The sequence below is a fragment of the Oncorhynchus nerka genome, linkage group LG28 (assembly GCF_034236695.1).
Source record: "Oncorhynchus nerka isolate Pitt River linkage group LG28, Oner_Uvic_2.0, whole genome shotgun sequence".
Taxonomy (NCBI): domain Eukaryota; kingdom Metazoa; phylum Chordata; class Actinopteri; order Salmoniformes; family Salmonidae; genus Oncorhynchus; species Oncorhynchus nerka.
In genome coordinates, this window is record NC_088423.1 from 9,089,620 (window position 1) to 9,233,798 (window position 144,179).

The 144,179-nt window shown below is 43.4% G+C and overlaps 1 protein-coding gene across 1 annotated transcript; it reads right to left on the reverse strand.

Annotated features, from left to right (window-relative positions):
- Positions 1 to 21,188: 21,188 nt before the first annotated feature.
- LOC115119888 (heparan sulfate glucosamine 3-O-sulfotransferase 3A1-like) lies at positions 21,189 to 90,782 on the reverse strand. The gene is made up of 2 exons (XM_029648774.2): positions 90,032 to 90,782; positions 21,189 to 22,538 (listed from the first exon to the last, which is right to left on the reverse strand). The coding sequence occupies exons 1-2, from the start codon at positions 90,673 to 90,675 to the stop codon at positions 21,917 to 21,919; spliced, it is 1,266 nt and encodes a 421-aa protein (XP_029504634.2). The 5' UTR covers positions 90,676 to 90,782; the 3' UTR covers positions 21,189 to 21,916.
- Between the last annotated feature and the right edge of the window lie 53,397 nt (positions 90,783 to 144,179).

A 144,179-nucleotide genomic window follows, 5' to 3' on the forward strand; every position in this document is an offset into this window, starting at 1 on the left:
GTGGTAGTCTGGGGTTTGTTTGGAATCTAGCTGTGTACAGAGTGGTAGTCTGGGGTTTGTTTGGAATCTAGCTGTGTACAGAGTGGTAGTCTGGGGTTTGTTTGGAATCTATCTGTGTACAGAGTGGGAGTACAGCTGTGAGTGTAGATGTACATGTGAGGACAGCTGTGAGTGTCGATGTACATGTGAGGACAGCTGTGAGTGTCGATGTACATGTGAGGACAGCTGTGAGTGTAGATGTACATGTGAGGACAGCTGTGAGTGTCGATGTACATGTGAGGACAGCTGTGAGTGTCGATGTACATGTGAGGACAGCTGTGAGTGTAGATGTACATGTGAGTGTAGATGTACATGTGAGGACAGCTGTGAGTGTCGATGTACATGTGAGGACAGCTGTGAGTGTAGATGTACATGTGAGGACAGCTGTGAGTGTAGATGTACATGTGAGGACAGCTGTGAGTGTCGATGTACATGTGAGGACAGCTGTGATTGAGTGTTTGAGATAGAGAGAGTGGGTAAGAGAAGGGCTGGATATAAGGCACAGTGGTTGGTGAACTAGTGTGTGTGTGTGTGTGTGTGTGTGTGTGTGTGTGTGTGTGTGTGTGTGTGTGTGTGTGTGTGTGTGTGTGTACCTCATTACACAGCCTGCAATGAGGGGGATGGGCAAATATAAACTGCTCACTGAATAGGAAAAAGTGTTGTTGATTTCTTTACAGCTATTAGTTTCAGACTACCAGGATGAATTTTTCAGGAGAAACATTACAGTTGTATTATTTCTATCTGTGGATATCTATCACCCCGTCGTTCTCTGTCATACTTTCAATATATCATACAAAACTAGTGTACAGTCAAATAACATAAATTTTCAGTCTATGGTAGCCCTGAGCTATGGTATTGTATGTTCACTCTAATAGAAATACACAAGAAATAAACTAAGATGACAGTCAACAATTTGAAAAGCTGTCTAGTCAAAGGTAACTCATGAGAAAAGGAGAAAGAATAACATTAGCAGCCCCTTACTGGGCTGTCACCAGGGCCAGTGGGATGTCATGTCAGTCAGGGCCACAGAGGCTTCAGGGAGAGAGTGGCAGGGCTACACAAGGCCTGACCGAGCCTTCAGCTGACTGAGCAGGGCCCCTCTGCCTCTGGGGAGCCTTCCACTCTACCCCAGGCCCGTCCAGCCTACCTGTTTAGACTACTGTCCCTGTGGTTTTCATCCCAGGGAGGGAACATGTCAGTTTAACATGAATCCGGCTTTCATCAAGTGTCATGACAAATTAGCCTCATCTGAAGAGTAGTTGTTTCTTCTCCTTAGGAAGGACGCGTGAAAACTACTGCAGAAGTCGAAAAGCATATGTTTGGAAAGTGTCTCTCCAGATTAAGTTAATTGCCCAATGTTTTGGTGTGCTGTCTAGTAGGCACAGAAGTGGCTGTTGAAAAGGAGACCAGAGACCTTTGTTTCCCCGAGTAGCATGCAAACCATCAGTGAAATATTATTTTGATCATACACAAAGAATTGGGCATTTCATGAGAACTACCGATGCATCTTTAAATGCTAAACCAACAATTATTTTGACAAGGAGAGAGACACATATTTCCAATGTATTTTACAGCAGGCCACTGTCCTTCTTCTCTTCGGTCACGATAGGGAACATATGCATGTGGTGGTGTTTGCTGCTCGGGTCCTTCAGACAGAGGACTGTGTCCCAAATGGCAGCCTGTTCCCTTTATAGTGAACTACTTTTGACCAGGACAGTGCGCTATATAGGTCATATGCTGCTATTTGGGACAGGAGAAACACCAAAGAACAGAGAAATCAGAACCCTGTAGGTAGTGTAGGGCACTCAGTCTCTTCCTGTTTTATTCATGCAGGGTCTGGAGCGTGCCTCACACAGATATTTGCTCAGACAATTGTGATTAACCCTTAAGAGGCTAAGCCCTGTCTAAAGTCATACCAAAGATAATTCTTGAATTTGATTTATAATTTTAAGACCAATTGAAGTAAAAACAAAATGTGTATATACATTTAATTAAGCATTTTACTTGGGCTTACTGCTATTAGCCCATACAAATTCATTGAATAACAGATTCACTACATGGACCAACAAGAAGAATCTAAAGGAAGTTTGTTCTGACGTGTCTATCCTACATCTGAGAGATACAAGATTAGGAAATGTTTGTTATTTCTTTCTAAATGTATTTAATTAAAGGGCTCTTTCCTGACATCCAGAGAAAACAGAAGGCTGATCTCCTCCATGTCCCTCTGCGGGCAGGACCAAGCTGTGTGGTGGTGAGTTTGGCGCTCTGTGTGTGTGTGTGTGCATGCGTGAATGCGTGAGTGTCTGTGTGCGAGTGTGTGTGTGCGTCTATGTGTTTATCTGTGTGTGCGTACATTTCTCTGTGTGCGTCCCTCTCCGATTCAGAACACCACAACAGTCTCTCCTCCATTCTTCAAAGGGCTGTTCTCTGATCTGCCTGTCTCATCAGATTACTGGTGGCGGAGTGACATATCTGGAGCCCCCGGCAGGCACTTCAATGGAGCGCCACACGCAGGACCCAGTTTTCTGGGGAGCCGCCTGGACTGTTTCCGCACTGCTGTGTGGAAAACGAGAGACAGTGTGCGTGTGGAAAGTGGAGGGTCTGGGTGATCAGAGAGGCTAAGAGGGGCTGGTGGCTTACTCAGGGCTCTGGGGAAGAAGGGAGGGTTAATTGTGCACAGGTGACTCTGTCCAGGTGCTTCAGCACACCAGATGCTGCCCTGGCATGCACAGACTCAAACAGATGGAGGGGAGAAGCGAGACGATTTGTGTGTGTGTGTGTGTGAGAGAGAGAGAAAATAAGACAGAGTGATAGAGACCCAGCTGAAAAAACAGCATAGATTATATACATTTCAGGCTGGTCCATGCTGGTCTATGCTGGTCCATGCTGGTCTATGCTGGTCCATGCTGGTCCATGCCGGTCTATGCTGGTCAAGGTGGTCGGATGCTGGTCAGGCTGGTCGGATGCTGGTCAAACAAGTCCATGCTGGTCAGATGCTGGTCAGGCTGGTCGGATGCTGGTCCATGCTGGTCGGATGCTGGCTAGTCCATGCTGGTCGGATGCTGGTCAAGTTAGTCGGATGCTGGTCAAGCTGGTCGGATGCTGGTCAAGCTAGTCCATGCTGGTCAGATGCTGGTCAAGCTAGTCCATGCTGGTCAGATGCTGGTCAAGCTAGTCCATGCTGGTCAGATGGTGGTCAAGCTAGTCCATGCTGGTCGGATGCTGGTCAAGTTAGTCCATGCTGGTCGGATGCTGGTCAAGCTAGTCCATGCTGGTCGGATGCTGGTCGGATGCTGGTCAGATGCTGGTCAGATGTCACCCTATTCCCTTTTGTTTTTCACTCTCAATTGTTCATTGACAAAGAAATGTGATATTCTGAGTCCATGTTAAAGCATCAATCACATTAGAATAACTTTTTTTTAAAGCCTTGAAGAAAACAACTGTACATTTTTTGTGTAACTCCCCTTTAATTGCACATCTGGTCCTTTAATTGCGCATCTAGTGAGTGAGGAACATGCCATCTAATGTTCTGTCTAATGTGTCGGTCTAGTGATGGTTCTGTACTGCTGCTACTGCTGCTACTCATTTCAAGTTAAAGTTTGCAAATTACAAATAATAGATACACATGATATACTCACTCATAATATACTTCTTCCATGTAAGCCTACTTTAAAGGAAACATTTAATTGAGTAGGTTTTGGGGAAAATATTTCTGTCAGCTCACAAGAAGCTTATCACATCAACTGGCTACACACGGAGTGATGGACAAACGTGAACACCACAGAGACATACAGGGGCAATATTGCTGGAAATGAATTGGAAGATATTGCGTTATGTTTGGCCTTTTAAGCCAATGCTGGCTAACCAGGGGTGGGACAATGTTACCTTGATTAGATAGTAGCTGGGAGCTTGCTGTGTCTGATACTTGTGAGATTTGATTATGACAGCTTAGGGTGGAACATGTGAAATGAATTGTCCAGCTGGTTATGCTGGCAGACCAGCCTTTATTGTGCTAGTGACCAGCCTTCAAAAGTACAACAAAGGCTGTTCATGAAGGCTGGTCACCAGTGAAAGCACAAAGAAGGCTGGTCACCAGCCTATGCTGGTATGTGCTGTTTTTTTCAGCAGGGGAGAATGATAGCAAAACATAAATGCCTTTCTTTCTGTCTGTTTTAAAATCAACCACATGCAGTCAAGCTCATTGAACAAACATTGATCTTGTTTTCTCTCTGTTCGTGCTGCTATTGATATTGAGCTGAATGTTCTCTGACAGTGGTGGTCTGTCTCTGTCTGTCTGGACAGAACATGGCTACATCTCAAATAGCATCCTATTCCCTACATAGTGCACAACTTTAGAGCAGGGCCCATAGGTCTTTGATGAAAATAAGTGCACTATGAAGGGAATAAGGTTTAGGACACAAGCCCATAACACACAGTAGATGTTACTCTTTATTTTTACTATTGCTTTGTTAACCTCTCTCTCCTTCAGAGAGTTAGACAAGAACATGAAGTATGCATTCCAAATGGCACCCTATTCGCTGTATAGTGCACTATGTAGGGAATCGGGTGCTATTTGGGATTCAGTCTCTGTTTATGTCCGGGATTCAGTCTCTGTTTATGTCCCTAACAGATTTCTCTGAAGAGGCTCGCTGTCCCAGTCAGAGAGGAATAAGAAACAGCATCCAGAATGCTAATGATCTAACTCAACAAGTGAACATACGCCTTTAGGTCTGGCTCATGTAGTCTCCATCTCCAATCCGAAATTCCTTTTTGATACTGTCGCAAAGCTAACTAAAAAGCAGCATTCCCCAAGAGAGGATGAATTTCACTTTAGCAGTGATAAATTCATGAACTTCTTTGAGGAAAAGATTATGATTATTAGAAAGCAAATTACGGACTCCTCTTTAAATCTGCGTATTCCTTCAAAGCTCAGTTGTCCTGAGTCTGCACAACTCTCCCAGGACCTAGGATCAAGAGAGACTCTCAAGTGTTTTAGTACTATATCTCTTGACACAATGATGAAAATAATCATGGCCTCTAAACCTTCAAGCTGCATACTGGACCCTATTCCAACTAAACTACTGAAAGAGCTGCTTCCTGTGCTTGGCCCTCCTATGTTGAACATAATAAACGGCTCTCTATCCACCGGATGTGTACCAAACTCACTAAAAGTGGCAGTAATAAAGCCTCTCTTGAAAAAGCCAAACCTTGACCCAGAAAATATAAAAAACTATTGGCCTATATCGAATCTTCCATTCCTCTCAAAATTTTTCGAAAAGGCTGCAACTCACTGCCTTCCTGAAGACAAACAATGTATACGAAATGCTTCAGTGTGGTTTTAGACCCCATCATAGCACTGAGACGGCACATGTGAAGGTGGTAAATTACATTTTAATGGCATCGGACCGAGGCTCTGCATCTGTCCTCGTGCTCCTAGACTTTAGTGCTGCTTTTGATACCATCGATCACCACATTTTTTGGAGAGATTGGAAACCCAAATTGGTCTACATGGACAAGTTCTGGCCTGGTTTAGATCTTATCTGTCGGAAAGATATCAGTTTGTCTCTGTGAATGGTTTGTCCTCTGACAAATCAAATGTAAATATCGGTGTTCCTCAAGGTTCCGTTTTAGGACCACTATTGTTTTCACTATATATTTTACCTCTTGGGGATGTTATTCGAAAACATAATGTTAACTTTCACTGCTATGCGGATGACACACAGCTGTACATTTCAATGAAACATGGTGAAGCCCCAAAATTGCCCTTGCTAGAAGCATGTGTTTCAGACATAAGGAAGTGGCTGGCTGCAAACTTTCTACTTTTAAACTCGGACAAAACAGAGATGCTTGTTCTAGGTCCCAAGAAACAAAGAGATCTTCTGTTGAATCTGACAATTAATCTTAATGGTTGTACAGTCGTCTCAAATAAAACTGTGAAGGACCTCGGCGTTACTCTGGACCCTGATCTCTCTTTTGAAGAACATATCAAGACCATTTCAAGGACAGCTTTTTTCCATCTACGTAACATTGCAAACATCTGAAACTTTCTGTCCAAAAATGATGCAGAAAAATTAATCCATGCTTTTGTCACTTCTAGGTTAGACTACTGCAATGCTCTACTTTCCGGCTACCCGGATAAAGCACTAAATAAACTACAGTTAGTGCTAAATACGGCTGCTAGAATCCTGACTAGAACCAATTTTTTTTTATCATATTACTCCAGTGCTAGCCTCTCTACACTGGCTTCCTGTCAAAGCAAGGGCTGATTTCAATGTTTTACTGCTAACCTACAAAGCATTACATGGGCTTGCTCCTACCTATCTCTCTGATTTGGTCCTGCTGTACATACCTACACTTACGCTACGGTCACAAGACGCAGGCCTCCTAATTGTCCCTAGAATTTCTAAGCAAACAGCTGGAGGCAGAGCTTTCTCCTATAGAGCTCCATTTTTATGGAACGGTCTGCCTACCCATGTCAGAGACGCAAACTCGGTCTCAACCTTTAAGTCTTTACTGAAGACTCATCTCTTCAGTGGGTCATATGACTGAGTGTAGTCTGGCCCAGGAGTGGGAAGGTGAACGGAAAGGCACTGGAGCAACGAACCGCCCTTGCTGTCTCTGCCTGGCCGGTTCCCCTCTTTCCAATGGGATTCTCTGCCTCTAACCCTATTACAGGGGCTGAGTCACTGGCTTGCTGGGGCTCTGTCATGCCGTCCCTGGAAGGTGTGCGTCACCTGAGTGGGTTGATTCACTGATGTGGTCATCCTGTCTGGGTTGGCGCCCCCCCTTGGGTTGTGCCATGGCGGAGATCTTTGTGGGCTATACTCGGCCTTGTCTCAGGATGGTAAGTTGGTGGTTGAAGATATCCCTCTAGTGGTGTGGGGGCTGTGCTTTGGCAAAGTGGGTGGGGTTATATCCTTCCTGTTTCGGATGGGGCCATAGTGTCTCCTGACCCCTCCTGTCTCAGCCTCCAGTATTTATGCTGCAGTAGTTTATGTGTCGGGTAGGGTCAGTTTGTTATATCTGGAGTACTTCTCCTGTCCTATTCGGTGTCCTGTGTGAATCTAAGTGTGCGTTCTCTAATTCTCTCCTTCTCTCTTTCTTTCTCTCTCTCGGAGGACCTGAGCCCTAGGACCATGCCCCAGGACTACCTGACATGATGACTCCTTGCTGTCCCCAGTCCACCTGGCCGTGCTGCTGCTCCAGTTTCAACTGTTCTGCCTTATTATTATTCGACCATGCTGGTCATTTATGAACATTTGAACATCTTGGCCATGTTCTGTTATCTCCACCCGGCACAGCCAGAAGAGGACTGGCCACCCCACATATGCTCTCTCTAATTCTCTCTTTCTTTCTCTCTCTCGGAGGACCTGAGCCCTAGGACCATGCCCCAGGACTACCTAACATGATGACTCCTTGCTGTCCCCAGTCCACCTGACCGTGCTGCTGCTCCAGCTTCAACTGTTCTGTCTTATTATTATTCGACCATGCTGGTCATTTATGAACATTTGAACATCTTGGCCATGTTCTGTTATCATCTCCACCCGGCACAGCCAGAAGAGGACTGGCCACCCCACATAGCCTTGTTCCTCTCTAGGTTTCTTCCTAGGTTTTGGCCTTTCTAGGGAGTTTTTCCTAGCCACCGTGCTTCTACACCTGCATTGCTTGCTGTTTGGGGTTTTAGGCTGGGTTTCTGTACAGCACTTTGAGATATCAGCTGATGTACGAAGGGCTATATAAATAAAATTGATTTGATTTGATGACGATGAACACAGTTTAGCTTCACAGCTGTATTGATACGCTTCGATGTTCATCAGACTACCTTCTGTCTTCTAAGGGAATCCCACAGTGTCAGACAGTGACAGGCTTTCATTAGGCTTTCATCTCACTTTCCAACTACAGGCTGAATATACTCTCCTGCAACCCGCATCACCCAATGTGGTACGGATCTGCTTTTTCTATACTTTAGAATCGGAACCCTCATCAGAAGCTAGCCGCTAACTAGCTACTAGCTAGCCACTGCTAGCGGTCTTCAACGCTAACTAGGACACCAGCGCGACATCTACCCAAAGCATATCAGACTGCTTTTTCTCTACCACATCTCCGGATTCCTACCGCAAGCTCTGAACCTTTATACCGGATCATCGTAAATAGCTAGCTGCAATCCGAGTGGCTACTCCTGGCTAACGTCTCTGTCCCAGAGCAAGCACCAGTTAGCCTGGAGCTAGCCTCGAGCTAAGCCCATCTCCCGACTAGCCGAAGAGGTCCAAAGATACCTAATTTGCCAATTGGCCTGGACCCTCTACTGACCCTCTACTGCCGACACGGAGCCCCGCCGATCCATCACGACTGGTCCGCCGACATAATCGTCCGAGGGGGTTTCAGCAGGCTTTTCCGCTGCGACATCGCCAAAGATCCATCTGCTGGCCAAGGCCCGCGAGCTTTCTGAATCGCTGTATCTCCAGCTCACCGCATGAAGAGGAATAAACAGACTCACCCCATCGCGACGTCCCCCAAAGGTTAACTCTCTAGCCCTCGCTATCTCCCTGCTTGCTAATTCGGCCTGCTAACGGCTTGTCAAGCTCCGGTCCGCTAACTGCTACCTTGTCTAGCTCGGGCCTACGAACTGTTAGCACAGGCCTGCTAACCGTCTGAACCACCGCGTCCCAATCACTCTCTGACCCCATTTACTTTCTCTTTTTGATTCTTAATTTGTTTATACCTTCCGGAAACCTGCCTCACCCATGTGATACGGAATCGCTATTACTTTTACTCTTTATTTTTATTTTTATGACACACTCAAGAACCTCCAGACGCTAACCAGCTAACTAGCTACAAGCTAGTTAGTCATTGTTAGTTTAAAAAAAAAAAACCTGGATAACACTCGCCAGCCCAGCCCCCCTGCCCATCCACCGCTGCCCCCTGGACACTGATCTCTTGGCTACATAGCTGACGCACGCTGGACTGTCCATTAATCACGGTACTCCTTTCTGCTTGTTTGTCTTACCTGTCGGCCCCGTTGCCTAGTCAACGCCATTTTACCTGCTGTTTGTTGTGCTAGCGGATTAGCCCCGCCTACTGTTTTTAGCTAGCTTTCCAAATTCAACACCTGTGATTACTGTATGCCTCGCTGTATGTCTCTCTCAGATGTCAATATGCCTTGTATACTGTTGTTCAGGTTAGTTATAATTGTTTTAGTTCACAATGGAGCCCCTAGACCCACTCTGCATACCCCTGTTACCTCCTTTGTCCCACCTCCCACACATGCGGTGACCTCACCCATTACAACCAGCATGTCCAGAGATACAACCTGTCTCATCATCACCCAGTGCCTGGGCTTACCTCCGCTGTACCCGCACCCCACCATACCCCTGTCTGCGCATTATGCCCTGAATATATTCTACCATGCCCAGAAACCTGCTCCTCTTATCCTCTGCCCCCAACGCTCTAGGCGACCAGTTTTGATAGCCTTTAGCCGCACCCTCATACTACTCCTTCTCTGTTCCACGGGTGATGTGGAGGTAAACCCAGGCCCTGCATGTCCCCAGGTACCCTCATTTGTTGACTTCTGTGATCGAAAAAGCCTTGGTTTTATGCATGTCAACATCAGAAGCCTCCTCCTAAGTTTGTTTTACTCACTGCTTTAGCACACTCTGCTAACCCTGATGTCCTTGCCGTGTCTGAATCCTGGCTCAGGAAGGCCACCAAAAATTCAGAGATTTCCATACCCAACTATAACATCTTCCGTCAAGATAGAACTACCAAAGGGGGCGGAGTTGCAGTCTACTGCAGAGATAGCCTGCAAAGTAATGTCATACTTTCCAGGTCCATACCCAAACAGTTCGAACTACTAATTTTGAAAATTACCCTCTCCAGAAATAAGTCTCTCACTGTTGCCGCCTGCTACCGGCCACCCTCAGCTCCCAGCTGTGCCCTGGACACCATTTGTGAATTGATCGCCCCCATCTAGCTTCAGAGTTTGTTCTGTTAGGTGACCTAAACTGGGATATGCTTAACACCCCGGCAGTCCTACAATGTAAGCTAGATGCCCTCAATCTCACTCAAATCATCAAGGAACCCACCAGGTACAACCCTAACTCTGTAAACAAGGGCACCCTCATAGACGTCATCCTGACCAACTGGCCCTCCAAATACACCTCCGCTGTCTTCAACCAGGATCTCAGCGATCACTGCCTCATTGCCTGTATCCGCCACGGAGCCGCAGTCAAACGACCACCCCTCATCACTGTCAAACACTCCCTAAAACACTTCTGTGAGCAGGCCTTTCTAATCGACCTGGCCCGGGTATCCTGGAAGGACATTGACCTCATCCCGTCAGTTGAGGATGCCTGGTCATTCTTTAAAAGTGACTTCCTCACCATTTTAGATAAGCATGCTCCGTTCAAAAATGCAGAACCAAGAACAGATACAGCCCTTGGTTCACTCCAGACCTGACTGCCCTCGACCAGCACAAAAACATCCTGTGGCGGACTGCAATAGCATCGAATAGCCCCCGTGATATGCAACTGTTCAGGGAAGTCAGGAACCAATACACGCAGTCAGTCAGGAAAGCTAAGGCCAGCTTCTTCAGGCAGAAGTTTGCATCCTGTAGCTCCAACTCCAAAAAGTTCTGGGACACTGTGAAGTCCATGGAGAACAAGAGCACCTCCTCCCAGCTGCCCACTGCACTGAGGCTAGGTAACACGGTCTCCACCGATAAATCCACGATTATCGAAAGCTTCAATAAGCACTTCTCAACGGCTGGCCATGCCTTCCGCCTGGCTACTCCAACCTCGGCCAACAGCTCCGCCCCCCGCAGCTCCTCGCCCAGCCTCTCCAGGTTCTCCTTTACCCAAATCCAGATAGCAGATGTTCTGAAAGACCTGCAAAACCTAGACCCGTACAAATCAGCTGGGCTTGACAATCTGGACCCTCTATTTCTGAAACTATCTGCCGCCATTGTCGCAACCCCTATTACCAGCCTGTTCAACCTCTCTTTCATATCGTCTGAGATCCCCAAGGATTGAAAGCTGCCGCAGTCATCCCCCTCTTCAAAGGGGAGACACCCTGGACCCAAACTGCTATAGACCTATATCCATCCTGCCCTGCCTATCTAAGGTCTTCGAAAGCCAAGTCAACAAACAGGTCACTGACCATCTCGAATCCCACCGTACCTTCTCCGCTGTGCAATCTGGTTTCCGAGCCGGTCACGGGTGCACCTCAGCCACGCTCAAGGTACTAAACGATATCATTACCGCCATCGATAAAAGACAGTACTGTGCAGCCGTCTTCATCGACCTCGCCAAGGCTTTCGACTCTGTCAATCACCATATTCTTATTGGCAGACTCAATAGCCTCGGTTTCTCGGATGACTGCCTTGCCTGGTTCACCAATTACTTTGCAGACAGAGTTCAGTGTGTCAAATCGGAGGGCATGCTGTCCGGTCCTCTGGCAGTCTCTATGGGGGTGCCACAGGGTTCAATTCTCGGGCCGACTCTTTTCTCTGTATATATCAATGATGTTGCTCTTGCTGCGGGCGATTCCCTGATCCACCTCTACGCAGACGACACCATTCTATATACTTTCGGCCCGTCATTGGACACTGTGCTATCTAACCTCCAAACGAGCTTCAATGCCATACAGCACTCCTTCCGTGGCCTCCAACTGCTCTTAAACGCGAGTAAAACCAAATGCATGCTTTTCAACCGATCGCTGCCTGCACCCGCATGCCCGACTAGCATCACCACCCTGGATGGTTCCGACCTTGAATATGTGGACATCTATAAGTACCTAGGTGTCTGGCTAGACTGCAAACTCTCCTTCCAGACTCACATCAAACATCTCCAATCGAAAATCAAATCAAGAGTCGGCTTTCTATTCCGCAACAAAGCCTCCTTCACTCACGCCGCCAAGCTTACCCTAGTAAAACTGACTATCCTACCGATCCTCGATTTCGGCGATGTCATCTACAAAATGGCTTCCAAGACTCTACTCAGCAAACTGGATGCAGTCTATCATAGTGCCATCCGTTTTGTCACCAAAGCACCTTATACCACCCACCACTGCGACTTGTATGCTCTAGTCGGCTGGCCCTCGCTACATATTCGTCGCCAGACCCACTGGCTCCAGGTCATCTACAAGTCCATGCTAGGTAAAGCTCCGCCTTATCTCAGTTCACTGGTCACGATGGCAACACCCATCCGTAGCACACGCTCCAGCAGGTGTATCTCACTGATCATCCCTAAAGCCAACACCTCATTTGGCCGCCTTTCGTTCCAGTACTCTGCTGCCTGTGACTGGAACGAACTGCAAAAATCGCTGAAGTTGGAGACGTTTATCTCCCTCACCAACTTCAAACATCAGCTATCCGAGCAGCTAACCGATCGCTGCAGCTGTACATAGTCTATTGGTAAATAGCCCACCCATTTTCACCTACCTCATTCCCATACTGTTTTTATACTGTTTTTTTATTTATTTATTTACTTTTCTGCTCTTTTGCACACCAATATCTCTACCTGTACATGACCATCTGATCATTTATCACCCCAGTGTTAATCTGCAAAATTGTATTATTCGCCTACCTCCTCATGCCTTTTGCACACATTGTATATAGACTGCCCATTTTTTTTTCTACTGTGTTATTGACTTGTTAATTGTTTATTCCATGTGTAACTCTGTGTTGTCTGTTCACACTGCTATGCCTTATCTTGGCCAGGTCGCAGTTGCAAATGAGAACTTGTTCTCAACTAGCCTACCTGGTTAAATAAAGGTGAAATAAAAAAAATAAAAAAAATAAAATTCAACTCAACCATAAGTGATTTGAAAGTGCAGATGTTAAGGGTGTAATTAATGTAACATCTTCTAAATTTAGGGCAGAAGAAGAGGTAGAAAAGATATGATGCTGAGATTCATTGTGCATTTGAAAACAAAATTGAGAGAGCGAGAGAGAGATTCATTCCTCACACTGTATAACGCAATTGAAATTTAAAGGCAACGTTCATGGGTTCACGGAGACTGCATTCACGTTAAAAGCTGTGTCCTTTGTGTCCTATGTCCTTTACAAGATGGTGCCGATAGAGATGGCAGCTTCGCTTCAAGTCCTTAGGAAACTCAATTGTCACAGAGTCTGAAGTGGTGAGTGCGGAGTCAAGAGCAGAGGATAATGAGGAAACCGGACATTATTACGGACTCCAATATTAACGCCCAAAACAACAGGCGAATAATCAAAAAATGTCCAACCCAACACAGGGCACAAACAGACAGGAACACTACATGCCACAACCTCGACTAACAGAAAATAAGCCCGCACAAAAACAGGCGGGCCTAACAGGCTTAAATAGTCCTGAATCAAAACAAAATAAGAGACAGGTGCAACCAATAAGACATAACAAACAGAAAAGGAAAAGGGGATCGGTGGCAGCTAGTAGACCGGCGACGACGACCGCCGAGTGCCGCCCAAACAGGCAGGGGAGCCACCTTCGGTGGGAGTCCTGACAGCAGTATTTTTTTTATTTTTATGTATTATTATTTCTTACATTGTTAACCCAGAAAACCTTAAGTATTATTACATATAGCCGGGAAGAACAATTGGATATCAGAGAGATGTTACCTTAACAGCACAACCAGGACTACGATCAGGAGTACGACTTTACCAAAGCGAATCCTTTGTCTGCACCTCCCAGGGCATTTGAACTGATTCCAGAGGTCGACGTCGGAGGAGAGGGTGCCGGAGCGGTCTTCGAGTGAGGCTTCGGATGCGCACATACCACCCACAGCTTCTGAGTATATTACTCGATAATGTACAGTCGATGAAATTAGGGCCAGAGTTGCTTTCCAAAGATATATCCGGGATTGTAACATACTCTATTTCACGGAGACATGGCTAGCTAGGGACATGCTGTCAGATTCCGTACAGCCAATGGGATTTTCAGTGCTTCATCTCTCTGGTACAATCCAAGATGGCGTAGCAGTCAGACGTCTTGTCGTGTCGTGTCCCTTGTATATATCGTATTTTTTAAACATATTTTTCTTCGCATATCTTTTAAAACATTTTGCTAAACCTCAACATCTAAATACTCTCCTGCAACCCGCCTCACCCATTGTAGCGTGGATCTGCTTTTTTTTCTAAAATATTTATATTTACTTTGGATCCGGAACCCCTCAACTGAAGCTAGCCAGCTAACTACCAGCTATCAGTCTGCAAACCATTGCTAGCGGTCATCAGCTAACCTTTAGCTCGGAAAGCTCTCGCCAGTTCGAACAACGCGACTTTAACCAGAGCATAACGGACCTATTTTCAAACATTTTCGTCTGTATCTTCACAACTAGCTAACTAGCTAACCGCAACCCCGGATGACTACTCCTGGCTAGCGTTTCCATCCACTTAGCTTGAAGCTAGCCCGGCCAGAGCTCGTGTGCTACCACCGAAGCATACTCCTGGGCTACAATATCCGGACCCACGACCGGTCTATCGATGTCACGGCATGAAGAGGCATAAACAGACTTAATCCCATCTCGACGTCCCCAAAGGCTAACTTTCTAGCCCTTGCTATCTGCTTGCTTGCTAATTCGGCCTGCTAACTGCTAGCCAGCCCCGGTCTACTAACTGCTAGCTTGTTTAGCCCCGGTCTGCTAACTGCTAGCTTGTTTAGCCCCGGTCTGCTAACTGCTAGCTTGTTTAGCCCCAGCCTACTAACTGTTAGCTTGTTAGCACAGGTCTGCTAACTGTCTGAATCGCCGCGTCCCCAGCCAGCCCAACCACTCACTGGACTCCATATTTATTTTCAATCTCTTTTAGATTTTTAATTCGATTATACCTTCCGGTAACCTGTCTCACCCAATGTGATACGGAATCGCTATTATTTTAAATTTTTAGAACACATTCAAGAACCTCCAGAAACTAACCAGCTAACTAGCTACAAGCTATTTAGTCATTGTTAGCCACTGCTAGCGGCTTTTACCTTCTGCACAGCCGGACAGTTTTTTTTAGCCTGGATAATACTCGCCAGTCTAGCTTCCCTGTCCCATCTACCGCTGCCACCTGGACACTGTGATCACTTGGCTACATAGCTGATGCCTGCTGGACACTGTGATCACTTGGCTACATAGCTGATGCCTGCTGGACTGTCCATTAATCACGGTACTCCATTCTGTTTGTTTATGTTTTTATCTGTCGGCCCCAGCCGCACTCAGGCTCTGTGTGTAGTTAATCCGACCCTCTCTGCCTAGTCAACGCCATTTTACCTGCTCTTGTTGTGCTAGCTGATTAGCTGTTGTTGTCTCACCTACTGTTTTAGCTAGCTCTCCCAATCAACACCTGCGATTACTGTATGCCTCGCTTTATGTCTCTCTCAAATGTCAATATGCCTTGTATACTGTTGTTCAGGTTAGTTATCACTGTTTTAGTTTACAATGGAGCCCCTAGTTCCACTCTTCATACCCCTGATACCTCCTTTGTCCCACCTCCCACACATGCGGTGACCTCACCCATTACAATCAGCATGTCCAGAGATACTTATCATCACCCAGTGCCTGGGCTTACCTCCGCTTTACCCGCACCCCACCATACCCATGTCTGCACATTATGCCCTGAATATATTCTACCATGCCCAAAAATCTGCTCCTTTTATTCTTTGTCCCCAACAGCTAGGCGACCAGTTTTGATAGCCTTTAGCCGCACCCTCATACTACTCTGTTTCGCGGGTGATGTGGAGGTAAACCCAGACCCTGCATGTCCCCAGGCACCCTCATTTGTTGACCTCTGTGATCGAAAAAGCCTTGGTTTCATGCATGTCAACATCAGAAGCCTCCTCCCTAAGTTTGTTTTACTCACTGCTTTAACACAACCCTGATGTCCTTGCCATGTCTGAATCCTGGCTCAGGAAGGCCACCAAAAATTCGGAGATTTCCATACCCAACTATAACATTTTACGTCAAGATAGAACTGCCAAAGGGGGAGGAGTTGCAGTCTACTGCAGAGATAGCCTGCAAAGTAATACCCAAACAGTTCGAACTACTAATTAAAAAAATTACTCTCTCCAGAAATAAGTCTCTCACTGTTGCCGCCTGCTACATACCCCCCTTAGCTCCCAGCTGTGCCCTGGACACCATTTGTGAATTGATCGCCCCCATCTAGCTTCAGAGTTTGTTCTGTTAGGTGACCTAAACTGGGATATGCTTAACACCCCGGCAGTCCTACAATCTAAGCTACATGCCCTCAATCTCACACAAATCATCAAGGAACCCACCAGGTACAACCCTAAATCTGTAAACAAGGGCACCCTCATAGATGTCATCCTGACCAACTGGCCCTCCAAATACACCTCCGCTGTCTTCAACCAGGATATTAGCGATCACTGCCTCATTGCCTGTATTCGCTACGGATCCGCAGTCAAACGACCACCCCTCATCACTGTCAAATGCTCCCTAAAACATTTCTGTGAGCAGGCCCTTCTAATCGACCTGGCCCGGGTATCCTGGAAGGATATTGACCTCATCCCGTCAGTTGAGGATGCCTCGTTATTCTTTAAAAGTAACTTCCTCGCCATTTTAAATAAGCATTCTCCGTTCAAAAAATGCAGAACTAAGAACAAATATAGCCCTTGGTTCACTCCAGACCTGACTGCCCTCGACCAGCACAAAAACATCCTGTGGCGGACTGCAATAGCATCGAATAGTCCCAGCGATATGCAACTGTTCAGGGAAGTCAGGAACCAATACACGCAGTCAGTCAGAAAAGCAAAGGCCAGCTTCTTCAGGCAGAAACTCCCAAAAGTTCTGGGACACTGTAAAGTCCATGGAGAACAAGAGCACCTCCTCCCAGCTGACCACTGGACTGAGGCTAGATAACACGGTCACCACCGATAAAACCATGATTATCGAAAACTTCAACAAGCGTTTCTCAACGGCTGGCCATGCCTTCCTCCTGGCTACTCCAACCTCGGCCAACAGCCCCCCCGCAGCTACTCGCCCAAGCCTCTCCAGGTTCTCCTTTACCCAAATCCAGATAGCAGATGTTCTGAAAGAGCTGCAAAACCTGGACCCGTACAAATCAGCTGGGCTTGACAATCTGGACCCTCTATTTCTGAAACTATGCGCCGCCATTGTCGCAACCCCTATTACCAGCCTACGAACCTCTCTTTCATATCATCTGAGATCCCCAAGGATTGGAAAGCTGCCGCAGTCATCCCCCTCTTCAAAGGGGAAGACACCCTGGACCCAAACTGTTGCAGACCTACGTATATCCATCCTGCCCTGCCTATCTAAGGTCTTCGAAAGCCAAGTCAACAAACAGTTCACTGACCATCTCGAATCCCACCGTACCTTCTCCACTGTGCAATCTGGTTTCCGTGCCGGTCACAGGTGCCCCTCAGTCACGCTCAAGGTACGATATCATAACCGCCATCGATAAAAGACAGTACTGTGCAGCCGTCTTCATCGACCTTGCCAAGGCTTTCGACTCTGTCAATCACCATATTCTTATCGGCAAACTCAGTAGCCTCGATTTTGCTGATGACTGCCTTGCCTGGTTCACCAACTACTTTCCAGACAGAGTTCAGTGTGTCAAATCGGAGGGCATGCTGTCCGGTCCTCTGGCAGTCTCTATGGGGGTGCCACAGGGTTCAATTCTCTGGCCTACTCTTTTCTCTGTATATATCAATGATGTTGCTCTTGCTGCGGGCGATTCCCTGATCCACCTCTACGCAGACGACACCATTCTGTATACTTCCGGCCTGTCCTTGGACACTGTGCTATCTAACCTCCAAATGAGCTTCAATGCCATACAACACTCCTTCCGTGGCCTCTAACTGCTCTTAAATGCTAGTAAAACCAAATGCATGCTTTTCAACCGTTCGCTGCCTGCACCCGCACACCCGACTAGCATCACCACCCTGGATGTTTCCGACCTAGAATATGTGGACATCTATAAGTGCCTAGGTGTCTGGCTAAACTGTAAACTCTCCTTCCAGACTCATATCAAACATCTCCAATCTAAAATCAAATCTAGAGTCTTTCTATTCCGCAACAAAGCTTCCTTCACTCACGCCGCCAAACTTACCCTAGTAAACTGACTATCCTACCGATCCTCGACTTCGGCGATGTCATCTACAAAATAGCTTCCAGTACTCTACTCAGCAAACTGGATGCAGTTTATCACAGTGCCATCCGTTTTGTCACTAAAGCACCTTATACCACCCACCACTGCGACTTGTATGCTCTAGTCGGCTGGCCTTCGCTACATATTCGTCGCCAGACCCACTGGCTCCAGGTCTTCTACAAGTCCATGCTAGGTAAAGCTCCGCCTTATCTTAGTTCACTGGTCACGATGGCAACACCCACCCGTAGCACGCGCTCCATCAGGTGTATCTCACTGATCATCTCTAAAACCAACACCTCATTTGGCCACCTCATCCCCATACTGTTTATATTTATTTACTTTTCTACTCTTTTGCACACCAATATCTCTACCTGTACATGACCATCTGATCATTTATCACTCCAGTGTTAATCTGCAAAATTTTAATTATTCGCCTACCTCCTCATGCCTTTTGCACACGATGTATATACTCTCTTTTTTTCTGTGTTATTGACTTGTTAATTGTTTACTCCATGTGTAACTCTGTGTTGTCTGTTCACACTGCTATGCTTTATCTTGGCCAGGTCACAGTTGCAAATGAGAACTTGTTCTCAACTAGCCTACCTGGTTAAATAAAAAAAATAAAAAATAAAAAAAAGAGGAAGGGTGGGGGTGTATGTTTCATGATTCATGATGTTTCATGATTCATCTTGTTGCTCCACTCCTATAAAACAGGAAGCACGTGCTTAGGTCTATCCAATGTTTATCTGACCAATCGGATTCCACGCTTAAAGATTGCTTCGATCACATGGACTGGGATATGTTCCAGGTAGCCTCAGACAATAACATTGATTTATACGCTGACTCGGTGAGCGAGTTTACAAGGAAGTGTATAGGGGATGTAGTACCCACTGTGACTAGTAAAACCTTCCCTAACCAGAAACCGTGGATTGATGGCAGCATTCACGCAAAACTGAATGCATGTACCACTGTATTTAATCATGGCAAGGTGACTGGAAACATGGCCGAATACAAACAGTGTAGTTATTCCCTCGTAATGCAATCAAACAAGCAAAGCGTCCGTATAGAGACAAAGTGGAGTCACAATTAAACGGCTCAAATACGAGACGTATGTAGCAGGGTCTACAGTCAATCACGGATTACAAAAAGAAAACCAGCCCTGTCGCGGACATCGACGTCTTGCTCCCAGACAAATTAAACAACTTCTTTGCACGCTTTGAGGACAATACAGTGCCACTGACACGACCCGTTACCAAAGACTTAGATATTACCTGTTAGTTACTGCTGTACTGTCGGATCTAGGAGCATAAGCATTTCGGTACAAACACAATAACATCTGCTAACTGTGTGTATGTGACCAATACAATTTGATTTGATTTGATGTCAGCTTAATCAAAAATGTCCTTCACATTTCAATAGTGTCTTCTGCGATAAGCGTTGAATCTAGCCAAGGTCTAAACACTAGCGGAATAAGCAAGGGTACCATGCGGTATAGAGTGGCGAGGTGTCTCTCTTGAGAGAAGACAAACCTTTCTTCCCCTTGAGCGTCCCCTGGAGTGTCATCTGTGGTTGCCAGTGCAATCTCTTAACCATACACATTAGCAACCAGTTCCACACAGTGTTTCAGAGCCAGGGGACATGAGGAGTGCTGTTACCAACTTCTTAAGGCTGTGCTCTACAAGCCTCCTGGACTAGGTCCTCACCCTGCAAGGGAAACCAGCAGTCCAAAAATAAGCCTTTTAGATAGAAAGCATATTTTAGCATGGTTGGAGCCTCCTTTGACATCCTGTAAGTTTGTTCGAGATGAGCAGAGACAACTAGAGAAGGAGTTGTGGGGAGATGGGAGAGGGTTTATAATTCAGGGGCTGCACAAAGATCTTTGCTACGCAGGATCACCATTTCGCGTAGCTAGTTGTAGTTCTTTGCTGTGTAAATAAGCCTTTTCTCAAAATAACTTTGACACAACTACTTAACCTCGTAGGAATACATCTGCTGTACTGTGGTCCATTGAGTGACTGTTCTGAAGCATAACAACAGGCCCACTGGTGAGGATGATAAGGCAGGATCAGGACTTCACAAATGTGAACTGTTTATAAAGTGTGATTTAGAAATCCAACATGACTTCAAATGAAATAGACAAAATTATAACGTACGTATGATAAATAGTTATGGCAAATTGATATGTTTCCCCCTGAACTCATATTGAAAACACTGAGCATGATGAAGTTTCCCTTTGAGGAACATTTGAAAGGGGAGAGGCTTTTTGGAAGCTCACAACCAGGCAGATATAAATCAAAAACACAACTTCAAAATTGTTCTCTGGCTCCTTTAAAAAGACACAGAGAGACACCTCCATCCACGGTTGCCTCCGAGGCAAGGAAAGGCTGGATGACAGCAACTGTTTTCAGTTCACAAGGAGGCATGTTAAAGAGGAAATCTGAGAAATCATTTGGTTAGGCCCACTAGAGGTCTCATTATAACATTAGTTGATGAGTTGCTGTTACTGATACAACAGTTGACTAACTATGCATCCCAAATAGCACCCTATTCCCTATGGGCCCTTGTCAAATGGTACCCTATTCCCTATGGGCCCTGGTCAAATGGCACCCTATTCCCTATGGATGCTGGTCAAATGGCACCCTATTCCCTATGGGCCCTTGTCAAATGGTACCCTATTCCCTATGGGCCCTGGTCAAATGGCACCCTATTCCCTATGGATGCTGGTCAAATGGCACCCTATTCCCTATGGGCCCTGGTAAAAAAGTAGTGCACTATATAGAGAATAGGGTGCCACTGGACACTTCTATTGAGTGCTATCTTTACTCGATCTCGCTCTCTACCTTGTAATTCAATCAACTCCATTAACTCAGCATGGGGAAACTGCCCTCAGAATAACAAACCCTCGCAGGATTATAATTACAAGCTCAGCAGGAAAAGAGTCCGGGAATCGCATATACAGATTCTAAATGAATAACCTTAATAAACATGATAAAGAAAAAACATGTGTACAGTATAAAACAACATTCTATAAGCACAGAAAACATAAAGCATATCAACATGTATATTATATTCCGCATGTGTACACCATCTTAAATAAATTAAATGCAGTTTTAACTTTTCAAAATGTTTCTAGAAAAATATAATTCTTTGAAAAGCAGGTGGGTTTGCTTTACAATATGGTATAGAATCACTCAGACAAGGCTTTTTATCCAAAGTCTCTCTGTTTTGATTTTATATAACCTCCTATATAGTAACAACATATTTGTCTTTTGCATCACTGAAAGGTTCCCAAACAGAAAGCCCTCTGACAGGAACTACAGGGAGAGGTAGAGATGCAGTATCTCTCTGTATTAGAACCACCACATGCTCTATAAGGGATAATCCCTCTCCATTTCCTTCAACCAGCCTCAGCTGATATTGGTTCTGAGACACAGTAACACAGTGAACACGTTAAATCTCTGAATTGCCAGTAAGAGCAGATAAGACCCTTTCCCCGCTATCACAGACACATATTGCCTCTTGGCTAAGTGTTGTTGCTGTCCCACAGTTATACTGCAGTGTCAACAGTCATCTGTGTTCTCTGGTCATCTGTATTCTGGAGCGGCAGGTAGCTTAGCGGTTAAGAGTGTTGGGACAGTAACTGAAAGATCACTGGTATGAATCCCTGAGCCGACTAGGTGGACAATCTGTTGACCAAGGCACCTAACTATAATTGCTCCTGTAAGTCCCTCAATATGAGTATCTGCTAAATGACTCAAATGTAAATCCACCAAGGCAAAATCAGTCGTCCCAACCAAACATGCGTCCCGTCATCTGGTAGAACTTCATGTTGAAAGGCCTGTAGAAGTCCCGTAGCCTCTGCACCACCTCTGGGTGGATGTTGGGGTGGGTCCGCCCTTTGGTTTTGCCCAGGCAGTGGGGCTTGCTGCTGCCCTCAGCCTTCTTGAGGCAGGGGAAACCCTTGGTCTGGTTGAAGTAGAAGTGTTTGTCTGTGATGATCCTCTTGAGTCCCAGGAAGTCCTGCACCCTGCCCAGCTCTCCAGCCGGGTCGCTGATCAGACGTTCCCCGCTTACGAACAGAATCTGGCCCATGGGGAAGTACTCTAGCCAGTTGTCCAGGTGCTTGGCATAGATGCCGATCTGGATGGCGCTCCAGGACGTGTCGATGAGCCCCGTAGTCCTGTTTTTGAAGGTCAAGCTCTCGAAGGTGGGAATTTTTGGGTTCTTGGACAGTGTCTGTGTGTAGTCAGAGATGGCCCTGGTGATGGGGTCCCTCACCACCACGATCAGCTTGGTGTCCCGGGACATGGCGGAGATCCGGGCCGGGGCCTCTCTGGTCACAAAGTAGCTGGGGGTCTTCTCCATGGTGATCTGGCCCTCCAGGGTCTTGGGCATCAGCTCTCTGAAGAGAGGAGAGGGATACGTTGAGAAGACAATGATTGACTGACTGTCAGACCTATGTATAAACTTTGACAAGAACAACTCTAAGTACAACAAACATGTGAGACTGAGAAAACTCAAAACAAACACATCTAACACTTTATTTTCATTGGAATTGTCTTGAATTTTCTTTATCATGCAGCAAGCTTTAAAATCAGCCAGAAAAGCAGGGCCAAATGTACAGTATCACATCTACACTTGTGTAGTGCATCTGAGAGTATTGATAGTTGTGTAGTGCACCAGAGTATTTTATTTGATATATTTTTACCTTTATTTTACTAGGCAAGTCAGTTAAGAACAAATTCTTATTTTCAATGACAGCCTAGGAACAGTGGGTTAACTGCCTTTTCAGGGGCAGAACGACAGATTTTGTACCTTGTCAGCTCAGGGATTTGAACTTGCAAGTTTACAGTTACTAGTCCAATGCTCTAACCACTAGGCTACCCTGCCGCCCAGTATTGATAGCTGTGTAGTGTGTGGGAGTATTGATAGGTGTGTAGTGCATCAGCGTATTGATAGTTATGTAGTGTGTGGGAGCGATGTCTTTTCTACGGTAGTGTTTCCTATGCAGCCTATTCCCTGATTATATAGTTCACTACTTTTGACCAGGGCGCATCACAAGTAATATATTGCAGTTTTCAGCTAATTTCCTGCAGTTCTACACATTTAGGCATGTTCATCTGATATCTGAGTGAGAATGACTAACAACATCAATGGGGGCCCACTGGAGGTCAGGGCCCAGGGAAGGTGCCTGGTCAATATTTGGTCATGATTACTACAAGTTTAGATACCTGACTAGACTAACTATCATTGTTAATTTACATGTTTAATAATACAATGTGTCATCTAACAAATTATAGGTAGTCAGTGAGTGACTGTGTGTGACTGACATAACAAGAGAAAACCTGCCGAATGATGTACAACCACATTTCTAAATTGCATCTGATGTATTCTACTATTCTTACTCTCAACAGTAAGTTGACTGAGTTCCCCAAAAAGCTTTTGTCTCTTATGCTTGGAGCCGGCCCTGAATGCCCTGTACCACTAGAAGAAAACAACAGCGTTAACAATCTTTCCCCAGCAGAAAGAAACTCATCCTTCGTTCGTGACACGCAGCAGTGGAACAACATGTTTCTAAGCTTATCTGAATCTGGATCTGGAACGTCATCAAATAGACTATTTGAGAACCACAATTTGATTAATTGCTGCATGGACATATTCTCTGTTTGTTATTCTGTAGATATTAAAAATGAAAAGTGTTCGTATCATGCCACATAATATTGTGATTAGAGATGTTTTTTTCTTCAGTTTTAATATCACATTTATTGGACACTTGATTTGGAAAAGAGAAACCCTATGTTTCGGGGCGCCTTCTAAACAGCTGCAGACGAGTGAACAGACCATAGCAGAGACATAGTAGTCGCAGCAAAAGTGGTCCTGTTGGACTCAAGGGCTATTTCCACAGTGGCATCCTATTCCCTATATAATGCACTACTTTAGACCTCTGGTCAAAACCAGTGTACTATGTAGGGAATAGGGTGCCATTTGGGACCAAACCTGGGAAAATAAATCCTGGTGATGAAAGAATACCCATAAACCCCACCTCAAATATTTACAGCAAAAAAGTTCAACTGGGAAGGCCGCTCAGCCTTAATATTTGCTTTAACGTTTTCTTTGGCAATATTTCTTAATCTACGCGGGCCCATTTTTCACACAATCTATTCGGCCATGACACCCCACCTTTCCAGCTTCTCTCCTCTGTCTCCCCTTCCCTCTCCACCCTCGCCTCTCCTCCGCTGCCCCAAGTGCCTTCAGGACAGTGACCTGAACCAAAGCAGATAAAAGCAGCCCATGAATCATTAACGTCTCCTTCTCCCAGCCATTTAGAGCCTCTGCAGAATGCAGACTTCAATTATTCATCCTAGCTCTCTCTATCTCTCTGCTGGTGTGGCTCTGCTTAAAGACCAGGATGTGTGTGTATGTGCTGACAAAGTGGCCTGCCTGCGCTGCTCCCATGGCAGATGCATTTTACTGTCCGTGACGGAACTACTGAGCTGTGCTAGGGGAAGGAGGCGGGCTCAGCCGCTGTCAGGTCCCCTGGTTGGTCAAAATGGGGAGGAAGAAAGGATGGGAGGAGGAGGGTGAGGCCTACTCATCTTTTCAATCTCAGGGCCTTTATAAAGCGACACACGGCAGCAGATAGCTTTCGGCTCCACACAGCCATCCTCCGCCACCAAACTTGCTACTTTCCTAATGTGATGGCAGCACTGTTTTTCTGTCTCACAAACAGGCAGGTAAAAGATCATGCTCCGTTTAACCTCCATGCAGCTAAAGAAGACGAGGCATCTGAGATGCCACTAGAGAGATGTGTTTCTCAGAGTGAGAGTGCTTCTGAGAGATGCCAGCTGTCAGACTGTGAAGTGGATGACTACACTATGCCCTTACGCTTCTCTCCAAGATTTCCCTCTTGCACTGATGCTGGGAAAGTCAAGATATTTGAATAAATGTCCATATCCAGCCTGAAAACAGAGGTTTTGGTTCCACCCAAAAAATGACCACATTCAATTATGGCGGTGTCTTTTTGGTTCCACTATGACACCTAAATGTGTTTAAAATAGTTTATGTTTTGCCAAGATTTATCCACCACAGGAGGCTATTGAGGGGAGGACTAGAAGTCTGGAATGGAGTGAATGGAACTGTATCAAACACATGGACACCATGATGTATATCAGACCCGTCCTCCCCAATTAAGGTGCCACAAACCACCTGTGTGATACACAGAGAGCTTTCACCTTGAAGTGTCCCTCCGTGGTTTATGTGCCTCTCCTGCCCTTCAGGGTGCAGATGCTTCCAATGTATATTAGCCTGAGCCTCCTGAGTGACTCTAACCTGGCAGCCTCATGTCACAAGATCAGGGTGAGGCAGCACAGCTACACACAGTTAGTTCTCCAGTTTTAAAATATATATATACACTGAGAGTGTTAAATCAACACTGAAAGTGTTGTCTGTGGACCCATATAGACACCGGAACAGTGTTAAATTAACTACAGCCTTATTAAAATATTTCACAGAGTGTCTTGCCGTTCGAGTTTATTGTAACAGTTACCGCCCATGACTGCACTTGTTAGTGACAGAGTGTCAATGGTGGGTGTAGCTGGTGCATGGAAGTCAGGGACAGGAGAGCAGAGATGAATGGACAAAGCACTTTACTTAGGCAATCATCATACAGAACGCAACCGCGTGACAAAACAAATTCCCAAAGAACAAGTAAGGCAGCACAAAGTCCAAAACCTTTAGTACAAAGTACCGGCTGCCACAAAGCACGGGTATAAAACAAAACCTGTCGCAAACCAGCCGGAAGTGTGCCAACCTTGACAAATGAACAATACCCCACACAGACATGGAGGGAACAGAGGGCTAAATACACGTTAATTAGTAGGAGATGAAAACCAGGTGTGCAGGAAGACAAGACAAAACAAATGGAAAATGAAAGTTGGATTGGTGATGGCTAGAAGACCGGTGACGTCGACCGCCGAACAATGCCCGAACAAGGAGAGGAACACAGAGACAAGGTTGTTGCACTCATTTTTGGTCTTATGATCTTCACCAAGTGAGATCCTAAGCGAATATATTATTGTAAAAAATATATTTACAGTATTTAACATAATACCGGACATATTTCGCAAGGACTTATTTTGAAGGCCTCGTTTTACCTTAATACTGGGGCCTAAAACTAATACACATCACTTTGAATCAAAACCACACCCATCATCACACCCATCATTATCATTTTTCCCAGCATGCTCTATGGCATGCTGCATTGCAGACAGATTTTTGGAATTTGTTTCAATATCTATGTTTCCGCCTGAATTTATTTGCCCCATTACCTCCGTGGCCTGGCTATCACCCTGGTTCGTGGTCTGCTCTCCTATGTGCAGTGCAGAGTTACAACATTCTGGTAACTTTCTCAAAATTCCAGGGTTTTCCAGATATCCTGTTTGGATGAATTCAGATTTCCTGCTTATTCCCTACTGATTCCAATAATATTCCAATCAGGATTTCTGGAAAAACTAGGTTTGGGAAAGGGGGGTACTGAAGGAGGTGCAGAGTACAGGAATGGGACTGTGGTTATTTGAGGTTTGAAGTTGTGTTGCAAATGGCACACTGAGCCCTATGGGCCTGGTCAAAAGTAGTGCACAGTGCACAATAAAGGAAATAGGGTGCAGTTTGGAATCCATCCACTGAGATTAATGCAACCTGATTACAGAAAGAACAGAATCAGAATAGTATCAGGATTGTATCTGGAGACTATCAGGATAGTATCAAGATAGTATCAGGACAGTATCAGGACAGTATCGGGTATCAGGATACTATCAGGATAGTATCAAGATAGTATCAGGACAGTATCAGGATTGTATCAGGAGATTATCAGGATAACATCAAGATAGTATAAGGATAGTATAAGGATAGTATCAGGACAGTATCAGAACAGTATCAGGATAATATCAGGATAGTATTGGGTAAGTATCAGAATAGTATGAGTATAGTAGCATGATAGTATCAGGAGAGTATCAGAACAGTATCCGGACAGAATCAGATCAGTATCAGGATAGAATTGGGATAGTTTCATGAAAGTATCAGGAAAGTATTAGAAAAGTATCAGGATAGTATCAGAATAGTCTAAAGATAGTATCAGGATAGCATCAGGATAGCATAAGGATAGTATGAGAATAATATCAGGATAGTATAAAGATAGTATCACGATAGTATCAGAATAGGATCAGGATAGTATCATGATAGCATCAGGATAGTATCAGAATAGTATGAGGATAATATCATGATAGTATCATGACATTATCAGGATAGTATAAGGATAGAATCAGAATAGTATAAGGATAGTATCGGGTTAGTATCAGGATACTATCAGGATACTATCAGAATCGTATCAAGATAGTATCAGAATAGTATCAATATAGTATCATGCTACTATCAGGAGAGTATCGGGATAGTTTTGGGTTAGTATCAGAATGGTATGAGGATAGTATCATGATACTATCAGGAGAGTATCAGTACAGAATCAGAACAGTATCAGGATAGTATTAGGATAGTACCATGATAATATCAGGAAAGTATCAGGATAATATGAGAATAGTATCAGGATAGTATGAGAATAGTATCAGGATACTATCAGGATACTTTGAGATTAGTTTCAAGATAGCTATAGTATCAGAATAGAAACAGGATAGTATTGGGATAGTATAAGGATAGTATCAGAATAGTATCAGGATTGTTTCTGAATAGTATCAGGATAGTATCAGGATCAGTATCAGGATAGTATCAGGATAGTATCAGAAAATAATCCAGATAGTTTCAGAATAGTATCAGGATGTAATCAAAATAGTTTTAGGATAGTTTCAAGAGAGCATCAGGATTGTTTCTGAATAGTATCAGGATAGTATCAGGATAGTATCAGAACAGTATCAGGATATAATCAAAATCATTTTAGGATAGTATCAAGATAGTATCAGGTTAAAATCAGAAGAGTATCAGGATAGTATCGGGTTAGTATCAGAATGGTATGAGGATAGTATGATGTTAGTATCATGATACTATCAGGAGAGTATAAGGATAGAATCAGAATAGTATAAGGATAGTATCGGGTTAGTATCAGGATACTATCAGGATACTATCAGAATCGTATCAAGATAGTATCAGAATAGTATCAATATAGTATCATGCTACTATCAGAAGAGTATCAGGATAGTATCGGGTTAGTATCAGAATGGTATGAGGATAGTATGATGTTAGTATCATGATACTATCAGGAGAGTATCAGGACAGAATCAGAACAGTATCAGGATAGTATTAGGATAGTATCATGATAGTATCAGGATAGTATGAGGATAGTATGAGGATAGTATGAGAATAGTATCAGGATAGTATCATGATACTATCAGAATAGTATCAAGATAGGTTCAAGATAGTATCAGGATAGTATCAGAATAGAAACATGATAGTATTGGGATAGTATAAGGATATTATCAGAAAAGTATCAAGATAGTTTCAGAATAGTATCAGGATACAATCAAAATTGTTTTAGGATAGTATCAGGATAGTGTCAGAATAGTATCATGATAGAATCATGATAGTATCAGCATACTCTCATGATAGTATCAGGATAGTGTCAGGACAGTATCAGAAGAGAATCAGGATAGTATCAGGTTAGTATCAGAATAGTATGAGGATAGTATCACTGTAGTATCAGGATATTATCAAGACAGTATCAGAAAATAATCAGAATAGTGTTAGGAAGTATCAGGATAGTATCAGAATAGTATCAGGTCCCCTCAGAAATATGTGAGCAGGCCACCTGGTAGCCATAACCATAATAGTAATATATTAATAAACATAATAATATTCATAACCATTAAAGTAATACAATTAAGAACATAATAATAACCGTAACATTACAGTAATATAATAACATAATAATAACAATAACCATTATAGTAATATAATAACAAACATCATAATTACCATAATTGTAATATAATAATACACATAATAATTATAACCATAACCATTATAGTAATATAATAACACATAATTATAACCATAACCATTATAGTAATATAATAATACACATAATTATAACCATAACCATTATAGTAATATAATAATACACATAATTATAACATAATTATAACAGAATGGTATGAGGATAGTATCATGATACTATCAGGAGAGTATCAGTACAGAATCAGAACAGTATCAGGATAGTATTAGGATAGTACCATGATAATATCAGGAAAGTATCAGGATAATATGAGAATAGTATCAGGATAGTATGAGAATAGTATCAGGATACTTTGAGATTAGTTTCAAGATAGCTATAGTATCAGAATAGAAACAGGATAGTATTGGGATAGTATAAGGATAGTATCAGAATAGTATCAGGATTGTTTCTGAATAGTATCAGGATAGTATCAGGATCAGTATCAGGATAGTATCAGGATAGTATCAGAAAATAATCCAGATAGTTTCAGAATAGTATCAGGATGTAATCAAAATAGTTTTAGGATAGTTTCAAGAGAGCATCAGGATTGTTTCTGAATAGTATCAGGATAGTATCAGGATAGTATCAGAACAGTATCAGGATATAATCAAAATCATTTTAGGATAGTATCAAGATAGTATCAGGTTAAAATCAGAAGAGTATCAGGATAGTATCGGGTTAGTATCAGAATGGTATGAGGATAGTATGATGTTAGTATCATGATACTATCAGGAGAGTATAAGGATAGAATCAGAATAGTATAAGGATAGTATCGGGTTAGTATCAGGATACTATCAGGATACTATCAAAATCGTATCAAGATAGTATCAGAATAGTATCAATATAGTATCATGCTACTATCAGAAGAGTATCAGGATAGTATCGGGTTAGTATCAGAATGGTATGAGGATAGTATGATGTTAGTATCATGATACTATCAGGAGAGTATCAGGACAGAATCAGAACAGTATCAGGATAGTATTAGGATAGTATCATGATAGTATCAGGATAGTATGAGGATAGTATGAGGATAGTATGAGAATAGTATCAGGATAGTATCATGATACTATCAGAATAGTATCAAGATAGTTTCAAAATAGTATCAGGATAGTATCAGAATAGAAACATGATAGTATTGGGATAGTATAAGGATATTATCAGAAAAGTATCAAGATAGTTTCAGAATAGTATCAGGATACAATCAAAATTGTTTTAGGATAGTATCAGGATAGTGTCAGAATAGTATCATGATAGAATCATGATAGTATCAGCATACTCTCATGATAGTATCAGGATAGTGTCAGGACAGTATCAGAAGAGAATCAGGATAGTATCGGGTTAGTATCAGAATAGTATGAGGATAGTATCACTGTAGTATCAGGATATTATCAAGACAGTATCAGAAAATAATCAGAATAGTGTTAGGAAGTATCAGGATAGTATCAGAATAGTATCAGGTCCCCTCAGAAATATGTGAGCAGGCCACCTGGTAGCCATAACCATAATAGTAATATATTAATAAACATAATAATATTCATAACCATTAAAGTAATACAATTAAGAACATAATAATAACCGTAACATTACAGTAATATAATAACATAATAATAACAATAACCATTATAGTAATATAATAACAAACATCATAATTACCATAATTGTAATATAATAATACACATAATAATTATAACCATAACCATTATAGTAATATAATAACACATAATTATAACCATAACCATTATAGTAATATAATAATACACATAATTATAACCATAACCATTATAGTAATATAATAATACACATAATTATAACCATAACCATTATAGTAATATAATAATACACATAATTATAACCATAACCATTATAGTAATATAATAATACACATAATTATAACCATAACCATTATAGTAATATAATAATAACCGTATAACCATAACCAATATAGTAATATAATAATACACATAATTATAACCATAACCATTATAGTAATATAATAATACACATAATTATAACCATAACCATTATAGTAATATAATAACACATAATTATAACCATAACCATTATAGTAATATAATAATACACATAATTATAACCATAACCATTATAGTAATATAATAATACACATACGTATAACCATAACCAATATAGTAATATATTAATAACCATAATAATAACCATAACCATTATAGTAATATAATAATAACCATAATAATAACCATAACCATTATAAATAATAATAAATGCAGTAATAACCATCACCTTTATGGTAATATATTAATAACCATAACCATTATAGTAATATAATAATAACCATAATAATAACAACCATAACCATCATAGTAATATAATAATACCCACAATAATAACCATAACCATTATAATAATATAATAATAACCATAATAATAACCATAACCATTATAGTAATATAATAAAAACCATAACCATGGTCTTCTTCTACAAAGCAGAACTTTTCAGATGTTTGGTTCCCATGCATAATTCAGCATATGGAGGATTTGTAGTTTGAATAAACTCTGCAATGCTAAAGAAAGAAAATAATCTCTAACTGTCTTCCCAAGGAATAAAGACTGGGGATTGAGTGGGGAGATTCATTCACAGGTCTGGGATGCCTATACAGGGAAGAGAAAAGAGAGTGGCTTTTGTTCATGCAGGCTACACAAGAGCATTTATTTCAATTCCAACAGGAACCGCATGCAGTCTAATTAAACTTTATTGGCAGCGTAGGTGATGTAATGAACGAGGTACCTTCCAAGTGCCTGAGATTTACTGCATCTCCACAGACCTGCTTTGATGTCTTCTGTGCACTGCTAAAATATGACTCCCCATACACACTAATGCATGGAACACAGACAGCAGGCGTCAACTCATAAAACAACAGAGCACAATGGAGTAAGGGTATACAGTATGTAAGTGTAAGCATGGTTTATATTAACATTTTGATGCTGGAACTAACTTAAAGACATGGCGGAAAGTGGAAAGTGAATGGACGATTTATGGTGTCACATTTTCATTAGAAAATGAAAATGACAGGTTGAGTGGGAAACTTTTGAGAGCACAAACAAATAAACAATGTCATTTTTAGGGAGAAAGTATGTGAGACAGAACACGGCCTAAATTGTACTCTGAGAGAATACGCTCATATGGTTCTACTAACTAGGCAATGTAGTCTGTCAAAACTCATTGGAGGTTAATCTATTCCCTGTTTGAACACATTCTGAAGGACAAGGTAATGCTAGAGGAGATCTGTCAATGAGTCCTTTGTAAGGTTGTCTATAAAAGGAGTACTTTGGCACAAATGGTCTGATGCATCACGGCTTTAGTTTCCCCCTCCCTCCATCCATGTTACTTCGCATACAAAACCCATGCAGCCTATATATGTGTAGTGGTAAAAAGGAGGAGGAGGAGGAAGAGTGGGTAGTGGCACTGTATGATGGGGGATCCCCAATAAATACAAATATATACAGTACCAATACTCATTCCCCTCATCCTACTCCTCATCTTCCTCTTCATTCTCCTTCCCTCCCTCCCACTACATACCATTTTTCAGGCTACATAGAGTACATATTGAGGTATAGCACAGATTATAATCGGAAACAAATATATAACAAACAAAACAAAACTAGCAAGTAAACAAATCCCTCGTGCTTTACTCACAGATCAATCAGAAAGGGTCTGGGGTTTGACTGGGGCTGAGGTTGGACTGGGTCTCTGGTTAGACTGGGTCTGGCATTGGACTGGGTCTGCGGTTGGACTGGGGATGGGTTGGACTGGGGTTGGACGGGGGCTGGGTCTGCGGTTGGACTGGGTCTGGGGCTGTGGTTGGACTGGGTCTGGGGTTGGACTGGGTATGGGGTTGGACGGGATGGGGTTGGACTGGGGCTGGGGTTGGATGGGGGCTGGTACTGCGGTTGGACTGGGTCTAGGGTTGGACTGGGTCTGAGGTTGGACTGGGTCTGGGGTTGCACGGGGGCTGGTTCTGCGCTTGGACTGGGTCTGGGGTTGGACTGGGTCTGAGGTTGGACTGGGTCTGGGGTTGGACTGGGGCTGGAGTTGGACTGGGTCTGGAGTTGGACTGGGTCTGGGGTTGGACTGGATCTGGAGTTGGACTGGGGTTGGATTGGGTCTGGGATTGGACTGGGTTTTGGGTGGGACTGGAGCTGGGTTTGGATGGTGGCTGAGTCTAGGTCTGAGTCTTGGGCTGGGTCTGGGGTTGGACTGGGTCTAATGTCTGGCCCAATTAATGAGTGTCTGGTGACCTGCAAAGAAGGGGGTCCCTCATTTACGTCTACCGATGTAGGATCTTAATTTGATCATTAAATGAAAAACTGCACTAACACAGAGATAAATTAACTGTACTCCACTTTTCATTTAGCCTCATTTTGACCAGCTAATAGCCTAATCACCAATCCAGCAACATTATGGACTAAATGTTCAAATCTTGTAGGATTATTTTTGCTGTAACAATACAGGTCATATTAAGATCCTACATCTGTACATGTCTCTCAATTGAGCTATAGAGGCCAAAAGGCTAGTGGAACAGGCACTAAGAGCCATCCCGGTTCAATTGTCCCCATGTAGAAGCCTTTGATTCCTTCTTCTATTCCAGTGTGAAGCATACTGTACATCCACTCATCCACTCCCAGAGTGTTTTCCACACGGCCGCCATGGCCGGTGTTGTGACCAGATAATCATCTGGTAAGTGTCTCAATATTTCTGCTGTTTGCAAGGGAGGGAAGGAGAGGGAGAGAATAGCTCTGCTCAGCAGACATTTTCCAGGTCACTGCTTTCTAGCTGAAGTCATGAGGAGGATGGAGCTGGGGAGAGGAGGGTGGGTCAGTGATTTAGAGTAATGACTGCTGTGTGTGGTGGTATGTCCGCCTGCGCCTGTTCTGCTGGACCTACTGCTTTACAGCTCTGTCAACCTCTCTGGTAACAGTGTAGCACCTCAACTGACCCTGGGGGCAGCAAATGCCCCAGGCACTGGAAGTGGGCCGGGCTGGCATAGGAGATGTAATTTGAGAGGGGAGTACAGTAGTATGGTATGGTGGGAGAAACAACTGTTTTCTATAACCTCTTATGTATTCAGCTAAACATCAGGGATTCCAACTGTAAAATCCAACGAGTGACAAAATAAAATGACAAGTGAGCTAGCTATGAAACTAAATGCATCTTCTTTTCATTCCAGGCCACGGTTATTTAGATATAGCTGCGCTCGTAGTTGGTGGATAAGCTATGGTACTGGGCAATGGTAGTTCAAGAGCTCCGATGGTGAGAGATCCATCCGTTTATCATGGTGGTATGGGTCAGGGGATTACAGGTGTGAGCATAACCCCAAATCCTGCTCTTCATTTGGGTTTAGTGTCGCTCCTTGTGCCCCTGTCAGCTGTGACACACCTTGAATGGGCTTCATTGCCAAAATCCCGAGGTATCCCTTTAATATATTGTTGAACATAATATACTCTACGGGTGTATCAAAAATCCAGAGTGGGATCTCTGCTACTTTTAGAGTTATGATCCAAAGTCTAAGGATTATGGTTTGCTCAGCTATACCAGATACGATCCTTATAATGCCAATTTGAAATGTCTTTCTCATGCAATTTTTAATTTTATTTTTAATTTATTGAACTATTATTTAACTCGGCAAGTCAGTTAAGAACACATTGTTATTTACAATGAAGGCCTAGGAACAGTGGGTTAACTGCCTTATTCAGGGGCAGAACAACATATTTTTATCTTGTCAGCTAGGGGATTCAATCTAGCAACCTTTCAGTTCCTGGCCCAACACTAACCGCTAGGCTACCAGTCTAATTGACTGGCACTTGGAAGAAAACATTTTCCAAAAAAATTGCCTACAAACACATGAGTGATTCCATTTCTAACTAGTACGAAAGAAAAATCCATAAATGGTCCTTTAGATTGACATACTAAATGGCATACTGTATATCTAAAAGCATAATTGAGAAATAATGTACCAAAGTTGGCATATTTGTGACGTTTTGTGACCCAGGCCTACTTTAATTCTCCATAGTGTTTCACCTGTAGGTGGTGTCATATGAAGCTTTACCACTGGCTCTATAATTTGAGTACTATTTAGAGTTCAATAAAACTATTTTCTTTTGATGGATGAATATTGAAACATACAAACAGTAATATTATCCTCAGGAATATCAAAGCTCCGCTAGTTGTAAAATCGTATACATAGAAATTGGCACACTAGGCAATGTAACCGATCACAGCCCTCCTCCGCCTGCTACCGACCCCCCTCAGCTCCCAGCTGTGCCCTGGACACCATTTGTGAATTGATCGCCCCCATCTAGCTGCAGAGTTTGTTCTGTTAGGTGACCTAAACTGGGATATGCTTAACACCCCGGCAGTCCTACAATCTAAGCTAGATGCCCTCAATCTCACACAAATCATCAAGGAACCCACCAGGTACAACCCTAACTCTGTAAACAAGGGCACCCTCATAGACGTCATCCTGACCAACTGGCCCTCCAAATACACCTCCGCTGTCTTGAACCAGGATCTCAGCGATCACTGCCTCATTGCCTGTATCCGCTACGGAGCCGCAGTCAAACGACCACCCCTCATCACTGTCAAACGCTCCCTAAAACACTTCTGTGAGCAGGCCTTTCTAATCGACCTGGCCCGGGTATCCTGGAAGGACATTGACCTCATCCCGTCAGTTGAGGATGCCTGGTCATTCTTTAAAAGTAACTTCCTCACCATTTTAGATAAGCATGCTCCGTTCAAAAAATGCAGAACTAAGAACAGATACAGCCCTTGGTTCACTCCAGACCTGACTGCCTTCGACCAGCACAAAAACATCCTGTGGCGGACTGCAATAGCATCGAATAGTCCCCGCGATATGCAACTGTTCAGGGAAGTCAGGAACCAATACACGCAGTCAGTCAGGAAAGCTAAGGCCAGCTTCTTCAGGCAGAAGTTTGCATCCTGTAGCTCCAACTCCAAAAAGTTCTGGGACACTGTGAAGTCCATGGAGAACAAGAGCACCTCCTCCCAGCTGCCCACTGCACTGAGGCTAGGTAACACGGTCACCACCGATAAATCCATGATTATCGAAAACTTCAATAAGCATTTCTCAACGGCTGGCCATGCCTTCCGACTGGCTACTCCAACCTCGGCCAACAGCTCCGCCCCCCCCGCAGCTCCTCACCCAAGCCTCTCCAGGTTCTCCTTTACCCAAATCCAGATAGCAGATGTTCTGAAAGAGCTGCAAAACCTGGACCCGTACAAATCAGCTAGGCTTGACAATCTGGACCCTCTATTTCTGAAACTATCCGCCGCCATTGTCGCAACCCCTATTACCAGCCTGTTCAACCTCTCTTTCATATCGTCTGAGATCCCCCAAGGATTGGAAAGCTGCCGCAGTCATCCCCCTCTTCAAAGGGGGAGACACCCTGGACCCAAACTGTTACAGACCTATATCCATCCTGCCCTGTCTATCTAAGGTCTTCGAAACCCAAGTCAACAAACAGGTCACTGACCATCTCGAATCCCACCGTACCTTCTCCGCTGTGCAATCTGGTTTCCGAGCCGGTCAGGGGTGCACCTCAGCCACACTCAAGGTACTAAACGATATCATAACCGCCATCGATAAAAGACAGTACTGTGCAGCCGTCTTCATCGACCTTGCCAAGGCTTTCGACTCTGTCAATCACCATATTCTTATCGGCAGACTCAGTAGCCTCGGTTTTTCGGATGACTGCCTTGTCTGGTTCACCAATTACTGTGCAAACAGAGTTCAGTGTGTCAAATCGGAGGGCATGCTGTCCGGTCCTCTGGCAGTCTCTAGGGGGGTGCCACAGGGTTAAATTCTCGGGCCGACTCTTTTCTCTGTATATATCAATGATGTTGCTCTTTCTGCGGGCGATTCCCTGATCCACCTCTACGCAGACGACACCATTCTATATACTTTCGGCCCATCATTGGACACTGTGCTATCTAACCTCCAAACGAGCTTCAATGCCATACAACACTCCTTCCGTGGCCTCCAACTGCTCTTAAACGCTAGTAAAACCAAATGCATGCTTTTCAACCGATCGATGCCTGCACCCGCATGCCAGACTAGCATCACCACCCTGGATGGTTCCGACCTTGAATATGTGGACATCTATAAGGACCTAGGTGTCTGGCTAGACTGCAAACTCTCCTTCCAGACTCATATCAAACATCTCCAATCGAAAATCAAATCAAGAGTCGGCTTTCTATTCCGCAACAAAGCCTCCTTCACTCACGTCGCCAAACTTACCCTAGTAAAACTGACTATCCTACCGATCCTCGACTTCGGCGATGTCATCTACAAAATAGCTTCCAACACTCTACTCAGCAATCTGGATGCAGTTTATCACAGTGCCATCCGTTTTGTCACTAAAGCACCTTATACCACCCACCACTGCGACTTGTATGCTCTAGTCGGCTGGCCCTCGCAACATATTCGTCGCCAGACCCACTGGCTCCAGGTCATCTACAAGTCCATGCTAGGTAAAGCTCCGCCTTATCTCAGTTCACTGGTCACGATGGCAACACCCATCCGTAGCACGCGCTCCAGCAGGTGTATCTCACTGATCATCCCTAAAGCCAACACCTCATTTGGCCGCCTTTCGTTCCAGTACTCTGCTGCCTGTGACTGGAACGAATTGCAAAAATTTGCACACCATATGTTAACTGATTGCCCCCCATCTATCTTCAGAGCTTGTGCTGCTAGGCGACCTAAACTGGAACATTCTTAACACCCCAGCCATCCTACAATCTAAGCTTGATGCCCTCAATCTCACACAAATTATCAATGAGCCTACCAGGCACCTCCCCAAAGCCGTAAACACGGGCACCCTCATAGATATCATCCTTACCAACTTGCCCTCTAAGTACACGCGTCTGCTAAATGACTTAAATGTAATGTAAAAGTACACCTCTGCTGTCTTCAACCAAGATCTCAGCGATCACTGTCTCATTGCCTGCATCCGTAACGGGTCAGCGGTCAAACGACCTCCACTCATCACTGTCAAACGCTCCCCAATTCAGCGAGCAGGCCTTTCTAATCGACCTGGCCGGGGTATGACTGGAGGGATATTGATCTCATCCTGTCAGTAGAGGATGCCTGGTTATTTTTTGTAAATGCCTTCCTAACCATCTTAAAAACTTGTTAAGGATGTTGCGAATTTTCTTAGCTTTTTGTTAAAAATCGCGCAACATTTCAGCGCCCTGCTATTCATGCCAGGAATATAGTACATTCATATGGTTAGTGTGTGTGGATAGGAAACACTTCAGTTTCCAAAACGGTTTAAATCACGCCTGTGGCATTTACAGAACGGGCGTTTCATCGAAAAGTGCATGAAAATCTGTTCTCTGAAAATGGAAAAATATATCCTTCCGCCACTTCAGGCAATTGTTCAAAGTGAATTGAATTAAATAGAGCCGAGTCTACACTGCCTCCAGCTGCCATAGGTTGTCTAGAGTCATGTGATTTGATTCGCAATTGATTCTTGGTATAGCCCAAACAAGGGAACATCTTCCCTGATGACTCCGCCCGGATTTTTGGTCGACCTCTGGTAAGACATGTTTTTCTACAACGACAAGATAAAGATTTTAACATCGTTTCCTGATCCATTTATCGCTTATTAACGTGTACTAATACCTAAAGTTGCATTAGAAAAGTATTTCGAAGTGTTTTGTGAAAGTTTATCGTCGACTTTTTGATTTTTAAAAAACGACGTTACGTTATGAAATGCTAATTTTTCTCTCTTTACTCGCAGTATTCCGACTTCGATATCTAAGCTATATATGGACCGATTTAATCGAAAAAAGACCCTAAATGATGTTTATGGGACATCTAGGAGTGCCAAGAAAGAAGCTCGTTGTCAAAGGTAGTGAATGCTTTATATTTTATTTCAGCCTTTTCGTTTGCGACGCGAACGCAAAATCTGTCGTTGTGTGACGTTGCAGTATTTTTGTAGGGTGCATGGTATCACATAATAGCTTCTCATGAATTCCCCGAAAAGCATTTTACAAATCTGACTTGGTGAATAGATTCACAACGAGTGTAGCTTTAATTCAGTATATTGTATGTCAATTTTAATTAAAGTTTGAGTTTTATCAAAAACTATACGTGGTGCACTTGAAATTACCGCTGATTTGATCCCCAAAGCGGGACCACTTCTCTAACAAGTTACTAACCTGTTCAACCTCTCTGTCGTCTGAGATTCCCAAAGATTGGAAAGCAGCTGTGGTCATCCCCCTATTCAAAGGGAGGGACACTCTTGACCCAAACTGCTACAGACCTGTATATATCCTACCCTGCCTTTCTGAGGTCTTCGAAAGCCATGTCAACAAACAGATTACCGACCATTGCGAATCTCACCATTCCTCTCTGCTATGCAATCTGGTTTCAAAGCTGGTCATGGGTGCATCTCAAGGTCCTAAACGATATCTTAACTGCCATCGATAAGAAACAATACCGTGCAGCTGTATTCATTGATCTGGCCAAGGCTTTCGACTCTGTCAATCACCACATCCTCATCGGCAGACTCGACAGCCTTGGTTTCTCAAATGATTGCCTCGCCTGGTTCACCAACTACTTCTCTGATAGAATTCAGTGTGTCAAATCGGAGGGTCTGTTGTCCGGACCTCTGGCAGTCTCTATGGGGGTGCCACAGGGCTCAATTCTTGGACCAACTCTCTTCTCTGTATACATCAATGATGTCGCTCTTGCTGCTGGTGAGTCTCTGATCCACCTCTACGCAGACGACACCATTCTGTATACTTCTGGCCCTTCTTTGGACACTGTGTTAACAACCCTCCAGGCAAGCTTCAATGCCATACAACTCTCCTTCCGTGGCCTCCAATTGCTCTTAAATACAAGTAAAACTAAATGCATGCTCTTCAACCGATCGCTGCCTGCACCTGCCCGCCTGTCCACATCACTACTCTGGACGGCTCTGACTTAGAATACGTCGACAACTACAAATACCTAGGTGTCTGGTTAGACTGTAAACTCTCCTTCCAGACCCACATCAAACATCTAGAATCCAAAGTGAAATCTAGAATTGGCTTCCTATTTCGCAACAAAGCATCCTTCACTCATGCTGCCAAACATACCCTTGTAAAACTGTGCATCCTACCATTCCTCGACTTCGGCGATGTCATTTACAAAATAGCCTCCAATACCCTACTCAACAAATTGGATGCAGTCTATCACAGTGCCATCCGTTTTGGCACCAAAGCTCCATATACTACCCACCATTGCGACCTGTACGCTCTCGTTGGTTGGCCCTCGCTTCACACTCATCGCCAAACCCACTGGCTCCATGTCATCTACAAGACCCTGCTAGGTAAAGTCCCCCCTTATCTCAGCTCGCTGGTCACCATAGCATCACCTACCTGTATCACGCGCTCCAGCAGGTATATCTCTCTGGTCACCCCCAAAACCAATTCTTTCTTTTGCCGCCTCTCCTTCCAGTTCTCTGCTGCCAATGACTGGAACGAACTACAAAAATCTCTGAAACTGGAAACACTTATCTCCCTCACTAGCTTTAAGCACCAGCTGTCAGAGCAGCTCACAGATTACTGCACCTGTACATAGCCCATCTATAATTTAGCCCAAACAACTACCTCTTTCCCTACTGTATTCATTTATTTTATTTATTTATTTATTTTGCTCCTTTGCACCCCATTATTTTAATTTCTACTTTGCATATTCTTCCACTGCAAATCTACCATTCCAGTGTTTTACTTGCTATAGTGTAGTTACTTACTTACTTACTTTTTTTTGCCTTTACCTCCCTTATCTCACCTCATTTGTTCACATCGTATATAGACTTGTTTCTACTGTATTATTGACTGTATGTTTTGTTTTACTCCATGTGTAACTCTGTGTTGTTGTATATGTCGAACAGCTTTGCTTTATCATGGCCAGGTCTTAGTTGTAAATGAGAACTTGCTCAAATTTGGTGTCAAATGAAAGCTAAGAGTGTATATTTTTGAGAAATTAAAGCATATATAGATTTTCAACCATGGTTAATAGTTTAGGTAGCTAGCTTGCTACATGTCTAAACAAAATACTCTACTATTGCAAGTAACCATTTCACTGTACAGTTTACACCTTCAAAGCATACTTACTTTGCCATTGTTCCTCAACTGCGGTGTATGATATACAATATTTTTGCTCGGATTCTCTACTTTTATCCAATGTAAAAAAACACAATTTCAAATGTCGCTACATAAGACCGAATCGACGTGGTGGGTCACATTGTCCATCTTAAACATTAGGAAAAAGCAAAGGCTTTCATTTATGGTCAAACAGATGGAAAAGGGGTCTTCCACCAGAAAAAGTTAAAAGGTATTAGAAATACATCAAAACACACTGTTGAAATAAAGACCCTTGCCAACTAATATCAACACTTATTTGGTATAATAATTTTCTCTGCCTTCTGTAAGTTTAAGAAACATTACCTGGTGCTTTGGAATTCCGTTAGGAAAAACCCACATATCTTTAAGATAATATTCTAATTTCTCTCCCTCATCAGGGAGGACACTGAAAGTTCACAGAGTAACGAGTGAAGTTAGACCTATCGATTAGCTGTAGTGATTTTACTGACATACATCTTGTTTATGAATTATTAAGTGGGTAAAACTCGAAAATCTGTAACCAAATCAGTAAGATAATTTCCTAAGAATCGGTAACAGAATTGGCTACAATGGGAAATCATAGTACAGTGGTTAGAGCATTGGGCCAGTAACTGAAAGGTAGCTCATTTGAATCCCGGGGCTGACAAGGTGAATGATCTGTCGATGTGCCCTTGAGAAACAATAATTGCTCCAGGGTCGCCGTTGATAATGGCTGACCCTGGCTGTGATGTGACCCCACACTCCGAGGGTTTTGTATGGAATCACTCACATGGGAAGTGTGGGGGAATTGGAGTGATGCATGGGAATTGTAAGGTGTAGGAAGTAATTTTCGAGAGCGGCACAATTACTAGATAAGAGGCTCATCTCTTCCTGGAAAAGGACAGGACCTCTGTTAGTCATTCCTCTGGGAAAACAACATCAACATGGTTTTGATAAAGTGGGGCCATGAAGAGATACAAGAAAGACTCATGGGATGTAGATAAAATATCACCATATTGGACAGCAATAACTGCTGAGAAAACTGGTGAAGGGAAAAGATTGGTACAGATGTAGGATCTTAATTTGATTACTCTTTTGTTGATGAGAATTTTCCAGGAAATGCAGATTCATGATTGATATAAATTCACAGGAAACCCACACGAACACCCAGTTATATTAACAGTGTTGCACTTTTCATGTAGCCTACTTTTGTCCATGTAGCCTACTTTTGTCCAGTCCAATAGCCTAACCACCATTCAAGCAACATTATGGACTAAACCAGTGGTCATCAACCGGTTGATTACGATCGACTAATCGATCTCCAAGGCATTCGTAGTCAATCACGAAACATTTCAGAAAAAACCCAAAGATAATGCCTTGCGTTCCTATTTTTTTAATTAATTTCGCGCTATTGGCGGTAGGTGCACTTGATTCAGCTGCCCTGCTCGCTGGGTAGGCGAAGTGTTCCCATTGGATGGCATAACAATGGCATAACAAAAAGCTAAAGCAAAGTTGATACTGTGAGATTTCAAAACCCAACGATAATGCCTTGCGTTCCTATTTTTTTATTCATTTCGCGCTATTGGCGGTAGGTGCACTTGATTCAGCTGCCCTGCACGCCGGGTAGGCGAAGTGTTCCCATTGGATGGCATAACAATGTCATAACAAAAAGCTAAAGCAAAGTTGATACTGTGAGTTTTCAAAACTTTTAAAACCATGACTAGAGAGACTGTCTGTCATGCCTACTCCCTCTCCAGCGCTCGACGTCGCCAGTCTACTTACAACTGCTCCTGGCAACAATCATTACCCCCACCTGCTCCCCATCGTTACACACACCTGGACCTCATCATTACCTTGATTACTCTCCATTTATTTAGCCCTCAGTAACCTCAGTGATCAGGCAGTCTTGGTTTTGGTCACGTTCAGTACGCTTCTCCTGTTTTGTTAATCTGCCTTATTCATTAAACGCTCCTTCTGCACCTCCTTCCTGACTCTCAGCGTATATGTTTTATTGTCAAGAAATACAACAAAGAGCTGCTGTTTTTATGAGCGTTAAAGTTTTTACTCAGCACTGTCCACACTTTTACGAACCATAAAACGCATATTCTACTTCCACTCACGCTACAACCAGCACTGCAGCTGTAATGAATCAGTAGGAAAGTGTATCTATTGTATAGGCTTCTGTTATTATTATTAGTGTCTTAGGTCTATTTTATTATCAAGGAAAATGTCACTTTCTCAACATGAATTTGTGCATGAAGCTTAAATAATGAGGTACGACTCAAGTTTCACTATCAGCTGGAACGTAGTGTCCATTTTTGACCAGTGTCAGTGGAGGAAAGGGAGGGCTGAGGGATGTTGAGAGGCGGACCCTCAGTCTGCTGCTCTCTTCCTCCGCTGAGACTGTCCATCAGAGGCAGGCACAATCAGCCCAGTAAAATAAAAATAAAATGATTTAAATGTATGCTAATTCAGCTGTGCCTCACAAGTATAACAACATCTAATCTATTATCGGTGTGACCATATAGCCGTGTCGCGACTTCCGCCCGAAGTCGGCTCCTCTCCTTGTTCGGGCGGCGTTCGGCGATCGACGTCACCGGCTTTCTAGCCATCGGCACTCCATTTTTCATATGTCCATTTGTTTTGTCTTGTTCCAATCACACCTGCTTTTCAATCCCCAATCAATCTACATGTACCCAATCCTCTGTTCCCCATCATGTCTTTGTGTGTATGTAACGCTCGTCTGAAGAAGAGGACCAGCAGCGTGCTATGTGTTCATGATAATTTATTCAAACTGAACACTGACACAAAATAACAAAGTGGAACAAAACGAAACAGTTCTGTCTGGTGCAGACACGAAACAGAAAACAACTACCCACAAACGCAGGTGGGAAAAAGGCTACGTAAGTATGATTCTCAATCAGAGACAACGATAGACAGCTGCCTCTGACTGAGAACCACAACCGGCCAAACACAAAGAAATAGAAAACATAGAAATAAAGAAACTAGAATGCCCACCCTAGTCACACCCTGGCCTAACCAACATAGAGAATAAAAGCCTCCCTATGGACAGTGTAATTGTTCATTGTTAACGGTGTATGTTCACGCGCAATACTTTTATAATTAATGTTCTGTGTTTTTGGGCACTTATGTCATTTTTTGTGCCTATTGCTGAATGGAATAAAAGTGTGCCTGTTTACTCTACTCTGCTCTCCTGCACCTGACTTTGCCTCCCTTACACAGCCTTAACAGAATTACACACCAACGATGGAGTCAGCAGGAGCAGGTACCCCGGTTAGAGGAGTCGAGGAGCGCATCCAGGAACATTCAGCTATGTTAAATCATCTTGGTGCCATGTTGGATCGCGTTGTCCAGACTATGGACCGCTGGGAGAGACAGGAGGTCTCCCCAGTGCCTCGACCAGTGCTACCAGGGTTACCTCTACCTGTCCCGTCCGGAACCAGTCCCAGTGGGATGCGTATCTCCCTTCCCAGGGAGTATGATGGGACGACAGCACAGTGCCAGGGAATCCTATTACAACTGGACCTCCACCTGGCAACTGTGCACCCAGCTCCCTCAGGAAGGGAGAGAGTTTCTGCCCCTGTCTCATTTCTCTCAGGAAGAGCTCTGGAGTGGGCAAACGCCGTGTGGGGAGAAGGAGGCGCAGCATTGGACCACTTCGAGGAGTTCACCGGGTCATCATTGACCATCCACCCAAGGGTAGAGAGGCCGGGGAACGGCTCTTCTATTTAAGGCAGGGGATGAGGAGCGCCCAGGATTTTGCCCTGGAATTCCGGACCTTGGCCGCTGGAGCAGGCTGGAACGACAGGGCCCTCATCGACCATTATCGTTGCAGCCTGCGTAAGGACGTCCGACGTGAGCTGGCCTGCAGGGATGCCACTATCTCTGTTGACCAATTGGTGGATTTGTCCATCCGGTTGGATAACCTGCTGGTCACCCACGGACGTCCAGAGGGGGCTCTGTTGGTGCCATCTTCCAGCACCCAGTACCCATGTAGTTGGGAGGGGCTGCTCGTAGGGAGACTGGAGGAGGAGCCATCACGTGCACCATCTGTGGCCGCAGAGGGCACACTGCCGGTCGGTGCCATGTTCGTCCCTCTGGGAGTCGAGGCAACAGGCAGCACACTCTGGCGTCACCCCAGGTGAGTTCGCAGCACACTCATCCAGAGTCCTCTGTTGATCACCTGTTTGTATCTGTTTGTTTCCCTGATTTCTCCCCGCCTTCCCAGCATAAGGCACTCGTCAATTCAGGTGCAGCTGGGTATTTTATCAACAGAGCGTTCGCCCTTTGTTTAGGGATCCCCATTATTCTTGTAGTTAGACCTTTCCCGGATCACGCTCTGGATAGTCGACCATTAGTCGACCATTAGGGTCCGGGCTAATCAGGGAAGACACCATCTCCCTGACCATGGAGACGCAGGAGGAGAAAATCAGTCACTTTTTCATTGACTGTCCTGCGTTTCCCATGGTACTAGGCCTTCCCTGGTTAGCTCTTCATAACCCCACTATTTCCTGGCAACAGAGGGCTCTCACGGGGTGGTCGCGAGAGTGCTCAGGGAGGTGTGTAGGGGTTTCCGTTGGTGCTACCACGGTGGAAAGTCCAGACCAGGTCTCCACTGTGCGCATCCTCCCAGAATATGCAGATTTCGATCTCGCCTTCTATATAAAAAAAAGGCGACTCAATTACCACCTCATCGACGGGCCTATAGCTTTCTGCACAAACCTCATTGCTACAGAAATGTTTTAATTGTTTAATGTTGCAGAGGTTTACGGTTTTTAAGTCATGTTAAATAAAGATCTGAGCGGTAGATCTCGGCTTGCATTTTGAAAGTGATCTTAAAGGTTGGTGACAACAAAAGGTTGGTGACAACTCGACGCATCAAGTCCTGTTGTTTCATGATTATTTGGTTGTGACAACATAGGTCAAGTGGTCTGTAGGATGTATGAAAGAAACTGTCTGAGCACAGTCAAGTTACAACTTTACTTCCATCACTTAAAAACTAAAGCTGAACAAATTGGGTCGTAGAACATTAATAAACAGTGTTGTTAGTCCCTTTGGGGTGGGCTGTCTGATTATAAAATTAACTTAAAAGAAACAATTAGCTAGTATTTTTGCTCAGTTTGTCACCAGATTTAGAGGCGCAACATATACACGCCCGCATGCCCACATACACGCACACACACACACACACAGATGGCGTAGCAGTGCAGATGTGTTTTGTTCGTCCTCTCGTGTACTTTGGTATTTTTTGTCATTTTTTGATATATTTCAATTTTATTTTTAATCTCTTTTCCATTTTAGTTCAATTATACCTTCCGGTAACCTGCCTCACCCAATGTGATACGAAACCGCTATTATTTTTTTAATTTTTAGACCTTGCAGCAAGAACCACCTAGCCATCAGAAGCTAACCAGCTAATTAGCTACAATCTATTTAGTCATTGTTAGACACTGCTAGCGGCCTTTACCTTCTGCACAGATACCAGCCCTTTTTTAGCCTGGATAATACTCACCAGCCTACCAGTATCGGACTGTGTCTCCACTACAACGCTGTATTCCTGCCGTAATCCCTGGACCATTACTCCTGATCTTCACAGCTAGCTAGCACCCACCGAGTTACCAAGGACCGAAGCTATCCCTGAGGCCCACCTCGCGGCCTACTCAATTGTTCACCCGGATTCCACCCAAACAAGGCTAGAACCCACTACTCCACCGGCTCCTTGCCATAAGCTCTGGACCATGGCACCAGATCACCGCTGCTACCGAGTGGCTACAGTGGCTAAAGCCCCTGCCCCGAAGCTAGCACCAGTTAGCAGTGAGCCAGGAGCATCTCCCGGCTAAAAAACTAAATTACTACAACTACAATACCTCTTTCGCCATCTGGCTTGGATCCTTTGTCGACACGGCGCCCCGCCGCACCACCATGACTGGTCTGCCGACAAATAATCCATCCGCTGTGCCTTCAACCGGCCTCAGTCGGAAGTCGGAGCAGGCGCTAGCCCCGGGCTACAAACTTTAAACGCTGTGTCGCCCACGTGCTAGCGTAGTAGCGACTACTCCGTGGCTACCGTGTGCCATCTATTGCTAACCCCTGGACCCTATGATCACTTGGCTACATAGCTGATGCCTGCTGGACTGTCCATTAATCACGGTACTCCATTATTTTCATTTTATTTTATCTTTCGGCCCAAGCCACAAACTCAGACTCTGTGTGTAGTTAACCGACCCTCTCTGCCCAGTCATCGACATTTTACCTGTTGTTGTTGTTTTAGCTGATTAGCTGTTGTTGTCTCACCCGTTGTTGTCTTAGCTAGCTCTCCCAACCAACACCTGTGATTACTTTATGCCTCTCTGTATGTCTCTCTCAAATGTCAATATGCTTTGTATACGGTTGTTTAGGTTTAGTTATCATTGTTTTAGTTTACAATGGAGCCCTAGTCCCACTCATCATACCTCTGATACCTCCTTTGTCCCACCTCCCACCCATGCGGTGCCCTCACCCATTATAACCAGCAGTCACCCATTATAATCAGTCCAGAGATACAACCTCTCTTATCATCACTCAGTGCCTGGGCTTACCTCCGCTGTACGCACACCCACCATACCCCTGTCTGCACATTATGCCCTGAATCTATTCTACCACGCCCAGAAATCTGCTCCTTTTATTCTTAATTCCCAACGCTCTAGGCGACCAGTTTTGATAGCCTTTAGCTGTACCCTCATCCTACTCCTCCTCTGTTCCTCGGGTGATGTGGAGGTAATCCCAGGCCCTGCGTGTCCCCAGGAACCCTCATTTGTTGACTTCTGTGATCGAAAAAGCCTTGGTTTCATGCATGTCAACATCAGAAGCCTCCTCCCTAAGTTTGTTTTACTCACTGCTTTAGCAGACTCCGCCAACGCTGATGTCATTGCCGTGTCTGAATCCTGGCTTAGGAAGGCCGCCAAAAATTCGGAGATTCCATACCCAACTACAACATTTTCCATCAAGATAGAAATGCCAGAGGGGGAGGAGTTGCAATCTACTGCAGATATAGCATGCAAAGTTCTGTCATACTTTCCATGTCAATACCCAAACAGTTCGAACTTCTAATTTTAAAAATTAACCTCTCCAAAAATAAGTCTCTCACTGTTGCCGCCAGCTATCGACCCCCCTCCGCTCCCAGCTGTGCCCTGGACACCATTTGTGAATTGATCCCCCCCCCCTCCCCCCATCTAGCTTCAGAGTTCATTCTGTTAGGTGACCTAAACAGGTATATGCTTAACCTTTTTGGGATAGGGGGCAGCATTTTCACTTTTGGATGAATAGCATGCCCAGAGTGAACTGTCTCCTACTCTGTTCCAGATGCTAATATATGCATATTATTATTAGTATTGGATAGAACACACTGAAGTTTGTAAAACTGTTTGAATGATGTCTGTGAGTATAACAGAACTCATATGGCAGACGAAAACCTGAGAAAAAATCCAACCAGGAAGTGGGACATCTGAGGTTTGTAGTTTTTCAAAGCTTGGCCTACCGAATACACATAGTCCGCCCCATCCCGCATGCGGTATCGTTACTACAGCCTCAAGCTCATTACCATAACGCAACGTTAGCGATTTCTAAAAATCGCAAATGAAATGAAATAAATATGCCTGCTCTCAAGCTTATCCTTTTCTTAACAATCCTGTTGTCTCAGATTTTCAAAATATGCTTTTGAACCAGAGAAAATCAATAATTTGTGTAAGAGTGGTGATAGCTAGCTTAGCATTTAGCGTTAGCATTTAGCACGCAACATATTCACAAAAACCAGCCAAGGAATCAAATAAAATAATTTACCTTTGAAGAACTTCAGATGTTTCAATGAGGAGACTCTCAGTTACATAGCAGATGTCCAGTTTTTCCTGAAAGATTCTTGTGTAGGACACATCTTTCCGTTTTGTTACTATGCATTTGGCTACCGAAACTAACCGAAAATTCAGTCACCTACACGTCGAACTTTTTTCCGAAATAACTCCATAATATCGACTGAAACATGGAAAACGTTGTTTGAATCAATCCTGAAGGTGGTTTGGCATATATCTCTCCATTGAAAGCCCAGTCCTTGAAGCAAGCTTTGTTCTCTGATTCGAATGGAAAAATACTGGGACCTGACTTTTGCGCACCAATTGCCACGCAGACACCAAGCGGGACACTTGGCAATTGTAGTCTCTTATGGTCAATCTTCCAATGATATGCCTACAAATACGTCACAATGCTGCAGAGACCTTGGGGAAACAAGATAAAGTGTCCGTTCATTCCTGTCGCATTCACAGCCATATAAGGCGATCATGGAAAACGTAGCCTCAGAAATCCTGTTCATTTCCTGGTCGGTCAAACATCTTGGTTTTGCCCGAAGCATTTGTTCTAGGGGACTCACAGTGAAAATCTTTGCAGTTCTGGAAACGTAAGAGTGTCTTCTTTCCAAAACGATCAATTCCAAGCATATTCGAGCATCTTTTCGTGACAAAATATTGCGCTTAAAACGGGCACGTCTTTTTATCCAAAAATGAAATACTGCCCCTATAGGACTAACAGGTTAAACAATGGATTTTTTTCTGGCCTGTGTGTCCATGTATGCCAATGATTCAACCAAATCAACTCAGCAAAAAAAGAAAAGTCCTCTCACTGTAAACTGCGTTTATTTTCAGCAAACTTAACATGTGTAAATATTTGTATGAACATAAGATTCAACATCTGAGACATAAACTGAACAAGTTCCACAGACATGTGACTAACAGAAATTGAAAACGTGTCCCTGAACAAAGGGGGGAGGGTTCAAAATCAAAAGTAACTGTCAGTATATGGTGTGGCCAGCAGCTGCATTAAGTACCACAGTGCATCTCCTTCTCATGGACTGCACCAGATTTGCCAGTTCTTGCTGTGAGATATTTCCCCACTCTTCCACCAAGGCACCTGCAAGTTCCCAGACATTTCTGGGGGGAATGGCCCTAGCCCTCACCCTCTGATCCAACAGGTCCCAGACGTGCTCAATGGGATTGAGATCGGGCTCTTCGCTGGCCATGGCAGAACACTGACATTCCTGTCTTGCAGGAAATCATGCACAGAACGAGCAGTATGGCTGGAGGCATTGTCATGCTGGAGGGTCATGTCAAGATGAGCCTGCAGGAAGGGTAGCACATGAGGGAGGAGGATGTCTTCCCTGCAATGCACAGCATTGAGATTGCCTGCAATGACAACAAGCACAGTCTGATGATGCTGTGTCACACTGCCCCAAACCATGACGGACCCTCTACCTCCAAATCAATCCTGCTCCAGAGTAGAAGCCTCGGTGTAACACTCATCCCTTCAACGTTAAACTGAATCCGACCATCACCCCTGGTGAGACAAATCCGCAACTCGTCACTGAAGAGCACTTTTTGCCAGTCCTGTCTGGTCAAACGAAGGTAGGTTTGTGCCCATAGGCGACGTTGTTGCCGGTGATGTCTGTTGAGGATCTGCCTTACAACAGGCCTACAAGCACCTCAGTCCAGCCTCTCTCAGCCTATTGCAGACAGTCTGAGCACTGATGGAGGGATTGTGCATTCCTGGTGTGACTTAGGCAGTTGTTGTTGCCATCCTGTACCTGTCCCGCAGGTGTGATGTTCGGATGTAGCAATCCTGTGCAGGTGTTGTTACACATAGTCTGCCACTGCGAGGATAATCAGCTGTCTGTCCTGTCTCCCTGAAGCGCTGTCTTAGGCATCTCACAGTACGGACATTGCAATTTATTGCCCTGTCCACATCTGCAGTCCTCATGCCTCCTAGCAGCATGCCTAAGGCACGTTCACGGAGATGAGCAGGGACCCTGGGCATCTTTTTTCTGGTGTTTTTCAGAGTCAGTAGAAAGGCCTCTTTAATGTCCTATTTTTTCATAACTGTGACCTTAATTGCCTTCCGTCTGTAAGCTGTTTGTGTTTTAACGACTGTTCCACAGGTGCATGTTCATTAATTGTTTATGGTTCATTGAGCAAGCATGGGAAACCGTGTTTAAACCCTTTACAATGAAGATCTCATTTGTGTCTGGAAGTAGCAAGTTAGCTTTGGTGCTTGACTGCTTTTATTTTATTTTTGTAATTATTATTATGAACAAAACAAATACAAAAAATAAATATACAAACAAGAGTACATAAACAGATAGTATTAACAGCATAATATATCATATTATAGTATTATAAACAGTAGTACATATCAAGATGCTTTTTCAATTTGTCAAAAAGTTTTATGGTAAGTAATTGCTTTTTTGTTTGTACACTTACTGATAATTTCAAAATAATATTTATATTTTATCTTAAACAATGTGAAGAGGGTTTTTTATCCACCCACATAATTTTATGGATAAAGAATCTGCCATGAGAAATATGATATTAATACTATGCTGCCAGTCTCTCTTGGCTAAGAGTTGAGGAGAAACTGACTGCATCACTTCTTCTTTTTATAAGAAACATTAAAGTGTTGAAAATCCCAAATTGTTTGCATAGTCAACTTACACACAGCTCTGACACACACACTTACCCCACCAGACATGCCATCAGGTGTCTTTTCACAGTCCCCAAATCCAGAACAATTATTGCATGGAACTCCGTTCCATCTCATATTGCGCAAATTAACAGCAAACCTGGTTTAAAAACAACAGACAAAGCAACACCTCACAGAACAAAGCCTCTCCCCTCAACCTCTATCCCCCACTCCTCACCCTCCATACCTCACCCCTCCCCCTACTTCCCTCCCCACTCTTCATCCTCCATTCCCACCACTCCTTACCCTCCATCGCCCCACTCCTTACCCTCCATCCCCCCACTCCCCACCCTCCATCCACCCGCTCCTCACCCTCCATCCCCACTCCTTACCCTCCATCCCCCCACTCCCCACCCTCCATCCCCCACTTCTCATCCCACATCCCCCACTCCTCATCCTACATCCCCCACTCCTCACCCTCCATCCCCACTCCTCACCCTCCATCCCCACTCCTCATCCTACACCCCCCCACCTTCCCCACAATCCTGGCATCACTCTCTCTGGAAGCAGCTCTGGAGAGGGGTTCAGATTAGCATGTCTAACACCGGCTTCTAATCGCTTCTCTCGACATTACACCCATGCCAGGCTTCTCATTACACCCACGCCAGGCTTTTATCCTCTCTCTAGGAGAGAGAGAGTGGCTAGGGCAGAGCGGAGCGATAGAGGGACAGAGAGAGATATGGGCGGAAAGGGACGGACAGAGAGCGACAGACAGCAATGGATGGAGACAGATGTATGGAGAGGTGGACAGAGAGCGATGGAGAGACAGAGAGAGAGAAAGAGGGATGGAAGGAAGGAGAGGAACAGAGAGGCTCTTTACTAGAGAGAGAGAGAGAGAGAGAGAGAGAGAGAGAGAGAGAGAGACTCTCTACTGGATCCAGACAGTCACAAACATTCTGTTCAGCTTTAACATCTGATAGTGTTTCCGTTAAACATTGGGAGGAATAAATCAAGAGATGCGGTAATAATAATTACTAAGTTAATGTATTCTTAAATGTAAATGTAGCACTGCGTGGAGGTTTGGCATTTGTGGGGGAGGCAAGCAGGGTAAACAACATGGTTGTATGCACGATTTCCATTCTGAGCCCCCTGAATTATCCATTCAGTTAATAGCCTGGGGAAAAAGGATCTTAAAGCACCTCTTTTGTTTCTGTCGAGGCAGCTAACAGTGGTGCTGGCACTGTGCATAACGAACAGGTGATTATGAGGTATGAGAGGGAGGGGCCCATGCCATCTTGATAACAGTAAGTAATGCCAATAGTGGGAAAGGAGGAGAAGGGAGGAGAGGATGGAACAAAGGAGGGAGGAAAGGAGGGAGCGGGTGTCTACTGTGGAAGAAGTCTACTGTAGAATGTCACAGTTGGTAAAATGACACAAATGGCTAAAGCAGGACCAGGCTGGGCAGCGGTTGACTGGGCACCAGCTCAACAGACAGACTCAATAGACCCCGGTAAGAACCTGAAAGCCACAGCACCCCATCGGCAGGTTAAACTGACCATGCATGCATCCCAAATGGCACCCTATTCCCTATGTAGTGCACTACCTTTTTTTATTTTTTTATTTTTTTATTTCACCTTTATTTAACCAGGTAGGCTAGTTGAGAACAGGTTCTCATTTGCAACTGCGACCTGGCCAAGATAAAGCATAGCAGTGTGAACAGACAACACAGAGTTACACATGGAGTAAACAATTAACAAGTCAATAACACAGTAGAGAAAAAGGGGAGTCTATATACAATGTGTGCAAAAGGCATGAGGAGGTAGGCGAATAATTACAATATTGCAGATTAACACTGGAGTGATAAATGATCAGATGATCATGTACAGGTAGAGATATTGGTGTGCAAAAGAGCAGAAAAGTAAATAAATAAAAACAGTGGGGATGAGGTAGGTGAAAATGGGTGGGCTATTTACCAATAGATTATGTACAGCTGACTAGAGCATACAAGTCGCAGTGGTGGGTAGTATAAGGTGCTTTAGTGACAAAACGGATGGCACTGTGATAAACTGCATCCAGTTTGCTGAGAAGAGTGTTGGAAGCAATTTTGTAGATGACATCGCCGAAGTCGAGGATCGGTAGGATAGTCAGTTTTACTAGGGTAAGCTTGGCAGCGTGAGTGAAGGAGGCTTTGTTGCGGAATAGAAAGCCGACTCTTGATTTGATTTTCGATTGGAGATGTTTGATATGGGTCTGGAAGGAGAGTTTGCAGTCTAGCCAGACACCTAGGTACTTATAGGTGTCCACATATTCAAGGTCGGAACCATCCAGTGTGGTGATGCTAGTCGGGCAAGCGGGTGCAGGCAGCGATCGGTTGAGAGGCATGCATTTGGTTTTACTAGCGTTTAAGAGCAGTTGGAGGCCACGGAAGGAGTGTTGTATGGCATTGAAGCTCGATTGGAGGTTAGATAGCACAGTGTCCAATGACGGGCCGAAAGTGTATAGAATGGTGTCGTCTGCGTAGAGGTGGATCAGGGAATCGCCCGCAGCAAGAGCAACATCATTGATATACACAGAGAAAAGAGTCGGCCCGAGAATTGAACCCTGTGGCACCCCCATAGAGACTGCCAGAGGACCGGACTTTGACCAAGGACCATATGACTCTGGTCAAAAGTAGTGCCCAATATAGGTAATAGGATGCAATCTGGGATGTACCCTATACCATCTGGGACGCAGCCTTTGCAAACAACAGATAGACAGGATTGTGAGTTTCTTTGCAGAGCTACCCCATAAAGAAGAAAACTCCTGCAAGGCAATGTGCACAAAGAAATGAATAAAAACATTATATTTAGCTGTCATGCTCTGCACCAGCATCTAATGGGTTAACCATCACAACTCAAATAAAAACATTATCTTTAGCTCTCATGCTCTGCACCAGCATCTAATGGGTTAAGCATCACAACTCAAATAAAAACATTATCTTTAGCTCTCATGCTCTGCACCAGCATCTAATGGGTTAACCATCACAACTCAAATAAAAACATTATCTTTAGCTCTCATGCTCTGCACCAGCATCGAATGGGTTAACCATCACAACTCAAATAAAAACATTATCTTTAGCTGTCATGCTCTGCACCAGCATCTAATGGGTTAACCATCACAACTCAAATAAAAACATTATCTTTAGCTGTCATGGTCTGCACCAGCATCTAATGGGTTAACCATCACAACTCAAATAAAAACATTATCTTTAGCTGTCATGCTCTGCACCAGCATCTAATGGGTTAACCATCACAACTCAAATAAAAACATTATCTTTAGCTGTCATGCTCTGCACCAGCATCTAATGGGTTAACCATCACAACTCAAATAGTACGCAAAATTGACAAGGTCCTTTAACATGAACTACTAGGCTACAGATGAACCGTTATCTGCATGAGGGATGTTTCCCTTCATTCATTTACCAGCAGGTCTCTGTATTTATGTATGGCCTTATAATATTCAGTCCCTTGTAACTGTCTGCCTGTATTATCTGACTAGTAGCTAATGTCCTAATTCTGACCAACCCAGCCCACACACACACTCATATGTGCATGTACACACACACACACACACACACACAAACACACACACACACACACACACACACACACACACTGCTCCCTATAACGATGTCTTGATGATTCATATTATCAATCAGGGTGTCATTTATTTATTTTTTCACATTGAAGTAATGGTCCTAAAACATATTAACATTGAGGGAGTATTCTGGAGAGGGATAATGTGTGAATATTTGAAGTGTTATTGAGTCATACTCTGCCAGCCTTGAATGACATCGTCCATACCACACAGTATACACCCATTAATAAATATGCTCCATCAAAACTGGGATTAGAAAATGTTTTAAGTAGTGTGGAAAGTAAATAATAATGGGCTATGGTACAAAAACAAAATGAGTACAAGAACAGAATGCATAGTACTGTTAATATTCATGATAAATGAATCACATTGGCATTTACATTAGTGTTCCAACATGTAAATAGTAAATACTAAACATTTAGTATTGGAAGAAGGAATTTGTGCTTCAGGACAGTACCTTGGGGCCAGAGGCTATACATGTGGAAATGTCATGTGAAATCAGGTTGTTTTTCCATTAGGGACATTTCCATAAGTGACTCAATGCATGGTTTAAAGGCACTTCCTGCTGTAATGTGCATGGAGGTGATCACTAGGAGACTTAAGACATGAACAGGACTGCCACATGGCAGATCCAAAAAGGTTTGTGGGAAAGTCTGCTGGGTTTCAGCCTTGGCAGAGCAGAGCAGACCTCGGTTAAAGTAGAAGCCAGTTGGACAGAAGAGAAAAGCAGCAAGAGAAAGAGAGGAGAAACATAAGAGATGAACAGGGCAGTAAAAGGAATGATTCACTGGTGCTGGCTAAGTGGAAAATAATATGATGTAATGAATGGTATGTCAGAAACAGCCCGGCCCATGGCCTCCTGAGTGGCGCAGGGGTCTAAGGCACTGCATTACAGTGCTAGCTGTGTCACTAGAGACCCTGGTTTGAGTCCAGGCTCTGTTGCAGCCTGCCGCGACTGGGAGACCAACGGGGCGGCACACAATTGGCCCAGCATCGTCCGGGTTATGTCCTTAACCCATCGTACTCCATCAACTCCTGTGGCGGGCAAGGCGCATGCACGCTGACACGGTCGCCAGGTCCGTACATACATTTTTAGGTCCAGAAATGTTTGTAGAAACTAAGGATTTTAGCTTTAAGGAGGTCCAACTAAAAAGCACATTTTTATATAGAAATATTTAAAAATTACATTTCCAAGACCCTCACTGGTGATATGCAATTAAAAATAATCTTTCTCTCTCTCCAAACACTGTAATGTAAATGTAATAACCAGCGATGAAAAAATCTGCTTTGTGACTTAAGATAATAATGTGAAAAAAACAATTTGATTAAATGGATTCCATTTGTTATTGCTAAATAATTGGATTTAGAAACTTTTTTCACTGCAAGAAAATGTTTCCTCAGTTACCAAAGTGAGATAAATATATCTGACCTCGGCCAAGTGATATCTTGGCTTTTATTCAGTTACTCACTTTTCATTTGACTTAGTTCCCAACATATTATACATTCATAGATTTGGAATGAAACATCATATTGTGTTTTTACACAGTGTCACGCTATGTTGTTTGGCACACGGAAATATTTTGTAGCACTCTTTCACCTTTTCCACCCTCATTCATTGAAATCCCCCAGAAAGGGATACGTTATGTTTACTGTCAGAGACAAATATTTATCTAAGAGATAAATAGACAGACAAATAATGACATTCCTTCCCTCTTTACATTCTGCCCTCTGTGATAGGGAGTTGGTTATTAATGACCCTAGACCAAGGCCTTGCTTGGCTCAGACAGAGATAATGTAAGAAACAGTGAAGAATGTGTCGACGTGAGAAACAGTGAGGATCAACTAAGGCCGTTAATGTGTGGGAACAACATGGGGTAAGCAGTGGGGAACTCTTGAACTCTCATTTGTGTTAATAAAACTTCTCTAAATTGTTTGTGTAATGAAACGAACGTTGTCAGGGCCAGGGGGGCCTGGGGGACATCAATTAAGCAGATAAGGAAATTAAAATAAATCCCTTCTGATGGTGACTTGCCGGCTGGTCGCTGTGCCGACTGCACGTCCAGTAAACAATAGGGATGAAACAGGAAGCAGGAAGTAATTTTGCTGAGCGATTTGAGGGGTCATAAATCTTTAAAACATCGAGCAGCAGCCCTAGATACTAGTCTGTCTATAGTCTGCCCTCTCTTCAGGACAAAGGGAGGACTGCTTTTACTATTTGCTCATCAGAGATCAACGGTGTGGTCATGGGGCGGCAGGTTAGCCTAGTGGTTAGAGTGTTGGACTAGTAACCGAAATGGTTGCAAGTTCAAACCCCTGAGCTGACAAGGTACAAATCTGTCGTTCTGCCCCTGAACAGGCAGTTAACCCATGACACCATACATGAGTTTACATAATATAAATAATGTAAAGGCTGTCATTGAAAATAAGAATTTGTTCTTAACTGACTTGCCTAGTTAAATAAAGGTAAAAAAATTAATAAAAAACACTGTGTCTGTCTCTTAAAATGACTTGATCCTTGAGGCCATGACACCATACATGAGTTTACATAATATAAGTATGATAATGAGAAAAGTAAAAGTCTATGGATATAAATGTAAATGTGTGGGGACACAGAATGACACAATCAAACAGTTTATCCTAGTAGAGACCAAGAGGACAGGATCAGCTTTCCCTCTCCAAACCGTAACCTTAACCATTAGTGGGCAAAATGCCAAACTGATCCAAGATCAGTGACTAGGGGTAACTTCACCGTGGTGTGTTCCCTGAGTGGGAATTTCTGGGATATGTAGAAGTGCTTGGTGTAAATGATTACAGCATCTGGTGAATGAGCCGCGCTCCACAGTTAAGGCGAGGCAATGGAACAACCAATGGTTGAGTGCCACGTCATCGACTGTATTATCGACTGTTATAACATATGATGTGTTAAGCTGATACTTAAAATACCTATCCAGGCATTGTAACATCAGCAACTTCTAAGCTCTGGAATACTGCCAATAATGCAGGTCACCTAATTGGCTGATTTAATCATGTATGGCGGTGTGTTTGGGGAGGAGGTGGTGGTGAGAGCCAACATAGTTCAGAACTACCACTGCTGCTGAACTTGTTCAAGGTACTGTCTAAGGAGAGAACTGGAGTTGATAGGCGGAGTTGATAGGTGTGACGAAGGAATGAATGGGACACAAGAGGGTTAGAAAAAATAGATTTGACTGCAAACGTGTATTAACTGCCGTTCTCAAGGTGTCCATTGTCAAGACTATGCATAAAAACCAGCTAATAAAAACGCCCCCTCTTCCTGTCTCTAGGAATCAGCACCTTAAGATCCATTGTTTTACCCTCCATTCAAAAGGTCACGTGTGCTCCCTCTCCGGCCTCTAGGTCACCAGTCTGCTCGTTATGGCGCACACCTGTCACCATCATTACGCGCATCTGCGCATAATGACACTCACCTGGACACCATCACCTCCATGATTACCTGCCCTTTATAAGTCATTCCCTTTGGTTTCTTCCCCAGTCATCATTTTCTCTGTATCTGTGTCATGTTGGTGCGCTGTTTGTGTTTCTTGTTGTGTTTGTTTACTTATTAGATGTATTCACTCCCTGAACTTGCTTTCCGACTCTCAACGTACATCGTTACACAAAACAATAGGATCAACATTATTCAAACAATTTTCAGGGGTGGTTTAAAGCATTTGTTGTCAAGACACAAGGGGACAGGAAATGATGGATGCTGAACACAAAAGAATAACAAGATAATAATAAAACATTGCATAAGTTGGCATGTGTTCTAAATGACAAAATTCTAAAAACAATAATGGATATTAATAGAAATGATCTAATGATCTTGGGTGATTGAAAAAAAATATTTCTCTGAAAACTGTGATTCCTAAAAGATGTGTCTAGAGATTTTGGTCAAACCTGTAAGATTTGTCTAAAATGTATCAGGAATGAGCAGGGTCAGCAATACCAAGCCTTCCAGCGTTTTCCCCCTTGCTCCTGTCTTTTTCTAGTTCCTGTTTTCTAGTTTTCCCGGTTTTGACCATTCTGCCTGCCCTCACCCCTGCTGTTCTGTACCTTATGGACTCTGATCTGGATTACATTTACATTACATTTAAGTCATTTAGCAGACGCTCTTATCCAGAGCTGACCTCTGCCTGTCCTTGTCCCCAAACGAACGGCTTCACACGAAGAGTTACATGTATTGCGAGGCTCCTGATAATTTTGTGGCCACCAGTCCACTAAAAGACCAGGCTCACCAGTAGAAGCAAGTACTCTGGTGGGCCATATGGAGAACTTTTCCTCTCCCCTTACTCGCACCCCTTTTCAAGCCATCTTGCTGTGGGGGAACCAGTCAAAATCTCTCCGGGTACTCATCGACTCTGGGACCGATGAGAACTTTATCGATGCTACCCTGGCGTCCGAGCTGGGCATCCCGACTAAACCCCTCTCCATTCCCATGGATGTTAGAGCACTGGACGGGCGCTCTATAGGCCGAGTCACCCACAATACCACCCCCATCAACCCATGTGTGTCAGGGAACCATAGAGAGACGATCAAATTCCTGCTTATTATGTCTCCTCAGGTTCCTGTGGTATTGGCATTATCTTGGCTCCAGCGACACAATCCCCTTATTGACTGGTCTCCTGGTGCCATCATGGGCTGGAACCCGTTCTGCCACGCTCATTGCCTGAAGTCAGTGCAGCCTGCCCCGGGACGTCTTCCTGGGTACTCGGAAATTGCCCCGGACCTCTCCACCATTCCCGCAGAGTACCAGGACCTCCGGGAGGTGTTCAGTAAGGCCCGGGCCACTTTGTTTCTGCCACACCAACCATATGACTGCGGGATCAACCTTTTCCTAGGCACCACTCTGCCCAGTGGACGACTGTACTCTCTGTCGGCTCCGGAGACCAAAGCTATGGAGACCTACATTGAGGAATCCCTAGCTGCATGGTTCAGCCATCCTTCTGCTTCCCCTGTCAGCGCAGGGCACTTCTTTGTGGAGAAGGACAAAACCCTGTGCTCGCGCATCGACTACCGGGGCTCCACGTTTGTCGCCACATGCACAATCTGTGTGCAGAACAAGACTCCCCGGCAAGCTCCGGCTGGTCCTCTTCAACCTCTGGTTGTTCCTCACCGTCTCTGGTCTCACATATCCCTGGACTTTGTCACGGGTCTCCTCCAGTCTGATGGCAACACCACTATCCTGACAGTAGTTGACCAGTTATCTGAAGCCGCCCACTCTCACCAAGCTACCTTCTGCCAAAGACTCTCCATGGACTCCCATACCGTCGGCCCGGATATTTGTCAGCCACTGTCGTCGTACCTGGAAGAGAGCTCGGTCAGCTCTTCTCAAGAACACCTCCAGGTATCGATTACAAGCGGATCGCCACCGGACCCCGGGATCGTCTCGGGCAGAGGGTATGGCTGTCCACCCAAGATCTGCCCCTCCGGGTGGAGTCCTGCAAACTTTCCCCCTGGTTTTCTTCCCTTTCCCCGTCTCCAAGATCATTAACACCTATGCTGTTCGTCTTCTGTTACCTCCGTACACAAACCACTTTTCATGTGTCTAGGATCAAACCCATGTCTCACAGCCCTTTGTCTCCTGTTTCCTGTTTCAATTCTGTCTGCCCTGACCCTGAGCCTGTCTTCCGTTCTATAACTTGTCACACTAACCTGGATTATTGACCTCTGCCTGCCCTGAACCCGAGACCCCTGCTGTTCTGTACCTTATGGACTCCGATCTGGATTACTAACCTCTGCCTGTCCTTGACCTGTCGTTTTGCCGGCCCCCTGTTCTAGTAATACACTTGGGTACTTCGACACTGTCTGCATCTGGGTCTTCTCCTGAAACGTGATACTATTTAAATAATCAAATGTTAGAATTAAACAATCAAGGCCTTTAAACAGTAGTTGGACAATCATTGGAAAAATGAAATACCTTTTATGGTGTCTGATGGAGTTTATAGATACCCCATTTTTATAATTATCCCTCATATGTTCTGCTCTCCATTTCTCTGCAGTATCACAGCCTATCCAAGCCTCATGCTCTGATCCCCGCTTCATTCGTTAGTATGTAGCTCATCTTTAGGAGAAAGAAGAGACAGAGCCCTATGACACTAGGCCCAAGAAGTCAGACCACATCCCCCTCACACTTTAAATGTATGTTCTTTCTTTTTTCTTAGTAGAGCTCTGAGATAACTCTAATGAAAAGCGCTATGCGAATTCAATGTATAATAATAATAATTATTATTACTACATTGCAGAAAGAACCTGTTTTGTTCAGGAACTGGATCTCTGGAACATTGAAGATGTTCCTTGTCTCTATCACCGTCCAGGTACAGCTACATGCTCTGTGGCAGCAGCAATCTCCCCCTGCATCAGCCTCATGAAAAGTCAAGGCTATTTACATTAGCAATTACAAGTGTTCAGGTTCAAATTCATTGAATTACTGGGTGGCTTCCCCCGTGCCCCACTGTGGCCATATCAATCACATCCTGGGAGCCAGAGAGACCCTGAATCACCACACACACACACTCACATGCATGCGCATACGCATTCACACACAGCACACTGCCACACACACACACGCAACAGCGCCTCTTCAACCTCAGAAGGCTGAAGAAATTTGGCTTATCACCCAAAACCCTGACTAACTTTTACAGATCCACAATCGAGAGCATCCTGTCGGGCTGTATCACAGCCTGGTACGGCAACTGCTCCACCCTCAACTGCAAGGCTCTCCAGAGGGTAGTGAGGTCTGCACAACGCATCACCAGTGGCAAACTACCTGCCCTCCATGACACTTATAGCACCCGATGTCACAGGAAGGCAAAAAAAGATCATCAAAGACAACAACAACCCGAGCCACTGCCTGTTCACATCGCTATCATCCAGAAGGCGAGGTCAGTACAGGTGCATTAAAGCGGGGATCGAGAGACTGAAAAACAGCTTCTATCTCAAGGCCATCAGACTGTTAAACAGACTGTTAAACAGCAATCACTAACTCAGAGAGGCTCTGCCTATATGGAGACTCAATCACTGGCCATTTTAACAAATGGATCATTAGCCATTTTAAATAACGCCGCTTTAATAATGTTTACATATCTTCTATTACTCATATGAAATGTAAATACTGTATTTTATACATCTATTGCACCTTGCCTATGCAGGTTGGCCATCGCTCATCCATATATTTATACGTACATATTCTCATTCAACCCTTATAAATTTGTGTGTATTAGGTAGTTGTTGGGGAATTATTAGATTACTTGTTAGATATTACTGCATTGTCGGAACCAGGAGCACAAGAATTTCGCTACACTTGCATTAACATCTGCTAACCATGTGTATGTGACCAATCAAATGTGATTAGATTTGACACACTCTTCCTCCATCTTTATGGGAAATGGCTGAGCTGCTGCTCTCTATCTACCAATAAAGGGGTCCACTCCTTTTCTAACACATTCTTCTCTTTAATCAAGCCACTGTATGGCACTGGGGGAGTCAGTAGGGATCTTATATCATTATTTTTCTTCCAAAGGATTCAAATAAGGCACGAATGACGAAGAAATAGAGCAGTTGTGGTTCTGTGTATGAATGTATGAGAGATCAAGAGTAAACATAGGCCTTTACACAAACCTCTAACATTCACTGACCCAGCTCAGTTTACCAATGTACTAACAAGCTTTCCATAGTTTATCTCGTAAACCCGACCCTAGGCAAAGTGACGTAGCATTGAAACAGTGTGCGAGGCAACAAGTCTGCCTATGGAGGCTATAATATGACTGACTGTCTCTTAAAATATGTAGATTTATTTTATTGGAGTCCAATACAATACATATTGTGAACAGCTGGGTTTCTACTTGAGAGAAAACCAGGTATGTATTTTAGAAACCACAAATGTAATGAATCTATGGTGCTTCTGTTCAATAAAATGCCTTTCAGGCCAGATAAAAATACAGTCCGTCTTTCTCTCCTCGTTCTCTCGCTCCATTACACCATATTCCCTACATAGGGCATTACTTTTGACAAGAGCCCTGGCCTAAAGTAGTGCACTATATATGGATTAGGGTTCCATTTGGAACACACACCATATTAGAAAATATGCTGGCTTTCTGGCCAAACAGACAGCTATGATAGCACTGCCAAACCCTAATCTCCTGCATGTTCTCTTTCTTACACAGCAGTCCACTCTACCGTTATTTACTTGGCTTCTGCACATTGGACGATTGTGAACGAGTCATCACTCAGTAAAACAAGGAGGATCAAAAGCACATCTGATTCTAATAGTAGTGCAGGGTGAACTGAATTTCAGAGATATCACCATTAGCTAGAATTGTATATGTAAGTACAGCAACTCAACTATTAGCTAATCGTGTTGTTTCAATTCCAAACTTTAATCAATCCCTTATCATTCATTCCCAAACTGTGGGTCGGCAGCGGGTGCGGGGTCCCACCAAAAAATAAAAAACATTTTGGACACACCTACTCATTCAAGGGTTTTTCTTTATTTTGACTGTTTTACATTGTTTTACATTGTAGAATAATAGCGAAGACATCAAAATCATGAAATAGAATCATGTAGCAACCAAAAAAGTGTTTTATATTTATATATTTTATATTTGTGATTCTTCAAAGTAGGTACCCTTTGCCCATCTTAATTGGGTTGAGGTCGGATGATTGTGGAGGCCAGGTCATCTGACTCCATCACTCTCCTTCTTAGCCTGGAGGTGTGTTTTGGGTCACATGATTCCATATGTGTTATTTCACAGTTGTGATGTCTTCACTATTATTCTACAATTTAGAAAATAGTAAACATAAAGAAAAACTCTTGAATAAGTAGGTGTGTCCAACCTTTTGATTGGTATTGTATATACTGTATATATACAATTGAAGTTGGAGGTTTACATACACTTAGGTTGGAGTCATTAAAACAAATTTTTCAACCACTCCAAAAATGTCTTGTTAACAAACTATAGTTGTGGCAAGTCCGTTAGGACATCTACTTCGTGTATGACACAAGTAATTTTTCCAACAATTGTTTACAGACAGATTATTTCACATATAATTCACTGCATCACAATTCCAGTGGGTCAGAAGTTTACATACACTAAGTTGACTGTACCTTTAAACAGCTTGGGGAAATCCAGAAAATTATGTCATGGCTTTAGAAGCTTCTGATAGGCTAAATTACATCATTTGAGTCAATTGGAGGTGTACCTGTGGATGTATTTCAAGGCCTACCTTCAAATTCAGTGCCTCTTTGCTTGACATTATGGGAAAATCAAAAGAAATCAGCCAAGACCCCAGAAAACAATTTGTAGACCTCCACAAGGCTGGTTCATCATTGGGAGCAATTTCCAAACACCTGAAGGTACCACGTGCATCTGTACAAACAATAGTACGCAAGTATAAACATCATGGACCATGCAGCCATAATACCGCTCAGGAAGGAGACACGTTCTGTCTCCTAGAGATAAACGTACTTTGGTGCGAAAATTGCAAATCAATCCCAGAACAACAGCAAAGGACCTTGTGAAGATGCTGGAGGAGCAAAGTACCTATATACACAGTAAAACAAGTCCTATATTAACATAACCTGAAAGGCCGCTCAGCAAGGAAGAAGCCACTGTTCCAAAACCGCCATAAAAAAGCCAGACTACAGTTTGCAACTGCACATGGGGACAAAGATCGTACTTTTTGGAGAAATGTCCTCTGGTCTGATGAAACAAAAATATAACTGTTTGGCCATAATGACCATCGTTATGTTTGGGGGGGAAAAGAGGAGGCTTGCAAGCCGAAGAACACCATCCCAACCGTGAAGCACGGGGGTGGCAGCATCATGTTGTGGGGGTGCCTTGCTGCAGGAGGGAATGGAGAACTTCACAAAATAGATGGCATCAGGAGGATGGAAAATTGCATGGATATATTGAAGCAACATCTCAAGACATCAGTCAGGAAGTTAAAGCATGGTCGCAAATAGGTCTTCCAAATGGACAGTGACCCCAAGAACATTTCCAAAGTTGTGGCAAAATGGCTTAAGGACAACAAAGTCAACGTATTGGAGTGGACATCACAAAGCCCTGACCTCAATCCTATAGAAAATTTGTGGGCAGAACTCAAAAAGTGTGTCCGAGCAAGGAGGCCTACAAACCTTATTCAGTTACAGCAGCTCGTTCAGGAATAATGGGCCAAAATTCACCCAACTTATTGTGGGAAGCTTGTGGAAAGCTACCCGAAACGTTTGACCCAAGTTAAATCATTTAAAGGCAATGCTACCAAATACTAATAGTGTATGTAAACTTCTGAATCAATGGGATGAAAGATATTAAAACTGATATAAATCATTCTCTCTACTATTATTCTGACATTTCACATTCTTAAAATAAAGTGGTGAGCCTAACTGACCTTAAATGTCAGGAATTGTAAAAAACTGAGTTTAAATGTATTTGGCTGAAGTGTATGTAAACTTTCGACTTCAATTTTTCTTTGCACCTCATGACAATGTGTAGAATTGCAGGAAAAAAGCTTTAAACCTGCAATTTTCTCTCCACCAACAAGAGTGGTGTGAACAGTTTGTGTCATGAACAGTGCTTGTGCCCACAGGAATATACCCACAGTGAAGAGGATGACTGTTTGTCACTACAGGTTCCGCGACGGGACTTACTGCTAGACTCTATCACATCCGCTCTAGCCAACACCTGCATGGTGGTTGTTTTGGCAGTGTTTGAGGTGGAACTGCGTTTGTCACGCCCTGGCCTTAGTATTCTGTGTTTTCGTTAGTATTTTGGCGAGGCCAGGGTGTGACATGGGGATTTATGTGGTTTGTTTTGTCTGGGGTTGTTTGTAGTTATGGGATTGTGGTTAGAGTAGTACTCTAGGTAAGTCTATGGTTGCCTAGAGTGGTTCTCAATCAGAAACAGGTGTTTATCGTTGTCTCTGATTGGGAACCATATTTAGGCAGCCATATTCTTTAGGTCTCTTGTGGGTGATTGTTCCTGTCTTTGTGTTTGTGGCACCAGATAGGACTGTTTTGGTTTTTTCACATTTCTTGTTTTGTAGATTGTTGTATTTTCATCTTTATTAAAGATGTACTAAACTAACCACGCTGAATTTTGGTCCGCCTCTCTTTCACCAGAAGAAAACCGTTAGAGCTGTCAAATCCACTAGCGGCTCCCGGCATTATACCTGAAGCGGACATTGCCATTGGTTGCACCGAGTCGCAATAAGAGAAATCCAATGCAGCCTTGTTTACAAGTTTGAACACTGGAATGTGAAATAATCTACACATTGATTAAGCTGAAACAAATCCTAATTATCTTGTTTTGTGATTTTGTATTTGAGGTCATCATTTCAATATGGCCCACACTTTCTTGTTCTGAACTTCTAACGTGACGGGTGTGGCTTCCTGACAATGATCACTAGAGCAGCTGCTCGCTGATTTGACGGATCCAAAGCAGTTACACATCCATCACAAAAATAAGCTATGCAGGTGTTGGCTTTCGCCGGTTAACGATTGATCTGATTGAGTCTAGGCCTTACTCAAAGACAGTCTGACTGTATGGTACATCCCTAGTGTGCTCGTACGGTAGAGAGCGGTTGTGCAGTGGGCGTCTGTCTGAGGAATAGAGGGTTTTCTCTCCATGCTCTAGCAGAGTCTGTTTATCCCGCAGAAAGGACCAGGGGAGGTCCAGACTCTGCCAGAGTGCCTGGCTGATTCTCCACATGCCCCTCTGGAGCAGGAGGGGAAAAGGAAGTATGGTTTGGAGGCATTCTATTGCCACACGGACGGCTGCAGATAGCACACACATGGCAGATGTGTCAGCATCCAAGCCTCTGAGGGAGCAGGGAGGGAGCAGGAGGATGCAAGCACTAAAAGGAGAGTGTGTTGCTTTCATGTTTGAACAGATGAATAGGACCAGTGAAGGAGAAGAGAGCTTCAACTTCACTGTAGAGGTAATTAAGGAGCTGTGGACGTGTAACCTCTTGAGAAGTAATTATTTATCTGATCAAAACTGCTGTTAATTTTTACAGGCACTCCAAAAACTGTGCCAAATAGCTGGACACATTGGAAGAGTGGCAAAGTCATTATGGTCAAAACTGAAAACAGAACACTCAATAGTTGAGGGCTTCCTTCTTTTTATTAGTTGCCAGGTTTTCCAAAGCTCTGGGTTCTCTCCTTCTCTCTCTCTCTCTCTCCCCTCACCTCTTTTTTTTCTATTTCATGGAAACATGGTGGATGGCTCCCTGTCCTGTGATAAAGCTGTTGCCTGTTTGATGGGAGAGAGAGATCCATCAAACCGAGGAGGAGAGTTTATTCCATAATACGTATGTATCACGCATCATTTACCTGGCCTTCTCTCTGACTAAATAACACGGTTTTGGCTCAACTCTATGTGCAAAAATATTGCAGCTTTCTGTCTAAAGAAATTCTCGTTAGCGGTTTGTTTAGTGGAGAGACCATAGAGACCGTGCATGTAGCCTGAAGCTCTCTCAGAGGTTGTGGTCCAAACACTTAAAAGACACACCCTATCCCCTCAGCCCTTAAATTAAATGGACACTTCTGATGACGTATCATGACGGCTGACGAGTAAACACTTGCAGGGTAAGGGTCAAGGGAGGAAGAAATCATTTTTAAATGGACCACCCTTGGCCGGAAATTTGTCACTCATTTATCCCACAATGATTGTGTTTTCAGCCACCGGTGGCTTGCTTTATATGCGCTACATTCAATTATGGGTGCATGTCTACTTATATGAAATATATAATTATTAATATTAACAAAAACATATTTAATTTTTCCGTAGTAGCAAAATGTCAAACTTTTTTGCATTTGTTTTTACTTACACTTGTATGTTGACTTCTCCATTGATGTTGTTTTTAAGTTTTCGCAGACTTTTCTTTAGCGGATGTACAGTAGTCGTAAATTGAATTATGGGGAGTTTCAGGCCCCGGAGTGAACCTAATTGTACACCCGCAAAGCCCACTAAAAACGAGTGATGAGGGGCTTACATTGCAAACTTCCCTTGCTTGTCTAATCATTTGGACAAGCATCCAAGATGGTGACGGGGATTCCACCAAGGGCATAAGGTTAGGGTAAGTGGACGAGGGTGTGTCTTTTAAGTGTTTGAACCACAGCCAGAGACTTGAACGCCACTATTCTCCCATGCCAAATTATAGGTTTAAGATTTCCCTTTACTCCCATCCTTCTCGGGTTGCCATAAAAACTGAAATACCAGAGGAGGGAAGTATTAATGGAAGTGAGTGAAATTACTGACATGGGTCCTTTTCATTCAGACTCATATCAAGTGGATACACTGATTTATAAGAGAAGTGCCACAGAGGGAGCTCAAGAAGAATAAATAACTTTGACATTTATGAACATGCCCTGAAAAAGTAACGCTATGACTATAACTGATGTTCCCTGAAGGAGGGAAACAAGGTACAACATGCTATGGGGAGTCACAACATACTATGGGGAGTCACACTCTCGCAACTTCGGTCGAAGGACCTATAATCACGCCTGACAAGGCCAATGAAATCCACGCCTTGCTGGAAGCCCAGCCTTCCATAGGTAATAAGCGTGAGGCACAGATTCCTTCCTCCAATTTAACAATGTTCTCCATCGAGCCCAGGAACAGACGGCACAGGGCCAAACCCTCCTTCAGGGAACAGTAGTTGTAGTCATAACATTACGTTCCCTCCTTCAGGGAACAGTAGTTGTAGTCATAACATTACGTTCCCTTTCAGTCAGTCAACTTTGGTAAAACATTCTACGGGGAAATATAATCACGCCCCAAGCCAACCCTAACGGATACTAAATGAAAGGGCTATCTGACCCCACCAGATATGGCAGAATGGGTATTGCGGTAAACGGCACTGCCTAGTGACTTTCCCTTTGCCCAGTCGTAGGCACACTGTGTGCTATACTGGGAGAAGTGACATCCAAGTGATAAAATTTCACACAATTGTGTGGTGGTGCCCAACTTCCAACGGCACAAATATCTCCTCCAGTTAACCCTTTAAGCAAAGCCCAAGATGCTGCCTGACCCCTGATGGAATGGGCGCAAACACCTCTAGGTAACCCTTGCCCCTTGCTGCTGTATTCTAGGGAGATCCAGTGGGTGAGATGCTGCATAGAGAGCACCTTGCTGCGAGCTGGATAAGCAAAACAGACTAAAATACTGGGCACATAATCAGGGTCCTTCAATGCTATTATTTAACTAGGCAAGTCAGTTAAGGACAAATTCTTATTTACAATGGCAGCCTAGGAACAGGGGGTTAACTGACATATTCAGAACAACATATTTTTGCCGTATCAGCTCTGGGATTCGATCTGGCAACCTTTTGGTTCCTGGCCCAACACTCTAACCACTAGGCTACCTGTATGTCTGAAAAGCTCCCACTGGACACAGGGCATGTAACCTCTGTTGCTTTTCAGAAGCAAAAGGAGGAGGTGAAAATGGAAATAGCTTAAATCTAAGGACCTGTAGGACATAGACACGACTTTCGGAGCGAAGGCCACATTTGGATTCAACGTCACCTTAAGAGTTACCCGGGGCGAACTGAGTACAGGACGGGTGTACGGACAACGTGTGGAGGTCCCCAATACATTTAGCCGAGGCCAAAGCCATAAGCAGGGAGGTTTGTAGTAGAGGATCTTCAGATTCACAGACTCCACAGACTCAAAGAGGGCTGCACACAGTGCCTCCAAATCCAGTGCCAAGTCCCATGTGGGTGCAATAGGTTTAGATACCGGTCGGAGAGGACGTACACCTTTCAGTAACCGCACAACCAAGTGGTGGAACCCCAGTGTGGCTCCGTCAATTTCCTCATGGCACGCTGAGATAGTGGTCATGTAAACTTTGAACATGGAGAATGAATGCCCATGCCCTCCAGTGGGAACATAAGGATGTCGCTCACAGAGCACTGAAAAGGAACCAGTCCTTTATCTTGGCACCAGAGCTCAAAGCTTGCCACTTATACCCATACAGCCCTATCATGGAGGGAGCCCTTGGGGACTGAATGGTAGCAATAGCATTCAGAGGTAAAACTCTAGCCATCAGATTGACCCTCTCAGGGGCCATGCCCATAGGAACCAAACCACCGGCCTCGCATGCCAAACCTACTCCTAGGAGTTGAAGTTGCCATGGATCCCCACCTAAAAGGCAAATGATCTCCATGAACCAAGGCTCCCTGGGCCAACAGGGAGCCACACTAATCAATGGTAAGTCCTCCGGGTGCACCCTCTTCAACTTGGGCTGAATCAGAATCACTGGCAGAAACACATAAAGGAAGGTTTGAGGCCACTGGTGCATCAGAGTGTCCATTCCCAACGAGGAACTCTGGTCCCTCATTCGAGAAAAATAGACGACGCTCTGCATTTTCTCGTGTTGCGGAAATATCTGCGTTGGCCCTGTCGCACCTCTCCCATATCTGGACAAACACCCAGGGGTGAAGTCTTCACTCCTGAGGAAGAGGGCCCCACCTCCGAGACATACAAGACAACAACATGTATATCATTGGTGCATGGTCATGAACCAGAACCCGGCTTGTTAGCTTTCGTGGTTTTGGTCGCATTATAGCCATCTTACTTTTTGATATAGCCAGGCTAAGCAATTCCAAGGAAACTATTTATTCATGATTAGACAACTTAATAATGAAAATTATACAAACTTCAGCACACAACATCCAAGGAGTGAGCACACTCAACCACTTTAGTTGGAACAACATAAGACAGTCTTGTGTTCCAGTTGTTTGTTTTAGTAGCTTGATTTTTTTCCTGTTCACAACGAAGTGAAGAGCGGAATAATTTAAGGAATGAATCCGAGCCTCACTGGAAGCTGGGCTTCCAATCAGGCATAATTGTAGGGCGTTCAACCGGGCCTTCAGCCGAGAGTGTGACATCCCTATAGTATGTTTTACCGAAGTTGACAGAAATGTTGATGAAACATGTTGATGAAACACTTATGTCATCAGACATAAGGAAGTGGATGGTGGCAAAGGTTCTAATTTTAAACTCAGACAAAATGGAGATGCTAGTTCTAGGTCCCAAAAAACAAAGGGATCTGCTGTTTGATCTGACAATTAATCTTGTTGCTTATACAGTCGTCTCAAGTAAAACTGTGTTGGACCGTTACTCTGGTCCCTGATCTCTCTTTTGATGAACGAGTCAAGAATATTTCAAGGGCAGCTTTTTTCCTTCTTCGTAACATTGCAAAAGTCTGAATCTTTTTGTCAAAACATGTTGCTCTTGCTGCGGGCGATTCCCTGATCTATCTCTACGCAGACGACACCATTCTGTATACTTCTGGCCCTTCCTTGGACACTGTGCTATCTAACCTCCAAACGAGCTTCAATGCCATACAATACTCCTTCCATGGCCTCCAACTGCTCTTAATCACTAGTAAAACCAAATGCATGCTTTTCAACCGTTCGCTGCCTGCACCCACATGCCCGACTAGCATCACCACCCTGGATGGTTCCGACCTAGAATATGTGGACATCTATAAGTACCTAGGTGTCTGGCTAGACTGTAAACTCTCCTTCCAGACTCATATCAAACATCTCCAATCGAAAATCAAATCTAGAGTTGGCTTTCTATTTCGCAACAAAGCCTCCTTCACTCACGCCTCAAAACTTACCCTAATAAAACTGACTTTCCTACCGATCCTCAACTTCGGCGATGTCATCTACAAAATAGCGTCCAATACTCTACTCAGCAAACTGGATGCAGTTTATCACAGTGCCATCCGTTTTGTCACTAAAGCACCTTATACCACCCACCACTGCGACCTGTATGCTCTAGTCGGCTGGCCCTCGCTACATATTCGTCGCCAGACCCACTGGCTCCAGGTCATCTACAAGTCCATGCTAGGTAAAGCTCCGCCTTATCTCAGTTCACTGGTCACGATGGCAATACCCATCCGTAGCATGCGCTCCAGCAGGTGTATCTCACTGATCATGCCTAAAGCCAACACCTCATTTGGCCGCCTTTCGTTCCAGTTCTCTGCTGCCTGTGACTGGAACGAATGGCAAAAATCGCTAAAGTTGGAGACTTTTATCTCCCTCACCAACGGCTATCTCAGCAGCTAACCGATCGCTGCAGCTGTACATAGTCTATCGGTAAATAGCCCACCCATTTTACCTACCTCATCCCATACTGTTTTTATTTATTTACTTTTCTGCTCTTTTGCACACCAGTATATCTACCTGCACATGACCATCTGATCATTTATCACTCCAGTGTTAATCTGCTAAATTTTAATTATTCGCCTACCTCCTCATGCCTTTTGCACACAATGTATATAGACTCTTTTTTTTTTTTTCTACTGTGCTATTGACTTGTTTATTGTTTACTCCATGTGTAACTCTGTGTTGTTGTCTGTTCACACTGCTATGCTTTATCTTGGCCAGGTCACAGTTGTAAATGAGAACTTGTTCACAACTAGCCTACCTGGTTAAATAAAGGTGAAATTAAAAAATTAAAACGCAGAAAAGCTAATCCATGCTAGTCACTTTTAGATTACACTACTGCAATGGTCTACGCTAAATACACTTAAGTTATAGCTAAATACAGCTGCTAGAATCTTGAGTAGAACCAAAACATTTGATCATATTACTCCAGTGCTAGCTTCTCTGCACTGGCTTCCTGTTAATGCTGGGGATGATCTCAAGGTTACCTGCTAACCTACAAAGCAATACATGGACTTTCTCCTAGTCTTATCTCTCTGATTTGGTCCTGCCGTACATACCTACACATATGCTACGGTCACAAGACGTAGACCTCCTTATTGTCCTTAGAATTTCTAAGCAAACAGCTGGAGGCAGGGCTTCCTCCTATAGAGCAACATTTTTATGGAATGGTCTACCTATTCAATGTGAGAGATGGAGACTGTCTCGACCATTAAGTCTTTACTAAAGACTCATCTCTTCAGTAGTGTCACACCCTGATCTGTTTCACCTGTCCTCGTTATTGTTTCCACACCCTCCAGGTGTATTTATCCCTGTGTTTCCTGTCTTTCTGTGCCAGTTCGTCTAGTATGTCTAAGCCTACCAGCGTTTGTTCCCGTTGTCCTGCATTGCCTTTTCTCCTTTATCTAGTCCTCCCGGTTTTGACTCTGGCCTGATCTGGACTCTGTACCTGCCTGTCTGACCATTCTGCCTGCCCTGATCTCGAGCCTGCCTGCCACTCTGTACCTCCTGGACTCTGACCTGGTTATGACCTTTTGCCTGTCCACAACCATTCTCTTGTCTATTCCCTTTGGATATATTAAACATCTTAAACTCCAAACATCTGCCCCCTGTGTCTGCATTTGGGTCTCGCCTAGTGTCATGATAAGTAGGTCCTATGATTGAGTGCAGTCTGGCCCAGGGCTGCAAAGGTGAACGACAAGGCCCTGGAGTGACAAACTGCCCTTGCTGTCTCTGCCTAGCCGGCTCTCCTCTCTCCACTGGGATTTTATGCCTCTGACCTTATTACGGAGGCTGGGTCATTGGCTTACTAGTGCTCTTCCGTGCCTTCCCTAGGATGGATGCATCATGTGGTGCCAGGTTTTTTCGCTATATACGACTTGAGTGGGTCGAGTCGCTGACATTATCTTCCTGTCCGGTTTAGCACCCCTCGGTCTCGTGCGATGGAGGAGATCATACTCAGCCTTGTCTCAGGGTAGTAAATTGTTGGTCTGCTGATATCCATTTAGTGGTGTGGGTGCTGTGCTTTGGCAAAGTGGCTGGGGAAATATCCTGCCTGGATGGCCCTGTCTGGGGGTATTGTCGGACAGGGCCACAGTGTCGTCCGACCACCCCCTATCTCAGCACACACTTAGTCTATGTGTAGGGGGATAAGGTCAGTCTGTCCTATCTGGTGAAATTCTCCTGCCTTATCTAGTACTGTGTGTGAACTTAAGTGTGCTCCCTCTAGTTCTCCCATCTCTCTCTCTCTCCTCCCCCTCTCTCCCCATCCCGGAGGCCCTGGGACCATGCCTCAGGACTACCTGGCCAGATGACGCCTGGCTGTCCCCGTCCCCGTCCCCAGACCACCTGGTCATGCTGCTGATCCAGTTTCTGCTGTTTTGCCTGTGGCTATGGAACCCTGAACTGTTCAATGTATGTGCTACCATGTCCCGGACCTGATGTTTTCAACCTTCTCTCTCCCGCTCCTGCTCCCGCTCCCTATCTCTCTGTCCACCTCCATCTCTCTCTCTACCACACTTGCTGTTTCTACCTTTGAATGTTCAACTATGAATAGCCAACAGACATTTACTCCTGAGGTGCTGACCTGTTGCACTCTCTACAACCACTGTGATTAATATTTGACCCTGCTGGTCATCTATGAACGTTTGAACATTTTGAAGAACGATCGGTCCTTAATGGCCAGGTACTCTTATAATCTCCACCCGGCACAGCCAGGTGAGGACTGGCCACCCCTCAAGAGACTGGTTACTCTCTAGGTTTCTTCCTATGTTCCTGCCTTGCTAGGGTGTTTTTCCTAGCCACCGTGCTTCTACATCTACATTGTCTGGGGTTTTATGCTGGGTTTCTGTACAGCACTTTGTGACATCTGTTGATGTAAAAAGGGCTTTACAACTACATTTGATTGATTGATTGATTGATTGATTGATTGATTGAAAGAGAACCGGTAAATCACTATCGTTCTATTTAGGAGTTACACATATTGCCTTACAGGGGTAATGTGTTGCAGACTTGTAGGTCGAAGGCTAGAGAGGTCTAATGTTGGGATATTGCTTCAGTAAATTGCTTCAGCTCTATAACATTTCAAACAGTCAGATTAGAGTTGCAGGTCTTGTACGTTAGTAGGCCTAAACCAAATAGTCCTCGCACCGATAATGCTAAGTACTGTAACTCACACCCCATAAAACAAGAACAACAGCTGTTTAACTGAAGTGGTCTAAAGTTCAGAAAGGGTTTCTGCCTGACTAATGTACGCAAATCTCCAAAGCAAATAAACAATAAGCAGAATACAGCAAGAAGTGTAACTCTATTCCCAACATGACCATCTGCTGTCTGCTATAGTGACTTATGAACTCTGTGAGGTGGCACATTCTGTTGGTAGCCATCTAGGTGGCCCTCGCTTCCCTAACCCTAACCCTGATCAATTATACTTTCTCTTATCAAAGCCTCTCAGGGGTCCCAGGCTTCGGACATTTGTACCAAAATTATCCTTAGACCCCCATTGGGACGAATGACAGACTGATGGAGAGACAACAAACAGGTTATTATTTTGGTTGCATTGGTCCGTCAGACCGTCAGTTAGGTGAAAACATCAGGTGTGAGTGTTGGGGGATTCTGAGGGTGTCTGAGGAGCACCCTGTACCTGCTGCCTGTCCTCAGCCTCCCATTCCCTACATGCCAGGGAGCAGCTGCTGACAGCCAGGACTGTGGCCATAAACCTCCTCTATATGGGGGCCTCCTAGGGGTGTGTGTGTGTGTGTGGTGTTGGTGGGTTACATTCCTCCAGCGGGATCACTTTACAACCCTGACGTGGGCATGGGCTCATGCTCAGGAGGTCTTTCTATCTCTCACTCTTTCTCTCTCTCTCAATTCAACTCAATTTCAATTTAAGGGCTTTATTGGCATGGGAAACATATGTTTACATTGACAAAGCAAGTGAAGTAGATAATAAACAAAAGTGAAATAAACGATAAAAATGTACATTAAACATTACACACAAATGTTCCAAAATAATTAAGACATTTCAAATGTCATATTATGTGTAAATATTTAAAGGACAAAAAAAAATTAACATAAATATGGGTTGCATTTACAATGTAGAACATTTAAAACTCCAGGGGGGGCAGGTAGTCTAGTGTTAGACTTGTTACTGAAATGTTGCAAGATCAGATCTCTGAACTGACAAGGTAAAAATCTGTTGTTCTGTCCCTGAACAAGGCAGTTAACCCACTGTTCCTAGGCTGTCATTGAAAATATGAATTTGTTCTTAAGTGACTTGCCTAGTTAAAAAAGGTACAAAAAAGAAAACTGGTTGCCCTTTTCTTGTGGCAACAGGTCAATAATCTTGCTGCTGTAATGGCACACTGCGGTATTTCACCCAGTAGATGGTTAATCAAAATTGAGTTTGTTTTCAAATTCTGTGTGGATCTGTGTAATCTGAGGGAAATATGTGTCTCTAATATGGTAATACATTTGGCAGGAGGTTAGGAAGTGCAGATCAGTTTCCACCTCATGTTGTGGGCAGTGTGCACATAGCCTGTCTTCTCTTGAGAGCCAGGTCTACCTATGGTGGCCTTCAATAGCAAGGCTATGCTCACTCTTTACATAGTCAAAGCTTTCCTTAATTTTGGGTCAGTCACAGTGGTCAGGTATTCTGCCACTGTGTATTCTCTGTTTAGGGTCAAATAGCATTCTAGTTTTCTCTGTATTTTTGGTTAATTTTTTCCAATGTGCCAAGTAATTATATTTTTGTTTCTCATGATTTGGTTGGGTCTAATTATGTTTCTGTCCTGGGACTCTGTGGGGTCTGTTTGTGAACAGAGCCCCAGGACCAGCTTGCTTAGGGGACTCTTCTCCAGGTTCATCTCTATGTAGGCTTTTTAATGGAAGGTTTGGGAATCGCTTCTCTCTCTCCCTCTGGGGATCTGTTACCACCCTGTCCAGCACTGTTCTGGGAACTTCAATGCAGCTTTGTGTTTTCCAGTAGACCAGTAGACTAGCACCTTCATAACAAGGAAAATCAGATAAATCAACTGAGCCATAGTATTGCATCTATATCAAACACCCAGAGAGACCATACTGTAGGTGAGAGGGAGAGAGAAATACAGAAAAAGAGAGGGAGGAGAGAGACAGCGGATATTGAGCCCATTATCAACTCAATGGCTCTGTTTAAAACTGGAAGTAATATGTCATAGTTGGACTTCTGACCAAGCCAGATCAAAGACCAACGTCGACTGCCAGCTGTACACTGCATATGCATACAGCACATATGTAGCAAGTACACACATACATGCACACACATGCAAACGCAAACACACACACACACGCACGCACGCACGCACGCACACACACACACGCAAACACATATACACACACATGCACACAAACACACACGCACGTACACGCACACACACAAACAAACGGGTAGGGCTCCATGTTTCAGCTGGTGTCCTGCTTTCACATGACTACCTGCAGCAAGCAGGGACTCTCAGTCAGCCAGGTACAGAGCCACTGGAGGAGGGGGGTGGGGGGGTGCACACCATGTCTAATTTCTAGAGGACATGTCAAGTAGTCAAGACACTACTTGAGTACAGAGATAACTGCCTTCCTGCTTTATCATGATTTGTGCCAAAGCACAAGGTTAGACCTGCTATTACTGAACCTTACAGTCTGTTTCAGACTACCACAATAAAGGCTAACTAATTCATTTATGGAATATGGACAATTGCAAAGTCATAAATGCATTGTTTCTGTGGGCCTGTATATACTTTGCTATAATCGAAATCTATAGAAATTCCTCCCACCACTCAAGGCATCCACAGTAATAGAGATAACTGCTGAGATGCTTCTCCTCCCCCCCCACCAATAAGCTGCCAGCATTTCCTTTCCACAGATCCTCCAGACCTCTTCACAGGCCCAATGATGAGTGAGATGTCTGACAGCAACAAACAAGGCTACACTCTCAACTCTGCCACTGACTTAATTGACACCTAACCTTGACAAAATATGAACAACTTGGAAGTGGAGCTCAAAGAAAATGCTGGGAATTTAAACCACTTTTCACCAACAGCTCTGACGACTGAGTGAATGTATTTTCTTGGTGCAACTTTTCATACATGGAACAGCATCAGTCAAGCTATTTGGCTTGACGACTAGACTGATGTAGGAAAGTATGATAATTACAAAAGAGTTATGAAAATTAATGTTTAAAAAATTCAGACATGGGAGGAGACAAAGTAATATTCCACATATTTACATCTGGATCTTGTAATGTATGCCTGGGATTTGGAGTACAAACCAGCATTACATACTTACATCTGGATCTTGTAATGTATGCCTGGGATTTGGAGTACAAACCAGCATTACATATTTACATCTGGATCTTGTAATGTATGCCTGGGATTTGGAGTACAAACCAGCATTACATATTTACATCTGGATCTTGTAATGTATGCCTGGGATTTGGAGTACAAACCAGCAGTACATATTTACATCTGGATCTTGTAATGTATGCCTGGGATTTAGAGTACAAACCAGCAGTACATATTTACATCTGGATCTTGTAATGTATGCCTGGGATTTAGAGTACAAACCAGCATTACATACTTTGATACTCGCTCCGTCTCCCTCCACATCTGATGGCCTCTCACCACAGGCAACTACAGAGACAGGGCCAGCCAGAAGAACAGAGAGTAGCACTACAGAAAATCAATTTCTTGTTTTTGGTACAAAAAACATTTCATCCAAACAACTGGATCCAAAATAATACTAGTAAAATGTGGAAAGACAAAAACATGGGTTTCTGGAAGTATACTATGGGATGTAGTATGCTATGTATGGGATGGAGTATACTATGGGATGTATATTATGGGATGGAGTATACTATGTATGGGATGGGTGGGATGGAGAATACCATGGGATGGAGTACACTATTGGATGGAGTATACTAATCTCAAAAAAAGAAACGATGAGCCTGCAGGAAGGGTACCACATGAGGGAGGAGGATGTCTTCCCTGTAATGCACAGCGTTGAGATTGCCTGCAATGACAACAAGCTCAGTCCGATGATGCTGTGACACCGCCCCAGACCATGACGGACCCTCCACCTCCAAATCGATCCCGCTCGAGAGTACAGGCCTCGGTGTAGCGCTCATTCCTTCGACGATAAACGTGAATCCAACCATCACATCTGGTAAGACAAAACCACGACTCGTCAGTGAAGAGCACTTTTTGCAAAGTCCTGTCTGGTCCAGCGACGGTGGTTTGTGCCCATAGGCGAAGTTGTTGCCTGTGAGGTCGGGTGAGGACCTGCCTTACAACAGGCATACAAGCCCTCAGTCCAGCCTCTCTCAGCCTATTGTGGACAGTCTGAGCACTGATGGAGGGATTGTGCGTTCCTGGCGTAACTCGGGCAGTTGTTGTTGCCATCCTGTACCTGTTCCGCAGGTGTGATGTTCGGATGTACCGATCCTGTGCAGGTGTTGTTACACGTGGTCTGCCACTGTGAGGACGGTCAGCTGTCCGTCCTGTCTCCCTGTAGCGCTGTCTTAGGCGTCTCACAGTACGGACATTGCAATTTATTGTCCTGGCCACATCTGCAGTCCTCATGCCTTCTTGCAGCATGCCTAAGACACGTTCACGCAGATGAGCAGGGATCCTGGGCATCTTTCTTTTGGTGTTTTTCAGTCAGAAGAAAGGCCTCTTTAGTGTTCTAAGTTTACATAACTGTGACCTTAATTGCCTACTGTGTGTAAGCTGTTTGTGTCTTAACGACCACCGTTCCACAGGTGCATGTTGATTAATTGTTTATGGTTCATTGAACAAGCATGGGAAACAGTGTTTAAACCCTTTATAATGAAGATCTGTGAAGTTATTTGGATTTTTACGAGTTATCTTTGAAAGACAGGATCCTGAAAAAGGGACATTTCTTTTTTTGTTGAGTTTATGTATGGGATGGAGTGCAATACGGGATGGAGTAAACTATTCATGGGATAGAGCATACTATGGGATGGAGTATAATATTGAATGGAGAATAAACTATAGGACAGAGTACACTAAGTTTAAGTTGCAGCATACTATGTATGTGACGGAGTATGCTATCAGATGGAGTATACTATGTATGTGATGGAGTATACTATCACATGGAGTATACTATGTATGTGATGGAGTATACTATCAGATGGAGTATACTATGGGATGGAGTATACTATGGGATGGAGAATACTATATATGGGATGGAGTTTACAATGGGATGGAGTATTCTGTGGGATGAAGTAAACTATTGGATGTAGAATATTGTGGGATGGAGTAAACTATGGGATGGGGTAAACTATGGGATGGAGAACACTATGTTTGAGTTGGAGTATACTATGTATGTGATGGAGTACTCTATGGAATGGAGCATACTACATATGGGATGGAGTATACTGAGTAAGGGCTGGAGTATACTATGTATTAAATATAGTATACTACGGGATGGAGTATACAATGTATGGGATGACGTGTACTATGGGATGGAGTACACTAAATTTGAGTTGGAGTATACCGTGTATGTGATGGAGTAAACTATATATGTGATGGAGTATACTATGTATGTGATGGAGTATACTATGGGATGGAGAAAATGATGTATGGGATGAAGTGTCGTATGGGATGGAGTATACTATAACTGGGATGGAGTATAGAATGGGATGGATTATTCTATGGGATGAAGTAAACTATTGGATGTAGAATACTGTGGGATCGAATAAACTATGGGATGAAGTAAACTATGGGATGGAGTATAATATCTATGAGTAGGAGTATACTATGTATGTGATGGAGTATGCTATGGGATGGAGAATACTACATATGGAATGGAGTAAACTAAGTAAGCTCTGAAGTATACAATGTATTAAATGGAGCATATTGGAAAATACAATGTATGGGATGAAGTGTACTATGGGATGGAGTATACTATATATGGAATGGAGAACACTATGGGATGAACTATAATATGTATGTGATGGAGCACGCTATATATGGGATGGAGTATATTAAGTATTGGATGGAGAATACTATGTACGGGATGGAGTATACTATTTATAGGATGGAGTATACTACTGTATAATCATTCCAATACATAGTATACTCCAATCCTATAGTATAGTACATAGTATACGCCAGCTCATGTATATTTTACTCCATCCCTTTGAATACTTCAACCAATACAAAGTATACTATATACCATAAATAGTAAACACCCTCACGAAGTAAACTCCATCCCATACATTGTATACTCCTTCCCACACATACTATACTCCATCACATACATGGTATATTCCATACCATAAATAGTATACTACATCCCGTAAATAGTATACTAATGTCACGTTCTGACCTTTATTTCCTTTGTTTTGTATTTATTTCATATGGTCAGGGCGTGAGTTGGGTGGGCAGTCTATGTTTGATTTTCTATGATTTGGGATTTCTATGTTTCGGCCTAGTATGGTTCTCAGAGGCAGGTGTCATTAGTTGTCTCTGATTGAGAATCATACTTAGGTAGCCTGGGTTGCACTGTTTGTTTGTGGGTGATTATTCCTGTCTCTGTGTTTGCACCAGATAGGACTGTTTGGGGTTTTTCACATTTCTTGTTTTTGTAGTCAGTTGTTCATGTGTACCTTTACGTATTAAAAAGAACCATGGACACTTACCACGCCGCATATTGGTCCTCTGATCCTTTTCGCCTCTCCTCTTCAGAAGAAGGAGGAGGAAATCCCTGACAACTAAATCATATACATAGTATACTCCTTCCCATAGGTAGTATACTCCATCTCATACATAGTCAACTCCATCCCATGGTACACTCCATCCCATACACAGCATACTCCATCCCATACTTAGCATACTCCATGAACATAAATAGTATACTACATCCTATACATAGTATACTACATAATACACATAGTATACTACATGCCATACATAGTATACTCCATCCCATACTGCGTATACTTAATCCCATACATACTATAAGCATACTATGGGATGTAGTAGACTGTATAGGATGGAATATATTATGGGATGACGTGTACTATATATGAGATGGAGTATACTATGGGATGACGTATACTATATATGAGATGGAGTATACTATGGGATGACATATACTATATATGAGATGGAGTATACTGTGCGATGACGTATACTTTATATGAGATGTAGTGTACTATAGGATGACGTATACTATATATGAGATGGAGTATAATATGGGATGGAGTATACAATGGGATGGAGTATACAATGGGATGGAGTATACTATGTTTGAGTTCGAGAATTCTATGAATGTGATGGAGTATACTATGGGATGGAACATACTATGTATGTGATGGAGTATATTAAGTAAGGGCCAGAGTAAACTTTGTACTAAATATAGTATATTATGGGATGGAGTATACCATGTATGGATGAAGTGTACAATGGGATGGAGAATAATATGTATGTGATGGAGTATACTATATCTGGGAGGGCGTATATTAAGTATTGGATGGAGTATACTTTGTACGGGATGGAGAAAACAATTGGTATACTCTATCCCGTACATCGTATAACTCCATCCCTAAGTATACTCCATCACATACGTTGTATACTCCTTCCCATACATACTATACTCCATCACACACATAGTATATTCCATCCCACAAATAGTATACTACATACCGTAAATAGTACACTACATCATATACATAGTATACTCCAAAACCTAAATAGTATACTCTACCCCATGGTATACTCCATCCCATACATTGTAGTTTATTATGTGATGGAGTATACCATTTGATGGAGTATACCATGGGATGGAGTGTACTATGGGATGGAGTATACTATGCATGGGATGGCGTATACTATGTATGGGATGTAGTATACTATGGGATAGAGTGTACTAAGTAATGTAGCATACACTGTATGGGATGGTGTATACTGAGTGTGGGATAGTAGGAGTATACTATTTGATGGATTATCTATTGGATAGAGAATACTATTTGATAGAGTATACTATGTGATGGAGTACACAATGGGATAGAGCATAATGTGTGATGGAGTATACTATAGGATAGAGTATACTATTTGATACAGTATACCATGTGATGGAGTATACTACGGAATAGAGGATACCTTTGATGGAGTATAATATGGGATAGAGTATACTATGGGATAGATTATACCATAGGATGGATGAAATATGGGATAGAGTATACAATGTGATAGAGTATACTATGGGAAAGAGTAAACTATGTGATGGAGTACAGTATGTGATAGAGTATACTGTCTGATGGAGTATACTATGGGATAGAGTATATTATGTGGTAGATTATAGTATGGGATAGAGTATGGATGACGGATCACCACCTCAAGCTGAACCTCGGCAAGACGGAGCTGCTCTTCCTCCCGGGGAAGGACTGCCCGTTCCATGATCTCGCCATCACGGTTGACAACTCCATTGTGTCCTCCTCCCAGAGCGCTAAGAACCTTGGCGTGATCCTGGACAACACCCTGTCGTTCTCAACTAACATCAAGGCGGTGGCCCGTTCCTGTAGGTTCATGCTCTACAACATCCGCAGAGTACGACCCTGCCTCACACAGGAAGCGGCGCAGGTCCTAATCCAGGCACTTGTCATCTCCCGTCTGGATTACTGCAATTCGCTGTTGGCTGGGCTCCCTGCCTGTGCCATTAAACCCCTACAACTCATCCAGAACGCCGCAGCCCGTCTGGTGTTCAACCTTCCCAAGTTCTCTCACGTCACCCCGCTCCTCCGCTCTCTCCACTGGCTTCCAGTTGAAGCTCGCATCCGCTACAAGACCATGGTGCTTGCCTACGGAGCTGTGAGGGGAACGGCACCTCAGTACCTCCAGGCTCTGATCAGGCCCTACACCCAAACAAGGGCACTGCGTTCATCCACCTCTGGCCTGCTCGCCTCCCTTCCACTGAGGAAGTACAGTTCCCGCTCAGCCCAGTCAAAACTGTTCGCTGCTCTGGCCCCCCAATGGTGGAACAAACTCCCTCACGACGCCAGGACAGCGGAGTCAATCACCACCTTCCGGAGACACCTGAAACCCCACCTCTTTAAGGAATACCTAGGATAGGATAAAGTAATCCCTCTCACCCCCCCCTTAAAAGATTTAGATGCACTACTGTTCCACTGGATGTCATAAGGTGAATGCACCAATTTGTAAGTCGCTCTGGATAAGAGCGTCTGCTAAATGACTTAAATGTAAATGTAAATGTAGTATACTATGGGATGGAGTATACTTTTTTGATAGAGTGTACTATGTGATGGAGTATATTATGGGATAGAGTATACTATGTTATGGAGTATATTATTGGATATAGTTTACTATGTATGTGATGGAGTATACTAAGTATTGGATGGAGTATACTATGGGATAGAGTATACTATTTTATAGAGTATACCATGATGATGAGATATAGTATACTATTTATGAGATATAGTATACTTTGCATGGGATGGAGTAAACTATTGGATATCGTATAATATGAGATAGTATCTTACATTCCATAGTATGCTCTATGGGATAGAGTATACTATGGAATGGAGTATACTATGGGAAAGACAATACTATGGGATGGAGTATACAATTTATGGGATGGTGTTAACTACACGTAAGATGGAGTATACTATGTATTGGATTGAGTATACTAACTATGTGATGGAGTATACTATGTATGGGACGTATTATACTATGGGATATAGTATACTTTGTGTGGGATTGAGTATACTAAGCATGAGATGGAGTATACTATGGAATGGAATATACTATGTCATAGAGTATACTATCGGATAGTATACTCCGACCCATAGTATACTCTATCTATTTGATGTAGTATACTAAGTATGGATGAAGTCTGCTATGTTTAAGATGGATTATACTATGGGATAGAGTATACCATGTGATGGAGTATATTATGGGATGTAGTATACTATGTATGGGATTGAGTATACTAAGTATGAGATGGAGTATACTATGTATGAGATGGAGTATACTATGGGATAGAGTATAATATGTGATAGAGTAAACTATGGAATGGAGCATACTATGGGATGGATTATACTATGGGATGTAGTATGCCATTGTATAGGATGGAGTATACTATGGGGTGGAGTATACTATGTATTTTCTATTAAATATGATGCAAATAATGACAATATATCTTGGGAACTCCTACACAAACAATGACAACGTTACTTGTGGACTTGGGGGCTTCAATATGTCTGTCTATGTTTCCACTGGGGAAGCAGGATGAACACAGACGGCTAGTTGTTGTTGTCACCACGTCACACACACACACACACACACGTACACACGCACACACACACACACACACACGCACACACACACACACACAGTAATGAAAATAATCACATAAATCCAGCAAAATTGGCCAGAGTGAATATCTATAGAAAACCATGGCCTTGTTCCCACTACCACCGAGACCATCTTTCTCTAACGAAAACAGTTGTGGAAAGATGGTCTAGAATTGTGAAACAATACACAAACGATGTAGGATTATTAAGAGTGTCTTGACGAGTAGTGTGACTTAACAGTGTCAATACAAGTAGATTGAATTAAAAGTATTGGCAAGTAGAATGAATTAACAGTGCCTTAACAAGTATAATTATTTAACAGTGCCTTGAAAAGTAGAATGAATTCGTTTTTTACAATCACTTTAGCACTAATTTTGGAACCTTGATGTCATTTTTTCAAATCTCCAAACACAAAACTCACAACCAATGATCAAAATGCTATTTTTTCAAAACTCTAACACTATTCCCAATTGCTTGGATACAATACACATAAAGCTAAAATCATTTGTTCATTGAACTAAAATCACTTGTTCAAAATGACACAACTTAACATCAAAGTATTACCATTTCAAAATGCAATTCACACATTACATCTGAGATGACTGTCTATTCATTTCATTACAATGATCTGACTATCAACTGATACAACTGCTCAAAATGATAAGTAACTGTTGCATTACTCTTAATGCATAGTTTTATGGAAACTAACAAACAATATTCCACGTTAATAAAATCATGAAAGTTTCAGGATAACAAGATCCATTGACACCAATTACTGTGGAACATGAACCAATTGGACTACATTATCTATGGATGTAATATTTCATCATCATTCTTTATCAGACACTGATTCTATGGTCCCATGTACCGCTTTTCCAGAACATGTTTTCAGATTTGACATTACTGTACACTTTATTAGGTACACCTATCTAGTACTGGGTAGGACTCCCTTTTGCCTCCACAACAGCCTGATTATTCACAGTGATGTAGTCTTTATATCTTTTTCAGTGTAGTCTTTATATCCGCAAATAATAATTTGGGGTATCATCTTTCCAAGGGCTCCATTTGAGTTCACTCGCAGACATTCCTCTGCACTTCCACGCACAACTTTTTCTCAGCTGGCCCAATTTGATTGGCTGCTGTCCGATTCAAACTGTAAACCATTAAATAAAGAGTTGATGCACTGTACACTTTTTTAATAGCATCATTTTCATACAGTATATTTGGGCTTGGGGAGGGTATCAAGTCAGTTCGAGTCAAAAGGCTCAAGTCCAAGTTAAGTCACGAGTCATTGGTGTTCAAATCAAAGTCGAGTTGCAAGTCATCATATTTGTGACTCGAATCTGATTCGAGTCCAAGTCATGTGACTAGAGTCCACACCTCTGATTAACAGTGTCTTGACAAGTAGCATGAATTACCTTTTTATGGCTGCAGGGGCAGTATTGAGTAGCTTGGATGAAAAGGTGCCCATTGTAAACGGCCAGCTCCTCATTCTCAGTTGCTAATATATGCATATAATTATTAGTATTGGATAGAAAACACTATAAAGTTTCCAAAACTGTCAAAATATTGTCTGTGAGTATAACAGCACTGATATTGCAGGCAAAACCCTGAGGGAAAACAAAACAGGAAGTGGCTTCTATTTTGAAAACTCCATGTTCCATATCCTCCCTTTGCTGGATTTAAAGGGATATGTACCAGATTCCTTTTCCTATCGCTTCCTCGAGGTGTCAACAGTCTTCAGACATAGTTTCAGGCTTTTATTTTGAAAAATGAGCCAGAACGATAACATCGCGTCAAGTGGTCACATGAGTTTTGCTCGCGCAACAGAATTTGGACAGCTATTGTTTTTCCCTCTCCTACTGTGAAAGACATTTGCGGTTGATATATTATCGATTATATATTTTAAAAACAACCTGAGGATTGATTATAAAAAACGTTTAACATGTTTCTGTGGACATTATGGAAACTATTTGGAATTTTCGTCTACGTTGTTGTGACCTCTCTTTCCTGTAGATTTCTGAACATAACGCGACAAACAAACGGAGGTATTTTGGATCTAAAAATAATCTTTATGGAACAAAATAAAAATTTGTTGTGTAACTGGGAGACTCGTGAGTGAAAACATCCGAAGATCATCAAAGGTTAACGATTAATTTGATTGCTTTTCTGATTTTCGTGACCAAGCTTCCTGATGCTAAGTGTACTTAATGTTTTGTTGTACGATCGATAAACTTACACAAACGCTTGGATTGCTTTCGCTGTAAAGCATCATTTCAAAATCTGACACGACAGGTGGATTAACAAAAGGCCAAACTGTGTTTTCCTATATTGCACTTGTGATTTCATGAATATACATTTTTGTAGTAATATTTATTGAATGTAGCGCTATGCTATTCAGCGGTTGTTGATGACACTTATCCCGACAGGGAGATTGCAGCATAACAGTGTCTTGACAAGTAGGAGGAATTAACAGTGTCTTGACAAGTAGAGGGAATTAACCGTGTCTTGACAAGTGGAATGAATTAACAGTGTCTTGACAAGTAGGAGGAATTAACCGTGTCTTGACAAGTAGAATGAACTAACAGTGTCTTGACAAGTAGGAGGAATTAACCGTGTCTTGACAAGTAGAATGAACTAACAGTGTCTTGACAAGTGGAATGAATTAACAGTGGCTTGACAAGTAGGATGAATGAATAGCGCAGGGTCCGTTTGTTTCCTTATTTCTTATTCATTTGCACACATTCATCGAATTGGTGTCTGTTATATAATCTGTGATCTGTTTTTTCCCCATTCCATTCAGCAGTTCAAAAGACAAAAAAAGAGAAGGAAAACATTTCCAGAGCTTTTTGGTACTTCCTATCAAAAGCATCCACACACAAACACCCTTAATAAAGGGTCTCTCTCTCAGACTCCCTGAAACAGAGTTAACAGGAGTGTTCCTCCGCACAGCAGATCCACTCCCTCAGGTTGACTAGTCAGTCACGTTTTTGTAGCTCTTCTTTAAAAGAAAGAAAGAGTGATGGCCAAAATATAGAATATTCACTCTCAGAGAGGCACAAAGAGGGATGTATCTGTGTGTGGGGAGAGGGTAGGTGAGAGGGGGCTGAGGCTGGAAGGGGAGTTTGGAGGAGTTAGAGGGAGGGGCCCGGGTGAGAGCAGAAGATTCTCCAGGCTTTTAAAGTGAGCTGCTTGGTGTTAACTCAATCAAAAGGTGAATTATAACTCTGGAGACACTCAGGTAACCCTTCATTATAACCCTAATCCTTCTTACAACCCTAATCCTTCTTACTAACAGAGCTGCAGTGTCGGCAATGCCTCGTTACACACAGACACAGTGAGAGGGGAGAGACACTCTCCCCTGGAGAGAGAACACACACACACACACACACACACACATGAACATGAAGCTACTGATAAGAATCAATCACAAATCAATTTAACACAGAGAGAGAAAAGTGAGATAAAATACGGTAACTCTCAAAGAAGAGAGGGGGTTGAGGGGAAGCAAGTGTCTGTGTGTATTATGTGTATCTAGAGTTTGTTCAGAATATTTATTTCAGGTCAGACATTGACCCTACTCCATCAGCACGTTAATAAAGTGCTACTCACTTTGGAAGCGGTACTTTACTTGTTACTTAAATCTGGGCCTTTTCCATATAATCCTTGAAATTGAAAATGTTTACTTTTAGCTCCCAATTCAACTGTTGGTGATGTTGAATAGGCCTATGAAAAACAGTTGTTCTATTGTATTTAAAAAAAAAAAAAAATAAAAATATTTTTTAAATTCTTTACAAGACAGCAATTAGGTCAATTTTTTACATTGGATGTTTATACTTTATTTCATATGGAAAGTGTCCTAATTTATGTTAATAGTCATATATTTCGATACATTTTACAAGGTGATATCATAGCAGAGCTCTGCCATTAAGCCTAGCCAGTAGATTCGTTTAACGAATTTCACCAAGATAAGTTTTGATAAATTAATAAAATATTTACTTATTGCTTAGATTGGCTACTTAGGCATGTAAACTACTGTTACAAATGAATATGTAAACAATATATAATTGGGTAGGACAACCATCTCGTTAGTTTATAGGTCATAACTATGCAGTGTTCATTTTAGGCTACAGAAAATACCGAATGAATCCGTAGTGAATTATAAGATATATTTTGGTGTGATTAGAGCTTTCCCACAACTTTGACACTGGTTGAACAGCTGAATAAAGTAGAACTATAGAGCACCAGGTTGTCCAAATAGAAAATGCAATGAAGTAATAGCAAAGAAGCATGCTATAAAACCGGGGCCATTTGTATTATCCCAATGGTGAACAAGTGTTGCCAGCGAGAGGCACTGGCGTTGCATTTAACAGCACAACTTTGAAAACTTTTCAGCAAACACTATTTAACTCAGCAGTTAGTTTGGGAAAAGTATATATAAAGGCATAGGCTGCACATAATATTATAATATTACTACTAATAGTAATAATACTACTCATAATAATAATAATAACAATAAAACGTATAATTATTTCACCTATATTTAACGTTTTTTTTCTTTACATTTACCTGTACCACTCCAGTCCGTTCTCGTAGTTGCGGTCGAAGAAGTGCGGCTCGGCTCCCACAGCTCTGATGTCTGGATGCACGCGGAGGAACTCGAGTAGCGCGCGCGTCCCTCCTTTCTTCACCCCGATGATCAGCGCCTGGGGCAGCTCCTTTCTCCCCTCTCCAAGTGGACTGAGTTTACCGGTACTTCCAGTCTTCACTGTAAACCGGTGTGACAATCTCTTCGAAGAAACGATGTCATCCAATGAAAGCTGGATATCACGCGACAATTCCCGGTTCTCGCTATCGCTGTCCACCTGAGGTCCCGGTTCGTACAAAACCTGTCTCTTATCAGTATCGTCGAACCGTGAGTCCTTAGAGATCCGTTTATTGTCGTCAGCGCTCTCGTAGCTCAAGCGCACCTTGGACTCCGTGGTCCATTTCTTTAACAGTCTTTTCCTCCTCAGCGACATCAAGTCTTGTAGTTCCGATGCGAAAAAGCCCACGACTTGGCTGGAGGCTTTCACCGGGGTGGGCATGCTGCTACAGCGGTCCGCGAGGCAGTGGAGGAGGTACATGGAGGTGAGGAGAGAACACAGCATAACCACGAATTTTTTAAAAATGCTTCGGGACAGGGGGTCCGAATAGACTGTTCTAAAAGCCATAACGGTCTTTGGGTCGCCGGTTCAGGAGCCACAGCCATGCTAAGCAGACATTCTTGGGTCTTGCCATTAAGAAATAGAGAGGACAGCTCTTAGGCTACCTGAGCTCGCTCCGCATCCAGCAGAGGATTAGACCTCGCATCCGCATCACACCAAAATAACCCTCACATATGTCCCAGAGCTCGAGCTGTACTCTATAATAAATAATAGTGTAAGTCTATGTCAACATAAAACAAAAACTGTCTAATATGCAGTGCAATTCTAAATGTCAAATTTTGTTTATATAGGCTGGCAGTCCCGCAAAAACTAATCCTTTATTAACAAAACAGCATTATAAGTAGCCTAGCCACGACTAAAAGATGACACGTAGGTTATGTTTGTTTATTGTTTAAATTAAATGTCCATGTGTAATGCCAGGTCAAAAAGACGAGGCAATGGTAACTTCAGCACCTCTGTCTACTCCACATTGCGGTTGTTGTATCAAACTTCTCCAAAACATCAGAGAGGAAGAATGTAATGTCTTCAGCCAATTAGTCTGCTTAAACTTTTAGCAAAGGTAGCCTCTGTGATGTCAGGAACCAATAAAATCACAGTAGGGAGGGTACAATTTCCCTTTTTCTCATGGGTTTTCACACACGCACGTGGCATGCACGGACACACATAGTTACATATTGCTATGCTCGCACACATAGTTACATATTGCTATGCTCCTACAGACCAAATAATTGATTCCCATACAAAATCATATTTTCCCTAACCTTAACACTTAACCTAACCCTGACCTTAACCCTAAGCCTAACATTAACCCCAAATCCCTGACCCTAAAATGATACCTAACCCTAACTCCTAACCCTATACCTAACCCTAACCCTAATTGTAACCCTAAACCTAACTCCTAAATCTATAATAGCATTTTACCTCATGGGGAACGACAAAATTACCCCACTTATCCGACTGTCTTTTAGTACCCACAAGGATAGTTCAACAAAAACACACACACACACACACACACACACACACACACACACACACACACACACACACACACACACACACACACACACACACACAACACACAGTTTTATTAAGTCATTGTTAAAATGTTCCTTATAGTATAATTAAATGACTGTGGTTTACCCTTGTTCTGGAGCTAAAATGTTTTTTTTTCCACTGAGTCAACCTGAGAACGATTGGGACTGTCTCTCCATCACTCTCCTTAGATTTTCCATTTCCCAACAGTCACACATACACTCAACCCTCTCTCTGCGTTAGGCCACCTAAGAAGATGGCCTCCATTGTAAACTTTCTGTCTCTCTGTTTTATAATACAGAGCGGAAGAGCAGAGAGTAAAATAATGGTAACAGGCACATTATTACTTTACAAGTGAACAAGAACCAAATGTTTCCCATCTGCTGTCAGCCATTTGTGTATTAGCATGAGAATGCCTGGGCAGTGCTTCAAGGGTGCACAGCTCACTGGTCGAGAAAGAGGACAGATACCACAGAGACCATTACACAGGGCTGTATTACTAATGCCAGATGCCCCCACAATACAGGTGGAGCCCCCTGCCTTGTTGACCTTCCTAAAAAAGGAGAGGCAATAGCAGGGTCCTTCCCGGCCCCCATGCCGCCCCGCGGATGCCCGTGGGTCAAATCACATCATTACCATCAGGATGGAGGAATGCAATGAGAGAGAGAAAGATAATCAAATCAAGTGTTATTTGTCACATGCGCCGAATACAACAGTTGTAGACCTTATCGTGAAATGCTGACTTACGACACTTTAAACAACAATGCAGTTTTAAAATGGTAAGTAAGAAAAATGTGCTATATAAACTAAACAAATATAACTATAACAATAACCAAGATACAGTGCAATTGGAAAGTATTCAGACTCCTTGACATTTTCACATTTTTGTTACTTTACAGCCTTATTCTAAAATGTAATGAATTGTTTTTTTCCCTCATCAATCTACACAAAAAAAGGAAATATCACATTTACATAAGTATTCAGACCCTGAGGTGAAGCACCTTTTGAAGCCATTACAACCTCAAGTCTTATTGGGTATGACGCTACAAGTTTGGCACACTTGTATTAGCAGAATTTCTCCCATTCTTCTCTGCAGATCCTATCGAGCTCTGTCAGGTAGGATGGGGAGTGTTACTAAACAGCTATTTTCAGGTTTCTCCAGAGATGTTCGACCGGGTTCAAGTCCGTGCTCTGGCTGTGCTACTCAAAGACATTCAGAGACTTGTCCTGAAGCCACTCCTCCGTTGTCTTGGCTGTGTGCTTAGGGTTGTTGTCCTGTTGGAAGGGGAACCTTCACCCCAGTCTGAGGTCCTGAGTGCTCTGTAACAGGTTTTCATCAAGAATCTCTCTGTACTTTGCTCCATTCATCTTTTCCCTCGATCCTGACTAGTCTCCCAGTCCCTGCCGCTGAAAAACATCCCCACAATATGATACTGCCACCACCATTCTTCACCGTAGGGATGGTGCCAGGTTTCCTCCAGATGTGATGCTTATTATTCAGGACAAATAGTTCAATCTTGGTTTCATCAGACCAGAGAATCTTGTTTCTCATGGTCTGAGAGTCTTTAGGTGACTTTTGGCAAACTCCAAGACGGCTGTCATGTGCCTTCTACTGAGGAGTGCCTTCCGTCTGGCCAATCTGGTTGTGAGAAGAGTGTGAAGGAATGTGAATGTATGTGTGTGTGTGTTTTGTGTGTTTGTCCATGTTTGTGTGTGTGTTGGAGTGTCAGTGTAATATGTGTGGGTGTGTGGTTATAGTCCACTGAGTGTACATTGAGCCTACGCAACAAAGTCTGTGCAAAAAAATGTATAGATACTAATAAAATAAGGGGGGATAATTTCAAATAGTCTGGGTGGCCATTTGATGAACTGTTCAGCAGTCTTATGGCTTGGGGGTAGAAGTTGTTAAGGTTCCTTTTTGTCCCAGACTTGCCATGCGGTAGCAGAAAGAACAGTCTATGACTTGGGTGGCTGGAGTCTTTGGCAATTTTTAGGGCCTTCCTCTGACAGGTCCTGGATGGCAGGGAGCTCAGACCCAGGGATGTACTGTGTCATACGCACTATACCCTCTGTACCGCCATTGCGGTCGGATGCTGAGCAGTTGCCATACAAGTGGTGAGGCAATCCAGTTAGGATGCTCTCAATGGTGCAGCTGTATACATTTTTGAGGATCTGGGTACCCATGCCACATCTCGTGGGTGAACAGAGTACAGGAGGGGACTAAGCACGCAGCCCTGAGGGGCCCCTGTGTTGAGGGTCAGCGTGGTGGATGGGTTGTTGCCTACCCTTACCACCTGGGGTGGCCCATCAGGAAGTTCCAGGATCCAGTTGCAGAGGGAGGTGTTCAGTCCCTGGGTCCTTAGCTTACTGATTAGCTTGGAGGAGGTAAAGAGTTTGATGGCGCCGGAGAAAAAGGTGCATGTTTTACGTGTCCCCAGCCGATTGTGTTTTTTTTGTTCGTTTATTTGCGTTGTTTGTAGCTTGTTTTTTAAAACTTATTTTGTACATAATGTTGCCGCTACCATATCTTATGACCAAAAATAATTTCTAGACATCAGGACTGCGATTTCTCTCAACAGACTAGCAGAATCCTTTTTTTCCTTTTACGAATCTGATGAGCCCGGTGCGTAGGTTATACCGCTTCCTCGGGAACAGGCCCCGATCCTCGTGATCTGTGTGGATGCGGAGAAATAGGGGTCAAAGGGCGGGCTGCCTTCTGAGAATTTGTAGGCAATCGAATAAACCCCCACTAACCTCAATTCTACTGGCAAACAAGCAATCTTTGGAGAATAAAATCGACGAGTTAGGCGGAAGATTAAACTGCCAACGGGACATTAAAAACTGTAAATTATTTTGCTTCACGGAGTCGTGGCTGAATGATGACAATATCAACATACAGCTGGCTGGTTCTACGATGTCCCGGCAGGATAGAACAGCGGTGTCTGGTAAGACAAGGGGCGGCGGACTATTTATTTTTTGTAAACAACAGCTGCACGATATCTAATGAAGTCTCAAGCTATTGCTCGCCTGAGGTAGAGTATCTCATGATAAGCTGTAGACCACACTACATACAGAGAGAGTTTTCATCTGTATTAATGTAGCTGTTTACATACCACCACAGTCAGAGGCTGGCACTAAGACAGCATTGACTGAGCTGTATTCCATCATAAGCAAGCAAGAAAACTCTCACCCAGAGGCAGCGCTCCCAGTAGCCGAGGACTTTAAATGCAGGGAAACTTAAATCCGTTTTACCAAATTTATATCAGCATGTTAAATGTGCAACCAGAGGAAAAATAACTCTGGACCACCTATACTCCACACATAGAGACACATACAAGCTCTCCCTTGCCCTCTATTTGGCAAATCTGATCATAATTCTATCCTCCTGATTTCTGCTTACAAGAAAATATTAAAGCAGGAAGCACCAGTGACTAGATCAATCAAAAAGTGGTCAGATGAAGCAGATGCTAAGCTACAGGACTCTTTTGCTAGCACTGACTGGAATATGTTCTAGGATTCCTCCGATGGCATTGAGGAATACAGCACATTAGTCATTGGCTTCATCGATAAGTGTCGTCATCCCCACAGTGACTGTATGTATATAGCCCAACCAGAAGCCATGGATTAAAGACAGCATCTCCATTGAGCTAAAGGCTAGAGCTGCCACTTTCAAGGAGCGGGTATCCAACCCGTAAGCTTTTAAGAAATCCCGCTATGCCCTCTGACGAACCATCAAACAGGCAAAGCATCTATACAGGACTAAGATCAAATCCTACTGCACCGGCACTGACGCTCGTCGGCTGTGGCAGTGCTTGCAAACCATTACAGGATGAAGCAGAGCCGAGAGCCGCCCAGTGACACGAGCCTACCATATGAGCTAAACTACTTCTATGCTCGCTTTGAGGCAAATAACATGCATGAGAGCACCAGCTGTTTCGGAAGACTGTGATCACGCTCACCACAGCTGATGTGAGTAAGACCTTTAAACAGGTCAATATTCACAAGGCCGCAGGGCCAGACGGATTACCAGGACGTGTGCTGCGAGCATGCGCTGACCAATTGGCAAGTGTCTTCGCTGACATTTTCAACCTCTCTCTGTCCGAGCCTGTAATACCAACATTTTTTAAGCAGACCACAATAGTGCCTGCGCCCAAGAACACTTTCGGTAACCTGCCTAAATGACTACCGACCCATAGCACTCACGTCTGTAGCCATGAAGTGCTTTGAAAGGCTGGTAATGGCTCACATCAACACCATCATCCCAGAAACCCTAGACCCACTTCAATTTGCATACTGCCCCAACAGATCCACAGATGATACAATCTCTGTTGCACTCCATTCTGCCCTTTCCACATGGACAAAAGGAACACCTATGTGAGAATGCTATTCATTGACTACAGCTCAGCATTCAACACCATAGTGCCCTCAAAGCTCATCAATATTCTAAGGACCCTGAGACGAACCACCTCCCTCTGCAACTAGATCCTGGACTTCATGACAGGCCGCCCCCAGGGGGTAAGGGTAGGTAACAACACATCTACAACGCTGATCCTCGACACAGGGCCCCTCAGGGGTGCGTGATCAGTCCCCTACTGTACTCCCTGTTCACTCATGACTGCACGTCCAGGGATGACTCCAACACCATCATTAATTTGCCTGATGACACAACAGTGCAAACAACAATGACGAGACAGCCAATAGGGAGGTGATCAGAGACCTGGCCGTGTGGTGCCAGGATAACAACCTCTCCCTTAATAACTCTACCTACATTACATACTACCTCAATTAATCGGTGCCCACGCACATTGACACTGTATCGGTTCCCCCCTGTATATAGTCTCGCTATTGTTATGTTACTGCTGCTCTTTAATGACTTGTTACTTTCGTCTCTTAATCATATCCATATTTTTTGGAAACTGCATTGTTGGTTAGGGGCTTGTATGTAAGCATTTCACTGTAAGGTCACCTGTTGTGTTCAGCGCATGTGACAAATCAAATTTGATTTGATTTGAGGTGACTATGGTGTTGAACGCTGAGCTGTAGTCAGTGAAAAGCATTCTCACATAGGTGTTGCTGTTGTCCAGGTGGGTAAGGGCTGTGTAGAGTGCAATTAAGATTGCATTATGTGTGGACCTGTTGGGGTGGTATGAGAATTGGAGTGGGTCCAGGGTTTATAAGATGATGGTGTTGATTTGAGCAATGACCAGCCTTTCAAAGCACTTCATAGCCTTAGAAGTATTACAGACTGGGTCAGGGAGAGGTTGAAAATGTAATTGAAGACACTTGCCAGCTGGTCAGCTCATGTTCTGCGTACGCATCCTGGTATTCGCCTGGCACTGCGGCCTTGTGAATGTTAGCCTGTTTAAAGGTCTTACTCACATTGGCTACGGAGAGCGTAATCACACAGCCGTCTGGAACAGCTGGTGCTCTCATGCGTGGTTCAGTGTTGCTTGCCTCGAATCGAGAATAGAAGACATTTAGCTCGCCCGGTAGGCTCGTGTCACTGGGCAGCTTGCACCTGAATTTCCCTTTACAATCCATGATAGTTTGCCAGCCCTGCCACATCTGACGAGCTGGTGTAGTAGGATTCGATCTTAGTCCTGTATTGAAGCTATGTCTGTTTGATGGTTTATCGTAAATTGTAGCGAGATTTCTTATTAGCATCCAGATTAGTGTCCCACTCCTTGAAAGCAGCAGCTCTGGCCTTTAGCTCAGGGTGGATGTTGACTGTAATCCATGGCTTCTGGGTTGGATATGTACTGTGGGGTCACTGTGGGGACAACGTCATCAATGCACTTATTAATGAAGCCATCAGATGAATCCCGGAACATAATCCAGTCTGTGCTAGCAAAACAGTCCTGTAGCTTTGTATCCGCTTCATCGGACCACTTCTGTATTGAGCGCTTCACTGACTTCCTGTTTAAATTTTAGCCTGTAAGCAGGAATAAGGAGGACAGAGTTATGGTTAGATTTGCCAAATGAAGGACGAGGGGGGGCTTTTTACACGTGTCTCAGTGTGGAGTAAAGGTAATTTAGAGGTTTTTTCCCCTCTGGTTGAACATTCTGGTAGAAACTAGGCAAAACTGATTTCAGTTTTTCTGCATTAAATTCTCCGGCCACTAGGAGCACCGCCTCTGGATTCAAATGTTCTTGTATGTTCATGGCCTTATAAAGCTCGTTGAGTGTGGTCTTAGTGCCAGCAATGGTTTGTGGTGGTAAATAGACAGCTACGAAAAATAGAGATAAAATCCTTCCTGGTAAATAGTATGTTCTACAGCTTATCATAAAGTATTCTAACTGAGGCGAGCAGAACCTCAAGACTTTCTTAACTTTACTGCAGTAGGCTAAATCAGTGTCACTCAGAGTGATTAGAGGGTAAGGGCCAGCATCCCGGAGTCGCCTCTTCACTGTTGACTTTGAGACTGGTGTTTTGCACGTACTATTTAATGAAGCTGCCAGTTGAGGACTTGTGAGATGTCTGCTTCTCAAACTAGACACTCTAATGTACTTGTCCTCTTGCTCAGTCTTTCTACTCTGGTTAGAGCCAGTTTGTGCTGTTCTGTGAAGGGAGTAGTATACAGCGTTGTACGAGATCTTCGGTTTCTTGGCAATTTCTCACATGGAATAGCCTTCATTTCTCAGAATAAGAATAGACTGATGAGTTTCAGATGAAATTCTTTGTTTCTGGCCATTTTGAGCCTGTAATCGAACCCGCTGATGCTCCAGACACCCAACTAGTCTAAAGAAGGCCATTTTTATTGCTTCTTTAATCAGGACAACCATTTTCAGCTGTGCTAACATAATTGCAAAAGGGTTTTCTAATGATCAATTAACCTTTTAAAATGATAAACCTGGATTAGCTAACACAACATGCCATTTGAACAAGGGAGTGATGGTTGCTGATAATGGGCCTCTGTAGGCCTATGTAGATATTCTATAAAAAATCAGCTGTTTCCAGCTACAATAGTCGTTTACAACATTAACAATGTGTACACTGTATTCCTGATCAATTTGATGTTATTTTAATGGAGAAAAAAATGAGCTTTTCTTTCAAAAACAAGGACATTTCTAAGTGACCCCAAACTTTTGAACAGTAAAATGTATTCACCCCCATAGCATTTTTCCTATTTTGTTGCCTTATAGTGGTTCCTCCTTTAAAAGGCGCAAGCTTACACCGCGAGACTTAGAGGTACCCAGCGTCACGGTTTCATTGCTCCAGACCACCACAAGGGGATTTAGAGTACTTAGAGCATTTGGGTCTCAAGGTTTTTACATGACCAATCATATCCCGTGGTTCCAATGAGGAAATTGACTCGGGTCACCCGTCCCTGGTGACTTTCTTCAGCAAAACATTACGGGGGAATCAAATGTAAGTAGTTATAACGTCATAATGAGTCAATATATATATATATATATTTTTTTACAATTGATAGGAATATGTTAGTTAATGTAGAGATAAACTATTGTGCATATTTTTTTGTCATAAAGTTAATTTACGAAAATCGCTATTTAGCAAGTTGTTTTTCAGCTATATCCAATACCAGGTGTATCAAACTCCATTATTTGAATGATGCTGTGTCTGCATGAATGTATTACAATTATACACTTCAACCGTGTTTACCTCTCCTGCTCCTGGGACATCAATGAATACACATTGTAACTATGCAATAGACTAGGTTTGTTGTGATGCCAAATTCTTTCAATTTTTTAATAATGGATGTAATGGTGCAAATGATTTAATGGTGCTAATGGTGCTAAAGATTTAAATACTTTTGCAAGGTGCAGTATATATATATATATATATATATATATATATATATATATATTTATTTATATATAAACTCAGCAAAAAAAGAAACGTCCCTTTTTCAGGACCCTGTCTTTCAAAGATAATTATAAAAAATCCAAGTAACTTCACAGATCTTCATTGTAAAAGGTTTAAACACTGTTTCCCATGCTTGTTCAATGAACCATGAACAATTAATAAACATGCAACTGTGGAATGGTTGTTTAGACACTATCAGCTTACAGACGGTAGGCAATTAAGGTCACAATTATGAAAACTTAGGACACTAAAGATGCCTTTCGACTGACTCTGAAAAACACCAAAAGAAAGATGCCCAGGGTCCCTGCTCATCTGCATGAATGTGCCTTAGGCATGCTGCTAGGAGGCATGAGGACTGCAGATGTGGCCATGGCAATAAATTGCAATGCCCATACTGTGAGACTCCTAAGACAGTGCTACAGGGAGACAGGATGGACAGCTGATCATCCTCGCAGTGGCAGACCACGGGGAACAACACCTGCACAGGAGGTGCAGGTTTTGGTCGGATTCGTGCTCATCACTGACGAGTTGCGGTTTTGTCTCAGGAGGGGTGATGGTCGGATTCACGTTTATCGTCGAAGGAATGAGGATTACACCGAGGCCTGTACTCTGGAGCGGGATCATTTTGGAGGTGGAGGATCCGTCATGATCTGGGGCGGTGTGTCACAGCATCATCGGACGAAGCTTGTTGCCATTGTATGCATTCTCAACGCTGTGCGTTACAGGGAAGACATCCTCCTCCCTCATGTGGTACCCTTCCTGCAGGCTCATCCTGACATGACCCTCCAGCATGACAATGCCACCATCCATACTGCTCATTCTGTGTGTGATTTCCTGCAAGACAGGAATGTCATTGTTCTGCCATGGCCAGCAAAGAGCCCGTATCTAAATCCCATTGAGCACGTCTGGGCCCTGTTGGATCGGAGGGTGAAGCCTAGGGCCATTCCCCCCAGAAATGTCTGGGAACTTGCAGGTGCCTTGGTGGAAGAGTGGAGTAACATCTCATAACATGAACTGGCAAACCTGGTGCTGTCCATGAGGAGGAGATGCACTGCAGTACTTAATGCAGCTGGTGGCCATACCAGATACTGACTATTACTTATGATTTTGACCCCCCCCCCTTCGTTCAGGGACACATTATTCAATTTCTGTTAGTCACATGACGGTGGAACTTGCTCATTTTGTGTCTCAGCTGTTGAATCTTGTTATGTTCATACAAATATTTACACAAGTTTAGTTTGCCGAAAATAAACACAGTTGACAGTGAGAGGACGTTTCTTTTTTTGCTGTTTCTATATGAGAGAGAGAGAGAGAGAGAGAGAGAGAGAGAGAGAGAGAGAGAGAAGAAATGGCTGCATATCTTACCTCATAGAGTTTCTGCTTCCTTGTGCAGGAGGACAGTCAAGAGTTAGACACACAGATTTTGTAGTGACTCAGGAGAACTATCCATCAAGCAGCTTTTCTATATTTTTCGAGACTGTGTGATCTGGGGTTTGTCTGTGTAACATAGTCATTTGGAGAATGTAAAATATTTGTTCAAGGACTGCAAGGATACACATTTTCTTCAAAAACAAAAAACAGCATTTCGAGTGTAGTTATACACCCAGACTTTGGTGTTTAAGCAAAAATGTGCAAACAATCTAGAAGGCATGTAAGAACAAAATCCCCCTTTCATCTTCGCTATTTATCCAAATTACTGTACTATGGTTACATCGACGGATCCTTGTTGGAATCTTGGATGCAGAGTTGGGGTTTAAGTTTGAAGGGAGTGCAAAACACAAAGCTGTTTATTATCCTCAGAATAAAGACTTACACTTTACCCTGTATACTGAATCAATTCTAAGGGCCACGGCGAGGCAAAGTCAACACTGTCCACAAATAAGACAAATACCAAAATCATAAAATAATCTGGCCCTGATTTAACATTTAACATTTAAGTCATTTAGCAGACGCTCTTATCCAGAGCGACTTACAAACTGATTGTTGTTTTAAGTTATAGTTCTGCAGATTTTTATGTTTTCCTGTTTATAGTACTGTGTATTAATAATGAAACCTTGGTTGCGCCAACATTATTGAATTAGCCCAGTAGTCTTGATACAGCAAGGAGACTGGGGCCAAAATGGCACCAACTTCCTTATACAGTGCACTACTTTTGATCAGGGTCCATAGGGCTCTGGCCAAAAGTAGTACACTAAGCCTAATGGGCCTTGGTCAAAAGTAGTGCCCTGTACACTGAGTGTTTAAAACATTAGGACGCCATTAAATTGTAAACTGGTCACCAAGACGCTATCTAAGAGGCTGGAGTCATGTCTTCCAATGTTGGTCAACCCAGATCAGACTGGCTTCATAATTAGTAGATTGTCCTCCAATAATCTCAGAAGGGTCTTTGATATAATTCACCTTGCTAACAAAAACAAAATACCTCGTGTCGCAGTCTCCCTCGACGCTGAAAAGGCCTTTGATAGGGTTGAATGGCCATACCTCTTTCGCGTCTTGGAAAAGTTTGGTTTAGGTACCGTGTTTGTACATTTTTATAAAATCACTCTCAAATCTCCTAAAGCTAGGATTGCTACCAATGGGATTACTTCCTCCTCTTTCCCTCTTTATAGGGGGAACAGACAAGGTTGACATACATGGCTTTGAGGTGGGCCCCAATACCCATAAATTATCACTCTTTGCGGACGACCTTATCTTATTTCTAACAAACCCAGAACACTCCCTCTCTCACAGTACTTTCTCTGGATATAAGGACAATTTGGATAAAAGCGAAATCTTACCGTTGTCTGTCTTTGACCATCATACCATCAAGCACAAGTTTCCTTTTAGATGGTCGCCTATGGGCTTCACATATTTGGGCATAATGGTAGATGGTAATCTGAACAACCTCTATAAACTCAATCTGGCCAGTTTGTTGCAAAAGGTGAAGGGTGACCTTTGTAAATGTATGGACTTACCTCTCACTCTACTGGGTAGAATCAATGTAATTAAAATGAATGTCCTGCCCAGATTTCAATCTCTCCCTATCCCTGTTCCCGCAGCATTCTTTTCCTCTCTCGACAAGCTGACCAGACGGTTTATCTGGCACGGCAAAACCCCTAGGGTTGGCCTGGATAAACTGACCCTTGATTACAGTCAAGGGGGCTTAAACCTCCCCAATTTTAGAATGTACTACTGGGCTACACAGTCTAGGTTTCTGGCTCAGAGGTTTGACAATGGTCCCTCTCCCTCATGGTTGAACATTGAAAAGCTTGAGGTAAATGATGACACTGGGCAGAATTGTTTTACAAATGAGACAGAAAATCTATAACACTCTTCTGGAACATTGTTATGAGGAGGGAGTTCTTATGTCTTTTGATCAGCTGAAACAGAAATACCACTTGTCTAACAGGGACTTCTAACTACTAAACTTTATTAGGGTGACTCTCAAGGGACAATGGAACCTACCTAAGATATCACCTATTGAACAACTCTGCCACGCAGACCAACCACTGTTCAAGACCATTTCCCGTGTTTACAATGCTCTTATGTCAGGACTAACACTGCCTGGGCTAGATAAACCCCGACTTAGATGGGAGAATGATCTGGGTATTGATCTTGATGAGGGTCTATGGAGTGACCTATGCAGGGATGGGGTTAAATCCACATTGAACTCCAGATACAGACTGATCCAGTTTAATTTCCTCCATCAGCTCTATATCACCCCATCTAGACTGCATTGGTTCAACCCAGATATCTCCTCCCTATGTTTTAGATGTGGCTCAGATGAAGGAACATTCCTCCATTCCACTTGGCAGTGTTCAAAACTACACCGTTTCTGGCAGGGTGTATGTGATACCATATCCTCAATTCACGGGGTTGCATTCCCTTTAGACCTGGAGGTCTGTCTACTGGGTAACTTTACTAACATCAGTCTTAGGCAAAGCCATACTATAAAGCTAACAGAAATATTGCTAGCGATTGCCAAGAAATGTATTGCCTTGAAATGGAAATTGGATTCCTTCCTGCCAGTTGCAATGTGGCTTTCGGAAGTTAATAGTTGTATCCCACTGGAGAAAATCACTTACTGCTTGAGGAATAAGTTAAAGACATTTTACAGAATTTGGCAACCTTTTATTGACTATATGGAGAATCTCCCCCACATCACATTGATTGAATCTCTATATAATCCTCACATAATGTTTCACATGTAATGTATAATATGTAGCCCACGGCAGGTGACCATATGATCCAATGTCTCATTATTATTATTTTTTATTGTATGTTTGTATATATAATTAGAATTATTTTTATTTTTGTTGTTACGCTCGTCTGTTACTGTCACTTTGTCCTATCGTTGTCTAATATCTTTTCACTTTGGTTTTGAATGTTCGTAATTGGAAAAAGCAAAAAAATCAAAAATCAAAAATCAAATAAAAAACATTAGGACACCTTCCTAATATTGAATTGCCACCCCTTTTGCCCTCAGAACAGCCTCAATTCATCAGGGCATGCGTTCCACAGGGATGCTGGCCCATGTTGATTACAATGCTTCCCACAGTTGTGTCAAGTTGGCTGGATGTCCTTTGGGTGGTGGACCATTCTTGATACACATGGGAAACTGTTGAGTGTGAAAAACCCAGCAACGTTGCCGTTCTTGATAAATACTGATGCACCTGGCACCTACTACCATACCCCGTTCAAAGGCACTTAAATCTTTTGTCTTGTCCGTTCACCCTCTGAATGGCATATATACACAATCAATGTCTCAATTGTCTCAAATCTTAAACATCCTTCTTCAACCTGTCTCCTACTCTTCATCTACACTGATTGAAGTGGATTTAACAAGTGACATCAATAAGGGATCATAGATTTCACCTGGATTCACCTGGTCAGCCTGTCATGGAAAAAGCAATGTTCTTAATGTTTTGTATAGTTGTGTATAATGTCAGTGTATAGTGAACAGGGTGCCATTTGGGATGCGGCCTGTGCGTCTCAGGCCTTCACATCATTGTCCGCTTTATGAGTTTTGGGACCTGTCTTTGACAAGAGACATCTTTACTGCCACATACTGCTGGAGGCTTCTGGAAATTCAAGTCTGTAAAACAGAAATACTCATTTCATCAGAAATGTGGACAACAACACAACTCCCTGGTGGGATTTGAACGTAGTCAGAAGTTTCCTACTGTTAGAATACTCTGAACAGCTTCAACCTCCAAGCCATAAAACTGCTAAATAGTTAGTTAAATAGTTAACCAAATAGCTACCCAGAATATCTGAATTGACACTTAAAAAAAACTTTTTGGACTAATCACATACGCTGCTGCTACTGTTTTTTGTTGCCTAGTCACTTTATTCCCACTTATATGGACATATCTACCACAATTATCTTGTACCCCTGCACATTAAGTTGGTACTGGTTCCCTGTGTTTGAAGCCAAGTTAACGTTACTCATTGTGTATTTATTACTACTTTTACTATAAAGTTTTACTGTAAGCTTTAGATTATTTGAGTGGGGATTAAAGCAGACCTGGCTTCAAATAGTATTTGAAATCTGTTGTTATAGTCTGGAGTGCCAGACGGTTTTTCCCTTTTGTAACTATTCTTTTGGTTCCAATGCTCCAGGCAAGTTCAATCATGCCCAGCTAAAGTACTTCAAATGATTTCAAATCATATTTGAACCCAGGTCTGGATCAAAGTAACAGGCTTCAGGGAATAATGAAACCCATCTTTCCTGATACACAACATATTTATCACATGATATAATACCAACATATCATTCACTGTATATCCTGGTGGGCAGACTTAAAGTGTTGCATAGCGGCATATTGCAGGCTTTTTTTCTGTGGAGACAGGGAGGAAATGTATTGGGTTGTATATACACAGCTGTGGGCCAGTCACTGGGGTGATGTTTTCACTGTCATCATCTGGACCTGAATAGGAGGAAGGGTTCCTATTAAGTAACCACGGAAACACAAATAAATCAAACTCTAAATCAGATTACTGCTCAAGTGAGGTTGATTGTTTTGACATGGATTTTTAAAATGTCTTTACAATATGTCAAAAACAATATGATTCATCTGTAAGTGAGTTATCTTGAAAGTTTGTTTGCTGTGTGTGTGAGCGGTAGGTACTAGGCAGGGGATTAAAGAGAGGCTACTTGATCAGGAAGATTCTTTTTTTTAGAATGGAAGGATATGATGGAGGACCGTTCACTACTTTCCATGGACTTTAAAGGTCCATAGCTCATCAATTTTAAGAGGTCTTCAAAAAGATTGAGAATGTGTTATTTATTTGTGTTTGCATGACCTGTTTCACAGTGTCACAAATATATATTTTATGAAGCAAAGTACCCTGCAATTGTTTGTCAGTTGAATTAGGTTAAAAGGATCAGACAGTTAAAAAAAAAAAAATCGCCTAAAATGACATACCCAAATCTAACTGCCTGTAGCTCAGGACCTGAAGTACGGATATGCATATTCTTGCTATAATTTGAAAGGAAACACTTTGAAGTTTGTGGAAATGTGAAATGAATGTAGGATAATAAAACATATTAGATCTGGTAAAAGACAATTACAAACAAAAAAATAGGCATTTTATATATATTTTTTGTTCCAATATCTTTTAAATGCAAAGAGAAAGACCATAATGTAATATAAGAGTTTGGGCACAATATAGATTTTGGCACCTAGATGGCAGCAGTGTGTTTGCAAAGTTTCAGATTGATCCAGCGAAGCATTGCAATACTGCACAATATTCTTTATCAAGTCTGCCCAAATGTGCCGAATTGATCAATTAATACTGTTTCAATTACATAACTATAGAGAACATACAAAAATTATGGTAATACAAAATTGCAGTTTACACACTCCCAGGAATGTCACACATCTAGATGGCCAGGCAGGGTGGGTGTGGAGCCAGAGACAGTAAGGGTTCAAACTGTAGAACCCAGTTCCTACATTTGAATATAAAAATGGATTTTATCAAACAAAACTACGCTACATTTTATCTCTGAGGCCCTCAGGATGACAAATCAGAGCAAGATTAGTGAATATAAGTGCATTATTTACCTTCAGATGTGAATGTATCAAACAGGTTGTCATTTTGTTGTTGTTGTTTTGCCCTCTCCTCAAACAATAGCATGGTCTTTTTCACAGTGAAAGCTACTTTAAATTGGACAGTGCAGTTAGCTAAAAAAATATTTAAGCTTTCTGCCCATATAAGACATGTCTACGTCCTAGAAAGTTTGCTGTTACTTACAACATCATGCTAGTCACATTAGCGCACATTAGCAACAGCCATCCTGGTATAGGGACACCAATCACGGAGAGGTTAATTAATTATTCCCAGTGTTCTGGTTGGATAATGTCTTAAAATGACAAGACCTCATTGGTTCACTCATCCTTTTACAACAAAGACCTAATAACATGAATTGCAGAACAGAACATTTCATTCACCACATCATTAACATTCAAATCTCAGACTGTTTGTTGAGTGTGTGTGTGCATGCATGTTTGTGGGTGTGTGTGGGTGTGTGCGAGTGTGTGTGTGTGGGTATGTGTGTGAGTGTCCCATTCCGTAACTTAAGATGAAGCGGGATGCAGAGATAGACAGAGAGAGAGAGAGGGTGGGTGGGTGGAGGTTAGGGAGTCTTTCCAGCGCCGGGGGCCCCATATTTCAAGTAAGCAGGACAAGGTTAAAAGACAGGCGGTCACAGAAGAGCAGGTGGTCCATTATAGTGCAGATGGACAGAGCTGGTGGTCCATTATAGTGCAGATGGACAGAGCTGGTGGTCCATTATAGTGCAGATGGACAGAGCTGGTGGTCCATTATAGTGCAGATGGACAGAGCTGGTGGTCCATTATAGTGCAGATGGACATTGCTGGTGGTTTGTTGTAGTGCAGATGGACAGAGCTGGTGGTCCATTATAGTGCAGATGGACAGAGCTGGTGGTCCATTATAGTGCAGATGGATAGAGCTGGTGGTTTATTGTAGTGCAGCTGGACAGAGCAGGTGGTCCATTATAGTGCAGCTGGACAGAACTGGTGGGTCATTATAGTTTAGCTGGACAGAGCTGGTGGTTCATTATAGTTTAGATGGACAGAGCTGGTGGTTCATTATAGTTTAACTGGACAGAGCTGGTGGTTCATTATAGTTTAGCTGGACAGAGCTGGTGGTTCATTATAGTTTAGCTGGACAGAGCTGGTGGGTCATTATAGTGCAGCTGGACAAAGCTGGTGGTCCATTATAATGCAGATGGACAGCACTGGTTCTTCATTATAGTGCAGCTAGACAGCACTGGTTGTGCATTATATTGCAGCTGGACAGCACTGGTGGATTATTATATTGCAGCTGGACACCACTGGTTGTTCATCATAGTGCAGCTGGACAGCACTTGCAGATTATTATAGTGCAGCTGGACACCACTGGTTGTTCATTATAGTGCAGCTGGACAGCACTGGATGTACATTGTAGTGCATCTGAACAGCAGATTATTATAGTGCAGCTGGACAGCACTGGATGTTCATTATAGTGCAGCTGGACAGCACTGGGTGTACATTGTAGTGCAGCTGAACAGCGGATTATTATAGTGCAGCTGGACAGCACTGGATGTTCATTATAGTGCAGCTGGACAGCACTGGGTGTACATTGTAGTGCAGCTGAACAGCGGATTATTATAGTGCAGCTGGACAGCACTGGATGTTCAGTATAGTGCAGTTGGACTGCACTGGGTGTACATTGTAGTGCAGCTGAACAGCGGATTATTATAGTGCAGCTGGACAGCACTGGATGTGCATTATAGTGCAGCTGAACAGAACTGGTGGGTCATTATAGTTTAGATGGACAGAGCTGGTGGTTCATTATAGTTTAGATGGACAAAGCCGGTGGTCCATTATAGTTTAGCTGGACAGAGCTGGTGGTTCATTATAGTTTAGATGGACAGATCTGGTGGTTCATTATAGTTTAGATGGACAGAGCTGGTGGTTCATTATAGTTTAGATGGACAAAGCCGGTGGTTCATTATAGTTTAACTGGACAGAGCTGGTGGTTCATTATAGTTTAGATGGACAGAGCTGGTGGTTCATTGTAGTTTAGCTGGACAGAGCTGGTGGGTCATTATAGTGCAGCTGGACAAAGCTGGTGGTCCATTATAATGCAGATGGACAGCACTGGTTCTTCATTATAGTGCAGCTAGACAGCACTGGTTGTGCATTATATTGCAGCTGGACAGCACTGGTGGATTATTATATTGCAGCTGGACACCACTGGTTGTTCATCATAGTGCAGCTGGACAGCACTTGCAGATTATTATAGTGCAGCTGGACACCACTGGTTGTTCATTATAGTGCAGCTGGACAGCACTGGATGTACATTGTAGTGCATCTGAACAGCAGATTATTATAGTGCAGCTGGACAGCACTGGATGTTCATTATAGTGCAGCTGGACAGCACTGGGTGTACATTGTAGTGCAGCTGAACAGCAGATTATTAGAGTGTAGCTGGACAGCACTGGATGAGTGCAGCTGGACAGCACTGGGTGTACATTGTAGTGCAGCTGAACAGCGGATTATTATAGTGCAGCTGGACAGCACTGGTATACAGTTGGACTGCACTGGTGCAGCTTCGGATTATTATAGTGCAGCTGGACAGCACTGGATGTGCATTATTCAGCTGAACAGAACTGGTGGGTCATTATAGTTTAGATGGACAGAGCTGGTGGTTCATTATAGTTTAGATGGACAAAGCCGGTGGTCCATTATAGTTTAGCTGGACAGAGCTGGTGGTTCATTATAGTTTAGATGGACAGATCTGGTGGTTCATTATAGTTTAGATGGACAGAGCTGGTGGTTCATTATAGTTTAGATGGACCGGTGGTTCATTATAGTTTAGCTGGACAGAGCTGGTTGTCCATTATAGTGCAGCTGGACAGAGCCGGTAGTTCATTATAGTTTAGATGGACAAAGCCGGGGGTCCATTATAGTTTAGCTGGACAGAGCTGGTGGTCCATTATAGTGCAGCTGGACAGATCTGGTGGTTCATTATAGTTTAGATGGACAAAGCCAGTGGTTCATTATAGTTTAGCTGGACAGAGTTGGTGGTTCATTATAGTTTAGCTGGACAGAGCTGGTGGTCCATTATAGTGCAGCTGGACAGAGCCGGTAGTTCATTATAGTTTAGCTGGACAGAGCTGGTGGTCCATTATAGTGCAGCTGGACAGATCTGGTGGTTCATTATAGTTTAGATGGACAAAGCCAGTGGTTCATTATAGTTTAGCTGGACAGAGCTGGTGGTCCATTATAGTGCAGCTCGACAGAGCCAGTGGTTCATTATAGTTTAGCTGGACAGAGCTGGTGGTTCATTATAGTTTAGATGGACAGATCTGGTGGTTCATTATAGTTTAGATGGACAGAGCTGGTGGTTCATTATAGTTTAGATGGACAGAGCTGGTGGTCCATTATAGTGCAGCTGGACAGATCTGGTGGTTCATTATAGTTTAGATGGACAAAACCGGTGGTTCATTATAGTTTAGCTGGACAGAGCTGGTGGTCCATTATAGTGCAGCTGGACAGAGCCGGTGGTTCATTATAGTTTAGCTGGACAGAGCTGGTGGGTCATTATAGTGCAGCTGGACAGAGCTGGTGGTCCATTATAATGCAGATGGACAGCACTGGTTCTTCATTATAGTGAGGCTAGACAGCACTGGTTGTGCATTATATTGCAGCTGGACAGCACTGGTGGATTATTATATTGCAGCTGGACACCACTGGTTGTTCATCATAGTGCAGCTGGACAGCACTGAATGTTCATCATAGTGCAGCTGGACAGCACTTGCAGATTATTATAGTGCAGCTGGACACCACTGGTTGTTCATTATAGTGCAGCTGGACAGCAGATTATTATAGTGCAGCTGGACAGCACTGGATGTTCATTATAGTGCAGCTGGACAGCACTGGGTGTACATTGTAGTGCAGCTGAACAGCGGATTATTATAGTGCAGCTGGACAGCACTGGATGTTCATTATAGTGCAGCTGGACTGCACTGGGTGTACATTGTAGTGCAGCTGAACAGCGGATTATTATAGTGCAGCTGGACAGCACTGGATGTTCAGTATAGTGCAGTTGGACTGCACTGGGTGTACATTGTAGTGCAGCTGAACAGCGGATTATTATAGTGCAGCTGGACAGCACTGGATGTGCATTATAGTGCAGCTGAACAGAACTGGTGGGTCATTATAGTTTAGATGGACATATCTGGTGGTTCATTATAGTTTAGATGGACAGAGCTGGTGGTTCATTATAGTTTAGATGGACAAAGCCGGTGGTCCATTATAGTTTAGCTGGACAGAGCTGGTGGTTCATTATAGTTTAGATGGACAGATCTGGTGGTTCATTATAGTTTAGCTGGACAGAGCTGGTGGTTCATTATAGTTTAGCTGGACAGAGCTGGTGTTTCATTATAGTTTAGCTGAACAGAGCTGGTGGTTCATTATAGTTTAGCTGGACAGAGCTGGTTGTCCATTATAGTGCAGCTGGACAGAGCCGGTAGTTCATTATAGTTTAGATGGACAAAGCCGGGGGTCCATTATAGTTTAGCTGGACAGAGTTGGTGGTTCATTATAGTTTAGCTGGACAGAGCTGGTGGTCCATTATAGTGCAGCTGGACAAAGCCGGTGGTTCATTATAGTTTAGCTGGACAGAGCTGGTGGTCCATTATAGTGCAGCTGGACAGAGCCGGTAGTTCATTATAGTTTAGCTGGACAGAGCTGGTGGTCCATTATAGTGCAGCTGGACAGATCTGGTGGTTCATTATAGTTTAGATGGACAAAGCCAGTAGTTCATTATAGTTTAGCTGGACAGAGCTGGTGGTCCATTATAGTTTAGATGGACAGAGCTGGTGGTTCATTATAGTTTAGCTGGACAGAGCTGGTGGTTCATTATAGTTTAGATGGACAGATCTGGTGGTTCATTATAGTTTAGCTGGACAGAGCTGGTGGTTCATTATAGTTTAGATGGACAGAGCTGGTGGTTCATTATATTTTAGATGGACAGATCTGGTGGTTCATTATAGTTTAGATGGACAGATCTGGTGGTTCATTATAGTTTAGATGGACAAAGCCGGTGGTCCATTATAGTTTAGCTGGACAGAGCTGGTGGTCCATTATAGTTTAGCTGGACAGATCTGGTGGTTCATTATAGTTTAGCTGGACAGAGCTGTTGGTTCATTATAGTTTAGATCAGGGTGCTGGACAGAAGCCCTGGTGGTTCATTATAGTTTAGATGGAAAAAACATAAAAGACATGGAATTAATATTTGGTTCGCTGCAATTCATGGATTATCCGCTGGCACTCTTTCCATCAGAGCTGGTGGTCATTACAGAGTGCAGCTGGACAGAGCCATCTGTGGTTCATTAATAGTTTAGCTGGACACCCTCATTAGCCAAAATGTTCATTAAACGGTTTAGATGGAGTGTAGAATTTTCAAAGAAAAAATGGACCACGTCCTATTTATTTACAGAGATGCACGGAAAACCTTCGTGCTGGTGGTTCATTGTATTGAAGGAATATAATATTTACCTGCATGGACGGCTTGCAAGGCTGAGAAGAGATAAGATTGGTTCATTGCTGGCGGGTCTGCTGGAAACAGCAGTCATTATCCAGTGCAGCTGGACGGTAAAAGCCAGCTACCTAAGAAATGCATTCATTATACGGTGACTTTGTTAAACGATGCATGATGAAGGCGGCTGAATTATGTTTAGCTGGACAAGCTTTTCATTATAGTTTAGCTGGACAGATTTAGACAGTCTGAAACAGTGGTCAAGTCATTTATGCATTTTTAGCTGGACACTGACATCACAGACGTGGCCCAACTGGCCATATTTATTCGACAGAGTTGATGAGACATTGATGGACTGAGCTGAAGAGTTTCTTGAGTTGGTGCCAATGATGGACACCACAACAGCCGGTGGACATTTTCGGTTTGCTGCTGGACAGAGCTGGTGGTTCAGCCTTAGACGGCGCGCCATCCATGGTCGGAAAGAAAGCAGGTGTCGACAAAGTTCAAAGACAAAGTACAAGCTTAATGGTGTTTCTGGACATTTCACTGTATTTTGCACCAGGAGGCATTGTGTTGGTCGCTGAAAATGGACCACGCATGGAGGTGGTTGTTCATTAAATTTCATGGACAGAGGTCTGAACCATCGTCAGTTTGACAAACTTCTCAGCGACAGCAACATTACCCACAGCCTGCCATACCACACTGAAGTGAGATGGTTAAGCCGAGGCGCTGTGCTGAGGCATTTCTTTATCTACGAGAGGAAATCGGACAGTTCATGGAGAAAAAGGAAAATCGGTGTTGGAATTACAATCTCAGGAATGGCTACGGGACCTTGCATTCTTGGTTGATATTACTGAACACTTGAACAATCTGAACAAAATGTTGCAAGCTGGTTGTCACACAGTTTTCTGACAACATACATGCATTTAAGTTGAAGCTGACTTTGTGGGAGATGCAACTGGCAAATGGCAACCCTGCTCATTTCCCCTGTCTGAGAGATGTGTGTGTGACCAGACCTGATGCGGACATGAAAGCGGTACAAAGACAAAATTGCAGGACTACTGCGGGAGTTTGAGAAACGTTTTCAGGTATTTGGTGAACTTGAGACAGAATTTTCAGTTTTTCGCTCACCTTTCACAGTTAAAGCTTCTGATCTGCCGGCGAAATTCAGCTAGAGATAATTGATTTGCAGTGTGATGCAGATTTGAAGGGCAAATTTGCCTCTGTAGGTCTGGACAGATTTTATCAGTATCTACTACCAGGGTACCCCAAATTAACAGCCCTGGCTGCTAAAATTTTGTGCATGTTTGGGACAACCTACCTTTGTGAACAAATTTTCTCAGTGATGAATATCAATAAAACAAAAATGCGTTCAAGGCTCACAAACAAGCACTTAAATGACATTCTGAAAGTGACAGCTAGTCAGGACATGACACCTGGTGTTGATGCACTTGTACAGGCCAAAAGATGCCAAGTTTCAGGAACAAATACAAGTCCAGACTAGACTAACACCTTTAAAATGCTGCCTTAGATACTGTTTGCATTGAAAGAATACAGCTCTGTGAAGATGAATCCTTACTGTGGTGATTTAAAAAATGTGCACTTTAATGTTAGTCAGCAGCTTCAAAACAAAAGTTGTGTGATGGAATTCTACTGTTCATACAACTTTAAATTTTCAATTTCGTGGAGCAGTGTAGCAGAGTATGGTATAATTTTAATGGTCCGGCCCACTTGACATCTCCCTAGGCCGTATGTGGCCCACGATGCGAAATGAGTTTGACACCCCTGGTTTAGATGGACAGATCTGGTGGTTCATTATAGTTTAGATGGACAGAGCTGGTGGTTCATTATATTTTAGATGGACAGATCTGGTGGTTCATTATAGTTTAGATGGACAGATCTGGTGGTTCATTATAGTTTAGATGGACAAAGCCGGTGGTCCATTATAGTTTAGCTGGACAGAGCTGGTGGTTCATTATAGTTTAGCTGGACAGATCTGGTGGTTCATTATAGTTTAGATGGACAGAGCTGGTGGTTCATTATAGTTTAGCTGGACAGAGCTGGTGGTCCATTATAGTGCACCTGGACAGAGCCGGTGGTTCATTATAGTTTAGCTGGACAGAGCTGGTGGTCCATTATAGTGCAGTTGGGCAGATCTGGTGGTTCATTATAGTTTAGATGGACAAAGCCAGTGGTTCATTATAGTTTAGCTGGACAGAGCTGGTGGTCCATTATAGTGCAGCTGGACAGAGCCAGTGGTTCATTATAGTTTAGCTGGACAGAGCTGGTGGTTCATTATAGTTTAGATGGACAGATCTGGTGGTTCATTATAGTTTAGCTGGACAGAGCTGGTGGTTCATTATAGTTTAGATGGACAGAGCTGGTGGTTCATTATATTTTAGATGGACAGATCTGGTGGTTCATTATAGTTTAGATGGACAGATCTGGTGGTTCATTATAGTTTAGATGGACAAAGCCGGTGGTCCATTATAGTTTAGCTGGATAGAGCTGGTGGTCCATTATAGTTTAGCTGGACAGATCTGGTGGTTCATTATAGTTTAGCTGGACAGAGCTGGTGGTTCATTATATTTTAGATGGACAGATCTGGTGGTTCATTATAGTTTAGATGGACAGAGCTGGTGGTTCATTATAGTTTAGATGGACAAAGCCGGTGGTCCATTATAGTTTAGCTGGACAGAGTTGGTGGTTCATTATAGTTTAGCTGGACAGAGCTGGTGGTCCATTATAGTGCAGCTGGACAGATCTGGTGGTTCATTATAGTTTAGATGGACAAAGCCAGTGGTTCATTATAGTTTAGCTGGACAGAGCTGGTGGTCCATTATAGTGCAGCTGGACAGAGCCAGTGGTTCATTATAGTTTAGCTGGACAGAGCTGGTGGTTCATTATATTTTAGATGGACAGATCTGGTGGTTCATTATAGTTTAGATGGACAGATCTGGTGGTTCATTATAGTTTAGCTGGACAGAGCTGGTGGTCCATTATAGTGCAGCTGGACAGAGCCAGTGGTTCATTATAGTTTAGCTGGACAGAGCTGGTGGTTCATTATAGTTTAGATGGACAGATCTGGTGGTTCATTATAGTTTAGCTGGACAGAGCTGGTGGTTCATTATAGTTTAGATGGACAGATCTGGTGGTTCATTATAGTTTAGATGGACAGAGCTTGTGGTTCATTATATTTTAGATGGACAGATCTGGTCGTTCATTATAGTTTAGATGGACAGATCTGGTGGTTCATTATAGTTTAGATGGACAAAGCCGGTGGTCCATTATAGTTTAGCTGGACAGAGCTGGTGGTCCATTATAGTTTAGCTGGACAGATCTGGTGGTTCATTATAGTTTAGATGGACAGAGCTGGTGGTTCATTATAGTTTAGCTGGACAGAGCTGGTGGGTCATTATAGTGCAGCTGGACAGAGCTGGTGGTCCATTATAATGCAGATGGACAGCACTGGCTCTTCATTATAGTGCAGCTAGACAGCAATGGTTTTGCATTATATTGCAGCTGGACAGCACTGGTGGATTATTATATTGCAGCTGGACACCACTGGTTGTTCATCATAGTGCAGCTGGACAGCACTGAATGTTCATCATAGTGCAGCTGGACAGCACTTGCAGATTATTATAGTGCAGCTGGACACCACTGGTTGTTCATTATAGTGCAGCTGGACAGCACTGGATGTACATTGTAGTGCGGCTGAACAGCGGATTATTATAGTGCAGCTGGACAGCACTGGATGTGCATTATAGTGCAGCTGAACAGAACTGGTGGGTCATTATAGTTTAGCTGGACAGAGCTGGTGGTCCATTATAGTTTAGCTGGACAGAGCTGGTGGTTCATTATAGTTTAGCTGGACAGAGCTGGTGGTCCATTATAGTGCAGCTGGACAGAGCCGGTGGTTCATTATAGTTTAGCTGGACAGATCAGGTGGTTCATTATAGTTTTGCTGGACAGAGCTGGTGGTTCATTATAGTTTAGCTGGACAGAGCTGGTGGTTCATTATAGTTTAGATGGACAGATCTGGTGGTTCATTATAGTTTAGTTGGACAGAGCTGGTGGTTCATTATAGTTTAGATGGACAGATCTGGTGGTTCATTATAGTTTAGCTGGACAGAGCTGGTGGTTCATTATAGTTTAGATGGACAGAGCTGGTGGTTCATTATAGTTTAGATGGACAGAGCTGGTGGTTCATTATAGTTTAGCTGAACAGAGCTGGTGGTCCATTATAGTGCAGCTGGACAGAGCCAGTGGTTCATTATAGTTTAGCTGGACAGAGCTGGTGGTTCATTATAGTTTAGATGGACAGATCTGGTGGTTCATTATAGTTTAGCTGGACAGAGCTGGTGGTTCATTATAGTTTAGATGGACAGAGCTGGTGGTTCATTATAGTTTAGATGGACAGAGCTGGTGGTTCATTATAGTTTAGCTGAACAGAGCTGGTGGTCCATTATAGTGCAGCTGGACAGATCTGGTGGTTCATTATAGTTTAGATGGACAAAGCCGGTGGTTCATTATAGTTTAGCTGGACAGAGCTGGTGGTCCATTATAGTGCAGCTGGACAGAGCCAGTGGTTCATTATAGTTTAGCTGGACAGAGCTGGTGGTCCATTATAGTGCAGCTGGACAAAGCCGGTGGTCCATTATAGTTTAGCTGGACAGAGCTGGTGGTTCATTATAGTTTAGCTGAACAGAGTTGGTGGTTCATTATAGTTTAGCTGGACAGAGCTGGTGGTCCATTATAGTGCAGCTGGACAGAGCCGGTAGTTCATTATAGTTTAGATGGACAAAGCTGGTGGTCCATTATAGTTTAGCTGGACAGAGCTGGTGGTCCATTATAGTGCAGCTGGACAGAGCCAGTGGTTCATTATAGTTTAGCTGGACAGAGCTGGTGGTTCATTATAGTTTAGATGGACAGATCTGGTGGTTCATTATAGTTTAGCTGGACAGAGCTGGTGGTTCATTATAGTTTAGATGGACAGAGCTGGTGGTTCATTATATTTTAGATGGACAGATCTGGTGGTTCATTATAGTTTAGATGGACAGATCTGGTGGTTCATTATAGTTTAGATGGACAAAGCCGGTGGTCCATTATAGTTTAGCTGGATAGAGCTGGTGGTCCATTATAGTTTAGCTGGACAGATCTGGTGGTTCATTATAGTTTAGCTGGACAGAGCTGGTGGTTCATTATATTTTAGATGGACAGATCTGGTGGTTCATTATAGTTTAGATGGACAGAGCTGGTGGTTCATTATAGTTTAGATGGACAAAGCCGGTGGTCCATTATAGTTTAGCTGGACAGAGTTGGTGGTTCATTATAGTTTAGCTGGACAGAGCTGGTGGTCCATTATAGTGCAGCTGGACAGATCTGGTTGTTCATTATAGTTTAGATGGACAAAGCCAGTGGTTCATTATAGTTTAGCTGGACAGAGCTGGTGGTCCATTATAGTGCAGCTGGACAGAGCCAGTGGTTCATTATAGTTTAGCTGGACAGAGCTGGTGGTTCATTATATTTTAGATGGACAGATCTGGTGGTTCATTATAGTTTAGATGGACAGATCTGGTGGTTCATTATAGTTTAGCTGGACAGAGCTGGTGGTCCATTATAGTGCAGCTGGACAGAGCCAGTGGTTCATTATAGTTTAGCTGGACAGAGCTGGTGGTTCATTATAGTTTAGATGGACAGATCTGGTGGTTCATTATAGTTTAGCTGGACAGAGCTGGTGGTTCATTATAGTTTAGATGGACAGATCTGGTGGTTCATTATAGTTTAGATGGACAGAGCTTGTGGTTCATTATATTTTAGATGGACAGATCTGGTCGTTCATTATAGTTTAGATGGACAGATCTGGTGGTTCATTATAGTTTAGATGGACAAAGCCGGTGGTCCATTATAGTTTAGCTGGACAGAGCTGGTGGTCCATTATAGTTTAGCTGGACAGATCTGGTGGTTCATTATAGTTTAGATGGACAGAGCTGGTGGTTCATTATAGTTTAGCTGGACAGAGCTGGTGGGTCATTATAGTGCAGCTGGACAGAGCTGGTGGTCCATTATAATGCAGATGGACAGCACTGGCTCTTCATTATAGTTAGACAGCAATGGTTTTGCATTATATTGCAGCTGGACAGCACTGGTGGATCATTATATTGCAGCTGGACACCACTGGTTGTTCATCATAGTGCAGCTGGACAGCACTGAATGTTCATCATAGTGCAGCTGGACAGCACTTGCAGATTATTATAGTGCAGCTGGACACCACTGGTTGTTCATTATAGTGCAGCTGGACAGCACTGGATGTACATTGTGGTGCGGCTGAACAGCGGATTATTATAGTGCAGCTGGACAGCACTGGATGTGCATTATAGTGCAGCTGAACAGAACTGGTGGGTCATTATAGTTTAGCTGGACAGAGCTGGTGGTCCATTATAGTTTAGCTGGACAGAGCTGGTGGTTCATTATAGTTTAGCTGGACAGAGCTGGTGGTCCATTATAGTGCAGCTGGACAGAGCCGGTGGTTCATTATAGTTTAGCTGGACAGATCAGGTGGTTCATTATAGTTTTGCTGGACAGAGCTGGTGGTTCATTATAGTTTAGCTGGACAGAGCTGGTGGTTCATTATAGTTTAGATGGACAGATCTGGTGGTTCATTATAGTTTAGTTGGACAGAGCTGGTGGTTCATTATAGTTTAGATGGACAGATCTGGTGGTTCATTATAGTTTAGCTGGACAGAGCTGGTGGTTCATTATAGTTTAGATGGACAGAGCTGGTGGTTCATTATAGTTTAGATGGACAGAGCTGGTGGTTCATTATAGTTTAGCTGAACAGAGCTGGTGGTCCATTATAGTGCAGCTGGACAGATCTGGTGGTTCATTATAGTTTAGATGGACAAAGCCGGTGGTTCATTATAGTTTAGCTGGACAGAGCTGGTGGTCCATTATAGTGCAGCTGGACAGAGCCAGTGGTTCATTATAGTTTAGCTGGACAGAGCTGGTGGTCCATTATAGTGCAGCTGGACAAAGCCGGTGGTCCATTATAGTTTAGCTGGACAGAGCTGGTGGTTCATTATAGTTTAGCTGAACAGAGTTGGTGGTTCATTATAGTTTAGCTGGACAGAGCTGGTGGTCCATTATAGTGCAGCTGGACAGAGCTGGTGGTCCATTATAGTGCAGCTGGACAGATCTGGTGGTTCATTATAGTTTAGATGGACAGAGCTGGTGGTCCATTATAGTGCAGCTGGACAGAGCCGGTGGTTCATTATAGTTTAGCTGGACAGAGCTGGTGGTTCATTATAGTTTAGATGGACAAAGCCGGTGGTTCATTATAGTTTAGCTGGACAGAGCTGGTGGTCCATTATAGTGCAGCTGGACAGAGCCGGTGGTTCATTATAGTTTAGCTGGACAGAGCTGGTGGTCCATTATAGTGCAGCTGGACAGAGCCAGTGGTTCATTATAGTTTAGCTGGACAGAGCTGGTGGTTCATTATAGTTTAGATGGACAGATCTGGTGGTCCATTATAGTTTAGCTGGACAGAGCTGGTGGTTCATTATAGTTTAGCTGAACAGAGCTGGTGGTTCATTATAGTTTAGCTGGACAGAGCTGGTGGTCCATTATAGTGCAGCTGGACAGAGCCGGTAGTTCATTATAGTTTAGATGGACAAAGCCGGTGGTCCATTATAGTTTAGCTGGACAGAGCTGGTGGTTCATTATAGTTTAGCTGGACAGAGCTGGTGGTCCATTATAGTGCAGCTGGACAGAGCCGGTAGTTCATTATAGTTTAGATGGACAAAGCTGGTGGTCCATTATAGTTTAGCTGGACAGAGCTGGTGGTTCATTATAGTTTAGCTGAAAAGAGCTGGTGGTTCATTATAGTTTAGCTGGACAGAGCTGGTGGTCCATTATAGTGCAGCTGGACAGAGCCGGTGGTTCATTATAGTTTAGCTGGACAGAGCTGGTGGTTCATTATAGTTTAGATGGACAAAGCCAGTGGTTCATTATAGTTTAGATGGACAAAGCCAGTGGTTCATTATAGTTTAGCTGGACAGAGCTGGTGGTTCATTATAGTTTAGATGGACAGATCTGGTGGTTCATTATAGTTTAGCTGGACAGAGCTGGTGGTTCATTATAGTTTAGATGGACAGATCTGGTGGTTCATTATAGTTTAGCTGGACAGAGCTGGTGGTTCATTATAGTTTAGATGGACAGAGCTGGTGGTTCATTATAGTTTAGATGGACAAAGCCGGTGGTTCATTACAGTTTAGCTGGACAGAGCTGGTGGTTCATTATAGTTTAGCTGAACAGAGCTGGTGGTTCATTATAGTTTAGCTGGACAGAGCTGGTTGTCCATTATAGTGCAGCTGGACAGAGCCGGTAGTTCATTATAGTTTAGATGGACAAAGCCGGTGGTCCATTATAGTTTAGCTGGAAAGAGTTGGTGGTTCATTATAGTTTAGCTGGACAGAGCTGGTGGTCCATTATAGTTTAGATGGACAAAGCCGGTGGTTCATTATAGTTAGCTGGACAGAGCTGGTGGTCCATTATAGTGCAGTTTGACAGAGCCGGTGGTTCATTATAGTTTAGCTGGACAGAGCTGGTGGTCCATTATAGTGCAGCTGGACAGATCTGGTGGTTCATTATAGTTTAGATGGACAATGCCAGTGGTTCATTATAGTTTAGCTGGACAGAGCTGGTGGTCCATTATAGTGCAGCTGGACAGAGCCGGTGGTTCATTATAGTTTAGCTGGACAGAGCTGGTGGTTCATTATAGTTTAGATGGACAGATCTGGTTGTTCATTATAGTTTAGCTGGACAGAGCTGGTGGTTCATTATAGTTTAGATGGACAGATCTGGTGGTTCATTATAGTTTAGATGGACAGAGCTGGTGGTTCATTATATTTTAGATGGACAGATCTGGTGGTTCATTATAGTTTAGATGGACAGATCTGGTGGTTCATTATAGTTTAGATGGACAAAGCCGGTGGTCCATTATAGTTTAGCTGGACAGATCTGGTGGTTCATTATAGTTTAGCTGGACAGAGCTGGTGGTCCATTATAGTTTAGCTGGACAGATCTGGTGGTTCATTATAGTTTAGATGGACAGAGCCGGTGGTCCATTATAGTTTAGCTGGACAGAGCTGGTGGTCCATTATAGTTTAGCTGGACAGAGCTGGTGGTCCATTATAGTGCAGCTGGACAGATCTGGTGGTTCATTATAGTTTAGATGGACAAAACCGGTGGTTCATTATAGTTTAGCTGGACAGAGCTGGTGGTCACATTATAGTGCAGCTGGACAGAGCCGGTGGTTCATTATAGTTTAGCTGGACAGAGCTGGTGGGTCATTATAGTGCAGCTGGACAGAGCTGGTGGTCCATTATAATGCAGATGGACAGCACTGGTTCTTCATTATAGTGCAGCTAGACAGCACTGGTTGTGCATTATATTGCAGCTGGACAGCACTGGTGGATTATTATATTGCAGCTGGACACCACTGGTTGTTCATCATAGTGCAGCTGGACAGCACTGAATGTTCATCATAGTGCAGCTGGACAGCACTTGCAGATTATTATAGTGCAGCTGGACACCACTGGTTGTTCATTATAGTGCAGCTGGACAGCACTGGATGTACATTGTAGTGCAGCTGAACAGCAGATTATGATAGTGCAGCTGGACAGCACTGGATGTTCATTATAGTGCAGCTGGACAGCACTGGGTGTACATTGTAGTGCAGCTGTGAACAGCGGATTATTATAGTGCAGCTGGACAGCACTGGATGTTCATTATAGTGCAGCTGGACAGCACTGGGTGTACATTGTAGTGCAGCTGAACAGCGGATTATTATAGTGCAGCTGGACAGCACTGGATGTTCAGTATAGTGCAGCTGGACAGCACTGGGTGTACTTTGTAGTGCAGCTGAACAGCGGATTATTATAGTGCAGCTGGACAGCACTGGATGTGCATTATAGTGCAGCTGAACAGAACTGGTGGGTCATTATAGTTTAGCTGGACAGAGCTGGTGGTCCATTATAGTTTAGCTGGACAGAGCTGGTGGTTCATTATAGTTTAGCTGGACAGAGCTGGTGGTCCATTATAGTGCAGCTGGACAGAGCCGGTGGTCCATTATAGTTTAGCTGGACAGATCTGGTGGTTCATTATAGTTTAGCTGGACAGAGCTGGTGGTCCATTATAGTTTAGCTGGACAGATCTGGTGGTTCATTATAGTTTAGATGGACAGAGCTGGTGGTCCATTATAGTGCAGCTGGACAGAGCCGGTGGTTCATTATAGTTTAGCTGGACAGAGCTGGTGGTTCATTATAGTTTAGATGGACAGAGCTGGTGGTTCATTATAGTTTAGATGGACAAAGCCGGTGGTTCATTATAGTTTAGCTGGACAGAGCTGGTGGTCCATTATAGTGCAGCCGGACAGAGCCAGTGGTTCATTATAGTGCAGCTGGACAGAGCTGGTGGTTCATTATAGTTTAGATGGACAGATCTGGTGGTCCATTATAGTTTAGCTGGACAGAGCTGGTGGTTCATTATAGTTTAGCTGAACAGAGCTGGTGGTTCATTATAGTTTAGCTGGACAGAGCTGGTGGTCCATTATAGTGCAGCTGGACAGAGCCGGTAGTTCATTATAGTTTAGATGGACAAAGCCGGTGGTCCATTATAGTTTAGCTGGACAGAGCTGGTGGTTCATTATAGTTTAGATGGACAAAGCCGGTGGTTCATTATAGTTTAGCTGGACAGAGCTGGTGGTCCATTATAGTGCAGCTGGACAGAGCCGATGGTTCATTATAGTTTAGCTGGACAGAGCTGGTGGTTCATTATAGTTTAGATGGACAAAGCCGGTGGTTCATTGTAGTTTAGCTGGACAGAGCTGGTGGTCCATTATAGTGCAGCTGGACAGAGCCAGTGGTTCATTATAGTTTAGCTGGACAGAGCCAGTGGTTCATTATAGTTTAGATGGACAGATCTGGTGGTCCATTATAGTTTAGCTGGACAGAGCTGGTGGTTCATTATAGTTTAGCTGAACAGAGCTGGTGGTTCATTATAGTTTAGCTGGACAGAGCTGGTGGTCCATTATAGTGCAGCTGGACAGAGCCGGTAGTTCATTATAGTTTAGATGGACAAAGCCGGTGGTCCATTATAGTTTAGCTGGACAGAGCCGGTGGTTCATTATAGTTTAGCTGGACAGAGCTGGTGGTCCATTATAGTTTAGATGGACAGAGCTGGTGGTTCATTATAGTGCAGCTGGACAAAGCCGGTGGTCCATTATAGTTTAGCTGGACAGAGCTGGTGGTCCATTATAGTGCAGCTGGACAGAGCCGGTGGTTCATTATAGTTTAGCTGGACAGAGCTGGTGGTTCATTATAGTTTAGATGGACAGAGCTGGTGGTTCATTATAGTTTAGATGGACAAAGCCGGTGGTTCATTACAGTTTAGCTGGACAGAGCTGGTGGTTCATTATAGTTTAGCTGAACAGAGCTGGTGGTTCATTATAGTTTAGCTGGACAGAGCTGGTTGTCCATTATAGTGCAGCTGGACAGAGCCGTGGTTCATTATAGTTTAGATGGACAAAGCCGGTGGTCCATTATAGTTTAGCTGGAAAGAGTTGGTGGTTCATTATAGTTTAGCTGGACAGAGCTGGTGGTCCATTATAGTTTAGATGGACAAAGCCGGTGGTTCATTATAGTTAGCTGGACAGAGCTGGTGGTCCATTATAGTGCAGTTTGACAGAGCCGGTGGTTCATTATAGTTTAGCTGGACAGAGCTGGTGGTCCATTATAGTGCAGCTGGACAGATCTGGTGGTTCATTATAGTTTAGATGGACAATGCCAGTGGTTCATTATAGTTTAGCTGGACAGAGCTGGTGGTCCATTATAGTGCAGCTGGACAGAGCCGGTGGTTCATTATAGTTTAGCTGGACAGAGCTGGTGGTTCATTATAGTTTAGATGGACAGATCTGGTTGTTCATTATAGTTTAGCTGGACAGAGCTGGTGGTTCATTATAGTTTAGATGGACAGATCTGGTGGTTCATTATAGTTTAGATGGACAGAGCTGGTGGTTCATTATATTTTAGATGGACAGATCTGGTGGTTCATTATAGTTTAGATGGACAGATCTGGTGGTTCATTATAGTTTAGATGGACAAAGCCGGTGGTCCATTATAGTTTAGCTGGACAGATCTGGTGGTTCATTATAGTTTAGCTGGACAGAGCTGGTGGTCCATTATAGTTTAGCTGGACAGATCTGGTGGTTCATTATAGTTTAGATGGACAGAGCCGGTGGTCCATTATAGTTTAGCTGGACAGAGCTGGTGGTCCATTATAGTTTAGCTGGACAGAGCTGGTGGTCCATTATAGTGCAGCTGGACAGATCTGGTGGTTCATTATAGTTTAGATGGACAAAACCGGTGGTTCATTATAGTTTAGCTGGACAGAGCTGGTGGTCACATTATAGTGCAGCTGGACAGAGCCGGTGGTTCATTATAGTTTAGCTGGACAGAGCTGGTGGGTCATTATAGTGCAGCTGGACAGAGCTGGTGGTCCATTATAATGCAGATGGACAGCACTGGTTCTTCATTATAGTGCAGCTAGACAGCACTGGTTGTGCATTATATTGCAGCTGGACAGCACTGGTGGATTATTATATTGCAGCTGGACACCACTGGTTGTTCATCATAGTGCAGCTGGACAGCACTGAATGTTCATCATAGTGCAGCTGGACAGCACTTGCAGATTATTATAGTGCAGCTGGACACCACTGGTTGTTCATTATAGTGCAGCTGGACAGCACTGGATGTACATTGTAGTGCAGCTGAACAGCAGATTATGATAGTGCAGCTGGACAGCACTGGATGTTCATTATAGTGCAGCTGGACAGCACTGGGTGTACATTGTAGTGCAGCTGTGAACAGCGGATTATTATAGTGCAGCTGGACAGCACTGGATGTTCATTATAGTGCAGCTGGACAGCACTGGGTGTACATTGTAGTGCAGCTGAACAGCGGATTATTATAGTGCAGCTGGACAGCACTGGGTGTTCAGTATAGTGCAGCTGGACAGCACTGGGTGTACTTTGTAGTGCAGCTGAACAGCGGATTATTATAGTGCAGCTGGACAGCACTGGATGTGCATTATAGTGCAGCTGAACAGAACTGGTGGGTCATTATAGTTTAGCTGGACAGAGCTGGTGGTCCATTATAGTTTAGCTGGACAGAGCTGGTGGTTCATTATAGTTTAGCTGGACAGAGCTGGTGGTCCATTATAGTGCAGCTGGACAGAGCCGGTGGTCCATTATAGTTTAGCTGGACAGATCTGGTGGTTCATTATAGTTTAGCTGGACAGAGCTGGTGGTCCATTATAGTTTAGCTGGACAGATCTGGTGGTTCATTATAGTTTAGATGGACAGAGCTGGTGGTCCATTATAGTGCAGCTGGACAGAGCCGGTGGTTCATTATAGTTTAGCTGGACAGAGCTGGTGGTTCATTATAGTTTAGATGGACAGAGCTGGTGGTTCATTATAGTTTAGATGGACAAAGCCGGTGGTTCATTATAGTTTAGCTGGACAGAGCTGGTGGTCCATTATAGTGCAGCTGGACAGAGCCAGTGGTTCATTATAGTTTAGCTGGACAGAGCTGGTGGTTCATTATAGTTTAGATGGACAGATCTGGTGGTCCATTATAGTTTAGCTGGACAGAGCTGGTGGTTCATTATAGTTTAGCTGAACAGAGCTGGTGGTTCATTATAGTTTAGCTGGACAGAGCTGGTGGTCCATTATAGTGCAGCTGGACAGAGCCGGTAGTTCATTATAGTTTAGATGGACAAAGCCGGTGGTCCATTATAGTTTAGCTGGACAGAGCTGGTGGTTCATTATAGTTTAGATGGACAAAGCCGGTGGTTCATTATAGTTTAGCTGGACAGAGCTGGTGGTCCATTATAGTGCAGCTGGACAGAGCCGATGGTTCATTATAGTTTAGCTGGACAGAGCTGGTGGTTCATTATAGTTTAGATGGACAAAGCCGGTGGTTCATTGTAGTTTAGCTGGACAGAGCTGGTGGTCCATTATAGTGCAGCTGGACAGAGCCAGTGGTTCATTATAGTTTAGCTGGACAGAGCCAGTGGTTCATTATAGTTTAGATGGACAGATCTGGTGGTCCATTATAGTTTAGCTGGACAGAGCTGGTGGTTCATTATAGTTTAGCTGAACAGAGCTGGTGGTTCATTATAGTTTAGCTGGACAGAGCTGGTGGTCCATTATAGTGCAGCTGGACAGAGCCGGTAGTTCATTATAGTTTAGATGGACAAAGCCGGTGGTCCATTATAGTTTAGCTGGACAGAGCCGGTGGTTCATTATAGTTTAGCTGGACAGAGCTGGTGGTCCATTATAGTGCAGCTGGACAGAGCCGGTGGTTCATTATAGTTTAGCTGGACAGAGCTGGTGGTTCATTATAGTTTAGATGGACAGAGCTGGTGGTTCATTATAGTGCAGCTGGACAAAGCCGGTGGTCCATTATAGTTTAGCTGGACAGAGCTGGTGGTTCATTATAGTTTAGCTGAACAGAGCTGGTGGTTCATTATAGTTTAGCTGAACAGAGCTGGTGGTTCATTATAGTTTAGCTGGACAGAGCTGGTGGTCCATTATAGTGCAGCTGGACAGAGCCGGTAGTTCATTATAGTTTAGATGGACAAAGCTGGTGGTCCATTATAGTTTAGCTGGACAGAGCTGGTGGTCCATTATAGTGCAGCTGGACAGATCTGGTGGTTCATTATAGTTTAGATGGACAAAGCCGGTGGTTCATTATAGTTTAGCTGGACAGAGCTGGTGGTCCATTATAGTGCAGCTGGACAGAGCCGGTGGTTCATTATAGTTTAGATGGACAAAGCCGGTGGTTCATTATAGTTTAGCTGGACAGAGCTGGTGGTCCATTATAGTTTAGCTGGACAGAGCTGGTGGTCCATTATAGTGCAGCTGGACAGAGCCGGTGGTTCATTATAGTTTAGCTGGACAGAGCTGGTGGTCCATTATAGTGCAGCTGGACAGAGCTGGTGGTCCATTATAGTGCAGCTGGACAGATCTGGTGGTTCATTATAGTTTAGATGGACAATGCCAGTGGTTCATTATAGTTTAGCTGGACAGAGCTGGTGGTCCATTATAGTGCAGCTGGACAGAGCCGGTGGTTCATTATAGTTTAGCTGGACAGAGCTGGTGGTTCATTATAGTTTAGATGGACAGATCTGGTGGTTCATTATAGTTTAGCTGGACAGAGCTGGTGGTTCATTATAGTTTAGATGGACAGATCTGGTGGTTCATTATAGTTTAGATGGACAGAGCTGGTGGTTCATTATATTTTAGATGGACAGATCTGGTGGTTCATTATAGTTTAGATGGACAGATCTGGTGGTTCATTATAGTTTAGATGGACAAAGCCGGTGGTCCATTATAGTTTAGCTGGACAGATCTGGTGGTTCATTATAGTTTAGCTGGACAGAGCTGGTGGTCCATTATAGCTTAGCTGGACAGATCTGGTGGTTCATTATAGTTTAGATGGACAGAGCCGGTGGTCCATTATAGTTTAGCTGGACAGAGCTGGTGGTCCATTATAGTTTAGCTGGACAGAGCTGGTGGTCCATTATAGTGCAGCTGGACAGATCTGGTGGTTCATTATAGTTTAGATGGACAAAACCGGTGGTTCATTATAGTTTAGCTGGACAGAGCTGGTGGTTACATTATAGTGCAGCTGGACAGAGCCGGTGGTTCATTATAGTTTAGCTGGACAGAGCTGGTGGGTCATTATAGTGCAGCTGGACAGAGCTGGTGGTCCATTATAATGCAGATGGACAGCACTGGTTCTTCATTATAGTGCAGCTAGACAGCACTGGTTGTGCATTATATTGCAGCTGGACAGCACTGGTGGATTATTATATTGCAGCTGGACACCACTGGTTGTTCATCATAGTGCAGCTGGACAGCACTGAATGTTCATCATAGTGCAGCTGGACAGCACTTGCAGATTATTATAGTGCAGCTGGACACCACTGGTTGTTCATTATAGTGCAGCTGGACAGCACTGGATGTACATTGTAGTGCAGCTGAACAGCAGATTATGATAGTGCAGCTGGACAGCACTGGATGTTCATTATAGTGCAGCTGGACAGCACTGGGTGTACATTGTAGTGCAGCTGTGAACAGCGGATTATTATAGTGCAGCTGGACAGCACTGGATGTTCATTATAGTGCAGCTGGACAGCACTGGGTGTACATTGTAGTGCAGCTGAACAGCGGATTATTATAGTGCAGCTGGACAGCACTGGATGTTCAGTATAGTGCAGCTGGACAGCACTGGGTGTACATTGTAGTGCAGCTGAACAGCGGATTATTATAGTGCAGCTGGACAGCACTGGATGTGCATTATAGTGCAGCTGAACAGAACTGGTGGGTCATTATAGTTTAGCTGGACAGAGCTGGTGGTCCATTATAGTGCAGCTGGACAGAGCCGGTGGTCCATTATAGTTTAGCTGGACAGATCTGGTGGTTCATTATAGTTTAGCTGGACAGAGCTGGTGGTCCATTATAGTTTAGCTGGACAGATCTGGTGGTTCATTATAGTTTAGATGGACAGAGCTGGTGGTCCATTATAGTGCAGCTGGACAGAGCTGGTGGTTCATTATAGTTTAGCTGGACAGAGCTGGTGGTCCATTATAGTGCAGCTGGACAGAGCCAGTGGTTCATTATAGTTTAGCTGGACAGAGCTGGTGGTCCATTATAGTGCAGCTGGACAGAGCTGGTGGTTCATTATAGTTTAGATGGACAGAGCTGGTGGTTCATTATAGTTTAGATGGACAGAGCTGGTGGTTCATTATAGTTTAGATGGACAAAGCCGGTGGTTCATTATAGTTTAGCTGGACAGAGCTGGTGGTCCATTATAGTGCAGCTGGACAGAGCCAGTGGTTCATTATAGTTTAGCTGGACAGAGCTGGTGGTCCATTATAGTGCAGCTGGACAGAGCTGGTGGTTCATTATAGTTTAGATGGACAGAGCTGGTGGTTCATTATAGTTTAGATGGACAGAGCTGGTGGTTCATTATAGTTTAGATGGACAAAGCCGGTGGTTCATTATAGTTTAGCTGGACAGAGCTGGTGGTCCATTATAGTGCAGCTGGACAGAGCCGGTGGTCCATTATAGTGCAGCTGGACAGAGCCAGTGGTTCATTATAGTTTAGCTGGACAGAGCTGGTGGTCCATTATAGTGCAGCTGGACAGAGCCGATGGTTCATTATAGTTTAGCTGGACAGAGCTGGTGGTTCATTATAGTTTAGATGGACAAAGCCGGTGGTTCATTGTAGTTTAGCTGGACAGAGCTGGTGGTCCATTATAGTGCAGCTGGACAGAGCCAGTGGTTCATTATAGTTTAGCTGGACAGAGCCAGTGGTTCATTATAGTTTAGATGGACAGATCTGGTGGTCCATTATAGTTTAGCTGAACAGAGCTGGTGGTTCATTATAGTTTAGCTGGACAGAGCTGGTGGTTCATTATAGTGCAGCTGGACAGAGCCGGTAGTTCATTATAGTTTAGATGGACAAAGCCGGTGGTCCATTATAGTTTAGCTGGACAGAGCCGGTGGTTCATTATAGTTTAGCTGGACAGAGCTGGTGGTCCATTATAGTGCAGCTGGACAGAGCCGGTGGTTCATTATAGTTTAGCTGGACAGAGCTGGTGGTTCATTATAGTTTAGATGGACAGAGCTGGTGGTTCATTATAGTGCAGCTGGACAAAGCCGGTGGTCCATTATAGTTTAGCAGGACAGAGCTGGTGGTTCATTATAGTTTAGCTGAACAGAGCTGGTGGTTCATTATAGTTTAGCTGAACAGAGCTGGTGGTTCATTATAGTTTAGCTGGACAGAGCTGGTGGTCCATTATAGTGCAGCTGGACAGAGCCGGTAGTTCATTATAGTTTAGATGGACAAAGCTGGTGGTCCATTATAGTTTAGCTGGACAGAGCTGATGGTCCATTATAGTGCAGCTGGACAGATCTGGTGGTTCATTATAGTTTAGATGGACAAAGCCGGTGGTTCATTATAGTTTAGCTGGACAGAGCTGGTGGTCCATTATAGTGCAGCTGGACAGAGCCGGTGGTTCATTATAGTTTAGCTGGACAGAGCTGGTGGTTCATTATAGTTTAGCTGGACAGAGCTGGTGGTCCATTATAGTGCAGCTGGACAGATCTGGTGGTTCATTATAGTTTAGATGGACAGAGCTGGTGGTCCATTATAGTGCAGCTGGACAGAGCCGGTGGTTCATTATAGTTTAGCTGGACAGAGCTGGTGGTTCATTATAGTTTAGATGGACAGATCTGGTGGTTCATTATAGTTTAGATGGACAGAGCTGGTGGTTCATTATAGTTTAGATGGACAAAGCCGGTGGTCCATTATAGTTTAGCTGGACAGATCTGGTGGTTCATTATAGTTTAGCTGGACAGAGCTGGTGGTCCATTATAGTTTAGCTGGACAGAGCTGGTGGTTCATTATAGTTTAGATGGACAAAGCCGGTGGTTCATTATAGTTTAGCTGGACAGAGCTGGTGGTCCATTATAGTGCAGCTGGACAGAGCTGGTGGTCCATTATAGTGCAGCTGGACAGAGCCGGTGGTTCATTATAGTTTAGCTGGACAGAGCTGGTGGTTCATTATAGTTTAGCTGGACAGAGCTGGTGGTCCATTATAGTGCAGCTGGACAGAGCCGGTGGTTCATTATAGTTTAGCTGGACAGAGCTGGTGGTTCATTATAGTTTAGCTGGACAGAGCTGGTGGTCCATTATAGTGCAGCTGGACAGAGCCGGTGGTTCATTATAGTTTAGATGGACAAAGCCGGTGGTTCATTATAGTTTAGCTGGACAGAGCTGGTGGTCCATTATAGTGCAGCTGGACAGAGCTGGTGGTCCATTATAGTGCAGCTGGACAGAGCCAGTGGTTCATTATAGTTTAGCTGGACAGAGCTGGTGGTTCATTATAGTTTAGATGGACAGATCTGGTGGTCCATTATAGTTTAGCTGGACAGAGCTGGTGGTCCATTATAGTGCAGCTGGACAGAGCCGGTGGTTCATTATAGTTTAGCTGGACAGAGCTGGTGGTTCATTATAGTTTAGATGGACAAAGCCAGTGGTTCATTATAGTGCAGCTGGACAGAGCCAGTGGTTCATTATAGTTTAGCTGGACAGAGCTGGTGGTTCATTATAGTTTAGATGGACAGAGCTGGTGGTTCATTATAGTTTAGATGGACAAAGCCGGTGGTTCATTACAGTTTAGCTGGACAGAGCTGGTGGTTCATTATAGTTTAGCTGAACAGAGCTGGTGGTTCATTATAGTTTAGCTGGACAGAGCTGGTTGTCCATTATAGTGCAGCTGGACAGAGCCGGTAGTTCATTATAGTTTAGATGGACAAAGCCGGTGGTCCATTATAGTTTAGCTGGAAAGAGTTGGTGGTTCATTATAGTTTAGCTGGACAGAGCTGGTGGTCCATTATAGTGCAGTTTGACAGAGCCGGTGGTTCATTATAGTTTAGATGGACAAAGCCGGTGGTTCATTATAGTGCAGCTGGACAGAGTTGGTGGTCCATTATAGTGCAGCTGGACAGAGCTGGTGGTTCATTATAGTTTAGCTGGACAGAGCTGGTGGGTCATTATAGTGCAGCTGGACAGAGCTGGTGGTCCATTATAATGCAGATGGACAGCACTGGTTCTTCATTATAGTGCAGCTAGACAGCACTGGTTGTGCATTATATTGCAGCTGGACAGCACTGGTAGATTATTATATTGCAGCTGGACACCACTGGTTGTTCATCTTAGTGCAGCTGGACAGCACTGAATGTTCATCATAGTGCAGCTGGACAGCACTTGCAGATTATTATAGTGCAGCTGGACACCACTGGTTGTTCATTATAGTGCAGCTGGACAGCACTGGATGTACATTGTAGTGCAGCTGAACAGCAGATTATTATAGTGCAGCTGGACAGCACTGGATGTTCATCATAGTGCAGCTGGACGGCACTGGGTGTACATTGTAGTGCAGCTGAACAGCGGATTATTATAGTGCAGCCGGACAGCACTGGATGTTCATTATAGTGCAGCTGGACAGCACTGGGTGTACATTGTAGCGCAGCTGAACAGCGGATTATTATAGTGCAGCTGGACAGCACTGGATGTTCAGTATAGTGCAGCTGGACAGCACTGGGTGTACATTGTAGTGCAGCTGAACAGCGGATTATTATAGTGCAGCTGGACAGCACTGGATGTGCATTATAGTGCAGCTGGACAGAGCTGGTGGTTCATTAAAATGCTGCTGGACAGAGCTGGTGGTTCATTATAGTGCTGCTGGAGGAGCTGGTGGTTCATTATAGTGCTGCTGGAGGAGCTGGTGGTTCATTATAGTGCTGCTGGACAGAGCTGGTGGTTCATTATAATGCTGCTGGAGGAGCTGGTGGTTCATTATAATGCTGCTGGACAGAGCTGGTGGTTCATTATAGTGCAGCTGGACAGAGCTGGTTGTCCATTCTTAGATTTTTGTTGTTTTTACATTTTTATAGGGCTTGGGACTTACTGAAATCTAGCATATTTTCTTGCTGTTTTTTCTCATATGTATTGAATGAAGCCAAATCAATTTATTCAGTCATTTGTTGAATCGGTTGGTTTTCTTCCTGAATGAAATGATTGCATAGCGTCACTGTGACTCAGGAGTAGGGTTGAATATCCTTGCGTGGTCTGGTGGGTTACGTACAGCTACAGTTTGAATTCTCGGTGAAGATGATTTATTTGATGTAATTGATGAAAGATCATGCAACATGTATGAAATTGTATTCATTTTATGTTATGAATTGTGGATGTGGAGATGAGGGTTTAAGCCAGCTGTCTTTCGCTAACATAACTAGTGCTGAAGGATTAGGGCTTTTTGAGGGCGACTCGGTTTCAGTTCAGCTATTAACAAATATTCACAGTTTTTTTTCTATTTCGTTTTAGATTTCAAAAAGTTACATTAAATGCATAATGCATTACATGGATTGAATGCTGTAACACATACAACAATGAATACAATTCAAATCATAACAAATCAAATTTTATTTTATTTGTCACATACACATGGTTAGCAGATGTTAATGCAAGTGTAGCGAAATGCTTGTGCTTCTAGTTCCGACAATGCAGTAATAACCAACAAGTAATCTAACTAACAATTCCAAAACTACTGTCTTATACACAGTGTAAGGGGATAAAGAATATGTACACAAAGATATATGAATGAGTGATGGTACAGAGCAGCATAGGCAAGATACAGTAGATGGTATCGAGTACAGTATATACATATGAGATGAGTATGTAAACAAAGTGGCATAGTTAAAGTGGCTAGTGATACATGTATTACATAAGGATGCAGTAGATGATATAGAGTACAGTATATACGTATGCATATGAGATGAATAATGTAGGGTATGTAACATTATATTAGGTAGCATTGTTTAAAGTGGCTAGTGATATATTTACATAATTTCCCATCAATTCCCATTATTAAAGTGGCTGGAGTTGAGTCAGTGTCAGTGTCAGTGTGTTGGCAGCAGCCACTCAATGTTAGTGGTGGCTGTTTAACAGTCTGATGGCCTTGAGATAGAAGCTGTTTTTCAGTCTCTCGGTCCCAGCTTTGATGCACCTGTACTGACCTCGCCTTCTGGATGATAGCGGGGTGAACAGGCAGTGGCTCGGGTGGTTGATGTCCTTGATGATCTTTATGGCCTTCCTGTAACATCGGGTGGTGTAGGTGTCCTGGAGGGCAGGTAGTTTGCCCCTGGTGATGCGTTGTGCAGACCTCACTACCCTCTGGAGAGCCTTAAGGTTGTGGGCGGAGCAATTCCTATGATGGTAGTGACTACCCATTACTCCTTATCCCTTATTAACCATAACTTATTCACATTACTTTACATTAATAAAACATTTCAGTTGTTGTGTATATTACATTTGTTTTATTTGATGACTATTATTTCATTCCAAGTCATCATCTCATCTCAATAGAGCTGCTCCCTACTGTATGCTGTCTGACAAAATCACTATTTTGGTAGTTCTTCAAAGTAGGTAATACATGCTTTTATGACCGCTGAATACCAACTATCAATCACTTAAATCATGTATTTTCAGCTAGAAGCAATTGCTCTTTATCCCTCTGGATGTAGCATTCTTCTCTCCCTCTCCATGTCTGGCCCACACCACTGATAATCCATTATATTGGCTAGATCCTCTAGTCGCCGCTCTAACAATGAAAATAAAATGTCTTCAAAAATGGAGTAGGTAGGAGCCAAGATCAGGCGGGACCATTCTAGCCAATGAAAGGGCAGATATATATGTGTGAACAACAGGCACAACTACGATATAAAGTGTTTTTTCTCAAAGGATGTCACTTGTCCTACTTATATCAGTACACTTGTAACAACCTAAGCAATGTGAAAAGTATATTTGATCGAGTAAATAAGCAGAAAATAAGCCATTGCATATTTTGTTAACCAAATTCGACACTCATTGACATCCCCCCCAAAAACCTCCTCACTTGGTTAGCAAAAAAAGAGGAAAAAACAGCACCTGTTGGAGAAGACTAGGTTAGGGCCAGTTATCCCTCTCACTTTGGCTCTTCCTCTCCGCCCACACTAAACTAACGTAGCAGATGTAAAAGAAACACAGGCTGGGCAAGTAGGCATGCAATGGATTATGGTCATTGTAGTTATTGATCACTTTTTCTGCACTTAACTATGTAGAATATTGGCCTATTGGAAACTACAACTCCCGACTACATATTTTCACAAAAAAATTGATGAATGGATTCGACGTGGTGTAAAAAACAAGAAAAATTACAACATTTTGGTTAATCATTCGGCACTAAACAGAACAGAAGTCTTACCCACCATAGATGAGTACTTCCGGGTTGTGGAGCGAGCCGGTCGCATCCGCGCTTCGGTCTGCAGGTTGTATAACTTTTTCATTACATTTCATTACATTTCATTATAGTACAACGGTCTGATTTGTCTAATCTTAGCAATTTCTTCTTAGCTAGCTACATAGTCGTCGTTGTATCAAAGATAATTGCGTAATTATCGTATTTCGTCGTCTCCTATCTGCCCAACACGTTCACCGTCTACCGTAGCACTGTAGTAACTATCACACTCAACTGAACGACTTGATTAGTGTAGTGTTAGCTAGCTACATAGTTGTCTTTGCTGTCTTCGTATCCAAGATAATTGTGTAGTTTAGAGTGTGGAGTCTTAGAGTGATAATTGCGTTATTATCGTATTTCGTCGTCCTCCTATCTGCCTAGCAGCTAGCCAGCTAGCATACGTTCACCGGCTACCGTAGCACTGTAGTAACTATCACACTCAACTGAACGACTTGATTAGTGTAGTATTAGCTAGCTACATAGTTGTCTTTGCTGTCTTCGTATCCAAGATAATTGTGTAGTTTAGAGTGTGTAGTCTTAGAGTGATTATCTTAATTCACCGAGGTTAGCTAGCCAGCTATTTTGTCGTCCTTAACGTAGGAGACACTCCTAGCTAGCCAATAGCCAGCCAACGTCTACTGAATAGAACTTTCGCATTCCGGTCGCATTCCGCTTCGCTCCACAGGTAGTATCACATTTTCATTTCATTTCATTACAGTCCCAACGGTGTGATTTGTTTGATCGTAGCTAGCTACATAGCTAGCTACATAGCCGTCTTTGTTTCAAAGATAATTGTGTAGTCTAGAGCGATTTTCTAGGTTAGCTAGCCAGCTATTGTCGTTCTCCTAACGCAACGTAACGTAACCAACACTGCTAGCTAGCCAGCTAGCTCCCGAAAAGCAGCATTGTAGAAACTTCACACTCAACGGTACGACTTGATTAGGGTAGTGTCAACAACGCAGCTAGCCTACCCCAGCAGTACTGTATCATTTTAATCATTTTAGTCAATTAGATTCTTGCTACGTAAGCTTAACTTTCTGAACATTCGAGACGTGTAGTCCACTTGTCATTCCAATCTCCTCTGCATTAGCGTAGCCTCTTCTCTAGCCTGTCAACTATGTGTCTGTCTATCCCTGTTCTCTCCTCTCTGCACAGACCATACAAACGCTCCACACCGCATGGCCGCGGCCACCCTAATCTGGTGGTCCCAGCGCGCACGACCCACGTGGAGTTCCAGGTCTCCGGTAGCCTCTGGAACTGCCGATCTGCGGCCAACAAGGCAGAGTTCATCTCAGCCTATGCCTCCCTCCAGTCCTCGACTTCTTGGCTCTGACGGAAACATGGATCACCACAGACAACACCGCTACTCCTACTGCTCTCTCTTCGTCCGCCCACGTGCTCGCACACCCCGAGAGCTTCTGGTCAGCGGGGTGGTGGCACCGGGATCCTCATCTCTCCCAAGTGGTCATTCTCTCTTTCTCCTTACCCATCTGTCTATCGCCTCCTTTGAATTCCATGCTGTCACAGTTACTAGCCCTTTCAAGCTTAACATCCTTATCATTTATCGCCCTCCAGGTTCCCTCGGAGAGTTCATCAATGAGCTTGATGCCTTGATAAGCTCCTTTCCTGAGGACGGCTCACCTCTCACAGTTCTGGGCGACTTTAACCTCCCCACGTCTACCTTTGACTCATTCCTCTCTGCCTCCTTCTTTCCACTCCTCTCCTCTTTTGACCTCACCCTCTCACCTTCCCCCTACTCACAAGGCAGGCAATACGCTCGACCTCATCTTTACTAGATGCTGTTCCTCCACTAACCTCATTGCAACTCCCCTCCAAGTCTCCGACCACTACCTTGTATCCTTTTCCCTCTCGCTCTCATCCAACACTTCCCACACTGCCCCTACTCGGATGGTATCGCGCCGTCCCAACCTTCGCTCTCTCTCCCCGCTACTCTCTCCTCTTCCATCCTATCATCTCTTCCCTCTGCTCAAACCTTCTCCAACCTATCTCCTGATTCTGCCTCCTCAACCCTCCTCTCCTCCCTTTCTGCATCCTTTGACTCTCTATGTCCCCTATCCTCCAGGCCGGCTCGGTCCTCCCCTCCCGCTCCGTGGCTCGACGACTCATTGCGAGCTCACAGAACAGGGCTCCGGGCAGCCGAGCGGAAATGGAGGAAAACTCGCCTCCCTGCGGACCTGGCATCCTTTCACTCCCTCCTCTCTACATTTTCCTCCTCTGTCTCTGCTGCTAAAGCCACTTTCTACCACTCTAAATTCCAAGCATCTGCCTCTAACCCTATAGGAAGCTCTTTGCCACCTTCTCCTCCCTCTTGAATCCTCCTCCCCCTCCCCCTCCTCCTCTCTGCAGATGACTTCGTCAACCATTTTGAAAAGAAGGTCGACGACATCCGATCCTCGTTTGCGAAGTCAAACGACACCGCTGGTTCTGCTCACACTGCCCTACCCTGTGCTCTGACCTCTTTCTCCCCTCTCTCTCCAGATGAAATCTCACGTCTTGTGACGGCCGGCCGCCCAACAACCTGCCCGCTTGACCCTATCCCCTCCTCTCTTCTCCAGACCATCTCCGGTGACCTTCTATATTTTTATAAACATGATCTTTCCTTGGTTGTACATGGTCTCTTACATATTTCCTTTACATGAGCTCCTATGAGTGTACTTCAAAAGAAGCCTGAGGTGTTCAGGTTAAGTATAGATTTCACTGGTAGGCCTGGACTGAGGTGCTAGACAAGTCATTCCCAACATTTCTGTTGATGATGGACACCTGATAGTCCAGACAAGCTCCAAAACAAACACAATTCTCAGTCTGTGTGGTTATTTTGCCACAGTAACAATAATGATCTGTGAAAGCAAAGACAGTGGAGACTGGGGAGTGGGGCCAGCTGCTGTCAAGCTGAAGGATCTGAAGGTGTCAGGCATGATACAGTATATGGGTAGATGGGAGACTGGGATCTGGTGCTGCTGTGTTTTCAGACTCAGACATACCTTTTTTTCGCAGCATTGTGTGTGTGTGTGTGTGTGTGTGTGTGTGTGTGTGTGTGTGTGTGTGTGTGTGTGTGTGTGTGTGTGTGTGTGTGTGTGTGTGTGTGTGTGTGTGTGTGTGTGTGTGTGTGTGTGTATAAGTAAAGAAATAAAACAACAGGTAAAAAACATTTGAGAAAAGAGTAGCAAGGCTATATACAGACAGCTGTTAGTCAGGCTTATTGAGGTAGTATGTACATGTAGGTATCGTTAATGTGACTCTGCATATATGATGAACAGAGAGTAGCAGAAGAGTAAAAAGAGGGGTTGGCGGGTGGTGGGACACAATGCAGATAGCCCGGTTAGCCAATGTGCGGGAGAACTGGTTGGTTGGGCCATTTAGGTAGTATGTACATGAATGTATAGATAAAGTGACTATGCTTTGAAAATAAACAGAGAGTAGCAGCAGTGTAAAGAGGGGTTAGGGAGGGGGGCACACAATGCAAATAGTCCGGGTAACCATTTGGTTACCTGTTCAGGAGTCTTATGGCTTGGGGGTAAAAACTGTTCAGAAGCCTTTTTGTCCTAGACTTGACCCTCCGGTACTGCTTGTCATGCGGTAGTAGAGAGAATAGTCTATGACTGGGGTGGCTGGGGTCTTTGACAATTTTTAGGGCCTTCCTCTGACACCGCCTGGTGTAGAGGTCCTGGATGGCAGGCAGCTTTGTCCCAGTGATGTACTGGGCCGTACGCACTACCCTATGAAGTGCCTTGCGGTCGGAGGCCGAGCAATTGCCGTACTAGGCAGTGATGCAACCGGTCAGAATGTTCTCGATGTTGGAGCTGTAGAACCTTTTGAGGATCTCAGGACCCATGCCAAATCTTTTTAGTTTCCTGAGGGGGAATAGGCTTTGTCGTGCCCTCTTCACGACTGTCTTGGTGTGTTTGGACCAATCCAGTTTGTTGTTGATCTCGTAGCAGGTTAGAAGAGCATTTTTGCTAACCTTTCTAGAGCAGGCGTTCCGCTAGCGGAACCCCTCGACAACATTCCTCTGAAAAGGCAGTGCCTGAAATTCTAAAATATTTTTGGGAAATATGTAACTTTCACACATTAACAAATCCAATTAGCAAATGAAAGATAAACTTCTTGTTAATCTACCCATCGTGTCCGATTTCAAAAAGGCTTTACAGCGAAAGCACAACGTTTGATTATGTTAGGTCAAAGCCAAGTCAAAAAAACATTTTTCCATCCAAATATAGGAGTCACAAAAAGCAGAAATATAGATCAAATTAATCACTAACCTTTGATGATCTTCATCAGATGACACTCATAGGACATCATGTTACACAATACATGTATGTTTTGTTCGATAATGTGCATATTTATATCCAAAAAGCTCAGTTTACATTGGCGCATTACATGCAGTAATGTTTTGATTCCAAAACATCCAGTGATTTTGCAGAAATACTCATAATAAACATTGATAAAAGATACAAGTATCATTCACAGAATTAAAGATAGACTTCTCCTTAATGCAACTGCTGTGTCAGATTAAAAAAAAAAAGCAGAATCTGAGTACAGCGCTCAGAGACCAATCCAGCCAAAGAAATATCCTCCCTGTTGGAGTCAACAGAAGTTATTCACTTACCTTTGATGATCTTCATCAGAAAGCACTCCCAGGAATCCCAGTTCGACACTAAATGACTGATTTGTTCCATAAAGTTCCATAAAGTCCATAATTTAGGTCCAAATAGCCACTTGTTGTTAGCGTGTTCAGCCCAGGAATCCATCTTCATGAGGCGCGAGCACTACGTCCAGACAAAAACTCAAAAAGTTCCGTTACAGGTCGTAGAAACAAGTCAAACGATGTATGGAATCAATCTTTAGGATGTTTATAACATAAATCATCAATAAGGTTCCAACCGGAGAATTCCATTGTCTGTAGAAAAGCAGTGGAACGAGATCTAACTCTGTTGGGACCCCGCGTCACGTGCCTGAGACACTCTGCCAGACCCAGGACTCATTCAGCTCCCATTCCCCCCTCCTTTACAGCAGAAGCCAGAAACAAGTTTCTAAAGATGGTTGACATCTAGTGTAAGCCTAAGGAAGTGCAACTTGACCCCATAGACACTGTGTATTCGATAGGCCAAGCTTTGAAAAACTACAAACCTCAGATTTCCCACTTCCTGGTAGGATTTTTCTCAGGGTTTCACCTGCCATATGAGTTCTGTTATACTCACAGACATCATTCAAACAGTTTTAGAAACTTCAGCGTGTTTTCTATCCAATACTAATAATAATATGCATATATTAGCATCTGGGACAGAGTAGGAGGCAGTTCACTCTGGGCACGCTATTCATCCAAATGTGAAAATGCTGCCCCTTATCCCAAAAAGGCTAACCCTAACTCTTTTCCTAACCTTAACCCAATTCTCCTAAACTGCTACTTTAAGTATCCCAAACTGCTGCGTGAATCATCCTAACCTGTTGCGTATATTCATCTAACCTGTTATGAAAAAGTTGTAGCTGTATCAAAGTACAGTGTTTTTAGAGAATCTCGTCCACAGACGTTGATTTTGGTTCTGGCCCGGACCCAATCTGAACCAATCATAGATGTCTATGATTTACACGTTTGTACAGCTAGCTAGCTATGCTTTATGGAAGAATGTAGCTAGCTAGGCTATATTGTCAAAATTGAGTTGTGGTTGGTGCTATACAGCTATGGTACAGTCTCGTTGGCTTGCAGCTACACCTGGCTAACTGGCTATAATAGCAGCCAAGGATGTTCGCTAGCTTATTTGTTTGTACTCTGATTTAGTTTACACAGATGACTTTAGCCATATGAAAAACCTTCCATAGCAAAATATACCTAGCAAGCTAGCTTCCTTTGCTTCTCATCTACTGTCGCTAATGTTAGCTAGCTACAGCTGTTAGCCTGCTACTAGCTAGCTGCTACACACAAACCTAATTTGTTGGTCCATGTTATTTAACACATCATTGGTTCTTAATGGACTGAAATGTGCACGAGAACGATAAATTATACAATTAATAAAAACTGTTACACCTACAAACATATTCCATCCAAATTCATTCAAGTCTAATTGTCACCTAATGGACCCTGTAGCCTCGTTTTAATACGAATTCTAGAATTTGAGCTAGGTTTGGGCAAAAAATGTGTCTGACGTCCCTATGACTAAAGATCCGGTATAGTGGTTCTCTGTAACCACTCTGACGGGAGTCAGGGAGTGTGTTGTGTACCTCCAATCAAGTTGATTTGCTGATTTTCCTCGACATTGGTGTCATATTGGCTTAGACATGACGGTAGGGAGATTTGAATTTAAACATTGAGATTCAATCAATCCCTACTATAGCGTGACTGTAATCAATCAAAATCTTGATTTCCCATGTAAGCAAAAGATAATAAACAGTTATTGCTCTATAAGTGAGAGTATGAGGATTAGAATTCAGTCATAGGTGTATGGGAAGAGATGATTATGGCTCCCCAACTTCCGTTTGTCAGAACTGTATAGAAAGTCTATGAACATATGTAACAATAGATTATTATAACATAGATTATTTTAACATAGATTATTCTCCAATATTTTGTTTACCTCTACACCTATCTCTCACTATCTCTCTCTCTCGCTCCTCAGTCATTCGTTCAGTCAGGGAGGCCAGGTGTCTGTTTGAGGGAGACCCTAGAACGCTGGAATTGAAACCCCACACTATGAAAACACCTGAGCTCTCCCCGTCTCTGTGGAAACACACTAAGGTTATGAAAACAGGTTTGATTGGCAGCAGAGTGTGTGTGTGTGTGTTGGTGTATGTGTCTGTGTTTGGGGTGATGTCTGGTGGAGTGATTGGCTGTGGGCGCGTGTTTGAGGTGACGTCTGGTGGGATAGCGTTACAACTGCACTCTATGGGCAACCGCATGTGGACACCTGCTCGTCGAACACCTCATTCCAAAATCATGGGCATTAATATGGAGTTGGTACCGCTTTTTCTGCTACAACAGCTTCCACTCTTCTGGGAAAGCTTTCCACTAGATGTGAAACATTGCTGCTGGGACTTACTTCCATTTAGCCACAAGAGCATTAGTGAGGTAGTGCACTGATGTTGGGTGACTAGGCCTGGCTTGCAGACAGCGTTCCAATTCATCCCAACGGTGTTCGACAGGATTGAGGTCAGGGCTCTGTGCAGTCCAGACAAGTTCTTCCACACCAAACTCGACAAACCATTTCTGTATGGATCTCGCTTTGTGGTCAGGGGCATTGTCATGCTGAAACAGGAAAAGACCTTCCCCAAACTGTTGACACAAAGTTGAAAGCACTGGGATGTCATTGTATGCTGTCGCGTTAAGATGTCCCTTCACTGGAACTAAGAGACCTAGCCTGAATCATGAAAATCAGACCATAATAATTCTCCCCTCCACCAAACTTCACAGTAATTACTATGCATTCGGGAAGGTAACATTCTGCTGGCATCCACCAAACCCAGATTCGTCTGTCAGACTGCCAGATGGTGAAGCGTGATTCAACACTCCAGAGAACGTGTTTCCACTGCTTCAGAGTCCAATGGTGGTGAGCTTTACACCATTCTAGCCAACACTTGGCATTGCGCATGGTGATCTTAGGCTTGTGTGCAGCTGCTTGGCCGTGGAAATCAATTTTATGGAGCTCCCAACGAACAGTTCTTGTGCTGAGGTTGCTTCCAGAAGCAGTTTGGGACTCGGTAGTGAGTGTTGCAACTGAGGACAGACAATTTTTATGCGCTACTCGCTTCTACACTCGACGGGCCCTTTCTGCGAACTTCTGTGGCCTACCACTTTGCGGTTGAGCTGTTGTTGCACCTAGATCTTTCCACTTCACAATAACAGCACTTACAGTTGACCGGGAAAACTCTAGCAGGGCAGAAATTTGACGAACTGACTTGTTGGAAAGATGGCATCCTATTAAGGTGCCAGGTAGAAAGTCACTAAGCTCTTCAGTAAGGCCATTCTACTGTCAATGTTTGTCTATGCAGATTTTATACACCTGTCAGCATCGGGTGTGGATGAAATAGCCAAATGTGGTTTCCACATACTGCTGTATACGTATATAGTGTATCTTCAAGTGTTTTTGAAATAGCATGGTTGTATAACTGAAAATACCTATAACTCCATCACTTAATGACATTAATGAATGAGGTGGCGCTTGATGTGGTAAAAGCTTATGAGAAGGAAATTATGTTCCAGAGGTCATTTTTCATCATCGTCAATTGGGCAATAAACTCACCATCACTCACTGGATGATAAGCTTCCGCTCACCATCTTTCATTTTTAAGCGTGAATCCAGCTAACCTCTCGCCTCTCGCCTCACAATATTTACATTCTGGAGAAGCCGGCTTGGTAATTCAGTAAATAGTGAACACTATTTGTTAACATCAGCATCTGCCGCCTGGAATAAGCTTAGCCTTCATTTATTTATCTACTGCTAGAGGCCCCACAGGCCTAATTAAATATCTGCATTCAATGACTTGTTAATATCAGCCAGAGCGTGAGAAACCTTGTTCGCCACACGGCATGGGGCTCCCAAATGTCGCAACGGTCTAAGGCACTGCATCTCAGTGCTTGAGGTGTCACTACAGTCCCTGGTTCAAATCCAAACTGAATCACATCTGGCCGTTCTTAATAACAGACTTGCCTAGTTAAATAAAGGTTAAATAAAGAAATAAAAATAGTCCAAGGGCAGAGACAGTTTATTCCATCTATGTGTCTGAATGGCAGGTGCCCAGGGTAGAAGTTCTGTAGTCTTGGAGTTGTCTTTGTGACCAAGATTACTGTCCAAGATGTCTGACTACAGGCTTTGAACAATGACCACATTATCAGTTTGTCTTACTCTTACCCAGGAGAGTGGATGCTACTTGGAACTCCTGGAGTTTTTACAGGTTTAATGCTCAGACAACTTGGGGGGCCAAATAAGGGTAAAAGTAAGGGGCGGCAGGGTAGCCTAGTGGTTAGAGAGTTGGACTAGTAACCGAAAGGTTGCAAGTTCGAATCCCTGAGCTGACAAGGTACAAATCTGTCGTTCTGCCCCTGAACAGGCAGTTAACCCACTGTTCCTAGGCCGTCATTGAAAATAAGAATTTGTTCTTAACTGACTTATCTAGTAAAATAAAGGTAAAATAAAGTAAATAA

Bases quoted from the DNA above. Each gene is read 5' to 3' on its own strand.
- LOC115119888 (XM_029648774.2), bottom strand. From the start codon at position 90,675: ATGGCTTTTAGAACAGTCTATTCGGACCCCCTGTCCCGAAGCATTTTT. The intron at 22,539-90,031 runs GTAAATGTAAAG...TCCTCTCTTCAG, and splicing joins AACGGACTGGAGTGGTACAG to AGAGCTGATGCCCAAGACCC.